Source organism: Bos mutus, chromosome 12 (genome assembly GCF_027580195.1).
Source record: "Bos mutus isolate GX-2022 chromosome 12, NWIPB_WYAK_1.1, whole genome shotgun sequence".
In the NCBI taxonomy this organism is placed as follows: Eukaryota; Metazoa; Chordata; class Mammalia; order Artiodactyla; family Bovidae; genus Bos; species Bos mutus.
Genome location: NC_091628.1, coordinates 32401968 through 32545427, shown reverse-complemented (window position 1 = coordinate 32545427; position 143460 = coordinate 32401968). Strand labels below are relative to the sequence as shown.

Here is a 143460-nt window from a genome sequence, read left to right as displayed (position 1 = left end):
AAAATTTCTCATGCAGAACAAAGGGGGACAAGAATGTTTGCTGAGGGCTTCCCTGGTGGTTCAGTGGTAAGGAATCCACCTGCCAACGCAGGAGACATGGGTTCAATCCCTGGTCCAGGAAAATCCCACGTGCCTTGGAGCAGCTAAGCCCGTGGGCCACAACTCCTGAGCCCGGGTGCTGCCACTACAGAAGCCCGTGCGCCTAGAGCATGTGCGCCACCGCAAGAGAAGCCACTGCAGCGAGAAACTAGAGGACAGCCCCTGAGGAAAAGCCTGCGCAGCAACAAAGACCGACACAACACTGCCAAAAATAGATGAATAATATGAAAAAAAACATTAAAAAAAGAACGCTTCCTGAAATCTCACTGATGACAGCACAGCTGACCGCAATCTATGAACAGATGGCCCATAAAATGACAGCATACCACGTAGCTGTCAGAATAAATGAAGCAGAGTTCATTCAAACACACAGGTATTTCTCAAATACATAATACTAGGTACACAAAGAAAAAAGATCAACACAACCACCACCACATATATACACAATAGCGCACGGCAAGGGGGCTGGAGAACGTACACGACACGCACCTGAGTGGGGCCGGAGGAGGCCAGGACGCGGAAGTGAAGGGGGTTAAAGACAAGAGCGGAGAATGAGACGACACCCAACAAAAGAAGGGCCTTGCTCAGACAGTAACCGCGTGCCACGGTCTCAGGAATACGGTCGACACGTCTGTGCATCTGGGGCACCGAAGGAAAAGGGATTGGGGGGACGGGGGTGACAAAGGCCCTGAGCACCGGTGCGTGCCAGCAAATGCACTCCAGACGCAGTCTGAAAGGGAAGTCAGAGCGATTCTGGAGACAGAGTAGCTGTTAACTTCAAAATTCCCCAGAAAACACAGGACCAGATGAATACAACTGACACTACCCACAAAACAGCCGAACGCTGCCTTGTGTACGAAGCCGCGGACAGGACGACACGCACACGGCGCCTCCCCGGGGACAGCCGCACTCAACAGCACCCGGTGCCCAGCGTGCCCCTGCTGCCTCCTGAGCCTGGAAGCCCGGCCCTTTGTCAGGTGGCGCCTCCTTGGCTTCCTGACATGCCAGGCCTGAAAATAAGGCCTGACGGAAGGAACCAGGCAGGCTGGTGGTCAAGCTCGACCAAAGCAAGACATTTGCCTGAATACATTTCAGCCGCCCAGCACCTGTATTTATACATGACGTTTACTTGTTTAAGACATACTATTTAGCTTTATATAAGACCTTGATATAAGCCCTAGCTCACAGATACTATTTAAATTTGGCATTCCATGCACTTTTTAATAATAACACGAAATTCAGTTATGACAGCAACTTCAAGATCCACTGAACCAGAGCCCTTTGTGGGGAGCCTACCAGCCCACTGTCCACACCACCAGCTCAAGTGTCTTGTCACGGAATTTCCTCGCGTGTGCTGAAAACTATCACTAAGAATTCAAACTGATACTGGTGTCATTCAAACAAGTATAACCTCTTTCCATACACACATACACAAAAGCTAGAAAAGGTGCTATTGTCAAAGGACATCTACTTGGAACAGTAAAAGCCAGCAGGCACACCCAAGGAAAGCATTTCTCGCCCTTAGGGTGAATCAAGAACCCAGCATGCCAGGCTTCCCTGTCCTTCCCTGTCTCCCAGAGCTTGCTCAAATTCATGTCCATTGCATCAGTGATGCCTTCCAACCATCTCACCCTCTGTCCCCCGCTTCTCCTCCTGCCCTCAATCTTTCCCAGCATCAAGGTCTTTTGCGATGAGTCAGCTCTTTGCATCAGGTGGCCAAATTGTTGGAGCTTCAGCTTCAGCATCAGTCCTTCCAATGAATATCCAGGGTAGACTTCTTCAGCAATTTTCCAAATCCCAGCTCTAAGCTCATCTGTTGGGTGTTCAAGGAATCCCTTACACCAACTTAGGTTTTCACAGCTAAAGGTCAGAAAATTTCTAAAGTCTCTTCTAACTCAACATTCTATCATGTCTAATCACTTTTATCCACACTTCTGAGGACATTACTAGATTCACACAAAACTCTAGGAACTCCAAGTCAACCAGCACATGACAAGCACCATAGATGGTTATAGATGGAGTAAGGGCAGCAGACTGCAATGGGAAGTACAGAGAGCACGGAACTTACGGACGTGAGCGTTAAGTTAAGGTACAGCGCAGTAAACTATACCTTAGTGCAGCGCGATGACACCGCGGCGCTGATTCTGTGAATGTGCGGGAGGACAGTCTCATGGCAGGAATTCAAGACTCTCTTGCAGAAACGACCAGAGCACATTCCTGCCTCTAGCCAAACGCTAACTACAAAGGCAGGGTGTAGACAGAGCAATCCAGTGGCTGATGAGTGGTTCTTTTTTTGTTTTTAATTTAGAAGTGTTTTCAACACTGTAGTTAGACATTAATTGGTTAAAAAATTAATAATAAAGAAAAAAACCCCACCAAGTTGAAAATGTGCTATACAATTTTTTTTAGTACATTTACAAGAGTTCTCAAACACCATCCCCTGAAGATTCTAAGATTCTGTTGAAGGTTGCCAAACCCTATCACGTCAAGTAATAGTCCATCCAGCAGCCCAAAATTTAAACTGAGCCTAGAACCTGTCAACATCCAACAGGGATGGCTCTGAACAGTCTCCCATCCCCACATTTGAGAAATATGTTCCTACTGCAATTAACAACACTGCGTGAAATCATGATTCTTCACTGGGACAAAGGGAAGAAATGCTGGCACTCTCAGGAATCTCTGCTCTAAAGCCATGGGGATCAGGAATGTCATCTGTTTTGTCTGAGAACACAACACACTGAAGGAAGAAAACATTCTTTCTGACTCTTCCGTTACCACGTAAGATTATTTTAGACTCAGGACCTATTGCTACAAATTCATCACGAAGAAGTGATTAGATATTTATGACCCTCCTGATGAAAACAACCAAAAAGTGGATGAACTTTTTAATTAAAAAAAAATATATATATAGTAATTTAGTGAGCTGGTGAGAAAATAAGAAATCTGCAGAAACCAAAAATCAAGTGATGGGAGAACCTGAGAGATGAGCAAATGCCAAAGACGGATTTCATGAGGAGGCACGTGCCGACACCAGCAACCCGAGCACCCCACACTGATGGCCGGATCGAACGGGGCACGGAGACCAGGGCTGAGGCTCAGGGCCCGCTCAAGACGGGGACCAGCAGGAGACCCAAGCACGGCAAGGGAGCCAAGAGGGCTGTGTCTTCAGCAAAGGCGGAACAAGAAATAACCCTGCACCACAAGAGGAGATGGCAAAAGAACCTGCAGGACTTGTCCATGGCCTGGGGGTGGGAGAGACGACCAGTATCTTCCCAACATCATAACCACAAGCTGGCCCCCATCAAAGCTTGTGACCCAGATTCACACACACAAACAAAATCAGGCAGGAAATGTAATTCAACAAGGTCCTAAGCGGATGGTGCCCACAACTAGCAAACAGTGGAATTACAGACTCATTCCAGAAGACAAATTCAATCCACCCACAAGGAATTCCCGCAAGTAAAACTCCCAAGAGATTGAGTTCACAGTCAAAAATCACACATACACACAAAAGCAGAAAAACAAAGCACCATGTGTAAAAACCAGTGAAAATACAGACAGAAGAATTAAGACTCAAGATGCTAAACATCAGAAATATTTCAGACATGACATAAAGCAAATGGTTGGTATATACAAAGAAACAGCAAAAGCCTGATTATAAGAACAAATGTCAGAATTTAAAGCCTAAGCTGATTTGTTTTTAAAGAATCAAATAAAACTTCCAAATCTGAAAATCATAATTGAAAGTAAAAAACTCAATGGTAATTATGGAGACAGTTTAAAAAAAAAAAAAGCTCCAATACTTTGGCCACCTGATATGAAGAGCCAACTCACTGGAAAAGACCCTGGATGCTGGGGATGACAGAGGATGAGATGGTTGGATGGCATCACTGACTCAATGGACTTGAGTTTGAGCAAGCTCCGGGAGTTGGTGATGGACAGCCTGGCATGCTGCCATCCATGGAGTCATGAAGAGTCAGACACGACTGAGCAACTTAACAACACACTGCTGCTGCTAAGTCACTTCAGTCGTGTCCGACTCTGTGCGACCCCATAGACGGCAGCCCACCAGGCTCCCCCACCCCTGGGATTCTCCAGGCAAGAACACTGGAGGGGGTTGCCATTTCCTTCTCCAATGCATGAAAGTGAAAAGTGAAAGTGAAGTCGCTCAGTCGTGTCCAACTCCTAGTGACCCCATGGACTGCAGCCTACCAGGCTCCTCCATGTCCATGGAGGTTTTCCAGGCAAGAGTACTGGAGTGGGGTGCCATCGCCTTCTCCTAACAACACCCTGGCCTGGCCTAGTCCAATTCTTAAAAAACTGAGTGTCTCACCGAAAATTAACCACCAACCCATGTGAAAGGAGAGAAGTAGAAACTGTAAGGATACCTTCTGTTTACTGATAAAGATACTATGTTTTGAGGACACAGCTGCAAATAGGAAAAAAGAAAACCAGTCGGGAGATGGCTCTTCTGAAGGACAACGTTTACACAGTCAACCATGGAAAACACATCTGACCGCCCTGCATCCTGCCGTTGAGAGAAAGAAACAATTACACAAAAGCAAAGTGACACCCAGGAATGTTTTCAAGGCAGTAAATTAAGGAAATCTCTTCTACCATCTAAAGCTCGACTATGATTAAAAAATGGTTATCTGTGAAGATGTATTTGGAAAAGCTAATTATGTTCAGTGTACACTGCTTAAGAAAATAGCAAACTTTATACATTTTAGCAAGAAATAAAAAGGGATGAAAATGTAAAAGATCAACACCTCCATATAGGAAATGGACTTATCAAGAACACAGTCGTCTGTCTGTATCTGTGGGGAACTGGTTCCAGGACCTCCACAGATCCCAAAACCCAAGGATGCGCAAACCCATCATGCAAAACAATGCGGTTCTTGCATATGACCCATGAGCCATCTCTCGAGGTCATGTCACACCTAGTGCAGTATAAATGCCATGTGAACAGCTGCCAGCACACGGCACATTCAAGTTTTGCTTTTACGAACTTTCTGGGACTTTGTTCACAAATGTTTTCGATCCTGGGAGGCGGAACCCACAGATACCGAGGGCCGGCACTTCCTTCTTTCCATTAGACAGCTTACAGTTCTTTATACTAGATAGCCTGTATTTAATACAAATATGAGAAAACACATTTCCCCCACTGTTGTGTTTCAAGTCCTATCTTGAAATCCAGCATTTATCATTCCCAGTTTAATACTGAAGAGGGTCAGATCAGGTCGGGAGCCAAAGGAGAACTGCCAAAACAGGCAGGAAAGGCTTCCTGAAGATCAAAGAAGCAAGTGACCCTACAAACCGAGAACAGTGCGGGAGGCACAGGAAGAGGCGAGGTAGGATGTGGACAAAGCAAGGAGGAAGTGATGAGTGCGGGCAGGAAAGGGGTGAATCCAGAGTGAGATGTGAGAAGCAAGCTCCTGTCTCCCAAACCAGAAGATGGAGAAGGGAGACAAGGCTGAGAGCCCACGACTGTTCCCCTGGAAGATGCCATACCCCGACGCTAAACCAGAGACGCCATGCCCCAACGCTAAACCAGGTATGCCGTGCCCCGACGCTAACCCAGACACTGTACCCCGACACTAAACCAGAGACAACAAACATTTTCATGAGAAAACCATTTCCATACTCTCAGTCTCAGGCATCCTAAAAGTCATCCCAAAGCAGTAGTCCTCCAGAAAAGATGAACCTCAGTAAGCATCTGAGAACCAAAAAGGTCGCAGCCCTCAGTAGGTAGCAGAGTATCACAACCGCTGTTCCCTTTTCCGTGACGCTGAAGAGGTCACAGTGCCTCTCCCTACCGAGAGAGTAAACAGTGGTTTGTGAGACTTCTGTTCCAATATTCAAGTACACATATATTAGGTCTAACTGCCAAACCGCTCAATCAGAAAACGGGGACCAATGTTTTCCCACTTACAAAAGCGTGAACCCCTCTGTTTTCCCCAAATCCTGTGTTACAGTAAAATGGACTATGTGAGAAGTCCCTCACACTCCTGCAAGGAAAATCACCATCCAGCTACAACGTATTATTAAGCTGAAGTGAAATCAAAACTATGTAAATTATTGACTGACTGAATTATTCTGTTACTGTAACAACAGGGTTCATACTCCAGATTCCAGGGGCTAACTGTAATAAAGACTAAAATTATCATCAAACCGAAATAGTTGTTAGACACAGAAAGGAACTGACTGCAGCTGGCAGCACGCGGAGTCCTGTCCAAAACACCCCGCAGAATGGAAAGACGTCACAGAGGAGACACAGGGGGAAGTTCCTGGGGTCAGGCCCTCCACCACCACTGTTCAGCTAAAAAACCCTCAGCATTAACTATGTCAGAAGACTTAAAACCACAGGCTTTAAAACCCTTCGGAAAAAATGAGGGGAGAATACTTTCTCATTTTATGAAACCAGCATCACCCTGACTCTGAAGCTAGACTAAGACACTAAAAACTACAGGCGCTATCCCTTATGAATACAGATGCAGAAACCTCAACAAAGCACTAGTGAACCGAATTCAGCAATGCACTAAAAGGATTACCGACCATGACCAAGTGGGATAAACACCCGGAATAAAGCACTCTTACAACCCAAGAACAAAAAAAACAACCCAACCAAAAAACAGGCAAGTGACTCAAACTGACATTTCTCCAAAGATGATGCACAAATGGCAAACAAGCACATTTAAAGATGCTCAGTATCACTACTCACTAGGGAAATGCAAATCGAAATCACAGGGTGCCGCTTCACACCCATCAAACTGGCCAGAATCAAGGGGGGAAACAGAACAGGCATTGGTGAGGATGTGAAGAAACGTAGTGGTTCCTCCAAAAATTTAATATGGCATTCCCATATGGCTCAACAATTTCAATCCTAGGTATATATCCAAAAGGTCTGCAAACAGGAAGGTCAACATTCACAGCAGTATTAGTCATTAAAGGCAAAAGGTAGAAAGAACCCCAAATGCCCATCAAGAGAGGAACAGATACACAAACCGTGGACTAATGCAATGGAGTATCATTGAGCCATAAGAAGAAATGAAGTACTGATTCATGCCACGACATGCATAAACTTTGAAAACATTATGCTAAGTGAAGTAAGAGGACCCAGACCCAAGAGGACAAATAGTGTAGGATTCCATTGACATGGAACACCTCTACTGGGCAAATTCACAGAAGACAGAAAGTAGATTAACTTTAGATTAAGCAAAGTCTGCAGACAGGGAGGAATGGGGAGTTCTACTGTGGCCATGGAGCTCCGGCTGGGGTGATGAAAACATTCTAGAATATGACAGCATTGACAGCTGCCACAACATGGCAAATGTAATTAATGTTACTGAAATCTATACATAAGATTAACTGAAGTGGCAATTTTTTTTTTTTGTTATATATATCTGACCACAATTTTAAGAAAAGGACTTCATGATCAAGGGTCAAGGCTGTTACACTGGGATCCCAAGACAAGAGTTAATTACGCATCCCCCCCCACCATTGTTTTCCTGGAGGGCAAGTCACTACTGAAATCCATAATTTCTTGGGTTAAAAAAACCTCACCATGAGGATCAGATAAGGCCAAGCATTGCTTGTTTAGTGTCATAAGCCCAAAAGATGAGTTAAACCTTGAAGCAAACAATACCTACCTTCCACTGCTCTGACTGAGCTAGCTACAAGAGTGCAAAATAAAGACATAGGGAAAATTCCGGGAGGCACTGCTGTCTGAGGAAAGACGAGGACAGCAGGGCAGAGAGCAAGTGTGGTCCAGATGCCCAACAGTGAGAGGCTGAGTGACTCCCAGTGTCATGTGCGGCACTGCTGAAAAACCTCAAGAGAACTCACCTTTCAAAATAAACACAGGCTTACCTGTTTTTTTGTTTTTGTTTTCTTTTTATTTTATTTTATTTTATTTTTAAACTTTACATAATTGTACCTGTTTTAAATACAACTAGAACACAATGTTCCAAATGCAGGGAGAAATCGGAGTGGGAGCCTGAGTTTGGGAATGCTACAGAGATCCTATGTGGGGGCCGGGAATCGGGGACAGAGTCTGAGCCCAAGCTCAGCACCACCTCCGGACAAGTCACCAAGGCTGGTGTGGTCTCTGCACCTCCTAATACAGGAAAACACCTACTCTGCCAAGCTCATGGGGCTGGAAAGCAAACAAAGAGAGTGAAGCTGCCCTTTGTAAGGCTATCAGAAGCATCAGTCACTCAAGTGATGGTTTCAACCAAACGGAACAACACAACGGAAAATTCCAACAGAAGACAGCGAACTACCTCACTTGTACTTTGTTTGGGAAGCTACTGGGCAGGTTAAAGAAAACACATAGCTCTTTATCCCAAAGTCTTAAGTTAGCACCCCCTGGTCAGTTGTAATAAATACTAGAACAAGCACCAAATCCCTTTTGTGTGCCTCATGTAACACCTTATTTAATAAATACTGCAAGCTCATACACTGAACACAATGCAAAGTGCAGAGGGTAGAGGGTAAAAGCAAGGTGTTATTGGTCGCCCCCTCCCTTCAGTTCCTTTCCCCAGAGACACCGGCTGCTAACAGCTTGGTTTCAGCTCTACAGTGGTTATTATCACAGCTGTAAATTACAGATGTCTCGTCACCAGCTTTAAACCTGCTCTGCAAATGTGAAACTGGCACGCACACGCCTCCGGTTCTCCTTCCCCACACCACCTCCCAGTTTTTATTATGAATTACTGGGTATAAGATTGCTTTAGGGAATCTAGTAATTCTATATTTAACTCTCTAGCCAGATTCACCAATCTCATAAAATAGGTAAATTACTGCTGTGAAACTCTCCTTCTATGTCCCTCCTTCCTCCCCATCCCTACTACCTGTTTACCTGGGCAAAGGCTGGACCACTCACATTTGCTTCTGTGACAATTCACCCACCACACTTCACTCACAACATAGGAGCTCCACAGACAGCGGCTTGGAGGGCAGCCAATGCTGCCCGGGGAGCTCAACTCGAAAGCAGACAAAAAGACGTTGAGTAACTTCGACGTAAGAAAATGTGAGTTACAAAGGCGGCCAAACTTTACAACTATCAAAAAAAAACATTGATGCGACAAAGTTCAGGAAAGTCAACAAGAAAAAACCTAAGGAACAGACACATGGCCCTTGGACATTTAACTATTGTCACTTAAAGGAGAATCTTTCAAGTTTCCCGTTCTCCTTCTCCCTCCCCGGTTTCCCTTAAGTGTCTGGAAACCCCTGCTTAGCAGATCCAACTTGTGAAAGAAAGATGGCCAGCATCTGCATCTCTGATTGGGATTCCTCCCCACTGGTCCTGAAAGAGCTGGGAGGGACAGGGAGGCAGAGCGCCGGGGGGCGTGGCAGGGGGTGGCTGCACCCTGGGCTGGCCTTAGGTCTGTGGGGACCCAGCCCATCACATGCCGGTCCCTGCTCTCTCCCCAGCCCTCACGGCCAGTCCACCCACCCCCAGACAGAAGGTCAGCCACTCTCTGCAAAGACCAGGTCTCTGGCCTGACCCCATGTGCCCACTACTCTGTGTCAATAGGAAGCGAGAAGGCTCCCTGACCCAGCTCTCCCAAGCCAGAGGCTAGATGCGATTACCATGGTGACGGCATCACAGCCACAGCCAACCATGAACGGCAGATTCCAAGTTCAAGCTTCCACAGGAGCTCTCTGGGGAGGACCACAGCTGGCTGGTCTGTTTTTTGCTTCTTTTCTTTCCCATCACTACTTTCCAGTCCTCTAGGAATCCCTCAAAGGATCTGGTGCATCGGTAACGCCGCTCACCCTCTAGCTCTATTGCAGTTCAATAGACAAAGCACCAATAGCCAGCCACTCAGCACATGCACGCAGACACACCTTTCTTTGACTCCCACAGATGGTGCCACTGAAGAAGCAGACATGCATGTGCTCACACTGGCCACAGGGTCCTTTATAGCAGATCTTGTAAGAGTTTTTATATTAACAAGTATTATATCACTTCCAGTAGTCTACGCTCCACATGACACTAATATATCTAAATCCTATAACAAGCTCTGCTAATAAACATCTACAGTCATGAAAGGAGTCCTTCTTGGTGCTAAACCAATCTGAGCAGAAACTCACACCCCACAGCAAAGGCTGTTCCATTCAGACCGCTGTTTCCTGAAGTCACTTCCAACAATGCTTTCTTATTACATCCAGAAATGTAAAAGAAACTCATAGATCCATTATCTACTTCAGAATAGTTTTTATAAATTAGAACAAATTTGAAAACTTATTAGTCACACTGACTGTGTCACCACACTCCAAAGAAGGACTAAAGGACTGCTCTTTATAGTGATGCTGATTCCCACGGGATAGAACATGGAGAGAAGCAGTGTGCAGACCAAAGGTGACTCAACTTCAAAAATATCCTTATCCCATTTGGTTTGCCGTCTAGAATCATCTTCCATTATATTCTGAAACTGACACAGAGGTGGGGAACAGGTCTCCTCTATTCAGTCTGAGGAGGGAAACGTGAGTCCCAAGGTGAGCACACACATCACCTGCCCAGACACATGGTGCTCCCTCCCCCAAATCCCAAAGAATAGGGACCTGCTCTCCATTCAGGTCCCCTTAAGTCTTTCCTACTACCAAAAATACTCTCACAGTTACTTCCTTCTGAACAGCGAAGAGTAAGCCGAGGAAGTCTGAAACAACCCCAACAAACAGTAATTCTAATTCCTCTAGAGAAGAAGTAAGGAACTTGAACACAACTTGAACATAATTTTGTAATGCTAGAGACGTGATCTCATTACAGAATGTGATGGATGTTCTGCTGCTGCTGCTGCTGCTAAGTTGCTTCAGTCGTGTCTGACTCCGTGCGACCCCATGGACTGCAGCCTACCAGGCTTCTCCATCCATGGGATTTTCCAGGCAAGAACACTGGAGTGGGTTGCCATTTCCTTCTCCAATGCATGAAAGTGGAAAGTGAAAGTGAAGTCGCTCAGTCGTGTCCGACTCTTAGTGACCCCATGGACTGCAGCCTACCAGGCTCCTCCATCCATGGATTTTCCAGGCAACAGTACTGGAGTGGGGTGCCATTGCCTTCTCCCGATGGATGTTCTAACAAAGCTTTAAAATCACTTTTACAGGGAGCTGCCCTGGGGGTCCAGTGGCTAAGACTCCAAGCTCCCAATGCAGGGAGCCCGGGTTCGATCCCTGGTCTGAGAACTAGATGCCACATGCCACAACTAAGACCCAGTGCAGCCAAATAAATAAAATAAATAGTCTTTTAAAAATCACTTTTATAAAGGAAAGACTAGGTCAGCAATTAGTGATATATTATGTGGGGTATCAGCAAACAAGCAGACGAAAAACAGTGCTCCATTCTGTGAACAGGAACGCCATCCCAAGCCACAGTATCCACCAGTGTCATAAAGAGAGACTTACACGTGATGCACTTAAACAAGAGAGGAGATGCCATGCAGACAAGCTGGGCCGGATGACACAAACACATCAGGAACAAAACACTGCTGCTAGAGGTACCTACAAGCAGCCTGAAGATGAACGAAGAGGCATCATAAAGTGAATGAAAACATTCATAGTTTTTTTTTTTTTTTATCTCAGATCTCTAAGTGTAACAAAATTTATCAATTGAATACAGGAAATGCTTTATGGTCTCAGCTGCACCACCAAACATTTACATAAACACTTAGCCACTGAGGTCTATGAAAGACACAAATCCTAAGATATCGGCTGGTCTCTACGGAGGATACAATCATACGTCAACAAGTGCAGCCAGGAGCACACTGGGGAGGGGGCCAGGACACATGTCTCCCCACCCAGAACACATGAGCTTTGTGTGAACAGGGTTCCTTCCGGCTAGAACTCAGGCAGGATTCCGTCTAGGAATCCTCCCACCACAGGCCTGAGTTACTGCGGAGTCTTGTTATCAAAGGACTGCTTCGTCATCATGAGTCTATGTGGAAAGCGATAGGGATTCTGAAATGACTTTGCACACGTGTGTGTAGCTGCCTACCCACTTGGCACCACCAGGACAAAGCAAGATGTGGACGAGGCGATCCCTATTTGCAGGGAACCCACAGCGTAGGAGAGGAGAACCAGGGCCCAACAGGAAAAGTTAATTTCAGTGATAACATGGTACCTGGGGTTCACCTCAAAATAACCCAGGAGGTGTACAGCAGGTGGGAAGGAAGAAGACAGGCTGGTCAAGAGACACTCTGGGCTGCAGACAGCAGATGGTGCACGGCGGCACGCGACATGAAGCGTTGACCCGAGAGACGTCTGTTTTTCTTTAGGAAAGAAGACTGTGCTTGGTTAAAACAGAATGGGAAACATGATGAACTGCCAAAGAAGTGATTCAGATAACGGATTCATTTAGACAGAGGTGGCCCCTTCACAGAAAATAATCACAAGTAGGACATTTACCAAGCAAGGGGAGAAACAGGCCTCAGTCAGGCTGACTTCACACTGACAAGCTGCTGGGAAGGCATCACTGTGGTGGACAGAGTTAAAGGGCTCCCCTTGACTGCAGGAAGGGCCAGCAACTTGCTTCTAACCAACAGAATCTGACGAAGGTCATGGGATGACAATTCTTTGGTTATAGAAGACTCTGCACCGCTCCCTGGCGTGCTGTCTGACTCACTGACTGGCTCTGAAGGAACAGGCTGCCAGGAGCTGAGAGGACCATCCCAGGACAGAGAGGGGCCACGTGGAGGGGAGGGCTACATGGAGGAGGGCTCCCATGGAGAGGTCTCAGAGCCAGGAACTGGAGGCGGCCTCTCAGTGCTGAGGGTTGTCTCCTACAGACAGCCGGCCAAAAGCCAGGCCCCTCCAACCTGTGCCCTCTGCAAGGCTGCAGTTGGTGCCCTGGCCAGAGGTCAGTTCCCATCAGAGCCTCACCTGGCAGTGGGTCTGCTCGATGACAAACGCATGCTGGTTTAAGCTGCGAACTTTGTGACAATCCTCAATTCTGAAGCTCTACATTTGTCACAGTTTGTGCAGTGTTTGCCCCTTTAGTTTTGCCATCGTTCTGTCTCTTGAGTTTAAAGAAACACTGATTCTGGAACCCCAGGATACAACAGAGAGATCAACGTTGACCCTGCAGAAGGACGACGGTGCCCTGCTCTGCCTGAGACGGTGTGGGCCAGGTGTCAGCACACATTTCAGTCCCAGAGGGCCCCAGGTGAGACGAGAACACAGCCTTGTATTCACATTCTACACCTTAAATCATTATCTTCCCAAGCACGACTGCACCTTTCATTCTTTTCAGTTTGCTCCAGCTGAACACCCTACATATCTCTATCTATTACCGTTAACATTCTGCTGGACTTTGCCCAGATTAATGATTTCTTTGGTAAAGAAGTTCAGCGTACAGATCAAAATACCAACATTTAAGCTTGCAGACACATTCAACAGAGCTTTCCTTAGTTTACATCTAATGGAGGAAGATTCATTTCTTTAATGCTGATACATCCAATATCCCTACCACAGTAGTAAGGTTCCTCCAGCTCGCGCTACACACGTGTATAAAATTGTTTCTAAAAAAAAATAAAAAATAAAATTGTTTCTAAAACAGTTGTTCTTAGATAAAACTTTAATGTCAGAAACCTCTTTAGAAAGACAGAGCTTTCCTACAGCAATTTCATATACGCAGTTGAAGTCACTCAGTCATGCACGACTCTCTGCGACCCCATGGACTGTAGCCTACAGGGCCTCTCTGTCCATTGGATTGTCCTGGGAAGGGTACTGGAGTGGGTTGCCATTTCCTTCTCCAGGGGATCTTCCTGGCCAGGGATCGAATCCAGATCTCCTGCATTGCAGGCACACACTTTACCATCTGAGCCACCAGGGAAGCCCTAGGCCCACTTTATTTTATGTGGTACATGCATGCTAAGTCTCTTCATTTGCGTCCAACTCTTTGTTACCCCTGCTGGACTGTAGCCCACCAGGCTCCTCTGTGCATGGAATTCTCCAGGTAAGAACAGTGGAGTGAACTGCCATGCCCTCCTCCAGCGGACCTTAGGATATATATAAACGCAGGTGAAGTCACACACAGGTACTGCGTTGTGCATGAGAGACAGCATTAGAAAACTGCCACGGCTTGTCACAGGTGAGGAATGGACCTGTCAGGTCGAAGGAAGCCCTGATTTTGAGATGATCCATCAGAATCTGCCCACTTAGAATTCAATTCCTTTATTGAACACATAACTTTTAATTGAAAGGTTAATTTCTCCCACTAGAACCTAAACCAAGAAAGAGCTAAGTATAACTCAGAACCACCACAGAGAGATGGCCCTACCCCCCAGTGGCAAGTGCTCTGATGCCTCAGACTTTCCAACTGCCGATGATGCCTGACACCAAGCAACTCCATCATGTCCTGGGCAGACCCTTCCCAGGGTCTGTCCCTCCCTTTCCACTCACCCCAAAACTGCCTGAATTTTGACTAAGGATTTCCACCTGAAATAAAAAGGTAATGTGCAGACAGGTCAAGCGAAGTACTACTATGTTATTAAAATTCACCTTGCTGATACAGGAAGTTCATAACTTGATTGAGTATATAGTCAGCCATGAATACACAGGGTTCCTCGAGGACTACTTGAGAGCTGAAGAAGGGAGCTAACATTTACTGAACCAGATCCCTGATATACCATCTCATTTACTCCTCCTAGAAACCTCATGTGTGTGTGCTCAGTCGCTTAGTTGTGTCTGACTCTTCGCCACCACATGGACTCTAGCCTGCCAGGCTCCTCTGTCCATGGGATTTCCTGGGGAAGAACACTGGAGTGGGTTGTCATTTCCTTCTCCAGAGGATCTTCCCAAGCCAGGGATCGAATTCACGTCTGCTACATAGCCAGGTGGGTATTTTACCACTGAGCCACCTGCGAGCCCCCCAGTAACCTCAGAGCAGTGCTTCTGGACAACCGGTTAAGTGAGACAGTTATAAACCAAGACTCTGGACCCAGACTCAAGGGATCTGAACCCTAGATCTGCATGACGGTAGGAAAACTCCTTCAGCTTTTTATGCCTCAGTTTGCTTCCCTGTTGGCTCAGGTGGTAAAGATCAGATCAGATCAGATCAGATTAGTCGCTCAGTCGTGTCCGACTCTTTGCGACCCCGTGAATCGCAGTATGCCAGGCCTCCCTGTCCATCACCAACTCCCGGAGTTCACTGAGACTCACATCCATCGAGTCAGTGATGCCATCCAGCCATCTCATCCTCTGTCGTCCCCTTCTCCTCTTGCCCGAAATCCCGCCCAGCATCAGAGTCTTTTCCAATGAGTCAACTCTTCGCATGAGGTGGCCAAAGTACTGGAGTTGCAGCTTCAACATCATTCCCTCCAAAGAAATCCCAGGGCTGATCTCCTTCAGAATGGACTGGTTGGATCTCCTTGCAGTCCAAGGGACTCTCAAGAGTCTTCTCCAACACCACAGTTCAAAAGCATCAATTCTTCGGCGCTCAGCCTTCTTTACAGTCCAACTCTCACATCCATACATGACCACAGGAAAAACCATAGCCTTGACTAGACGAACCTTTGTTGGCAAAGTAATGTCTCTGCTTTTGAATATGCTATCTAGGTTGGTCATAACTTTCCTTCCAAGGAGTAAGCGTCTTCTAATTTCATGGCTGCAGTCACCATCTGCAGTGATTTTGGAGCCCAGAAAAGTAAAGTCTGACGCTGTTTCCACTGTTTCCCCATCTATTTCCCATGAAGTGATGGGACCGGATGCCATGATCTTCGTTTTCTGAATGTTGAGCTTTAAGCCAACTTTTTCACTCTCCACTTTCACTTTCATCAAGAGGCTTTTTAGATCCTCTTCACTTTCTGCCATAAGGATGGTGTCATCTGCATATCTGAGGTTACTGATATTTCTCCCAGCCATCTTGATTCCAGCTTGTGTTTCTTCCAGTCCAGTGTTTCTCATGATGTACTCTGCATAGAAGTTAAATAAGCAGGGTGACAATATACAGCCTTGACGTACTCCTTTTCCTATTTGGAACCAGTCTGTTGTTCCATGCCCAGTTCTAACTGTTGCTTCCTGACCTGCATACAAATTTTTCAAGAGGCAGATCAGGTGGTCTGGTATTCCCATCTCTTTCAGAATTTTCCACAGTTTATTGTGATCCACACAGTCAAAGGCTTTGGCATAGTCAAGAAAGCAGAAATAGATGTTTTTCTGGAACTCTCTTGCTTTTTCAATGATCCAGTGGATGATGGCAATTTGATCTCTGATTCCTCTGCCTTTTCTAAAACCAGCTTGCACATCTGGAAGTTCACGGTTCACATATTGCTGAAGCCTGGCTTGGAGAATTTTGAGCATTACTTTACTAGCGTGTGAGATGAGTACAATTGTGCGGTAGTTTGAGCATTCTTTGGCATTGCCTTTCTTTGGGATTGGAATGAAAACTGCCCTTTTCCAGTCCTGGGCCACTGCTGAGTTTTCCAAATTTGTTGGCATATTGAGTGAAGCACTTCCACAGCATCATCTTTCAGGATCTGGAATAGCTCAACTGGAATTCCATCACCTCCACTAGCTTTGTTCATAGTGATGCTTTCTAAGGCCCACTTGACTTCACATTCCAGGATGTCTGGCTCTAGGTCAGTGATAACACCATAGTAATTATCTGGGTCGTGAAGATCTTTTTGTACAGTTCTTCTGTGTATTCTTGCCATCTCTTCTTAATATCTTCTGCTTCTGTTAGGTCCATACCATTTCTGTCCTTTATTGAGCCCATCTTTGCATGAAATGTTCCCTTGGTATCTCTAATTTTCTTGAAGAGATCTCTAGTCTTTCCCATTCTGTTGTTTTCCTCTATTTCTTTGCATTGATCGCTGAAGAAGGCTTTCTTATCTCTTCTTGCTATTCTTTGGAACTCTGCATTCAGATGTTTATATCTTTCCTTTTCTCCTTTGCTTTTCGCTTCTCTTCTTTTTCCACCTGCAATGCAGGAGACCTGGATTCGATCCCTGGGTTGGGAATATCCCCTGGAGAAGAGCACAGCTACCCATTCCAGTATTCTGGCCTGGAGAATTCCATGGACTGTATAGTCCATGGTGTCACAGAGTCAGACACGACTGAGTGACTTTCACTTTCACTTTTCCCACCCGTAAAGGAAAACAACAGTTCCGACCCCACAGAACTACCATGAAAACTAAATGGATTCATGTATGCAAAGGGCTTAGAATAATGACAAGTATGCAGTCAGCACTACCCAGCTATTACGCACATTATGTGGGGCCCACTTTATACAGAAAATAAACTCAAGGGTTGAAGGCAATAGGCCCATGACTGTAACTAATAAATGGCAGAGGGGAAAGCGCAACTCGGGTAAGAATCACAGAGCTCCCCCTCCTCATCACACCCCCTTCCCAATGTCAGGTCCACCTCAGATCACTAGCGAAGTGCAAGACCTTCCCCAGGGAGTCTTCTTGAAAAACAACAGGCAGCAAAAACATGAGACTGAGTCCCACCTTCCCAGGTGGCAACAGCAGCCCCTCTGCATGAACCACATGTCATAATGTGGCTGAACCACAGTAACACTCAGGCTAAAACAGGCCTTATCCCTTTGGCTAAGGAACTAAATTATATACACTGTTTCCGCTGGAGAGTCAATGAGCACCAACTGACTGACAAGACCTCTGGAAATCAGTCTGCTGGCTGGAGACTTCCTACATAACCACTCTCTTCCAATGCTTGCCATTCCAGTTTGGCAGCTTTTCAGAAGGAAGGACAAATTAATAATAATGTACACTAGCTCCCATTGAGCTTCAAACTAAACCATGATGCTTAAGGAGTTCATTCAGAATCTGCGCATCACTGTGAAATATCAGGACGTCAGATTTAGCTCCCCTGCACCACATACTTATTGTAAAGGGCCAGTTGTCAAAAGGTTCTTTTTAAACTCCAAAACTGTAAATCTGTAATTCTAAACTCTGGTTGTCAGAAGAGAGAATGAGAAACAACAAAAATAAATATATCTTGGTTTCTAAGAGGTCAGAGAATAGAAAGATACAAGAGCAAATAAAACGTCTGCTATGAGAGCGCTAGTATTAATAATTAACTCAATTACCCACAAGACGGTAAGAGCATATTTAATAATACAAATTGTGTTTTAAAAATCATGTCTGCCATGTATGGAAAAGACCAGGAGAGATACAAAAACATGTAATCAAATACGAGTAAATGATTAATGGGTTACTGGTGACTTCTGGCTTCTTTACACATTGCTGTCCATCACATTTTTTTCCTGTTATAATCAGTAAGACAGTAAAATTTCTTAGTAAGTATCCATGTAACTAAAAGAAAACATCACACATCTGTGAAAGACTTGGGAGTGGGAAGCTGGGTAGAAGGTAGCAAATGATCAATCACAAAGGAAAAAAAAAAATCGCACAGCTAACCAACTACATCCACTTCCAGAAAACGTCAGCCATCATTGGTTTAATGGAATATTAAGTGTCCACCACTGCACAGGTCCAATCTTGGCTCACAAGTGACGTTAGAGATATTTACACTAGTTAGTTTAAAAGACACTTAAACTGGTTGCTCCCCGCTCACCACCAAAAAACTACAGCTCTTTAAGTCCCTATGTGATTTCTGAAAGGATTGAGATGGCAATGTTTCTTTAAGCCACCCATTATGAACTGAACTGTATCCATTCCCACCCTCCCCACCAAAAAAAAAAAAAAAAAGATGTATGTAAAACTTAACTCACAGCAGCGTGGATTGTGATCTTATTTAAAAACTGGGTCTTTACAGAAGTAATCAAGCTAGAATGAGGTCACTAAGGTGAACTCCAATTCAGTATGACTGGTGTCCTTTTAAAAAGGGGAATTGAGACATAGACACGCACAGAGGAAAAATGATGTGAAGGGACACAGGGGAAGGTGGCCACTGACAAGCCACGGGACACCTGAGGCTCAGACTTCCAAGTGAGACTCTCAGATGCTGGCGGCGGGGCAGGGAGCCCAGCACCTTCCAAGGGCGCAGTACACTGTCAAGACCGTGGACTTGGACTCTGGCCTCCAGACTGTAAGACAATAAATTTCCCTTGTTCTAAGCCATTCAGTTTGCAGCTCCTGTTACAGAAGCCCTACAAAGCTAATACACCATCCGATAAGCATGCAGGACACCCTCAAGAGCACTGCCTTTCCAAAGAGCTCACACCCAGCAATTTCATCTGTGGCATAAATACTCAGCAAGGCTAGTCTAAAGGCATACCAATATACAACTCATGAAAGGAATTCACACTATCATTTCATTTTAGTTTGCTTCCAATTTTCTTAAGAATGTCTTCTGTGAGAATGTTTGTAATATTTAACTGCAGTAATATATTCTTGGTTGAGACACAATGATTTTGAATGAATTTAATCACTCTGGCCTATGAAGTTGATATATTATAACTGAAATGTACCATCCTAAAAAAAACAAACAAACTTTCAACTGAATGGTATAGGCATTTAATATAAACCCGAATTTAAGAATCTATAGGTCATAAACACACAGACCCACAACCAGGCATGTGATAGTGAAAACGCTGAAAGTCAAAGACAAGGAGAAAAAATTCAAAGCAGTGTGAGAAAAAGGATGAGTCACTTAGAAGGGACACCTTCTCAGCAGGAGCAAGGCTGAGGAGGTGGGGTAATGCATTCAAAGTGCTCCCTTTTAAAATCCTCATTTTAATAGTTCCAAACAATTTATGCAACCTCAGAGGCGTATCTACCACCCCAGGTCTAACACACAGGGGGACAGGTGGGAGGACAAGAGAGAGAGGCACCACCCCGCCTCGAAAGTGACCACGGAGATGAGCCAGCTCATCACTAACACAACATACAGGGTGGTATAAGAACCACAGCGCAGTTCCTGGAGCGAAAAGGAGAGAAGATGACATCTGGGGTGAAAACTGCAACCACGGGAGAGAGGCGGGAGGACATGCGAGAGGCAGCCACGCCGCCTCGAAAGGACAAAAATAAAAACAAACCACAAGCAGAGATGAGAAAAGGTAAGAGAGTCCACTTTTCGGTCGAAAAGGGCAACGTATGAGTGTCTTCAAAGAAGAAGACAACGAGGCAGATTGCAAGCGTGGTCAAGGGGTGAGGGCTGGATTTTCACAGGGAAAACCCACCAGAGCGCTCACAGGTGCCTCTAGGTTTCTCCTGCTGGGCTGACCAGCTCCCCGGGGCACCTGCTTAACCAGGGAGGGGAATCGTCCTGTGGGCTGGCTGCGTCCCCTGGGAGGGAGACGTAAGCTTCCTTCAAGTTAAAATACGCAGCAAAAACAAATGAAACTCACTAGTAAACTAGAGAAACTAGTTTTGAAAAAAAAAAAAAATGAACTGTCTTTTTAAAGAATGACATGCAAATTAACGAAAACAAAAATAATAAATTTGCCTAGCAGAGTCGTTAATACAGTACCTGGGGTTTCGTTTTTGATCAACTGTATCTAGTTTTGAGCCTTTGACATTTCAAAACTGTTCCGACTTCTGTTCACCTTTAGTAACCCTGATTCCCTCAGGGGGACACGGAGAACACTTGATTTCCATTCCTCGCCTGCTCCTGGATGAACCAAAGCCACGTCATTCACAGCCGAAGTCTGAAACCGTCTAAACATGCTGTCTTGTTCAGTAGAAACCAGAACACCCTTCCTCTGCTATTTCAAGACACATCTTCCTCGTGCAAACTTCAAAGTACCAACTGCTACCCCAAGGTACCACCTTGATCATCCTGCAGAAGAGCACTTCCGTGAAGCAGATTAAACACCAGGGAATCGTCCCAACATCAGGGAAAGCAAACAAACCAAAAAACAAAACAAAACTGTGGAACAACATTCTAGGGAAGAAAGAAAAAAAAATTCTTCAAAATGACAGTGGCTGGCTTTCTGGACTGAGGTTCAGAGCAGAGGAAATGTTTATGTCTACAGGATCTCACATTATAAACATATTTTCCACTCCAGAGAATAGGGGGCTCTTATTTTCTACTTTCCTTGCCCCTAGGACTTACTCCACTGCTTCCTTTCTTTGTGCCCAGATGGGCTCTCTTTCTACAAGCCTAATTTGAAAGAATTACTAAAGCTTTCTTTTCAGGCATTCCTGAAAAACTCAGGTAGATGAATACTATAGAGATTAACACAATTGATTCACTATAATTTTAGACCTTAAAAAAAAAATGGCACTAGAAGGAAACAACAAGAAGTTAGCTGACATCACAAGTAAACTGCTCCCTCATAGCACAAATAATTTGGCAATGAACTGCATGTCGTAGGAGAACCAAGCCCACAGATACCTCATTAGAAAGAAAAGAAAAAAAAAGTCTATGAACCATAAATCCCTAAAAGACTTTTTTAATGAAAGAGAACCTAAAATTGTGCTTCATCAGTTACCTGAGCACCGCAAGACCAGGATCACTAAAACACTCATTTTCAAACTCTGCACTGACTTCTATTTCGTCAAAGGGAACCTGGGAGCCCGCTGCCATGCCACAGCCCAGGTGGCCAGACACGCCCCGCCCTCTGCCCCTGAGGACGAATGCCCATCACCAACCACCACGGGGATCTCCATTTATGTTTCCAGTGCAAAGAAAGCAGTTCCACATGGATCATCTCCCTTCACAGGCTTTCTCTCATTTGATCTAATGGGGAGAATGATTCCATCTCACAGTAAGTGGTCCATCCAAATACACATAATTAGTAAGTGGAGTGGGACTCAAAGCTACACACACATACAGAGAAGCTTAGAAATTAGGGACAAAAAAATTTCCCAAATTCTTGTTTAAAAAGGAAAGAAAAACAATTTTATCTCAACCATGAAAGAGGCAACGTATTGTCTTGTAGATACCATCACGGACTAGGGAGTCAAGAAACAGGGATCTCACCTCCAGTCGCTTTGGGGACGACTTGAAGCTTGTTTTTGTACTCTGTGAAAGTGGGGCTGATATTTCCTAAGCTTTCCTCGCTCTGAAAGGATCTTCAAGATGACAGATGTGAGAAGGAGTATGAGACTAACAAAAAAAGGACTTGAATGATCTTAAAATATCTAGAAAAGCTGTCTGCACATTAAGTTCTTAGAGGTGATGATAGTATTGTGTTATTGTTATATACATTGTCCTTTTGTTTTACAAAGGTTTTTAAGCGATATTTAGTTCTTTATGTAATCTGATAGTTCCTTCCCTATAATACAGATGAATTTAATCCATTTAGATTTATTATAATTAATAAAACAGCTTTCTTCCATTTTACTTTGGTTTTCTGTTCATCTTTTTCTTTTGTTTTTTTTTTTTAATCTTATATTTCCTATTTTCCTGCCCTCAGAATTTGAGTGATAAAGTTTCAGCTAGTTTGGAAACAAGGAAAATCATTTCTTGTGTAGGTATATATTTAGCCTTCATTTTTACCATGCATATACAACTTACAATTTTCTAATACTGTTTTTGGGGAGGTTTTTTGGATAGAGGACAAGACTTTTAACAAGTTTTTAACTACCATTAGTCCCTTCTACTTCATCATGTTATTGTCACCATATTTTTTAAAAGCAACGTTTTAACAATCAATGTAGTAAAATTGACCAATGTACCTTTATCAACTCCACTATACCTTTATCCCAACTCTCCTCTGAACTTACACCTGCTCAGGATAAATGCAGATCCCAGGAGGCTGCACCTCTGCTCACCTCTGGAATCCCCTCTCTTCCTGCTCACACAATGACTGACTTCCTTGCACTAAATTCAACCCTGAATATTCACTGGAAGGACTGATGCTGAAACTGAAGCTCCAATACTTGGGCCACCTGATGCAAAGAGCCGACTCACTGGAAAAGACTCCGATGCTGGGAAAGACTGAGGGCAAGAGAAGGGGGCAGCAGAGGATGAGATGGTTACATAGCATCAGTGATTCAGTGGACACGAATTTGAGCAAATTCCGGGAGACACTGGAGGACAGTGTCTGGCGTGCTGGAAGCCTGGCGTGCTGCAGTCCATGGGATCGCAAGAAGTCGGACACAACTGAGCGACTGAACAACAGCAACAGCACTAAGTTCCGATCTCTTCCGAGAGGTTTCCTCCCCAAGCCCTCGTCTCTTTCCCAGGGAGAAATGACCACTTCCTCTTTCCCATACTGATTATTCCTCACTCCTGATGTGCTGTATGCGTCTGGCCTCCTTCCCGACCTTTTTCTCATCATGGTACACATAGTGAGTACCAAGTGTGGAGCCCACAGGAACATACAGGTAAGACTATTCTCACGAGTACTTGTCTGCTAAGTCGCTTCGGTCGAGTCCGACTCTTTGTGGCCCCCTGGACTGTAGCCCGCCAGGCTCCTCTGTCCATGGGATTCTCCAGGCAAGAATACTGGAGTGGGCTGCCATTTCCCTCTCTAGGGGATCTTCCCGACCCAGGGACTGAACCCACGTTTCTCATGTCTCCTGCACTGGCAGGCGGGTTCTTTTCTGGATACAAATTGGTCAAGGGTCTCTGGTCAATCCAGACAGCTCCTGGCTGCCCAGCAGCCAAGAAGATTTCTCTCTGGGCACAACTATGACCTATTCGGGACACACTGAATGGGAAGGTCCTGTGAGACCAGAGCTCATCATGCTCATCTTCATATTCTCAGTACCGCACGCACCCAGACAGCATGCAGGTCCCCGCGAATACTTCCTCAAAGCACTTATGAAGAAAAGGCACTCTTTACGGGGGGGAGCAAAAAAGAACACATCGCTATTAGCTTAAAAAGAATAAATCCATCACGCCTTCCATGAAAAGCATTTACACACTTAGCATCAGGAAGAAGCCTGGCTTAGGTCACTGAAAGAAAAAGGACTAAAATAAAACCAAAGGCAACAATACTCTAACTCCTTTAAAATATACCATGATGAGACCACTATTCACAAGTAGAAAGTGCAGGGTTGGTCCCTGAACCTATGAAGCATTTCAATAAGAATATCTGTCAGCTGGCACTGGAAAAATATCCACTTGTTCTGAGCTGGAAAAAAATTTTTACTGGCCTGCAGCTTTCGATGTGTGGATTACTACAGATGGAGGTCCTAAGCAAGCTTCGACATCGTTCTATAGACGTCACACAACTCTGAGAAAAAGCTGATCTTTCTTTGGAAGCTGCAGCAGCAAAGGATAAGCCAGTGAACATACAGGATTATGAAGACCCACACCACTCACACAATCACATTCTATATTAAATATCATGTACTTCACAGCATCACGAAATTCTTCTTGATTGAGTACTTCTGGGAAAGTAGACGTCAGGGTTTTTCTTCCAAGATGAATTATGTATACAAACCATTTCTCTCGTCTCCTTCTAATATAAATTCTGTGCATAAGGTTTTAAATGATGATGACTTCTATATGGGTATTTTCAACAGTACTGGGTCTCTGGATTATTGATTCAGCATCTCATATAACTCACCATTATACCTGGCATTTACCTTTTTCTTCCAACACAAACCATTTTACAGATATTTCAACAATCCTCTTCAAAAAGCAGGTTTGGTAACTGCACCACAGGCCAACAAGAGGTGTCACCTTGGTAGGGGACCAGGGCATGAAGGAATCAAATGCAACAATGTGGCCCCAGGAAAGAACAGGAAAATCCAAAAGGAAATAAGGCCTGAAGCTGACTTTAAAACACAAACTCCATTCTACCAATGATGACAAGTTGGTGTGCTTTTTTTCAGTATAAAAAATAAGACTTTTCTTCTCAAAGTACTATTCCCAACTTATCTAAACTTCTCAAACATGTTTGAGAATGTTGCAAATTTAGACCATTTTTATTCCCAGCCAAAAGCAGTAGTTCCTACAAACTACTCAAAACAGGAGAAAAAAGACAATCCACATTCTTAGTTTGAATATTATGATCTAACCCACTTAACTTCAAAATAAATGTGTGCTTTCTCAGAAGCATATACTATTAATAAACTCATGTTGCTTATGATAAAAATGAACTAAAATAACTGCATTTTATTTAAAAGATTTCCATTTTGGTTACTAGTATTTGCTAACCTGACATTAACTAGAAGTGCCAATGAGTCCTTACCTCATGGAGGGGAGCAAACCACTTTACAAAGATAATAATAATAACTACAAACACAACAGATGATTAGTCATGGGCCAGTACCATTCTAGAACCCTATAAAGTGGACGTTATTTCAACCCCATTTTACAGATAAGAAAATCGTGGTACAGAGAACTAATTTGTCCAAGATCACACTCACACCCATTAAAATAAATGTGGAATCTCAAAAAGGGCTTATACCTGCTCAGTAACTCAGTCGTGTCCGACTGTTTGCAACCCGATGGATGCAAAGGCTCCTCTGTCCATGGGATTCTCCAGGCATGAACACTGGAGCGGGTTGCCATTTCCTTCTCCAGGGGATCTTCCTGACCCAGGGATTGAACCTAGGTCTCTTGCATTGCAGGTGGATTCCTTACCATCTGAGCCACCAGGAAAGCCCTCAAAAAGGGCAGCAATTCAAAAATCTTTAAAAAATGGTATCGGAAAAGAAAAAACTGTCGAAAATAAGTAAACAGCTATGTGGATTGAGCCCCTTAATGAATAAAATAGTGATATCACTGCTGCTGCTGCTAAGTCGCTTCAGTTGTGTCCGACTCTGTGCGACCCCATAGACGGCAGCCCACCAGGCTTCCCCGTCCCTGGGATTCTCCAGGCAAAAACACTGGAGTGGGTTGCCATTTCCTTCTCCAATGCATGAAAGTGAAAAGAGAAAGTGAAGTCGCTCAGTCGGGTCCGACTCTTAGCGACCCCATGGACCACAGCCCACCAGGCTCCCCCGTCCATGGGATTTTCCAGGCAAGAGTACTGGAGTGGGTCGCCACTGCCTTCTCCACCTCCACTAAATGCTTTTGAAAGAACAAACATTTACTTTGGACCATAATTATCCATAAATTCCACAACATTTTTTAAAAACTAGCAAACTAGGTATAATCCATATTTAACTATATCTAATTCCATGCTCTTCATGTTATCTAAAACATGATCAGATGCAACCTACTGAACAGGAGAAACTACTGTAAATCATATATCTGCTAAGGGACTAATATCCAAAATATATGAAAGAACTAATACAAATCAATAGCAAAAAGCCAATCCAATTACAAAGCAGGCAGAAGATCTCAACAGACACCTTTTGAAAAAAACACATACACATTTGCCAAAAGTTACATGAAAAGATACTCTACATCATTCATCACCAGGGAAATACAAATCAAAACCACAAGGAAGTATCACCTCACACCTGTTAGAATGTGTCAAAAAGACAAAAAATAACAAGTGTTAGTGGGGAGGTGGAGAAAAGAGAATCTGCTCACTGTTGGCAGGAATGTAAGTTGATACAGCAACTATGGAAAACAATATGGAGGCTCCTCAAAAAATTAAAAATAGAACTACCATATGATCCAGCAATTCCTCTTCTGGACATTTACCACATCAAATGAGAACACTAATCCAAAAAGATAAATGGACCCCTATGTTCAGTGCAGCACTATTTACAATAGCCAAGATATGGAAAAAAACTATCTAAATGTTCATCAGTGGATGAATGGATAAAGAACATGAGGTATGTGTATACAATGGAATGTTACTTAACCACTAAAAAAAAATCTTGCCATTGCCAACAACATGAATGGATATTACTGTTATTATGCTAGGTGAAATAAGTCAGACAGACAAATACCACATAAGCTCACTTATATGTGGCATCTTAAAAAAAAAAAAAAAAAGGCTCATAGATACAGAGAACAAGAGTGGTGGCTGCCAGAGGCGACAAGGGTGAAGTGTGGAGAGAACTGGGCGAAGGAGGTCAAAAAAGTAAAAGTAAAATTAATTAATTAAACATGATTAACATTCCCAAAATGATGAAATCAACAATTTATAAACTCTAAAAGGATTAGAGAATACTGAGTTTTAGATCTAGAAGGAAACAAACACAGAAGGAATATTTATTAGCGTCTAGTCGAACCCCTTTATTTTACAAATGAGAAAAATGAACTCGGAAAGTTTTAAGAGACTTTCCCATATGCGCAGATCTAAATGTCAAAATCTGGACTAGAGTTTTCCTTCTGGTCCAACTGCTCTTTTTAATTATACCATGCGGTAGGACACATTATAAAATACTATATTAAGCTTCTAGAAGGGAGCTACTGAGAGAGAAATCAAAACAAAATCAGATCGTTTAAATCTAAAAAATGAAGATTGCTAGAAACGAATTAATGCTAAATAAGTGCTTACATAATCTTTCTGGAGACAGTAAAACTTTCAGGTAAGCTTCAGTTAATCTGACTTTAAAGGGAGGCTGGTGGCTCAGTGGTAAAGAATCTGCCTGCTAATACAGGAGACACAGGTTCGAGGGTTCGATCCCTGATGGTGGAAGATCTCACATACCTCAGGCAACTAAAGCCCATGCACCCCAACTTCTGAGTTGTGGCTCCACAACAAGAGAAGCCACCACAATGAGAAGTCTGTGCACCGCAACTAAAGAAAGCCCTTGAGCAGCAACAAAGACCCAGAGCAGCCAAAAATAGGTGAATTTTTTTTTTTTTTAAAGACAAAACAAGCTCTGGGGGTGGGGGGGAGGGTAAAGTAAATTATTTTCTGCTGCCTTCAGAGTTTCCAAACTCTTTTTAATAGAATATTTTCCAAATTTTCTATAATGAGAATAATTTTTTATGTCCAGTATGTATTCTGGCCAAATTCAGAAGATCAGCTGGCTTAAATAAAACTTATTCTCAACGATTTATCCACTAAGGTCCTCAAACACCTCTTCAAACATTTCCTATCCAACCAATTATATGACAGAAGACTCCTTATTTTTGAAGTTTTCATCCCTCCTAAGTTAACGTTAAAAACGGCAAAATTAGAAAACCAACAGCAACTCACTTTAAATATTCCTGTCACAGAAACACTAATTTTACTACTAAAGTATAGATAAAAATTAATTAAATATTTCACTAATAAAAGAACTACATCCACCCTTCCCTGGTGGCTCAGATGGTAAAGAATCTGTCTGCAATGCAGGAGACCTGGGTGCGATCCCTGGGTCAGGAAGATCCCCTGGAGAAGGGAATGGCAACCCACTCCAGTATTCTTGCCGGAGAATCCCCATGAGCTACAGTCCACGGGGTTGCAAAGTCAGACATGAATGAGCAACTGAGCACAGCACATCCACCCTATTTCCTAAGAAGGAACACAGAATGTTATTATTTAATAGAATATTCAGACTACAAGAAGAGCCTACCCCACAGCCTCATTCCCATGAACAAGGCACCATGGGTGAGTGACCCCAGTGAGACTCAATAAGACAAGACAAGTAGCCAGTCTCAACTGTGACTTTCCTGCAGTAAGTACAGTCAGTTTCAAGATTCCCAAGCCTTTTTGGAAGCGAACTTGTCAGACACCAAGCTGCAGATTATGCTCTTGGCTTAGCAGTCCCATGTTCCAGGGGACCTAGCTGACTCCAGAGACTGGGGACGGGCAAGAAGCCAGGCCACCCCACCACCTACCACCTTCCTTTGCCACAACTTCTCCTTTACTTAAGACCCGGCCCACGCCCCTTCCCCGGCCAGGACTCCTACAACCCAAACAAGCCTAGATGCCTCTCACATCCCCGGAGCACCCCCTACTGTGCTTCCTGACGGCCCTGACCCGTGTGGTCACCAGGTCCCAGCCGCTACAAGCTGCTCTACAACTTCACTTTGATTTCCAAACGCAGGCCGCCTCTCTACATGCATTTGTCACTTTCCCATTATTTCACCACGATGAAGTACAAATTAAATATTGGGTAAATACTCCGTGCCAGGCCCTCAAGTCAGGAGCTACTTTGGCGGCAAAACAAGCACCATGTGATACTGAAATTATTTCCTGGACATCATAAATAAGAGGGGTTTCTAGAGGCACCCTGCAGATGGATTCCCTGCAGCCTAAACGCAATCCCTCACTCGATTGGGCTGTAACATTGACTTAAGAGCAACAAACTTGACTAACATTCCCATGCCAGCAGAACAGTGATCTAGGAGAAGGCACTTTGGAAGAGATTCGCTTTTAACAGGTACTTAATCCAATCCAAGTCCAAGGGACTGCTGATTTGCCCAAGTGCCTTATGTTGACAGGTGAAATAAAATTGTCAACTTTATTATTTATAGTATAAAATGTCAACTCATTATAAATGTTTTCACAGCTGCTGATTCTCTGAGAGATCCAGCCCCCTCCTCCCACCACCCAACACACAACCTCAATCTCAGCCACGTTTAGCGAAACTCACTCCCCCCAGACATTGGCATGGGACGGAAGGGACCCGGACAAACTCTTGACCGTCCGCAGAAGGTAGTGCTCTACCAAACTGCACAAATAAACAACAGTCCCTCCGCTTAAGGCCTTTACAATCTATCCTAATAAGGCGATAAGAGAAAACTTTACAACATAACTAGTGTGGGAAGTACCACTGAGATTAAAAAAATGCTGTGAAAAGACATGAGTGGGGATGAAGGCTGGGGATGGACAGCTGTAAGATTATTCAAGTAAGGCTACCTGCTTGAGAGAGAGCTGTGAATGCACCAGAAATCTACAAAGGCACACAGGTAAATACTTTGCTTTGCTTCGTTGTCTACTTGGTGATATCTCAGAAGATAGGCTGAAGTGCTCCTTAAGCAAAAGATCGCAGGCTACTTTGAGATGTTCGGCTCTATCTCGGACAGCGTCAGAGTTTTTATTCAAATATGAAAACTGACACACCCAACTTTAACACTGCTTCAGGAGCAATCTCATTTGGCTGAGCACTGATGTTTCTGTATCTGCCAACAATACACACATTACACTACATGCAATTAATGCACCAGAGCAGAAGCCCTAGAAAGAACTCTAGAGTATAAGGTTCTTGAGATCAAGATCCCACTCAGTGTTTGACATGGCAAATTGCTCTGCCTCATTTTCTTAATGTGACTAGTGCATCCATAAATTCGTTAATGTGAATGACGCTTGTTTCCCTTAACTAGAAGGTAAACAACCATGAAAGCAAGAGTCCCACTTGACTACTGTTGTATCCCCAGCGCTCAGCACACCCTCCTGTACGAAGTAGGTGCTAAATGTATACCTGAAATACTGGAGTGGATGAGCAGGCAGTAAGACAGACACATCTCTCCAGAAACTCTAGACTTTGACAGGGAACCATGACCCGGCAATCTGTGCAGGCTCAGCAATCTGGTGAGATTATCGAGATTATCATTTTCAAAGACTTAATTATCACATTCCTTCTGAAACAGAGTAAGATGATAACTGACACATCTAAGCGTAATTAATGTACCTGACCCTTGGAAATCATCCTTTAAAACGGTCCCTTTAACATCAATGCTTTCCTAAAACGTGAACTGTTCGAGAAAAACATCCACTTGAGGAAATGGACTCTTCATGATTCATTCTTCAGCGTGATGTCTTTAATACTGTAGATTTTAATCCCACCTGATTTCAGCCATTTTTAAAAATACTGTTTCTCAGGGTGCAGTTCAGAAATCTGCGGCTAAAAGCCATCTTTCCGATCGGATTCGCCGCTCCTTCAAGAAAGGTACAGGAAATGTACCACCCATACGAGGAAGACAGCTGGTGGGGGGCGGGGGGAATTTCCCACAGGCACAAAAAGGGCTGGGAAGGCGTAAAACAGAAGGAAAGACTGCAGGAGTCTTTAATAAACGTGATCGCTAGGCCCACGTGGTAGAAGAATAACTTTTTTTTTTTTCCTGAGACGGCTCATAACTAAGATCGCCAGAGAGATCGCCAGATGTTAAAGCCATAAGGAACTAAGGAAACGAATTCGCCCCCATCGTGTGGAGTGACAACGGGTACCCCGGCCACGCACAGAACACCAAGATTTAAACGCACGTTCGCTCTGCTTAACTCGGGACTTGCCCACGAGGCAGGAGCTCTTTTCCCCTGAAGCTCTTTTCCCCTTCTACTTAAAAGCCCCCGACACAAGACAGCGATGCTGCTGCCGTCTGTTCCCGCACAGAAATACTTCCAAGTCACACACCGATGCGTCTAGTGCGTTCAAGTAAACAAACGACAGGAACGCTTAAGCTGTTCTCAGGATCGGCGGGCATTCCCAGACAAGACTCCCCGGCTGCAAACCGGGGAGCTCAGTCACCTCCGAGGAGGAGACACGGTGGGGAGGAGGGGGGGGTCAGTTTCGACAGCACTTTAAAGTTTCGCCCTTCGCACACACACACACACACACACACCACCCGTCCCCCGGGCCCGGCGAGGGGACGCGGCCTCGCCAGGGCGCGGGGAGCAGACCTGCGCCGACTTCCGTGCGCGCGGGCCGGCAGCGGGACCTACCTACCCCGCCTCGGCCCCGCGCGCTCCGGACGCAAAGGCTGGGGCACCACGCGCGTGCTCCCGCCTCCGGCCCCCAGAGCCGCGGCGATCGGGAGCACCGCCGGCCCGCGCCCCTCCCTGCCCCCGCGCGCCCCGGGGCCGCTCCGCCCGCGCTCGGGCCGCGCCGTCCAACCGCCCCCGGCCGGCCCCGCGCTAGGCCCCGCGGGCGGCAAGGGCGGGGACGCTGGCCGCCCGCCTGCCGCACCTACCATGGTACAGATGGAGGCGAGTTTGGAGACCGTCATTAGGATTTCCATCCGCCCAGCGCCATCTTCCACCGAATCGCGGCGGCGGCGGCGGGCGGGGAGGGAGGCAGCCGGGCCGCCCGCTCGCACCGCGGGCCGACCCCGAGCCGCCGCGGACCCACGCACCAAGCCTGCTCAGCCGCCGCTGCCGCTTTCGCCGCCGGCGCTCCGGCACTCCCCGCCGCGGGCCCCAGCCCCCGCCTGCCGGCCGCCCGCCCGCCCGCCCCCGGCTCCTCCCCGGCGCAGGGCGCAGCCGCTGCCTCCGGGCCCGCGCCTGCCCGCCGCGCACCCCGCCCAGCGCGCTGGGGAGCGGGCTCCGCCGAGGCCCTAATGCCCAGCCTGCCCGGCAGCTGCGCGGCCCGGCGGCGCGCCCGCCCCGCCCACCGCCACCGCCTCCGCCCCGCCCCTCCGCCACCCCGCCCCTCCCACCTCCGCGCGCCCTGACCAGTCCCGCGCCGGTCCCGCCCGCCGCCGCCGCCCCGCCCACCGCCGCGCACCCCCGCCCTCTCCCGTGCCGGCCCCGCCCACAGCAGCGAGCCCCGCCCGCCGCCTCGAGCCCCGCCCACTCCCGCGCCGGGCCCGCCCTCTCCCCGCGGACATCTCCCTCCACCTCCCTCCTCCTCCCTGAACGCGCCACTCTGGGAACTCCCGCGCCGGCTCCACCCCGCGCTCGGCCGGGGCGGGGCTCGAGCGGCACCGCCTCCCGCCAGCGGCCCTCGCGGTCCTAGAGCCTCCGCTTCGGGTGAGGGACGAAGAGGGTCGCGGGGGCGACCAGCGCCCATCCTGAAAGGAGCTGACCTCCAGCCTCTAGCACGGCCGAAGGAACAGCTAGCCTCCACTGCCCAGAAAACTGAGGGGCGGTCTCGATAATCCTGGGTGCGATGGGAGGAAACCTGCTTCTGGACGGTTAAAATAGCCCAGGTCATCCAACATCCCAAACAGCTAAAATACAAGGTGGTTTGTCTCTTTTTACACACTTTGGGTGAATAACCTGGGTCAAAACACCATGATTTAGCGAAAGACAAATTAATTCAATAAACGTGAAAGGGGCAAAGAAGAAACTATATATATTTAGCTCTTTGAATCAAGAAAGGTAAATTACGAGGAAGGGGGCGAAGCTGCTTTCCTGCCTGCTTCTTGGCCACAAATTTAGAATTTGGTTATAAATATAGTTTCTAAATATATTTGTTCTGAAAGTCGAGTTGCAAAATAGGAAAGATCTCAACCTAGCAGTGATGATGATGTTCCCAGGGACAAGTAGTCCCGCAAGTGAGAAAAAGGTCCTGTGAGAAATGGTGAAGCTGGTGTTAGCCAGGAGGACAGTTAGCATTTTCCACTTTTGTAAAATGCATCATTGCACCCTGTCCTTCCTGTCAGGCATCTCAGCTTCACTTCTTCCTATTTGAGAAAGAAGTTCAAGTTAATAGAATATAAACTATTGTATTAGCCTGCATGTGTGCTCAGTCACTCAGTCGTGTCTGACTGTTACCGACCCCAAGGACTGTGGCTGGCCAGGCTCCTCTGTCCATGGGATTCTCTAGGCAAGAACACTAGGGTGGGTTGCCATTCCCTTCTCCAGGGGAATCTTCCCCACACAGGGATCAAACCTGCATCTCCTGTGGCTCCTGCATTGGCAGGCGGATTCTCCACCACTGAGCCACCTGGGAAGCCCTTATTGTATTAGAAAGCTGTGATTTTTCACAATTAAAGAACTGTGGTCATGGAATGCTTTTTGGGTTCCCCCATTTCAGTGGGGCAGAAATTCAGACATATATCTAAAATCAGATATTCCTTATCTCCTCAGTTCAAAACATTCAAAAAAACAAAACATTCAAACAAAATTTAGGTGAAAAATAGATTTCTGGTACATGCATGCTGTTTCCATAGTGATTTCCATTATAAGCTTGCTTGGGGGGAAAATAAATTGCAAACAGAATGTAACTAAGTCCCATAGTAGCTGGCCTGATGCTCCAGGCACCTGCCTCCTGGGAAGCCAGGCCCACCCTCTTTGCCCTGATACCTGAGCCAGTACTAGAAAACTCCAAAATATATGTTCAGGGTGTTGGGTGCTCATCTCCCTGTTTCTCTGCCCAGACCGGAAGGTATCACCCACCTGAATTCCTTCTTGCTATGGTCCATTTTGCTTAGGCCCCCAGTGTGTGCCTGGGCCTCCTACCAGTGTCACCATGCCCCTTGATGCTGTCTCCCTATTTGGGTTGACATCTATCTTCATCTTGTCCCATCAAGCAGGTCCGCACCAGAACTTGAGCCCCACCTCTATCTATGCTGCCCACCGAGATCTTTCCCTGTCCATGGAACAGAAGCCACCAGATTTACGTGTAAGTGTAACCCATGGACAGAGGAGCCTGGCAGGCTACAGTCTATAGGATCATAAAGAGTCGGACACAACTGATGAGCTTGCAATCAATCATGCACGTAAGAACAAGGACTTTTCTACATGGATTTCTGGTAGAATTACCAGCGTTGTGTTGGTTGATGTTCAGTTTGCTCAGTCATGTCCAACTCTTTGTGACCCCATGGTCTGTAGCACACCAGGCCTCCTTGTCCTTCACCATCTCCCGGAGTTTGTTCAAACTCATATCCATTAAGTCGGTGATGCCATCCAACCATCTCATCCTCTGTTGTCCCCTTTTCCTCCTGCCTTGATCTTTCCCAGCATCAGGGTATTCTCTAATGAGTCGGCTGTTTGCATCAGGTGGCCAAAGTATTGGAGCTTCAACTTCAGCATCAGCCCTTCCAATATTCAGGATTGATTTCCTTTAGGATTCATGGGTTTGATCTCCTTGCTGTCCAAAGGACTCTCAAGAGTCTTCTCCAACACCACAATTCAAAAGCATCAGTTCTTCAGCACTCAGTCTTCTTTATGGTCCTATTCTCACATCCATACATGACTACTGGAAAAATCAGAGCTTTGACTGTACAGACCTTTGTAATTTAGAGTCATCAAAATTCAGGTGAGGGACTTCCCTGGCGGTCCAGCAGTTAAGACTCTTGTGCTTCCATTGCGGGGGATGCAGGTTTGATCCCTGGTCGGGGAACTAAGATCTCTCATGCCTCACAGTGAGGTCAAAAACTTAAATAAATTGGGTGATATCACAGATCCAAAAAGCAAATATCTCAGTGCCTCAGGTCTCCAGCCTAAAGTTGAATAGAAAGATACAAATGTAAAGAAGAGAGTCTTCCATGCACTAGGTGCTACGCTGGTGTGCGTTTTTTGGTTTTTGTTTTCTACCATCTATAATGCTGTTGAAGATAAAATTAAGCTGAAATGTCACACTTTCGCCCCCAGAGCTTGAAAGGGATTATCTGGGTTTAGAACACAGTCTTCACCTGCAGCCATATCAGCTTCACAAAGAGCTTCATTGTATGCAGGGAAAAGATGCGTTTGTGTGCAACTGACTTCTTTCAGGCCTCCCTGAGTGTATCAGCTCCAGTTTACGCCGGATAACTTCAGGGGCCAACCAAGTAAACAACCTAGGGCCAAGCTGATTCCATTTGGTCAGCACGATATTTATTTAAATGGCTTCATCTGAATAATTTTGCACAATCTTTTATATATTTCCTTGTATAGTTCCTTGCAAGCCACTTTGTATTTTCTGTTCTCTTCCTGCCTCCAGTTCACCAAGTGTCACTTTGTATACTTCTGCTGCCTCTCTCTCCCCTGCAGGCATTAGGGTTTGCAACCAGCTGACATCAGTGAGTGAGATGTTGCCTGTGATGGGGAGGGAAGGACACGGTGAGGAGGTAGGGAGAAGTGCGGAAGACACCCACAATAACAGGATGTGCTTATCAAGGGCTTCTCTGTGCACCAGGCATGGAGTCGGTGCCACCACTACCTCATTCCAGATGAGGAAACAGAGGCCCAGAAAGAACTTTCCAAGCTTGCACAACTAGTAAGCAATAGAACCAGGATTTTAACCCAGCTCCCGAGGTCACACTTCTATATACTCTGCTAACCCAGTAAATGTCAAAGTGCCTCATTTTGATTCTAACAGAATGAGGTTGAAAGGTACTCACTCCTTTGGGACCCAAATCCAGGTTTTAGCTACAAAATATACTCAGAGAGATAGTGCTTTGCCTTACTTTCCTCAATTGGAAGATAAGAGTAATGTTTATGCCTACCCCAGAGGGGTGTGACGGGTGTGATGTTCAGATAGCATCACGGACTCAATGGACTTGAATTGGAGCAAACTCCAGGATATAGTGGAGGACAGAGGAGCACAACTTAGTGACTCAACAACATATTAAAAAAAAGAGAGAGAGAGGAGTGTGACTAGGATAAAACCTGGAGACACGGTTATAAACATGTCTGGCATTCAGCATAGACTGGCAAGCTTTTCGGGGTTTTAATAATCAGGATGGGCGAGTACAGCTCCCAGGCTGCCAGCTCACTCCCTCTGATGGGACAAGGCTCTGCTGTGTGCCAGTCATCTGATCTGTATTTCAGATGCATTTGCTAACAGAAGCTCCCAAGGCCCTTGGACCTGGATCATTTTGTGCTCATTTTACCATGTTTATCTCAGCGCTGTCCACACAGTACAGGGCCAGGGGCCAGACCCAACTGCTGAAAACCCAGGGTCTCTCCCCTTCTCTCTCTGGATCCTTGACAGTTGAGTGAATTAACCTTCTTGGTGGCACTAATTAACATCATCTACCTGTCCAGTTGCATGTGAGAGCTGGATCATAAAGAAGGTTGAGCACCAAAGAACTGATGCTTTTGAACTGTGAAACTGATGGTTTCAAATTTGAGAGTCCCTTGGACAGCAAGAAGATCAAACTAGTCAATCCTAAAGGATATCAACCCTGAATATTCATTGAAATGAATGAATGACGGTTGGATGGCATCACCAACTCAACGGACATGAGTTTGAGCAAGCTGCTGAAGATGGTGAAGGACAGCTTGGTGTGCTGCAGTCCATGGGGTCACAAACAGTCAGACATGACTGAGGAACTGAACAACAAAATTCATTGGCAGGACTGATGCTGAAGCTGAAGCTCCAATACTTTGACCATCTGATGCAGAGTCAACTCATTGGAAAAGATTCTGATTCTGGGAAAGATTGAAGGCAGGAGAAGAAGTGGACGACAGAGGATGAGATGTTGGATGGCATCACTGTCTCAATGGACATGAGTTTGAGCAAGCTCCTGGAGACAGTGAAGGATGAGAAGCCTGGAGTGCTGCAGTCCATGGAGTTGCAAAGAGTTGGATATGACTGAGTGACTGAACAACAACAAACTGTCCAGCATGCTAAGTTGCTTCAGTCGTGCCAACTCTGTACAACCCTATGGATTGTAGCCTGCCAGCTCCTCTGTCCATGGGATTTCCCAGGCAAGAAAACTTGAGTGGGTTACCATGCTCTCCTTCAGGGGATCTTCCTGACCCAGGTATCGAACCCACGTCTCTAACGTCTGCTGCATTGGCAGGCAGGTTCTTTACCACTAGTGCCACCTGGGAAGCCCCCCCATAATTTAATCAAAACAATGATGTTCTTTTGTTGGTCAATCAACAAATCAGTGACTGTCTTTTCAAGGCTGATTTCTAATTCAGACCAATGTAGTTGAACCATATGCTCTATGGATATACAACTCTATTTTGCTGGGCAGCATGGCATTGTAGCTAATATATCTAAAACTTTGTCATTGTTTAAATCTAGGTCTTCAAATAGAGGGTCAAAGGCACAGCCCCTTTATACTCTATTTAAAACTGAAAAAAAATTAGTTCATTCCTTAAAACCAATATCAATTGGTCATCTACTGACCAATTTAAGAGAAATCTGTGGCCTCAGGAGTACATGGTCCTTTGGGGATGAACAGGTGAGTTTTATGGAAAACGAGCTGAGAGAGTGAAGCATGTCTGCCTGCAGGAGGGACGAGCTGAGACCAGCTTCACAACCTGGGAGAACAGGATGAACAGTGGTGAGGGAAGGGACCACAGAGGACACCCATCTGAGCCTGAGGCTCGTCTAAGGCTGGGGCACTGAGTGGTCCATGGTATCTGTGGAGATGAGGGTGGAGTGTTAAGGGGATGCAATCCAACCTACAATGACCAACAAGGGCTATGGTCTCTGGAACCTCTATGGCTATCTCCATCCTTACTAAGTGGGAGAAGCAGCCTACTCCACTGTTTCCTGGGACTTCCCTGGTGGTCCAGTGGCTAAGACTCCATGCTCCCGATGCAGGGGGCCCTGGGTTTGATCCCTGGTCAGGGAACTAGATCCCACATACTGCAACTACAACCTGGAGCAGCCAAGTAAATAAATACATGGACACATGTATATGTATGGCTGAGTCCCTTTGCTGTTCACCTGAAACCATCACAACATCATTAACTGGCTATAGTGGTACCCCAATACAAAATGAACTGTTTAATAAAAATAAATAAATATTAAAAAAGAGAGAAACCTGTTTCTCGTCCTTCCTATTCTCTATTTGGATTCTTCATCCTGCCGTTTTTGAGCCTAAACATGGTAGAGAATCTCAAGGAGACACCAAACTAACTGATCTGTAACTGGGGAGAAAAACCGTGACTTCTGGTGAGCACAGCGGTAACCCAGAATGGTTTGTTCAGTGCTTGGCTCCTTACTAAGCAGGGCCTGACTGTGGGAGGCTGGGGAGAAAACTGGGGAGCATCCTAGCTGATTAGAAAAAGTGCAAAAGCTGCTGAGTGTGACTTGAGAAGTGGATATGTTTTCAAATGGTTTCAATCAGCCACTCTATCTCCTGTGAAAAGGGGGGAACACAGAGAGAGAGCCATAGAGTGACAACCTTGGATACAAATGTGAGCCATTCCAGTCATACGATTACTCAACTTTGTGCATCTGAATTGCAGTTTTTTAGTGACACGTATCTGTTGAATACTTCCGACACTTCAGGAACAAAAAGCTTGCTCCTTCGAGAAGCTTGCCATCTAGTTGAGAGAGAAGACGTGTACACAAACCACTTTAAGTCAGCTAAGTACCAACTGTGTGATTTGTAGCATTATCATTGTGCAGAGAAGAAGGTGCTTGTTTCTTCTTTAGGTCATCCAGAATTCTACCACTTACTGGAGAGTAGGGTCATCTGATCCAAAGGGAAAAATTGGAAAATCTCAGAGTAACATAATTATATCTTTTAAGTAACACTCACCTCCGTCTTCTTCCTCAAACACCAACGAGCTCCAAGCCATTTCTGAGCCTCTGTACTGGCCATTCCTTCTCCCAGGAACACTCTCCTCCTTTACATGGTCACCTTCTCCAGGAGGCCCACTCTGATGCCACCGTGTGTAAATCTGTGATAATTGGAACCCTGTCTGTTTTAGAGCTATCCCCAAGGCCTGAGAAAGAACAGTTAAGTGTTCAGTGAATAAACGTCAGTGAATGAACAGAAACTGATAAACACCTACTCTTTAAGCATGTCCCCTCCAGAGCAGGTAGAACTGTTTTATCCTGAATAATCCATGCAGTGAATGTGAAGTCTCTGAAAGCACTCAGAGACACTCCAGTGCTTCTCTGAGTCTTTTCCGTCTGGAGTTTCGCATTTTCATTTCAGCATTTGCTCAGCTCTTGTAAGAAAGTGCATCAGGAAAAAAAAAAGAGAGAAAATGCACTTTGTGGACTCTGAGAGTCTGAAGCACCTACATCTAACTTCCCCAATCATGACTCTGACTTTCTTGATTGTGCCTTTAGGATTTTTCTGTGGAGGCAGCATCTTACTTCATCCTGACCTCTCCTTATGACTTACTTCTCAAAAATGTCAGGGCAGTTTTTCTCTATGATTCACCAGAATTTAACCATGTACTTGGAGTTTGTATTGTAAACGTTTGCCTCTGACCTGTGATTTTATTGCCATTTTTGCATCTTACCACCCACCAGGCCTCCTGTGCACTTGACTTTGAGGAGCCTGCCAAGGGCACCTAGTATGGGGCAGTGTAGCCCCCGGGGGTTTCCTGAGACGCGCAAGCTCTGTCATCACTTGAGACAGACAGGCGTGACACCCACTTCTTCTTTTTAGAAGAATCTTCTATTAAAATAGCCGAGCATAGTGATGTTAGACAAAGGCAAAAATTCCAAAGTATATTTAGCATACAGAAACTCTTGTTGAACATACAGGAAACTGTTCATGGTGATTTCCCAGGACTGAGGAAGTAGGAATGGGTGCAAACTCTTTATGCTTTTTGAGTTTGGGAATATGCAAAAGTATGTCAATTTCAAACGTTGAGTAAATTGAATTTTTTTAAACCAAAAGATGTAGTTATGTGACAATATTTTAAAATTATTGGGCACAATCTAAATTTTTTTTTTATTTTAAGTAACTTGTCAGTGGGAGCCTAGTTCAGTCTGGTCCATCTCTGCCTAAATAGAACACACATTTGACGTCTGACACTACCTCCTGTAAGACTCTGGACTCTTCTGTCTACACTAGCTCAGACTCTGTGAGTTAAGAAAGATAGCAGTCTCTTTACAGAAGGGCAAGCTTTTGTCTGCCTGCCTCAAGAGGGCTAGCCATGGGTATTTCTCCTGCTTTGGTGGCTCAGAGGTTAAAGCGTCTGCCTGCAATGCGGGAGATGCGGGTTCGATCCCTGAGCTGGGAAGATCCCCTGGAGAAGGAAATGGCAACCCGCTCCAGTATTCTTGCCTGGAGAATCCCATGGAGGGAAGAGCCTAGTAGGCTACAATCCACAGGGTCGCAAAGACACGACTGAGCTACTTCACTTTCACTTTCACTTTCTGTCAAAAGGAAGAGGTCATGGAGGAAATGAGAGATGGGAAGAAAGGAGGTGAACACAGAAAACCCTGTCTGTTCTCCTGTTCCTGGTGCTTCATCCTCAAGGCCCAAGTGGAAAAGAGATGATATTTCTTTTCATCTCTTTTGAGATCACCCTCATGTGATCATATAACCAATGAACCAACGACCACCATCACGTGACCTCCTGCCTGACACCTGTCCAGGAAACAATCCGGTGCTTTTCTCCAGAAGAGTGCTCATCCTCCCAGACACTTCTGCATCTTAACCTTTTCTAGGTGTTTTTGTAGGACTTTTTTTTTTTTTTTTTTTTTTGCTTTAGCCTTTCCCAATTCCCTCTGGCCAATTCTACTAAGCATAGTGTGTGTGTGTGTGTGTGTGTGTGTGTGTGTCTGTGTGTCTGTGTTAGTCGCTCAGTCATGTCCGACTCTGTGATTCTATGGACTGTAGACCACCAGGCTCCTCTGTCCATGGAAGTCTCCAGGTCAGAATACTAGAGCGGGTAGCCATTCCCTTCTCCAGGGGATCTTCCCAACCCAGAGGTCAAAGTCAGGTCTCCTGCATTGCAGGCCAATTCTTTACTGTCTGAGCCACCAGAGAAGCTCACCAAGCATAGTAGAAAATTTATTTCTCTTTTGAACAACAGTTACACACAGGAGCAGATATATCTGCTTACTGGCACAAAGCTTAAGCAAAAATGACAGATGATACCAGAATTTCTTTCAACAGGTCTTCCAGGGAACAGGGAAATGCACGCCCATCTGTTCAAGGCTCAAGCCAGGGGCTGCTGCTTCTGACAAACTGGCCACACCTGGTCCCACTGCTCCCTCATCTTCGCTGCCTGCAAGCAGCAAGGAGCTTTTTAAGGCTTCAATAGTTAATCATTCGTAAGAAATAGGAAACAGACATTGAAAATAATAAATAAGGGAAAAACAAAGTTGTATAAAACTCTCTGGTAGTTAGCAGTGGTCGACTTCTGAAATACTAGAGGGTTTCAACTTAAAATTAGGGTGTCTCAGACTTCCCTGGTGGTACAGTGGATAGGAATCCGGCTGCCAACGCAGGGAACGTGGGCTCAATCTCTGGTCTGGGAAGATCCCACGTACCTCGGAGCAATGAAGCCCATGTACCCCAACTGCCGAGCCCACACGCCCCCAAGCCTGTGCTCCGCAGGAAGAGAAGCCACTGCAGTGAGAAGCCCACACACTCAACGAAGAGAACCCGCTCACCGCAACTAGAGAAAGCCCTCGAGTGGCAATGAAGACCCCGTGTAGCCAATAGTAAGTAAATAAATTTTTTTAAAAAGTATTAGGGTGTCACCTTGGTTGGATCCCTCCCCTTCACCCCCACAGGGTGTCCAGTTTGTGATCCTGAACAAACTCTTCACCCTCTAAGCTCCAGTTTCCTCTTTATTGCAAAGGGGAAGACCCTGACGTCATCAGCTTGTTGGGGAGATTAAACGAGATACTGCATGTAAGGACTGGCCTCCGCTGGCCCCCAGGCTGAGTGACATAAGAGAGTGCATGACCGTTCTCATGAATTCTTTCCGCTTTTCTCTTCAACAAGATGATTCAGTCAGAACAGTGTGTGGTTGCTTGATTCGAAGAGCAATGAATTCACAGTAGCCAGAGGTGGAAACAACCCGTGTCCATCGATGGATGAATGGATAAACAAACTATAGCAAATACACATAATGGAATATTATTTGGCCTGGAAAAGGAACAACGTTCTGATGCATACTACAGCATGGAAGTGCTTTGAGGCCATGATGCTAAGTGAAATAAGCCAGTCACAAAAGGCCATACTGTATAATTCCGCTCACATGAAGTACCTAAATGATCAGAGGCTTCCCTGGCAGTCCAATGGTTGAGACTCTGTGCTTCCACTGCAGTGGCACAGGTTCAATCCCTGGCCAAGGAATTAAGATCCCATGTGCCATGGAATGTGGCCAATAAATAAATAATAAAATGGGTTGAATGCATAGAGACAAGGAGAATGGTGGCTGCCAGGGGACAGGGAGGAGGGAAATGGAGAGTTAGTGTTTAATGAGTACAGAGTCTCTATCAAGGATGATGAAAAGGTCTGGGGTATGGACAATTGTGATGGCGCACAGCAACATGAACACATTTAATGCCAATGGACTTTGTACTTAATAATGTTAATATGGTAAATTTTATGCTATGGATTATACACTTCACCAAAATAAAAAATAATCACGAAAAATACTCCCCAAGGACTTATACACAGACAGGGTCAATGCATTCATTTAGACTGAGTTCCTTCGCCCCACACTGACCTCCCTACAGCTTCTCTTCTGCCACCCCGTATGCCTCCCCACCCTAAGGCCTGCCTTCGAGTGCCCCCATGGGTCTGCCCAGGCGTCCCCGCTCCTTTCTGAATCACTACTAGGATGCGGAGGCTACAAACACACCAGGCACGCCTGTGGCTCAGTGTAAAACCAGGTCTCTCTCGGTTCCTGCCCCACTGCCCATCTGCTTCAGCACTTCTCTTTCACGGGCTTCCCTGGGCCCCGTGAGTCACCTGGACTCCTCTTTTCCACCTGTGCTGACCCCTTGGATGGAGTGACTCAGCCCTTGGATTGCCCGCTTGGCTGGGCACTTGGCCTTGTGAGGTTCAGCTTCCTGTGTCGGTTCCCTGATAACTCTTCAGAGTCTGCCAAGCAGCTGAAGTCATTCTCTGCTTGTCTCCAGCAGAAGCCACCCGGCTCTGAGGCTGGGAACATGAGCGTCACCCATTTCTGCCTTCCCTCCTCTGCCCCTCCATCAGGGCCACCTCAGGAGCACCTAGTCTTTGGAACACGCCCTTGCATCCTGCTAGAAGCCTCTGCGTGCACCTCTGGTCTGGCTCCCTCCTCCAGTCTGGTGTGCCCCCTCTATTCTGTGTTCCTCCTCCAGTCTTGTCTCTCTCCTCTGGTCTGTGTCCCTCCTCTGGTCTGGTCTCCCTCCTCTGATCTGTGTCCCTCCTCTGGTCTGGTCTCTCTCTCTGGTCTGGTCTCACTCCTCTGGTCTGTGTCCCTCCAGACCTTTCTCCCCATCATGGCCAGAGCTGTTGTCCCAAACGCAGATCTGGTCATGCTGCTCTCCTGCCAAGAAGCCCCACAGGCCCCAACCCTGGAGGACACGCCTGGGCTCCTTGCTCACCAGAATACACCCCTCACACAGGCACCTGCCATACCAGCCCAGCCCCTCCCTCACCACAACACACAAACATCTCCCCATCCCTGCGGGCTTCCACCAAGGCGCACATAGCATGGTTTGCCCAGAGCAGTCTCTGCTTACACCTGTTGTTCGGTGTAATTATGAATAGCCTTCTTTTTACTCTCCACAGTGTCCTGGTTTGGGCAACAAGGTACGTGGTCACTGCATTTGCCCTAATTCTTCATCCTTCATGATCTGCTCCCTGTTGGAGGTGTGGGAAGCCTTGCCCACTCGGCTTTCTCTGTGTGACTTCATGACAGTGTTCACCGTGGTGCATTGTTAGGGAACTGTCTGTCTTCCCTGCTAGACTCCTTGATCTTAGGTGTGCTCAGTCACTCAGTCATGTCCAACTCTTCATGACCCCACGGACTGTAGCCCGCCAGGATCCTCTGTCCACGGGATTACCCAGACAAGAATACTGGAGTGGGTTGCCATTTCCTCCTCCAGGGGATCTTCCCGACACAGGGATCAAACCTGTGTCTCTGATGTCTCCTGCATTGGCAGGTGGATTCTTTACCACCAAGCCACCTGGGAAGCCCATCCTTAAGTCTTGTATATCTTCTCGTCCCCAGCACTCAGAAGAATCCCTGACATAAAGTAGGTGGGCAATTAAACTTTGCCAAAGAGGAATGGAAAAGATGAATTCATTCATTAAGTGAGAATTCTATGCCCAACACTGTTCCAGGTTCTTGGCAAAGCAGGTGACCATCCACATTCTCATGGAGTTCCTCCACATTTAAGTGGAGAAAACAGACACAAGTAAGTTTCTGAGCAGATCACTGGCAGGGTACAGGTGTGGAATTTGCTGGGTGACTAAGCAGGCTCGCCCCCAGACCTGCTCTGTAGGTCAGCTGTCCTTGAGGCATGAGACTGTCTGGGGGATGAGGGCCACCCTGGCCAAAGCAAGCATTCGGTCAGAAGGGAAGAAGCAAAATGTGATGACGAGAGGGGGTTCACGGAGATGCTAGGATGCTGGCTTTGACGATGGTAGAAGGGGATAAGCCAAGGAATGTGGATGGTCCCTTGAAGCTGGAAAAGACAAGGAAATGACCCCTCCCTAGAGTGTCCAGAAAGGAATTCAGCCTGGCCCAGACCTTGAGTTTAGCCCAGTGAGGCATGTGTCAGACTTCTGATCTTCAGAACCAGAAGACAAAACATTTAAGCTCTAAAAAACAGGGAGAAGAGAAGAAGCAAGGAAGAGAGGCTAGGTAAATGTGTCCACTGGGAGTAGGACTGGGGGAATGATCCACCTCCAGGCCAGAGCTGCCTCCAGTAGAGTCTTCTTTCCACCCTGTCAGCGTACTTCTGGGATAGTGCATTTAACGGTATGTTTGAATGTTACTCAGAGTGTTATTGTAAAGCTCTGGGTGAATACCCTGCCTTCCTGCCCAGGCACATGCCATGTTAGAACCTGTTCACACTAGTTACATGCTCAGGACCTGCCAACCTTGTCCTGAAAACTTTCCTCGACCATCCCTGCTCCCTAACTCTTACATCAAACACCACTCATTGTCATTTTTAGTAATTAGAATACCAGATCTTCAGGAAAATACCCCCAGAGAGATTGCTCCCATTCAAATATAAAAATGAAAACAACTCAACAGACATGAAAAAGGCAATATCGTCTATTTTGTTGACATAGTTCGAACAGAAGAAGCCACCCAGGGAAAGAGTCAAGGTACCAGATCTCTAGGATTAAGCATACCCTGGAAAGCCCTAAATATCCTTCCTCCTGGTTCTACTATGAAATGGTCTGAGAAAGTCTCAACCCTAAAACCAAAGCACATCAAAGAAAATTTCTTCTCACTGTTTTCTTTTTTTCTTCCCTTGAGAGATGGTGGAGTAGCAGTTCTGTGGATGAGAATATCAAGCAGGCATTTTGATGATGCAGGTAATGAAGCTGGTTGGAGAAAATGGGAATTGCATTGGAAAATACCAAATGAATTCTTTTGTGTTCTCCTGTTCTAATGCCTGGGTCAAAGCAACCCAAACCAACCGCAGTTCTGCAACACCACGTGAGTGTTCCAGGGAGGCCAAATCCTGCTCCATCCAGCAATCCATCACCTGTTTGAACCTAAAAGATCTCACTCTTTATCTTTCTGCCTTCTTTCCATGCCACTACTCTAATTTAAATAATTTCCCTGCTGCCAAGACTGCAGTAGATTCTTCTTTCCTTTTTGCTTTTTGTTATGAAAATTTTCAAATATATTAAAAAAGCAGGGGGAATAGTAACCCAATTTACCCATTGGGTAAATACAACCCAACTTACCCATTGAATAAACAGAACCCAATTTACTCATCATCCAATTTTTCTACAGAAAATTTGCATGTAGTAAAATGCATGGATTTTAAGTGTACAATATGCTTTGATAAATCATATGCTTGTTTGAGGCTTCCCTGTGGTACAGTGGTAAAGAATCTGCCTGCCAATGCAGGAGACGCAGGAGATTTGGATTCAATCCCTGGGTTGTGAATATCCTCTGGAGTAGGAAATGGCAACGCCTTCCAGTATTCTTGCCTGGAAAATTCCATGGACAGAGGAGTCTGGTGAGCTACAGTCCATGGGGTTGCATAGAGTTGGACAAAAAACTCAGCATGCATGCATATACTTGTTTGACTGCCACACCCTATCAATATAAAGAATTTTCCCATCACCCCAGAAAGCTCCTTTGCCATCACCCAGTTTGGCAGTTATCAATACAAAGCCACGCTTGTTTCATCTGTACCCCTACTCCTGGACATCTCAGGATGACTTTGAAGAAAATCCAGATATCTTCTTACTTTATCTGTAAATATTTCTTTGTATTTCTTTGAGATCACCAAACTATTATTATCACACCTAAAAGAACAATAATTGTTTAACATTGTCAAATACCCAGTCTGCATCTATATTCCCCCAATTATCTTTTAACAGATTTACACTTGGTTCTTCATCTTTGGTCTATTTCACTGATTTTGAAAACCACTGCAGGTGAACATTTCCAGTCCACCATCGTGATTATCTACTGTGTGCTCCTTAGTCTAGCATACTTGGACTTGACAGATAACTTTCCCATTTAAATTCCAATGCTCCTCTTCATGCAGCTTATCCTCCTACCAAAGAAAACTAGGTTTTATATGAATAAACCTGTTTCCTCATGGCTGGGAATTTGATTATGTGTCTCTTCCCTTTACCCTGCCCACAAACGTTTCTTAAATGTTTTCTGGACACCTACTAAGAACCAGGAACGAGCTTATAGCGAGGGAATCAGTAGGGAACAAGATAAACCTAATTCCTACCCTCTGGGAAATCATGGCTTCCTCCCCTCTCTGCCTGTTGGAACCTTAGTTACTTTAAGTGCTCATTGTTCAGTAGTGTCTGACTTTTCGGGACTGCATAGACTGTAGCCCACCAGGCTTCTCTGTCCATGGGATCTCCCAGGCAAGAATACTCCAGTGGGTTGACACTTCCTCCTCCAGGAGATTTTCCCGACCCAGGGATCCAACCCTCGTCTCTTGCATCTCCTGCATTGGCAGCATGGTCTCTGTCTCCTCTGTTCTGTTCCTCACTGATGACTCTCGCTCTGTTTCTTCTTTCCTACACTGGGCTCTACTTCTTCCCCCACTGAATGCAGATTTGTGGGCTTGTGACCCTAATTTAAGTCTTCCCTCAGTCTCTGGTCCCCCAATCATGTCCCTGGTCAGGATCTCAGAGCCCTGTCACTTCAAATCCATTCATCTCACATCTTTGACCCTGAAGCCAGAGTCCTGGACCAGAACTGATCTTTATCATACTTCCCACCCCCCCACTTACAAGCATTAAAAAGCCTCTGCAAATTGAAAAGGAATGGTTGCATATTATTCTTTTATGTTCAGCCATAATTGTCTTAACCATTGTCCTAATATTGACCTTAGATTAGTTTTCAGTTTGTCACTGTTATGAATAACATTTCAGTGAATATTTTTGTAAATAAATCTTTAGGCATATATCAGGTGACTGTCTTAGGTCTGGTTTGTGGAAGCAAAAGTACTGACATAAAATATGGCACAGGGACTTCCCTGGTGGTCCAGGGTTTAGAAATCAAGCTTCCACTGCAAGCAGTACCATCCCAGGTCCAGAACTAAGATCCCTCATGCCCCAGGGTGTGGCCAAAGAAAAAAAAATTAAACATACAGTATATAGATTTGATACATAGTGCTAACTTGATTTTAGAGACAGCGTGCAAACATACACTCCCACAGCAGAGAATCTGTGTATGTCTTGTGACATTGTTGCTAACCTTGGGCATTGTTGGCAAACTAGAGAACAAAAGGGAATTCTGGAATAAAAAGGAGCTTTTTCAACAGGATCAAGAGTATGTACGAAAAATATACAACTAGCATCATAGTTAATGGATTCAGACCAAAGGGTTTCTCCCTAAGATCAGAACAAAGCAAGAATGTGCACTCCAACCAAATCTATTTAACAGAGCATTACTTTAAAATGTTTGCTAAGGTGAGATATTTTAAATCACTGTGTATTTTAATTTGTATCTCTTTGTTTTTGAGAATAACTTTTGTTATATTTAGTAGCTGTTTGTACCTCTTCTTTCATGAATTTTGTATCTGTAGTCTTTCCCTATGCTTCTGTTGGTGTCCTATGGTTTTTTAAGTTATTTTTGTGAGCTCTCTATATTTTTGTGTGGTATATTTAGTTTTACAAATCTGTAGTTTGCTTTTTTGAATGCCACATTTTTGCAATACAGAATTTTATTTTTTTAATAGTGATCAAAACTATGGAGTTTGTCTCTTTTTAAGTGGTTTGGAAAAGACCCCCATGCTGGAAAAGATTGAGAGCAAGAGGAGAAGAGGGCAGCAGAGGTTAAGTTGGTTGGATGGCATCACTGACTCAATGGACATAAGTTTGAGCAAACTCCAGGAGATAGTGAAGGACAGGGAAGCCTGGAGTGCTGCAGTCCATGGGGTCGCAAAGAGTCGGACACAACTGAGTGACTGAACAACAAGGAGTGGTTTTTATGCTTCACCATTTGTTCTTACAGTACTGCACGATACTACAGAAACTCTACTGCTCCCATATTCAAGTACTAGTTGGGTAGTTCAAAGCTATAACCAATTTAGCTATGAAAAATAGCTTTTATATCTTGCAGCTGATATTATTTGTATCATTACAGTGCATCAGCATGAAAAAAAAATGGCTCAGAGAATCTAATTTGCAATATTGGTTCAAAGTTACAATGTGTAGGATTTATACTCATGAGTCACACTTTCATATGTGGCTCTCAATTAAAAAGATGGTGAGATCGATTATTCAAGAAGCAGAGGAGCATAAAAATGTATGACAGAATTTCATGGGGAAAGATTGCTTAATTTGGGCTGAAAGTTCACCTTACTAATTGTTCAAAATGCAAATGGAGAAGAGTTTTCTCCTGTTAAAGAACAGCTAAAGGAGAATTAAAAAGAATGGTTATTTTCACGTGCCATCAATCAATAGTTTATTGAGTATATTGCGTGTTGAATTTTCCCAAGGTTGTTAGTCTAAAAGGGGATGATTTTTAAATGTTAATTAAGTGACATCGAAGAATCTTTTATTTGACTTTATTTGTAGCTTAAGTCATGTATAATATCTGCAGGTTAATAGCTGAGAAATTACTGTATTTTTATTATACTTCGTGTTCTTTTGTCTCGTGATGAGTTTGGATATGAGTCAGTAAGACAAGTACAAGAGTAAGTACTTTCCAGAATTAATCTAAGCATTTGATGAATAAGATTTGTATGATATCAGTATTCTCAACATAAAACAAAGGGAGAGTCCAGATGAAGCAATTTAAGAGAATAATTTAGACAGAAGTACAAGAAAGAATCGTGGATTACTGAACTTCAAAAAGAATGCATCTATCAATCACAATTTCAAAATACATCAGTGGAAAGAGAGGAAAATTATGCTACCCAGCACTGTTGAAAGGTGCTCTGATGTTGGAAACACTCGCCATTCAGGCCCCTGGCTGCCTTGCTCGCTCTGCTTCCCCTCTGCCCAGTTCAGTCCAGGCTTTCTAGAATTTGCTTTCTGTCTCAGCAGTGCGCCTGCATGGAGCAGGGACTCAGTGAATGGTAGCTATTATGAACACCTTTTTGATAGGTCCTTAGGGAACAGAATCCACATTCATATAAAGTACCAAGACGGTGGGCTCTGGGGCCAGGCTGTCCGATGCAAATCCTGTATCCACTCTTAACCAACTGTGTGACCTTGAGCATGTTATTTACCTCTCGGTGTCAGTGTACTTTCATTGAAAAAGAAAATAAAAGCAGCATCATACTAGCATGTATATCAGGATTAATATCAAGGCGTACCAAATACCTGCTAGAGAGTAAGCATTTAGTGGTGCGTCCATGCTCAGTCATGTCCAACTCTTTGTGACCCCATGGACTGTAGCCCACCAGGATCCTCTGCCCATGGGATTCTCCAGGCAAGAATGCTGGAGAGAGTTGCCATTTCCTCCTCCAGGGGATCTTCCCAATCCAGGGATCGAACCCTCATCTCCTGCGTCTCCTACATTGGCAGGCAGATTCTTTACCACTCAGCCACCTGGGAAGCCCAGTAAGCATTTGGTACACTTGAGCTATTCTTACACAGAGGAGAGGAAAACAACCAGCTAGATAGTCTCTGTATCATTCTCTGCCAGTGAAACAAAACAAAACATATACAAACACCTCCTAAGGCCATTGAGTCAAGTTTAGCTGCGTGAAATAAATACATACTCTTGCCTCTACATACACACACACAGATACACACACACACACACACACACACACACACACACACACACACACAAAAGGCTTATGAAAATAGAAATGAATATCTCTCACACACAAAACAAGCCAGAAGGTAGGCAGCCCAGGCTGCTCTAACATGATCATCTGGATCCAGGCCAATAGTTGTACAGGTCTCTCTCCGCAGACAGCATCCTCATGACCCCTAAAGGTGCTTGGTCCCTACCATCTCATCTCCTTTTCCAGCAAGGAGAAGGGAGAAAGGGTCGCAGGGCCTGCGCTTACCCTTTAAAATTATTTGTCAGTCGTCACATGCAACACTTCCAAAATCATTCCGCTGATCACAGCCCCATTGAGCTAGGAAGGAGCCTGAGAAAGAGTCCCTACTCTGAGGGGTCACTTGTCCAGCCAGTAACTGGGGGTTTGATTACAAAGGAGAAAATGGACATCAGGGAGGACAGCAGCCTAGCAGATAAGGACCTGGTTCAGAGCAAGAAACATAATGGGAATATTTAAGAGAAACAAGGGTAATCCCCCAACTGTGTATTTGCATCCTTATTTGTCAGGGCACAGTTGTCAGTGGTTTACTTCATTGTGTTTTATGTTTTAATCCTAAGAATTATGAAAAGGATTATGGTCTCATCCCTCCTGGAAATGCTCTGCAGAAGAGTATCCAACTCATTCGGACCTCAACTTTTAGAGAGGAAAAGGGCTTAGGGAGGATTTCAAAGAAAAGCCATCTGATGACTAAGATGACTAACCACTCAGAATGATAAAACCGAGGTCGGACCTTTAAGAAAGGGGTGTGAGTCATCCAGGGAGAGAAATGGCTCCAGAGTGACTAAAGAATGATCTCCTGCTACAAAAGGACTCTGCTCCTGAGGAGAGGGGAGGGGAGGAGGGGAGCAAGGATGGCCAGCCAGCTGTTCATTTCCATTGAGACTGGAGAGACGCGAAGGAGAAGCAAAAGTGACTTAGGGTGACCCATAAGGAGAAGTGTGCTGACAAGGCGGCATTAAATACTGCAAGTATTTAATACCTCGGCATGTGCTCCTCCCCCCAGAAGGGGCTGGCAGCAGGTAGAGACAGTAGGTGAACCCCCTGAACATCAAAGGTCTTCTCTCCCATGCCTGTTTCCCTCATGGTATAACTATGTTTCAGAGCTCAGAAAAGGGATACTATGATGATCTGAAAGGTAATGTCTGGTTTTGCCTGTGCATGAAAAGTAAGAACGACACAATGTCAGTGTATTGCAGAACAGACCCTATAAGGAGAAAGGAATGAATTTTCCATGATTTAAGATACAAATTATAATAATAATGCTTGGCTTTCCAGTCAGGATGCACTTCATCCTCTGCATGTGTTAAGCAATGCCAAACAAAATATATGCAGAGAAAAGAAAAACAGATAGAATATGGCTCAGAAATAAGACAGTTACTTATGAGGGCAAGAAAGAGAAAAGAGCTGAGTGGGACCTGGGTCATGGGTCTCAAAACAGGCAGTGGCAGCTGGGAGTCTCCTCTATCCATGGGATTCTCCAAGCAAGAATACTGGAGTGGGTAGCCGTTCCCTTCTCCAAGGGATCTTCCCAATCCAGGGATCGAACCTGGGTCTCCTGCATCGCAGGCAGGTTCTTTACCACTGAGCCCCCAGAGAAGCCCTTAACATCAGAATCCAATTATTCACTTGTTTATCAAGTGTGCACTATGTCATGCTGGTTTCCATTTGTATCTCTGACCCAGTCTCCGCTTTCTCTGCTCTGCCTCCTGTCCCACGGTCTAACCTATAGGATTGGGTTTTATTTGGATTTGAGTACCTGGAGGCACCAGCAGGAGCTTGGAGACTGGCTGGCGTGTTTATAACCCTGGCTTCCTCTTCAGGGTTGCTGTGGGTTGGCTGCTCCAAAGGCAACACCTTCTGGCACCTCAGTTCAGTTCAGTTGCTCAGTCATGTCCAACTCTTTGAGATCCCAAGGACTGTAGCATGCTAGGCTTCCCTGCCCATCACCAACTCCCAGAGCTTGCTCAAACTCATGTCCATTGAGTTGGTGATGCCATCCAACCATCTCATCTTCCGTCCTCCCCTTCTCCTCCTGCCTTCAATCTTTCCCAGCATCAAGGTCTTTTCCAATGAGTCATTCTTCACATCAGGTGGCCAAAGTATTGGAGTTTCAGCTTCAGTATCAGTCCTTCCAATGAATATTCAGGACTGATTTCCTTTAGGATGGACTGGTTGGATTTCCTTTCAGTCCAAGGGACTCTCAAGAGTTTTCTCCAATACCGCAGTTCAAAAGCATCAATTCCTCAGCACTCAGCTTTCTTTATAGTCCGACTCTCACATCCATACATGACTACTGGAAAAACCGTAGCTTTGACGAGACAGGCCTTTATCTGCAAAGTAATGTCTCTACTTTTGAATATGCTGTCTAGGTTGGTCATAGCTTTTCTTCCAAGGAGCAAGCATCTTTTAACTTCATGGCTGCAGTCACCATCTGCAGTGATTCTGGAGCCCAAGAAAATAAAGTCTGTCACTGTTTCCATTGTTCTGGCACCTCAGTTCAGTTCAGTTCAGTCGCTCAGTCGTGTCCGACTCTTTGTGACCCCATGAATCGCAGCACGCTAGGCCTCCCTGTCCATCACCAACTCCTGGAGTTTACCCAAATTCATGTCCATAGAGTCGGTGATGCCATCCAGCCATCTCATCCTCTGTCATCCCCTTCTCCTCCTGCCCCCAATCCCTCCCAGCATCAGGGTCTTTTCCAATGAGTCAACTCTTTGCATGAGGTGGCCAAAGTATTGGAGTTTCAGCTTCAGCATCAGTCCTTCCAATGCACACCCAGGACTGATCTCTTTTAGGATAGACTGGTTGGATCTTCTTGCAGTCCAAGGGACTCTCAAGAGTCTTCTCCAACACCACAGTTCAAAAGCATCAATACTTCAGTGCTCAGCTTTCTTCACAGTCCAACTCTCTGGCACCTAGTATGCACCAAATTATCTGTAAAATGCTTTTACTACCCTCCTTCTCCATCAGCAAAAAAATTAAAAGCAGTTTGTCTTCATGTGTCAAGGACAACACTCTATTGTAACTGTTCTGCCTCAGAACTATATCAAATCCTGCTGTTTGGACCCAATCAGGAGAGCGCTTGTTTGCATCGATACTCTGCAGAACGTCATGCTGGTCTATTACTCTGATGGCATTATGCTAATTGGATCGGGGAGCAGGAGGTGGCAGGAGCCTTAGGTGCATTGGCAAAACACGTGCCAAGGAGTTGGGAGCTAACCCCCTGGGAAGTCCAGGGGCTGCTGCATCATTGATGGTCCCAGGGGCCTGGGGCATGCTGGGTTGTCTTCTTCTGCAAGTGGGAGATAGCTGCTGTGCCCCGCCCCACACCCTCTGGGAGACACAGCACCGAGATATTAGAGGCGACTTCAACCACGTGTTGCTGTGTGCCCCTCTGACCGACTCACCAGGTAACCTACCAGGCTGCCCATTTTGAATGGGCACAGGATATGAAAGGTTCTGAAACAAATCCAGGCTGTGTTACAAGCCCTGTGAGCTGCAGACCCAGTGGCCTGGGAGAATCTGTGGCAGACGGAGATGCTATGGGGGTGGGGTTGGGGGTGGGGAGGGCCTGGGAAGACCCAATAAGAGCCAAGTAAAGCCAACTGCTGATAAATAATTTTTTTCAGTAATTTTTTTGTTTTTACTTGCACTGATTCTTCATTGCTGTGAGCGGATACTTTCTCTAGTTTCAATGAGTGGGTGCTACTCTTTGTTGCAATGAGTGGGCTTCTCAGTGCAGTGGCTTCTCTTATTGCTGAACACAGGCTCTAGGCTCACAGGCTGCAGTACTTATGGTGCATGGGCTTAGTTACTCCTCAGCATGTGGGATCTTCCTGGACCATGGATCGAAGCCATATCCCCTGCACTGGCAGACGAATTCTTAACCAGTGGACCACCAGGGAAGTAGTCCTGCTGATAACTATTTTTGCAGTTGAAAAGCAGCTCCTGGACAGTTTGAGGGCCCCAGAGGGACTGACCATTTGACCCCTCACACCCAGGGCATGCCCAGCAGTGTGCTGTGAGTGATGCACTGAGACCAGGCTCTGCAGGTCTAGAAACCTCAAATCGGGCGGTCCACGCTCCGTGGCACCTCTTCCTACAGCTTGACTGCTCCCCTCTCAACACACACTGGTGGACCGATGGAAAGTTCCTTGCAGCCGCTTGCAAAGAAGGAGAAATTGGCTGGATTTATTCATGGATGTACATGGTAGGATGGAGCCAGACAGCAGGGATGAGCCAACGAGTAGGGGTGGCCTGAAAGAAGGGAGGATGGGGCGCGTCCTCCTGCTTTACTGTAGAAAAGAGAAGGAGGTCTGAGGAATGATCACCTGACTCATGGGCAGTGGTAGCGGGTTCACCACATGATCGGGGATTTGGAAAAAATAGTTTAGTGGCGGGAGGGCGTGGGAGAGACGTGTGGCTGGAATGTGTTTTGGAATGTGTACAGAATCTGTACAGGTGGCCAGATTACAATTCCACAGCCTGGCAGGCTTAGACAACAGCCATTTCTTTCTCCATGTTGTGGAGGCTAAAAGTCCCAACAGCAAGGTGCCATGAGGGCTGGTTTCCGTGAAGCCTCTCTTCCTGGTTAAGAGAAGGCGGTCTTCTCTCGGTCCTCACCAGGCCTCTCCACTGAGCGCCAGTGGTGAGAGAGCTCTTTGAGGTCTCCTCGTCTTTTTTCCCCTTTGTTCCTCATTTTTGTTTATTCAAATTTTTCCCAGCTTTACTGAGCTATAATGAACATTTAGCCTTCCTCCTCTTCTAAGGACAACAGTCCTGTTGGATTAGTGCCCCCTCTGTAGGGCCTCATTTAACTCGAATCACCTCCTTAAGGGAGAAGGCAATGGCACCCCACTCCAGTACTCTCGCCTGGAAAATCCCACGGACGGAGGAGCCTGGTAGGCTGCAGTCCATGGGGTCACTAAGAGTCGGACACGACTGAGCGACTTCACTTTGACTTTTCACTTTCATGCATTGGAGAAGGAAATGGCAACCCACTCCAGTGTTCTTGCCTGGAGAATCCAAGGGACAGGGGAGCCTGGTGGGCTGCCGTCTATGGGGTCGCACAGAGTCGGACATGACTGAAGCAACTTAGCAGCAGCAGCAGCATCTCCTTAAGGGGCCTCTCTGGTGGTTCGGATGGTAAAGAATTCTCCTGCCAATGCAGGAGATGTGAGTTCCATCCCTGGGTCAGGAAGATCCCCTGGAGAAGGAAATACCAACCACTTCAGTATTCGTGCCTGGAGAATCCCCAAAGACAGAGCAGCCTGGTGGGCTACAGTCCACGGGGTCACAAAGAATAGGACACGACTTACTGGGTGAACAACAACAACAATCTCCCTTAAGGCCCTTCTCCAAATACATAAACTCATGGATATGAGGAGGGGAAACCTAGCCCCTAGCAGTAATCAGGTGGTCAAGTTGATCCACCCTGTGGACCTGTGGCAGTCTTTCCTCGTCACCCGCGAGCCTGATCCAGGGGCTCATGAACAAAGGACATAGGAGGCAGGGTGGAAGCTGTACACGCCAGTAGCTTATTCCCTTTCCAACTCTGGTCTGGCTTCTTCAGGGGCTGAATGTCCAACCTGCTGGCATCTGATCAACACTGAGACCCTGAGATGGCACCGTGCCCCAAGGAGTCAGCAAGAGACCCCTCCAGCAGAATCAGCCTCAGTGGGATGGATCTTTGCTCCAATCATGTGCTTGCCTTCCCTGCCCCCTAGGAGTTCCACCAGCACTAGCATTCCCGAACTCAGAGACTGTCTTCTCTATCACCACAATGTTGTAAAGAGATGCATTTACAGAGGCTGTCATTTGCCAGTGGGATCTTGACCAAGGAACTCACTGGCTTTATCACATGCTTCATTCTCTAGGACAAAAAAAAAATCTAAGTCACTCAGTCGTATCCGACTCTTTGTGACCCCATGGACTGTAGCAAGCCAGGCTCCTCTCTCGATGAGATTTCCCAGGCAAGATTACTAGAGTGGGTATCCATTTCCTTCTCAACCCAGGGATTGAACCCGGCATTCCAGGCAGATTCTTTACCATATGAGTCACTAGGGAAGCCCTTAGAGGAATATTTTTAGGACCAGGTGACATAATTGATTACTTCCAATTCATTAATGATGTATTTTGAATCACCCATTCATTCAATTATCCATTTATTCAATCTCCAACTCAATGACTTTAGAGAAATTATGTCTATGAATTCTTCATTTTTCAAATAGTTTTCAGCATCTTCTAGAAGTATCTACATTCTTCCTGCTGGATTTTCACGGGGCTACTACATAATGGCATTAAACTCTGAATAGCAGCCTTCCCACAAATTTCACATGAAGCTGCTCCTTTTGAAACTAGACAAAATAGCAAAGGAGAACAAAATTAAATAGTCTAGACAATGAAGGAAAAAAATCTGTTTTCAGTTTATATTTTATTAGAGGTGACTTGCCAGTCTGATGCCATGTTAAAATTACCCAGAGTAAAAAAGGAATGTGTAGTTCTATGAAAATCTTCTGTTTATTTTTAAGCACTTCCCTAATGAGTTATTCATATAACTAAAATTCTGGGTCACTTCATCCACAGAGATAGACTCTGCATCTATTCAATGCTTGCAGAAAAGAAGGTGGAAACGCCATTTTCATCCTGCTATGAATGTCCTTATGGATGTCTCCTTGTGTTCATGTGCAGAAGCAGTTGCAGGTACTTACCGACAGAATTGCTGAGTTATACAGGGAATGGGAACATGCACCTAGCAAAGTGTTATCAAATTCTGCCCAGGGACTGCCTTGGTGATCTATTGGTTAAGAATCTGCCTTCCAATGAAGCGGAAGCGGGTTCAATCCCTAGTTGGAGAACTAAGATTCCACATACTGTGGGACAACTAAGCCCACCAGGCCACAGTTACTGAGCCTGCCGACCCCAAGGAAGATCCCACGTGCAACAACTAAGACCTGATGCAGCCAAATAATCGGCATTTTAAAAAATTACCCATAGTAACATTGAACCAATTGGGCTATTTTATTGCTCCCATCCAGTTCCATTTTTTCCATCTCTATTTCCAATTATTTCTTGAGCATTTACTTGAGCTTCCCTGGTGGCTCAGGTGGTAAAGCGTCTGCCTGCAATGCGGGAGACCCGGGTTCAGTCCCTGGGTTGGGAAGATCTACTGGAGAAGGAAATGGCAACCCACTCCAGTATTCTCGCCTGGAGAATCCCACGGCCGGAGGAGCACGGTAGGCTACAGTCCATGGAGTCGAAAAGAGTCGGACACGACTGAGTCATCTTCATGCTCCACTCTCTAAGCAGTAGATACAAAGTGACTAAGTCCTTACCCTTACGAAACCTACATTTAAATTTTTTGGAATCCACTGTGCCAAAGAAATCAGACCACTACCCTAAAAAGTTTCCTATCCAGTTTATTCTCCAGTTTCAAATATCTTCTCCTAGATCAACTAAAAATAAATAGAATTTTACCAAATTATTTAAATTGAGCCTCACCAATTTCGTGTACCTAAATCAGCTTTCAAATACTACAGAAACCAACTGTTAAGTATCACAGATGCTTGAAAACTAGTTTGAAGAAAATAGTTGGCAGTGGGATTGCATTTGCAAAATGTGAAAGCTTTGTGAAAATTAGGAGCACTAAAATAATGTCTGACAAAGATTGTTCACATAACACTTTTTACTTCAGCTACAAACTCCAGCGCTAAAATTTTTTCAAAACCACTTTGTATCAGTCATTTTGCAGGAGCATTTTGATGTCATTGTGGTTCATTACAATGGTTAAAGTTACTGTCAGTTTTCCAAAAAATTCTATTTCGGAAATTCCTGGCATTATGAAACTGGAGCCCAAGTAATTTTTCTAATGGCTAAAAAGGTTTCAGTCTTTTGTCAGCAAGTACTGTAGTCAAAATATTTCAACCACAAACTCTTCTTTATTCCCTGAGAGTACAGCCAAGGACCTGAATGATAGCAGAGAGGTGGAGACAGGACATGGCCAGTCAGCAGAAAATTCTGAGTCTACTCAGAGGACCAAAGCCTAATTGCTCACCTATTTCACTTGACAACCAAAAAGGCTGTTTTGAGAAAACTTGTGTGGCTTTCTTTTTAAAGTGTCTCCAAGAGAAATTTTAACAAGTCTCATCAAGTGCTAGTTCCATATTTATGTGATTTTCCCAGAAATTTGACCTAACAAGCAGTTTCACTGGAAATTTACAGACATAACAGAATAATAGTGAAGCAAAATTAGCCTAATTACAGTATAAATTAAAAATCCAAGTCAGTTCAAGGCAATTCAGCAGCTGTACAGTTGCCACTGGAATTCTGGTAGGAATTGCATTGAATCTATAGTTTGCTTCAAATAGTTTGGACACTTTAACAGTATTATTTCATTTCAATCCTTGAAAATGGAGTATTTTTCCACTTATGTGTGCCTTCATCAGTGTATTTCCTTAATGTGGTATAGTTTTCAGTATACAGGTTTTCATTTCCTTGGTTAAAACTATTAAGAATTTTATTCTTTTTGATGTAGTTAAAAATGGGAATTTTCCTTAATTTCTGTGATAGTTAGCAATGTATATATATAGAAATATACCAGACTTTTATGTATTGATTTTGTATCCTGCAAACTTATTGAATTCATTTATTAGTTCTAACAGTTTATTGCTATATCTTTAGGGTATATTTGTATATACACACACATATTGAAAAAAATATGTATTACTTACTAAAATATAGAGTATTACTCAGCCATAAAAAAAGAAAGAATTCTTACCATTTGCGACAACATGGATGACCTTGAGGGCATTAAGCTAAGTGAAAGTCAGAGAAGTACTGCCTGATCTCTCTTATATGTGGACTCTAAAATTTAAAATTAAAAAAAAAAAGACAAGATATAGGGAACAGATTGGTTGCCAGAGATGGAGGGGGATGAAGATGGGAGAAAGGGGTGAAAGGAGTCAAAATGTCACATTTTCTTTTAACTTTTTTGGTCAGCCATGCAGCATGTGGGATTTTTGTTTCCTGACCAGGGATCGAACCTGGACCCCCTACAGTGGAAGTGCAGCATCTTAAGGGCCGGACCGCCAGGGAAGCCCCAAAGTGCAACATTTTTCTAAATAAATAGGAAATGAAATAAATTAAGGATAACTTAATCCATTGTGCTTGATTCATTTACACTTAACTCATCCAAATGCATTCTGTAAGACCCATTTATCATCCAGGAAATCTTTTGAACCTTTCTAAGACAAAGTCTTTTGTCTCTGAACCAGTAAGTTCTAATTTTCCACATGAATGAAGCCTGGGCCTTGAGAGACCGATTGATTTTCAACTTAGATTCTTGAAATTTGAAGTGAAATAAAGACTCAATATTATGTTTATTGCTTTGAGCATTGAATAAGGTCATTAAAAAAAAGAAGAAATTTCTCAATGCAGGCCCAGGTACCCATAGTCAATAAGGGCTAACAATAGACATGAAATTGGTCTGTCAGCCTCAAAATTATTATGAAGCAAGAATACGGGATCAGAGGGATAGTCTCTTTCTTCCTTCTCTACAAATACAAAAAGTAAATTTGCCTGGAAGAGATGGGAATGGCTCCAAGTGATGGTGTTACGTGGAAAAACTAATGTAATCGTTAGGAATAAGTTGACTCCAACTGACTAGTTTTCTCCTTGAATTTATTACAAGTCTGACAATCTCCTAGATGCTTCCTGCAAACTAGAAAACCCTACATTGTATCTGTTTCCATACTTCCAAGCTGTGCCTTACTGTCAAAGCATAACTAGGTCTCCATAAATGACTGCAATGGCTTTCCCAGCTTTCCTTTCAATACACTTTCTGCCTCAAGGCTCCTGATATTTGATTCAGTTCTTCCTCATGGTGCTCTGGCCTTAGCGTCTACGGCAGTTGAAGATATTTTAGAAGCTGGAGGAAGAAGTAGGATTTGGGAACAGAAAAATCTGGATGCAGATAAAGTAGATCTGAGTTAGGGAGTTGAGATTCAGTTTAAATGCCTAATCCCATGGACACACGCTTGTTTATGCCTTTTTCATGGACAGAATCAAATTCTGAAAGGGTATACTCTGTCTTACTTGATTTTTAAAAATTAATCAATATTTATTTTTGGCTTCCCTGAGTCTTCGGTACTGTGTGGGCTTTCTGTGGTTGTGGCGAACGGGGGCTTCTCTTGTTGCAGAGCACGGGCTCTAGGCAGGCAGGCTTCAGTAGATGCAGCATGTCAGCTCAGGAGTTGTGGCACACAGCCTCAGCTGCCCTGCAGCATGTGGGATCTTCCCAGACCAGGAATCGAACCTATGTCCCCTGCACTGGCAGGCAGACTCCCAACCACTGGACTACCAGGGAAGTCCTGTCTTACTTTATTTCTTTTTTTTTTTTTTTAGAGTTTCTCTTGTTCATATTTTTTTTTTTTTTTTTGCTTCTTCTCAAGATCTCAAATGAAAATTTTAATGGAAAAAAGATTATTTTGCATAATTATTCTTCACCATGTGTTTTTCAATTATTCATGGTATTTCTGCCTCATTACTTTGGCTATCATACAGTGATATTCTCCCGGAGACAAGAATTCTCATTATATGCTTTTTATACTAGAAACTCATCAGTTCTTGAAATTGTCCTCATGCTAATCCACCAAGACAAAGGCAAATTCGATGGAGGTTACTGATACTCAAGAGGAGTCTTCAACTAGAGTCTCACATATAAGAGAACACATCCATGCTTTCTCCTAGCTTAGAAAATTTGCCTTGCTGGAGTTAAACTGCCAGTGTCTTCTGAAAACCCAAATAAACCAAATGTACACTTGGCTAGTATCTTCCCACAGGAAGGAAATAGAGACGTAAGCTATTTTATTATTCTTATTATTTAGTGAGCCACGCACCATGAGGGATCTTAGTTCCCCAGTTTAGTTCAGTCGCTCAGTCGTGTCTGCCTCTTTGCAACCCCATAGACTGCAGCACACCAGGCCTCCCTGTCCATCACCAACTCCCAGAGCTTGCTCAAACTCATGTCCATTGAGTTGGTGATGCCATCCAACCATCTCATCTTCTGTCCTCCCCTTCTCCTCCTGCCTTCAATCTTTCCCAGCATCAGGGTCTTTTCTAATGAGTCAGTTCTTCACATCAGGTGGCCAAAGTATTGGAGTTTCAGCTTCAGCATCAGTCCTTCCATTCAGGACTGATTTTCTTCAGCATTGACTGGTTGGATCTCCTTGCAGTCCAAGGGACTCTCAAGCATCTTCTCCAACACCACAGTTCAAAAGCATCAATTCTTCAGTGCTCAGCTTTCTTTATAGTCCAGCTCTCACATCCATACATGACTACTGGAAAAACCATAGCTTTGACTAGATGGACCCTTGTAGGCAATGTCTCTGCTTTTTAATATGCTGTCTAGATTGGTCAGGGATCAAACCCATGCTCCCTGCATTGGAGTGTGGAGTTTTTTAACCACTGGACCACTAGGGAAGACCCATGAACTTACTTTAACGAGCAAACTTATGAATTTTGCTTAGTATCTTACTCAAGCCTGGTGCAAAATCATAAAATTGGCTCCATTTAATAATTTTTTAAAAATAATTTTATTTATTTTCAGCTGTGCTGGGTCTTCGTTGCTGCACGTGGGTTTTCTCTAGTTGCAACCAGCGGGGGCTCCACTTCGTCGCGGTGCACGGGCTTCTCACTGCAGTGGTTTCTCCTGTTGCAGAGCGAGGGCTCTAGAGTGCGGGCTCAGGAGTTGTGGCACAGGTGCTTAGTTGCTCCACAGCACGTGGGATCTTCCGGGCCCAGGGATCAAACCCGTGTCCCCTGCGTTGACAGGCAGACTCCTGTCCACCGTACCACAAGGGAAGTCCAAAACTGGTTTCATTTTAATGTCACACTCCTGTTTGTTTGTTGACCTTATTTTCTAAAGCTATTGGGTGACTTTCATTTCTGAGTTTTTAAAGTTATTATCCATCTGTATGCCTTTACAGAAGCAGTGATACTTTCAACCTAAAATACCCTTGCTACTTGTTCTCTGGTCAAAGAGTGCCTCCTTTGTTATATATTCAGCCTTCTCTGCGAAGCTTCCTTTCTCACCCAGGGACTCTTCTATCCCACCCCTTCCGCTCACCTTGGCGCAGTGGATCAGCCACAGAACTCCTGTGTTGCTCACACTCCGTGTCCTCTGCTAGTCCACCTAGAACAGTCTGTGGCCTTCCTCTTCCACCAAGCTCTTTGGAGTCCTTGAAGGCAAGGATTATGTTTTATTCATTTTTATGGTCCCATCCCTCAGAACGGTACCTGTTTTAATCTAGATGCTTATAAATATTAAATGAATTTTGAGTTTTCCTACTTTCTACATTTAATTTACTTCACATTTCTTTTTAAGTTTCAAGCCTTTTCTTACTCTTTTTACAGTTAATGATCTCAAATGGGATAAACCGACCATCAGACATTTAGGAAACCACTTTGGTTTTCAGATCTGTACAATGGAGCTAATGACACAAACCTACTTTAAAAGCCTGTGTTAAAAATAAATGCTGTAGTCTCTCTTCAGAGGAAAATGCTAAATAAATAAAATAAGGGTTCACTTTGGAAAACCATCTGGCAATTTTCTCCAAAGTTAGACATACCTTATGATCAAGCAATGCTCTCAGTATTTACTCAAGAGAAATGAAAACATATCCTCAAGAATATTTCAGTTCAGTCACTCAGTTGTGTCCGACTCTTTGCAACCCCAAGGACTGCAGCACACCAGGCCTCCCTGTCCATCACCAACTCCCAGAGTTTACTCAGACTCATGTTCATTGATATGATCCAACCATCTCATCCTCTGTCGTCTTTTTCTTCCCACCTTCGATCTTTCCTAGCATCAGACCTGGGTTCAATCCCTGGGTCAGGCAGATCCCCTGGAGAAGGGAAGGGCAAGTATTCTTGCCTAGAAAATTCCATGGACGGGGAGCTTGGCGGGCTACAGTCCACGGGGTCACAAAAGAGTCAGATACAACTTGGTGACTAAAACTTATTCATACAGCATAAAATCAAGGGAAAAAAAAAACAACAACCAAATTTCCATTCAAAGAATGTATAAACAAACTGTGGTATATTCATACAGTGGACTACTACTTAGCAATAAAAAAATAAATTCAACTGCTGATACCAGCAACAACATAATTGAAACTCAGAAACACTAAGCTGAAAAAAAAAAAAAAGTCAGACAACAAAGAGTACATACTGTGCATACATTTCCATTTATGTGAGATTTAAGAATAGGTAAAACTAATCTATGGTTATAAAAATCAGAATATTGGATTATTCTAGTTGGGGAGGGGATTACCTGGGAAGAAACACAGGCAATGTTCTAATCTTGCTTGGAGATATTGGTTATAAGATTGTATATATTAGTATATATACTGATTGTATATATAGATTGTATATATATTAGCATATTGTATATATACTAATTGTATATAGTAGATTGTATATATTAGTCAAAAATCATCCAAATGAACACTTAGGATCTGTGCATTTCAGGGTATATATATTTAAAAATTCTATCTCAATTTCTCCCTCCCTACCCAAATATATGTACATAGACAGATATATATATATAATACACACATCCATATGTACACACATATGTACAAAGATATACAATATACACATGCTGCTGCTACTGCTAAGTCGCTTCAGTTGTGTCCGACTCTGTGTGACCCCATAGACGGCAGCCCACCAGGCTCCCCCGTCCCTGGGATTCTCCAGACAAGAACACTGGAGTGGGTTGCCATTTCCTTCTCCAATGTATGAAAGTGAAAAAATAAAGTGAAGTCATATCTGACTCCTAGCGACCCCATGGACTGCAGCCTACCAGGCTCCTCCGTCCATGGGATTTGCCAGGCAAGAGTACTGGAGTGGGGTGCCATTGCCTTCTCCGATAATATACACATACATATGCACAAATACATATGTACAAAGTCTAAAACGGTAGGCCACAGCAAGAACACATTTAGTTTTGGAATTCATCTTGTTATACTATTATTTTCATACTAATTATGTTTTTCTTAGGATAAGAGTAATAACCATGTTACCCTTAGTCCAGATCCACTGATGAGTGAGATAAATAACAGGATCTGCTAAAAAATAGAAATTTGACATAGAACAATTTTACTATGACAAGTAAGGTTTTTTGTTTGTTTTTTTTTTTTTTTACTTCGCAGCTTGCAGGATCTTTTCATACTGTTCATGGGGTTCTCAAGGCAAGAATACTGAAGTGGTTTGTCATTCCCTTCTCCAGTGGACCACGTTTTGTCAGAACTTTTGAACTACGGTGTTGGAGAAAACTCTTGAGAGTCCCTTGGACTGCAAGGAGATCAAACCAGCCAATCCTTAAGGAAATCTACCCTGAATGTTCATTGGAAGGACTGATGCTGAAGCTGAAGCTCCAATATTTGGGCCACCTGATGTGAAGAACTGACTCCTTGGAAAAGACCCTGATGCTGGGAAAGATTGAAGGTGGGAAGAGAAGTGGACGGCAGAGGATAAGATGGTTGGATAGCATCACTGACTTGATGGAGGTGAGTTCGAGCAAGCTCTGAGAGTTGGTGATGGACAGGGAAGCCTGGAGTGCTGCAGTTCATCGGGTATCAAAGAACTGGACATGACTGAACTGAACTGAAGTGCAGGATTTTAGTTTCCAGACCAAGGTTCGAATCCATGCCCTCTGCAGTGGACTCAGAGAGTCCTAACCACTGGACCACCAGGGAATTCCCAGCATTTTTTTTTTTAAGTTAACTAAAATCGTGCGTATGTGTGTGCACGCGTGTGCTAGTCGCTCGGTAGTGTTCGACTCTCAGTTGTGACCCTATGGACTCTATCTAGTCCGCCATGGGATTCCCTAGGCAAGGATACTGGAGTGGGTTGCCATGCCCTCCTCCTGGGCATCTTCCCGACCCAGCGATCGAACCCAGGTCTCCCGCATTGCAGGCGGATTCCAAGCAGATTCCTTACCATCTGAGCCACGTGGCTTAACACTGCTATCTGTTGAAGAAAACAAAGTCCATATGCGCAAACTACAGCCCAGATATGACTTATTATAGTGACTGCAGTTAGCCTGTGTGCAGCTGAGGACGACGCTCAGCTGTGGAGATGCTGTCAGGGAGAAGGCAGAGCCTCCGCTTATCCAAGGAGCCTTAGCAAGGAGAATCGTTAAGAAAGGAAAGATGACCTGTGGGAGCTGGAAGGGAGTGATTGTAACGGCCAACAACTAAAAATGCCAGAGTCTGGTGTTTTTAAGACTTCTTTATTTGCCCCCCCCCCCCCCCCCCTCATCTTAGGGCCTTAGCTGCAGCAAGCAGGATCCTTATTGAAACCTGCGGAATCTTTAGTTGCAACACAAGATGCGGCAGACAGGAATCTAGATCCTCCACCAGGGATGGAACCAGGGACCCCTGCATTGGGAAAGCAGGGTCCCAGCCACTGGACCGTCAGGGAAATCCCCGGAATCTGATTATTCGTTCATCTTCCGTTTCACTAGATTTTGCCCTGTGGCTTTCCAAAGTGGTTGTAACACGCACGAACCTACCAGGAAGTGTGTACTATGCTTTTACGCATTGAGAAAAAATAGGTTTGAAACACGTACAAACCGGACAACACGCTTTCTTCACTACAGCCTGGCTTTTCTGCCCACATAGCCATCCCCGTTGACTGCAGCAGCGAGAACAGACCTGTAACTTCGCGCGCCCGAATGCTGCCCGAGGACGCACGCACACACCCGCACCCGGCGTAGCGTCTGACGCAGGCGCTGACGTCAACACGCTCGGGACGTCGGCGCCCGTTGGACCCCCTTGAAGGCCCCTTTCTGGGCTGTCTGGCAAGAGCCAAGTGTCAGCCTGTGTCGGTCGATTACCTCGCCCTCTTTTTCGCAAGAAATGACAGTATCCTCACAGGCTCTCCTCGTCCTCAGGGACAATAACCTCACCCCTCAGGAAAGGATGGCTGTCGGTCGGCGTTTCTTCAGGCAGCGCCGTGGGCAGCCCACAGGGCCTTGAAAGGCGCATGCGCGGCCCCGCCTCCTTCTTTTCGGCCGGAACCGCCATCTTCCAGGTAAAGGCCAGCGCGTGGCTCCCGCCGCCTCTCGTTTCTCTCCCGGCCCCTCAGGCGTGAGTTTCAACCCTGTAGCGGCTGAGGCCGCGCATGAAGCCCTAGAAAGGCTGTCTAGCTTTTCCGGGGGCCGCTGGCTCGAGTGGTGGGGCTGTGTCCATCCAGACTCGGGACCGTGGGCGCGGGGCTGGGCCGAGGCCGCGACCTGCTGAGGGGAAGAGCCCCAGAGAAGCGGGGCCGCAGCCCCTGGGTGACGTGACTCGGGTCTGTCGGAGCAAGGGAACTGGTCCCTCCTGTGCTTGCACGGCTTCAGCCCTGCTGACCTGGGATTCCTCGGACCGGCTCTGGGGCCGCGTGACCCTTTCTTTTCGAATGCCTTCAGGGTGGCATCCTTATTCTCGTTGCAGAAGCTGAAGTGTATGTGCTGCGGGCTAGGGGCTTCAGGGTGGTAGGAACGGGTTGGCGGGGTGTGTGTGTGAGCCTGGGGCCTGGTCGGAGAACCGCAGAGGTGCCCAGAGTCCACCTGGACTAAGAAACCGAGGCCGTTAGTCGTTCATACAGAGGGAGTGATTTCGGGTCGTTTAAATGTTGTCTTGGGGCCCCAGTTGGACAAAGGGAAAATGCTTTTGTTGGCTATGGGTGTATTAATGCAGGGCAGCAAGTGTTGAGTACAGGGATTTCTGAATAGTTCTGTCTGATTTAGAAGTTTGGGGCGGGGAGGGGAGTTAAGCAAGAAACCGCTTAGCCTTAGTTTTTGCGTCCTTCTGTCTAGTTTGTGGACTTCCCTGGTGGCTCAGACGGAAAAGCGTCTGCCTACCATGCGGGATACCCGGGTTCAATCCCTAGGTCTGGAAGATCTGGAGAAGGAAATGGCAACCCACTCCAGTACTCTTGCCTGGGAAATCCCAGGACAGAGGAGGCTGGCAGGCTAGTTTGTAGCAGCTGCCAGAGTTGCCCAAACTTCGAGATGTGCTCCGTCAGTTCAGTTCAGTCGCTCAGTCGTGTCCGACTCTTTGCGACACCATGAATCGCAGCACGCCAGGCCTCCCTGTCCATCACCAACTCCCGGAGTTCACTGAGACTCAAGTCCATAGAGTCAGTAATGCCATCCAGCCATCTCATCCTCTGTCGTCCCCTTCTGCTCCCAATCCCTCCCAGCATCAGAGTCTTTTCCAATGAGTCAACTCTTCGCATGAGGTGGCCAAAGTACTGGAGTTGCAGCTTCAACATCATTCCCTCCAAAGAAATCCCAGGGCTGATCTCCTTCAGAATGGACTGGTTGGATCTCCTTGCAGTCCAAGGGACTCTCAAGAGTCTTCTCCAACACCACAGTTCAAAAGCATCAATTCTTCGGCGCTCAGCCTTCACAGTCCAACTCTCACATCCATACATGACCACAGGAAAAACCATAGCCTTGACTAGACGGACCTTTGTTGGCAAAGTAATGTCTCTGCTTTTGAATATGCTAAGTTGGTCATAACTTTCCTTCCAAGGAGTAAGCATCTTTTAATTTCATGGCTGCAGTCACCATCTGCAGTGATTTTGGAGCCCCCAAAAATAAAGTCTGACACTGTTTCCCCCTGTATTTCCCATGAAGTGATGGGACCAGATGCCTCATCTTCGTTTTCTGAATGTTAAGTTTTAAGCCAACTTTTTCACTGTCCTCTTTCACCTTCATCAAGAGGCTTTTTAGTTCCTCTTCACTTTCTGCCATAAGGGTGGTGTCATCTGCATATCTGAGGTTACTGATATTTCTCGTGGCGATCTTGATTCCGGCTTGTGTTTCTTCCAGCCCAGCATTTCTCATGATGTACTCTGCATATAAGTTAAATAAGCAGGGTGACAATATACAGCCTTGACGTACTCCTTTTCCTATTTGGAACCAGTCTGTTGTTCCATGTCCAGTTCTAACTGTTGCTTCCTGACCTGCATACAGGTTTCTCAAGAGGCAGGTCAGGTGGTCTGGTATTCCCATGTGTTTCAGAATTTAACACAGTTTATTGTGATCCACACAGTCAAAGGCTTTGGCATAGTCAATAAAGCAGAAATAGATGTTTTTTTGGAACTCTTGCTTTTTCCATGATCCAGCGGATGTTGGCAATTTGATCTCTGATTCCTCTGCCTTTTCTAAAACCAGCTTGAACAACTGGAAGTTCACGGTTCACGTGTTGCTGAAGCCTGGCTTGGAGAATTTTGAGCATTACTTTACTAGTGTGTGAGATGAGTGCAATTGTGCAGTAGTTTGAGCATTATTTGGCAGCATTGCTTTTCTTTGGGATTGGAATAAAAACTGACCTTTTCTGGTACCGTGGCCACTGCTGAGTTTTCAAAATTTGCTGGCATATTGAGTGCAGCACTTTCACAGCATCATCTTTCAGGATTTGAAATAGCTCAACTGGAATTCCATCACCTCCACTAGCTTTGTTCGTAGTGATGCTTTCTAAGGCCCACTTGACTTCACATTTCAGGATGTCTGGCTCTAGGTCAGTGATCACACCAACATGATTACCTGGATCGTGATGATCTTTTTTGTACAGTTCTTCTGTGTATTCGTGCCACCTCTTCTTAATATCTTCTGCTTCTGTTAGGTCCATACCATTTCTGTCCTTTATCGAGCCCATCTTTGCATGAAATGTTCCTTTGGTATCTCTGATTTTCTTGAAGAGATCTCTAGTCTTTCCCATTATATTGTTTTCCTCTATTTCTTTGCAAAAGGCAAGTCATGTGTCTTGGGTCGTGAATGGATTTCTAACTAGTGGGCTCAGTAGTCAAGAAATGATTTACTGATACCCACAGAGCATGTCTCCTTGTTTATGAACGTAAGGCGAGTTTATATGAACTTAGTACAAATGTAGAGTTGAGAATTGAAGCAGTATTTAGGCTTGATAGATTCTTCTTGCCTTTCTTTTTTGTTGTGGATATTTTTTTAAAAGTTTTTATAGGCATATAGTCAGTCAGTTTACAATGTTAGTTTGTAGTGTACAGCAGAGTGAATCAGTTATACATAAGTCTTTCTTTTTTTAATATTCTTTTCCCATATAGACCATTACAGAGTAATTAGTAGAATGTGAAGTAAGAGTGTGCACAGTGGTTTAACTTTGATGGGTTAGCTAAAACATTCTGTTTCCTTGCCAGGCAAGTCATATGAAAAAGATTCTTGGGAGTCACTTTTGAAGATATGGTAACATATTGAGAGATTGATTTAGGTTAGAACACTGTGTTCTAACTTGTGATCTCCTTGTGGTAGGAGTCGTTGCCAGCAATGGTAGTTCTCTTGGGTGATCTGAAGCAATTAAAACCATTATTTTGAGCTTTGGGGAAACAAAGTGAAAAGTTTAACAGTGTAGATACACCTTACATTTCCTGGTAAACAACTGAGTAATTAGATAAGTGAGTTAGAGATTTTTGATAAGTTAATAGATGCTGTATAAGAGAAACCTGTAGGTTGAAAGGGGGGGTATCAATATGCAAAAATAAAAGACTTGAGTTTTGTGCTTTGCCTTCTAGTAATTCCAGTGCTCTTGGCAGTCTCAGAAATAGTATGCCAGGGTCCTGTTGTGTTTTTATATTCTCATAGGGAAAGTGCTGGTTTGGATTCTGAAATCCAGTTCTGCCTCTTAGACTTTTTAGGTGATTTTGACAAAAATCTTGGTAAAATTACTGCCTTTTCCCCTTTTATAAGAGCTATTGATTGGTGAGCCAGCCTTGTAGATTGTTCCCTAATTCTGATGTTGCTACTGAAATGAGTGCATTTGTAATTACATATTTTTTGGTTAAAGGAGAAGATGACACTGTTGACACTGTGTTTGAGTGTTCTGTGCTTTCTGGTTTCAGTGATTCGCCAAGATGACCAACACAAAGGGAAAGAGGCGGGGCACCCGCTACATGTTCTCCAGGCCTTTCAGAAAACATGGTGAGTGGAGCTGCCCTCCTCCTGGTTTATTGCCTGTGTGTTGCGGTTCATACAGTGTGTTGTTAATAAATGACACTGATTAATCAGCATCTGCCTTTTAATATAAAACATGCATTTTATATATAATTTCTAAATTGTTGGCTATCAAGATAAAGTACTTGTAACAGCCAAAAAGTGTGTTGAAGGCTAGTAAGTATTTCTTTTACTCTCAATATTGACTGTTTTGTGTGTTGTTTTTTTTTTCTTTTTCTTTTTGCAGGAGTTGTTCCTTTGGCCACATACATGCGAATCTACAGGAAGGGTGATATTGTAGATATCAAGGTAAATTATAAAACTGGAGAATTAACCACGGAGTAACATTAGAAGTTAGAAAAGTTGTTGAAATTTGAACAGTGTGTATTCCATCATTTTGTCTTCCTAATTGAGGGGAAATCCATTTACTGAGGAGGAGCTCCTTAGAGTGTGGAATGGCTATTGTAATTTTACTTTCAAAAACAAGCTTTTAAAATGCTATTTTTGAGTCTTAAGAATTTTCTCATTACTTGTTTTTAACAGCTAGTGGAAAAGTTAGGGGGGAAATCATAAGAACTTAAGTGTATGTGTCCTGGCACTCCAGAGCTTAATGATGATTGTCTTTTTGATTGCTTAAAGCAACGTGAAAATGACATTTCACCGGCTCTGAGAGCTCTTGAGTTGCCTTTTAAAGAAAAAAAATTAAAATATCTTACTTTGGGTTTAAAAGGAGGGGGGAAATTGCTGGCATGACGTTGACTTCCTTTCTAAACAGGGAATGGGTACTGTTCAAAAAGGAATGCCCCACAAATGTTACCATGGCAAAACTGGAAGAGTCTACAATGTCACCCAGCATGCTGTTGGCATCATTGTAAACAAACAAGTTAAGTAAGTACCGTCTAATTCTTTGTATATTGCCTCACACCCCCTTTCACTTTGCCAATTGGACTTATGTCTTTATTGGTCATTCAAGTGGGGCAAAGGAAATAACCTTTTAAAACTCAGGCAAACTGGGTGTTTGTCTTGTAACCTGTCAGAGGAAACATTGTAATAAACTTAGTTTGCACCTTACAATGTTAAAGCCTTATGGAGTATGTTAACTAAGTAGTTATAGTTTTCAGAAGGTAAGAAGTTTAATAAGTTGTACGTTTTATTAGTGGTCTGGTTTTGCTTAAATTATTTGGTACTTGAGAGTCTGTCATCTCACAGAAGAGAGCTTATGAATGGGGATGTTTGCCTCAACACCCAGTTCAGCAAGATTTAATAAATGATTGTAAATTTGCTGTCATCTTGTCTCTGGGTAGAGGTTCATGGTTTAAAGTAAAACCCATGAAAGGATTCTCTGAATTTAGGCTGTGTTTTTGATGAAGCACTTACAAGGCTCTTTTTTCTCCAGGGGCAAGATTCTTGCCAAGAGAATTAATGTGCGTATCGAGCATATTAAGCACTCTAAGAGCCGAGATAGCTTCCTGAAACGTGTGAAGGAAAATGATCAGAAAAAGAAGGAAGCCAAAGAGAAAGGGACTTGGGTTCAGCTGAAGCGCCAGGTGAGTGCTTGGCAGGGTTTCTTGGTGTTGAGTGTGTTATTGGTTCTGGGAACAGTTTGAAATTGAGTTACAGTACTTTATATAATTACTCCCTTGTGTTTTTTTAGCCTGCTCCACCCAGAGAAGCACACTTTGTGAGGACCAATGGAAAGGAACCCGAACTGTTGGAGCCCATTCCCTATGAATTCATGGCCTGATGGGTGTAGAAATAAAGACCTGGACTGTGCAAATGATTCTCTTAATTGAGTAGAGGTGTTGTGTCCAAATTGAGTGGGTGATGTCTTTTCAGATTTAGTGTTTTTTCTTCCTGAAAGGTGTAAGATAGTTGTTGTTCAGTATGCTCCATTTTTTAATACACTGCCAGATATTATTTATAAAGTATTTTTACTTCTTGGAAAATAGCCTATTAAATCCCTGTTTTGGGGGGGGATATAATGAATGAAAGATTATCTGTTGCATTATAGTTCAGGAAAAGTTGATTACTCTTAATTGCATCATAAATAGATATGTTTTGAGGATCAGGAACTTAAATTTGAAGCCTGAGCTGTTTAGACCATTCATGCAGCAGTGCTCAGCAGAGTGTTAAAAACCAGAGGACCTTTTTTATTTAAACTGATGTGGCCTTCTAAGCACTTAATAAAATGTACTCAAAAAATTTGGAATAAGTTCAGTTTTGCCCATTCTGCATGAAAGGAAGCAGAGGCACAAGTCAAGTAAGGTGCCAAGGTTATGAGGGGGGAGAGTTGGGCAAGGATTTATTGCTTCATAGTAATAATATTTTAAAGCTACTTAGTGTATTTGGAGCACATTTTGGGTTCTGTTACTTCCTGGGTATTTTTAATTGGATGTGGTAAACACCCAGTAGGGCCTTGATCCCATCCCACTCCCCTGCCTTCAGGATTCTGTGGTAGTACCTGTAGCGAGCTTGTTTAAAGGGTGTTCTCTCCCCACTGTTAGAGACAAGAACCTGTGTGTAATGTTGGTAAATGCTGTGAATGAGTGAAACCCTGGTGTTGGCAGCCTTCGGTTTTATCTGGGGTGGCGGGATGGTCGTAGGTCTGCTTTGGAGTCCAGCAGACCTGGCACTGAGTCTTGGATTCCTGACCTAACACAGTGAGTGTGGTTGGTTATTAATTGCCCTTAAAGATGCACACCTAGTGGTGGAGGGTTATGTTTAAACATGACTGTTGGGCAAAAGAAATTGTTTACCACCACTGCAGAAAAGGAGAACCGTAATGAATTGCATCTGTTGGCATTCCCGTTCTGTGTTTTTCAAGGTAAGTTGATGGTGCCACTTATGCACCAGTTGAAGTCACTGCCTACTTGAAAATTCTGTTCTATGAATGTCACAGCCATTCTTCCCTCCGGCCTTTTTAGTCACTTTCTCTTCATTTCTTGTAGCTACTGTTAGAGTGGCTTCAAGACTTCCCACTTACTGATCCTCTTGTAATGCACACTGCTTAGCCTGTGTTTGCTTCTGCCTTTGCAAAGCGGAAAGATCTCCCCCTCCGGGGTGGCTGTGGAGGTTTGATTGGAAGCCAAGTAAAACACACAACATGGTGTCACACAGTGTTTGGTGACAACATTGTGATCTGTTGAGTTTGCAGTTTTCATCCAGGGCAGGAATATTAAAACAGCTGTCTGTAACTGTGAAGTCCAGGTCCTACTAAATATTCTTTTCCTACATGATGGCTCTATTAGGAAAATTCTGTGCATTGCCCAAGTTCTGCACATACACTTGCCTTGGCCCAAAACACCCATACTTGGCTTTCTTCATTTGACAGAATTTCTGCTTGTCCTTCATTTACCTTGAATCATAGATGAACCATCCCTGATAAAAGCATGTAAAGGAACGGTATGAAAGTGCTTGGAATCAGATGATAATCTGGTTTAGGTTGATGGAATGAAATCCACCCGCCCCCCCCGCCCGCCAAAAAAAAAAAAACACTTCCCAAGACAGGTGTTCGATCCGTGGGTTGGGAAGATCCCGTGGAGAAGGGAAAAGCTACCAGCTTAAGTATTCTGGCCTGGAGAATTCCATGGACTGCTGAGTGATTTTCACTTCCTTTACCAGCTGAGCCACCAGGGAAGCCCAAGAAGACGAGTGGGTAGCCTATCCCTTCTCCAGCTGATCTTCCAACCCAGGAACCAGGATCTCCTGCATTGCAGGTGGATTCTTTACCAACTGAGCTATGTAGGAGGGAAGCCCCTGGCACATATGTCCTTGATAAACGCTCTTGGATGAGAAAAGCACTGCCTTTTTTCTTTTTTTTTTAAGTAGACATCTACTTTAGGTGGTTTTATTTTCCTGTGGACTTTATAAACTACAGGAAAATAACCTAAAGTAGATGTCTACTTGTTTTAAAAGGCAGTGCTTTTCTCATTCAAGAGCATTTATTGACTACAGTGACTGTTATAAACTACAGTGTTTCTGAATTTTGAGGGCTAACCAACCACGTTGCTCAGTAATGAGTTATTAAATATTTCATGTAATGTGGAAACATTAAGATACTTCAAACCTTTGTTCATTCTCCAGCAAGTCATGCTAACCTTGTTTTGTGTTGCTCCTGTAAAATGAGGATTGTCTGCAAGTCCGACAGATTGGACCAAAGGATTTTCTACAAGTCCTTTTGCACTTTGAGTGATTCCACGTTTAACTCACTAAATGAAGTGTAACTTGACTTGTCAAAAAGGAAATGGAGGATCATGGGACACAGTGCTGGAGGGCTGCTGAGGCTAGACCAGAGAAAGGGCTGCAGATGGGCCCGGCCACGCAGAGGGGAGGTCACCAGGAAATGGGAACTCCTCTGGTGTGCAGTACAGCGTTTTATAAATTGCTGTCATTGGTGAGACTATGAATCTGCATCCTCAGGCACAGTACTGAATTTCAGATTCTTGATACTGATTGCTTTCCTAAAGGGTTGTACCAGTCTGTACTCTGTGAGTGAGTGAAAATGCTTGTCTTTTCACTCTCCCCAGTTGTTGCTAATTTGTTGCTGCTCTCAGTTGTGTCACTCTGTGACCCCATAGACTATAGCCCTCCAGGCTCCTCTGTCCACAGGGATTCTCCAGGCCAGAATACTGGACTGGGTTGCCATTTCCTTCTCCAGGGGATCTTCCTGACCCAGGAATCAAACCCAGGTCTCCAGCATTGCAGGAGTATTCTTTACTGTCTGAGCCACCAGGGAAGCGCATTATAATTTAGTCCTTGCTAATCTGGTGGAAGAAAATGTTGAATTACTGAATTGGGCTTTCGTTAGCTTCTGGGCCACTTACCTGGTTTCCTTTTGCCTCCACTGCCATCTCTGCTGAACCTCCCTGTGTTTCTGACCTTTATTCTCACATTCAAAGCCCTGTATCATCTGGCCTCTACCTGCCTTTCTGAGATCTTGTACCACTTCCAGCCAAAGTCAGATTCAGTAAGTTAGGAGATGGTTACTGTCACTTCCCCTACTTTACCCTGAAAGGAGGTTAAGCACCCTTAAGGAAGTTACAACCTAGGAGAAGAAGTCCAATCAGAAATCCTATTTAAATCAAGGCAAAATAAGGCTTCGAGAGGTGCATTGACACTACACTGCCCTTGTTTTCACCAATTATTCTTGCTTTCTTTTGTTTGCTTGACCCTTTCCACTACTGCTGCCTTCATTTCAGCTTATGGACTGCTGAGAGCCAGCAAATGAAACAAACAGCTTCTCCTGTGTCTCATTTCTTTTGTAGCTTCAACTCCCAGTCTCCCACTCAAATCTGGCTTCCACCTACACCACTCTAATGAAACTACTCCTAGAGGTCACCAAACACCCTGCTAATTAAATCTGGAGACTTCCAATTTGGCTTCATCTCCCTAGTATTTGTCAGGGCCAGGAAATTGTTTTCCTTTCAAAGGCTTCGGCCGTCATGCACGTGTGTATCTCCTGCATTGGCAGGTGGGTTCTTTCCCACGATGCCACCTGGGAAGGCCCTTCTGCCATCATCTTTTCACCAAATTCCCTGCCTGTCTAACTCCCTCGGCCACTTTATTTTGGATCTTCCTTGAGGTTCCACGTCTGTCCTAAGTTCTTTCTAGGAGCAGTGGTTCTTCAAGTATGGTGCCCCAGAGGCAGCATCCACGTCTAGGAACTTGTTTAAAATGCAAACCTACCCCAGAGCCACTGAGTCAGAAATTCTGCCAGTCAAGCCTGGCACTTGAAACAAGCTCCCTGGATGATCGAGAAGCATTCTCAAATGTGAGATCCGCTAGATTTATCTTTAGCCATCTCTAATAAACTTGAGACTCAATTTCAGAGCTCACTTTCTCTGAAGCTCTACATCTGTATTTCCAACTCTTGGGCATCTCTTGTTTAGTGCAACTATTTTACAGATGATCTTGGAAGGTTTTATTAGTAGAGAGATGAATTAAATTGAAACGCTTGAGCTTTGTGTGTGCTGATAAAAGTATGTGCCTGCCTTGAAATGCAGGTCCTTTAATTAGTAACCATCACAAAGTATGCATTTATAAACGAATCCCTTACTGTACAATTCCCTTTTTTTCACACATCCCAATGAGAGTGAAGAAAAATATTCTAACTATAAAACTTTTCACCCTGTTCTTAATAAGAGCCACAATCGTGATTGAAGCTGTGTGGCTTCTTGGACTTTCTCTTCTGATCTAGCCAGGTATCACTGAAGGCCTTATGTTCGTGTTCAGCTGAAGCCAATCTGAAGGGTTGAATGAGCTACATCTCTGAAATTTCCTTCTAAATGTTTGGCAAAACAAAAAAACCTCAGTTTCATATCTCTTCTATATTCCCATTAGCGTAGATTTGCATTTTTTTTCTGTACTAGGATAGGAAAGATTCTAAAATATAAACAATTGCTAAAATTTAGCAATAGGCATCACTATAACAGGTTTATTTTTTTGAGCACAGGAGAATTTCAAGCTGAATTTGATTTGTTTGGGATATGAGTGTTTATAGCATATTCATCCCAGCCCTATTTAAAAGGGAAAAATTAGTATTGTTTGAGTGAGAAATCTTCATAGAATCTTAGGCAGATTGCTTGGTTATGAAAAGAGTGAGGCAGAAACTGCAGCTATTATGCTAAGATGGAGAATGTACAAAGGCATGAAAAACCATCCAAGACTCTACTGTGGGTCTTTTCAAACAGCAGGAGCCATGTGGTGAGGAGCCACGGATGGGCCATCTCTCAGAGTCCCACATAAAAAAAGCATAGAGAATCCTCACAGAACTTTCTCAGCAAGAGTGCAGTTTATGGAAATCATTTGGTTTAGAAAAGGGATGCCATGGGGTACTCTTTGCTGTCTATCAAATGAGATGATGGCTTAGCTCAAGGGGAGATGTGATTGAGTGTCTGCTCCTGAGAAAGAACAAGAGTTCCGATTAATTTCTCACAGGAGATGAATAAGCAAACAGCTTGAAGATGCTTGACAGCAGAGATGTCGCCTGTCCTTTGCATACTGACAGCACTGGCACTTGCATGTACTAGGGGTCGCCTCCTCAGAGACAGGTCAGGGGTGTTCAGGAGCTCCCAGATGAAGCCACAGTATGGCCTTCACTACCATCCACAGTCTGCTCCCCAACATTTGGGGTCGTTTTACTGTTCAATTGCTAAGTCGTGTCCAACTCTTTACGACCCCATGGACTGCAGCACTACAGGCTTCCCTGTTCTTCACTATGTCCCGGAATTTGTTCAGATTAATGTCCATTGAGTCCGTGATGCCATCCAGCCATTTCATCCTCTGTTGGCCCCTACTCTCCTCTTGCCACCAGTCTTTCCCAGCATCAGGGTCTACTGCATCTGATCTGAGACTATGTGCCACACACGTCCTACCTTCCTGGTTTTGCTCATGCTGCTCTCCCAGCTAGATAAGACCTGTCTCTACCCTTGTGTTTCCATCTATCCAATATGCCCAGAGACCAGTCTTTTCTCCCTGTAGCTTTCCCTGATAACCTGACCCCCACCTCATATTTCTAACATAAGGTCAAGGTATGCAGCATTATAAACCAGCGTCTTGTGTACATTGCAAAGCGATCACCGCCAAAGCTACAGTTAACATACAGGTGGTCCCCTTCACTCTTTTCACCTCCCTTCCAACCTTCCCCTCCAGTAACCACCTGTCTTGCTCTCTGTATCCGTGAGTTTGTTTTTAAGTATAGCTGACTTATATTAAGTGCACAGCATAGTGTTTCAATACTTATAAAGATTATACTCCATTAAAAGTTATTCAAGGGACTTCCCTGGCTGTCCCATTGGTTAAGACCCTGTGCTTCCACTGCAGGGGGTGTAGGTTTGATCCCTGATCAGGGAACTAGATCCCACATGCCTCTCAGGGTGGCCAAAAAGTTAAAAAAAAAATTTTTTTTTTACCCATTTCACAGGATTAAGATTAAGGGAGAATTAAGATAATTGAAAATTCTTTTGTAAACTCAAGAATAATATATAAATGATAATTGGGTAATTATTTTAATTAACTTCACAAAGGGGATGTCTGTGAAGGCAGGTGAGAGTGTCTTACACATTATTGTCCTCTCAGTAAATGTTTGATAATAGAAAGCTGTTCTCTGTGTTCTGTACCAGCGCTTAGCAGCTTTGCTGAGAGTAGATTTTCAATCATTTGACTGCTGAACTGAAATAAAGTAGGGAGTGGGTAGAGAACAGAGCCTAATTTTTATACTGGGGAATTTAGGATACACAGGAAAGGTAGCTGACATTGAGTGATGGTGCTGGAAGAGATGTTCTTGAAGTCCAGGAGGATCCCTGGCAAAGTTTTGTCTAGGGCTGGAAATCAAACTCCTTCCTGTGGTTGGTGAAGGTTAATAGAGTCCGGAGCCTGCTATTTGCGTAGTACCAAATCTACTCTTCACACTTCTAAACACCCACAGATCTGTATATTCATATCTGCGCCTACACACTTCTATTATCTTTTTAAAACCACTTCAGCATGCCTGTGATATGTTGCTTGCACAGCCATATTACATAACTCTGGATACAAAGAAATTCAAATGAAATAGAAGACAAGCACCTACAGTTTAGGCAAGGCTATTTATAATTCTACCGTTCAGGTACACACCTGCATTGAAAGGTCATGGGTGATCTTGTGTGTTTGCAAATGCAAAGAGCTTTCCAAGGAGAATGGAGGAGTAACGTTTCGAGCTCTCTGAGCAAAGGTGCAGTGTAAGTACAGACAGAACATAACGCCACCGGGCAGAGAACAGTTTTAGGGATCTTCCCTATGGGGTGACCTTAACCTACAATGATCGTATATACGTGAGAACGTAAGAAAGTCAGGTGAGGAGACACGCCCACGATTCAGCCAAGAAAGGGCTCTCTTGCCCCTTGTAAATACTACGTTTTAGCCTCAGGAGAGTGAGGGTGTGTGGACAGAGCCCATGACTGCTGCTCAGCACGCGTCCCCTCTTCCACCACTGGGCTCCTAGCATAGTAGTGGTGTGTGTCACCTCCAGGAGGAGCTGACTCGAGCTCGTCCTGGTCTTTTCTGCTGGGCATTGGAAACACTTGTTCCCAGCTTCTCAGTTCTGGCCACTGGGACGTAAGAGAGCCTGCTGGGTTCTGAGAGTTACTTTATTTCATAATAAAAAGAGACAGAGGGTTCCCTCCTTCCCTTCTGGCTTGGATGAGTACTTGATGTTTGGTGAAGCAGGAGCCATTCTGTGCTCAAGAAGCAGAGGCCAAGAGAAACCTGAAAGGCAGAAGCCCAGGTCCCTGTCACTGAACCTGGTGATTTCAAGGTGGTTCTGTAAGTCACCACCATCTCTGTGGGATTTTTCCCCGGTCAGGGAAGGAGGGTCTGGGCTTCACGTCTCTCCGGTCAGACTGAGGCTGCACAGAAAGGGACTGCTTGTGCAAAGCCAAAAGCCAGTTCAGCTGACATAAGGCGATCCCTCTCAGGGTGTTTCTTGGAACACTTTCTCCTGAGAGCAAGTTAATCTCAAAACCAGGGTTTGGGGAACGAGGTTACACATGTGACTTCTGTCTTCTCCAGTTTACACAGTGAAGACCCCATTCATTCAGAAAGTCAGTCAGTGAACTCACATTTATTAACAGCCTCCTAAGATACCACTATGTGCTGGGCATCCAAGACCAAGCTAGAGGCCCTGCATTCCGGGAGACAGACATGAAATAAACACTCTACTAGGCAGTAATGACAGCTGGGGGTCAGTGCTGCCAAGGGTGCCCTGAGAGTGCATCACTGGGTACAAGGCTGAGGATGACAGAGATCAGAGGAAGCGACCCCGGGGGAGGGGGAAGGAAACCAGTCCACTCCCAGATTCTTCAGGCAAGAAGCCAGGCGAGCAGGAGGGAGGGAGCCGAGGAGACCCCAGGAGACTGAGGCAGAAGAAATGAGGGAACTTGGCGATTAACCCATGTGGATGTGAGAGGGGTCAGAGTCAAGGCCTTTAAGGGCGAGAACTGAGAGCCAGGCTGTTTAGCCTGGCCACTGTGAGCTCGGAAACTCAAGACAGGCGCCCTTTTGCTTTTGTGTCCTCTTCCTCCCCCTTCCACGCCCACCCTAAACTCCACTTTACACCTAGAAGTAAGCACTTGTATAACGAAGCAAACGAGTGACTCAGGTCCTAGGACGGGATCTGATGGAGAATTAGTCCGGAGGCAGAGCTCTCAGTGGATGGGATGCTGATTAAGTGTCGCTAAAGAGTCAATTCAGCCGGCGTCAGCAGCCAGGCTGGGTCTGGAGGCTGAGCTGTGAACGACCGCTTCCCCAAGGGGCCTTCACAAATCTGGAGCGAGGTCACACTGACCGCGCCTCCCTTCCACTAACAGTCAGGGCACTTCTCCTTAATAATGCCGCCCCTCAGCATCTTTCAACGATACAAATGGCAACATTGGACAGGAGTTTATCCATCCCATTGATGCGGAAACATCTGGCCGATCGCCTTTTTCCTCTTCCTTTCGTCCCCCAGCTCGTAACTCTGATCTCAGATTCACCCACTGGTCTAGTGACCCAGGGCTCGCCTCTGAGGGATGCAGGGGCCGCCCGGGCAATGCTGGCGCAGTGGAGGCGGGGTCTCCAGGGCCCGGGGGCTGGCGTGGAGCGTCAGGCAGCGACGCTGTGGTGACGGTCGCCCGGGCCCTCCGGCTCCGCCCCCTGCCCGCCGCTGCGGGAAGGGGCGGGAAGAGGAGGCGGCCGCAGCGCCCCCAGCGCGCCCAGCCCTTTAAAAGCCGCGGGCCTGGCCAGCCGCGCCGGCCGCCGTGGTCCCCGCGCACCAGTGTCCCCGCGCTCCGGAGTGCGCTCCGTGCGGCCGCCCACCATGTCCGGGCACTTTCTCCTCGCCCCCATCCCCGAGTCCTCCTCCGACTACCTCTTGCCCAAGGACATCAAACTGGCCGTGCTGGGCGCCGGCCGCGTGGGCAAGAGCGGTGAGTGCTCCGGGGACAAGGCGGGCTCTCCGCGGAGCGGGGGAGGGCAGGGGAGACCCACTCGTGTCCGCGCGCTTGCTGGCCTGCCGCCTGCCCCGCTCACCTGGCTTCCCGCGGCTTCCCCCGGAGCATCCATGCCCGGGCCCTAGCCAGTGGGCACCTGTGTGGTGCCAGGTGCGGCCCACGGCCGCACCCGCCTCAAAACTTGCGGAGGCCACGGCCGCGCCCTGGGCTCTGCGGAGCCTTGAGGATGCGCGCGGTACCAGCGGCTCCGCGGCCGGTCACGCCCTCTTTCCTGAGCCGGTCGGCTTTGGCAGTCTCGTCCTAGTCCTGCAGCTGAATTTTCCTCTTTTCTTTTCAGCGATGATCGTGCGCTTCCTGACCAAGAGATTCATCGGCGATTATGAGCCGAATACAGGTTAGATTCCTCTCGCCCTGTTGGGGCTGCGTGCTCGGATATTTGTTTCTTTTTTTTTTTCTGATGAGAGTATGAGAATTTAAAACCCAAGTCTCCTTAATCCTCCAGGCAAGTTGTACTCGCGGCTTGTGTACGTGGAGGGAGACCAGGTCTCCCTGCAGATCCAGGACACCCCCGGGGGCATCCAGGTAAGGACTGAAGGGAGCCGGCGGCCCACGCGCTTGCGGACGCCGGAGCCAGGTTATGCACTGAGATGCAGGGGCCTTCCCAGGTGGCGCTAGTGGTAAAGAATCCGCCTGCCATGGCAGGAGATGGAGGGGGTGGGCCGTCCCAGGTAGGGCCCAGTCGTTGGAGTGTTAGAAACCGGCCACGATAGGAGGAGGGGACGGGGAGAGGAGGTCGTTAGAGGCCGCCCCCTCCTGTCAGCCACCTCGGAAACTGGGAGTCAGGCTTACCTTCTCTCTGCAGCAGCAGCCCGGGCATCACTGGTTACAGGGATCCCAGGAATTCTGTAAGAGCTCAGCCTTGGAGCCTGAACAAAACTATGGGGTGGGACTCCGGAGAGGGTCTTCTCTCCAGGAAGACCCCCGAAGCGCTCCCGTTTCTAGCTGTTTCTGCAGTACCTGCATTCAGATAACCCCTGGGCAAGCTGTCAGGAATGTAACTTGATTAACAAGTTACTAATTGCTCTCTGTTCTAGGGAGGGAAGATCTGAAAGAAGGAATTTGTTTCTGTAACATTCTCAAGAAGGACATGCTAAAAATATTTTTATGGGTTTGGGAATAGATATTTATCTTGGCTTATGCTCAAAGGTTTGTTTGTTCGAAGTTAGTTCCCTAAAAATTGCGCCATCCTGAGTTGAAAGTTCTCACTGAAGTCCTTCTTCAGTCAGTCCTCCAGGGCTCATCACAGACAACCTGCCAAGCTTAAAAGTGATGCATGGGTAACAGCTCAGAAATAACCCAGGCCGGGACCCTGCCTGAGAATCGGGTCTTTCCATGTTAAAAGCCTCCTGCAGAAGCCGGGTAGCATCTGAAAACTATATTTAGTGATTTCTCTTTCTAACGTTTTTTTCCAAGGGTGGCTTTGATATTCTCTTGGTGCCTTCCCACCGAGGCCTTCCTAGATCCGGGCTCTTTTCGCTCTTTTCAGGTCCAGGACAGCCTCCTGCAGGCGGGTGACCCCTTGTCCAAGTGCGTGCAGTGGGCAGAGGGCTTCCTGTTGGTCTATTCCATCACGGACTACGACAGCTACCTGGCCATCCGCCCCCTGCACCAGCACATCCGAAAGGTCCACCCTGACTCCAGAGCCCCCATCGTCATCGTGGGCAACAAGGGGGACCTGCTGCATGCCCGGCAGGTGCAGACCCGAGAGGGCGTCCAGCTGGCCAACGAGCTGGGCAGCCTGTTCCTGGAAGTTTCCACCAGCGAGAACTACGAAGATGTGTGTGATGCGTTCCGGCATCTGTGCAGAGAAGTAAGCAAGCTGCACAACCTGGGGTCAGAGAGGAGGAGAGCGTCCGTCGTCCCGCGGCCGCGCTCTCCCAACATGCAGGATCTCAAGAGGCGCTTCAAGCAGGCTCTGTCCTCCAAGGCCAAGGCCCCCTCTGCCCCCGCCCTGGGGTAGACACAGCACCACGGCTGCTTGACTCATCTCCTTTTAACCCATGCATTCGTGCTACTGAGAAGACTGCGGGGGGTGGGTCCCCCTTTTTAATCAGACACTCAGAGTTTATTTTTATACAGACTGTTGGTTTTCAAGTGTATATGTATTTCTGAAAATTCAAACGGTGATTGTCTAGAAGTTGTATAAAGATTGTTGTTTTTTTTTTTAAATAAAAGGTTTTTAAAAAACTAACGGCTAGCCACTTTTCCATTAAAGGCAAATGGTAACCTTGCTCCTTGTTTTTAAATGTCTTTTTATAGAAATCATACTTGCACCAGAGCCCAGAACTGCTCTGAGCTTGCCCTGGGTCTGAACTCTGATTGGTGGCTTCCGCAGTGAGGGGTTGGTTTAGAAGGAATTTGTGGGAGAAACAAGAGTCTGTGGAGGAGGAATGGGATTTGGATAGCTGCAGGATGGCTCATCTGGGAAAGAACCTGCCTGCCAATGCAGGAGATGCAAAAGACTCGAGTTCAATTCCTGGATCAGGAAGATTCCCTGGAGAAGGAAATGGCATCCCACTCCAGTATTCTTGCCTAGAGAATCCCATGGACAGAGGGGCCTGGAGGGCTGCAGTCCATGGGTTCGAAAAGAGTCGAACTTGACTGAGCCTGCGCTCCCACATGCATCTTTAATTAGGGCACTTTCCCCAGGCATGAAATTGACACCAGGTAATTTTCTAGGGGAGAAGTTCCTTGCACATAGATGCTAAAAAATTATAACATGAATAACATTATCATTTATTGATTCAAATGGAAGTTTATCCTCTCCTTCATATTAGAGAAGCAATCTCCCTTTGAGTATTGCTATTGTCAGTAAGTGCACCCTCCCTGGAGTTGCTTGAAAATTCTCCACCCCTCTCTGTCTCCCTTACCCTCACCAGTGGGGCACTTGGTCTGTCTGTTCTCCTATTTTTCTCTAAAGCATCCCTTTGTCTTAATGTAGGCCTTTGCAGCTCTTGCCTGGATTGGCAGGCAAGCATGTGGACAAGACTCTGGTTTCTTGGCAGAATGGTTTCTTTCTTTGCACCCAAACTTACTAAAAGCAAACCTGATCATCTTATTTCTGTGATTGAAAAAACAGCTAGTTTTCCCCTATCTACTGGATAAAATATTAATGAGGCATAGAATCAGGATTATTTACCACCTCTCAAGATTCATTACTCCCTCCTCCCAAAACCCTTGCCCCCACTACACACACACACACACACACACACACACACACACACACACAGAGCTGACAATCTATTCCAACAGAACACTCTGCCTTTCTCACTCTTCACCAGGTTCTTTCATGCCTCCCTGCCTTGGCACAAATTACTGCCTTGAATGTTTTGTCCTATTCTCCACCTAAAAGGTCTTTCAAGTCCCATGCTATATTCAACTCCCGGGGCGCTCTCTCGGAGTCTTCCTGTAGCATTTGTGTTATAACCCAACCTGCTTGAGGGCAGTCACGGCGTTTTATGACTTTGCACTCCAGTGCTGCTAGCCCAGTGCTTTCATATAGGCTGGCGGGGGGCGCAGGGTTGCAGTAAATATTTGATGAATGAATGAGTGACGACATTATTTCTGGTGCCCAGGACAATCAAGGCAGATGATGATGAAACAACTTGTCACTTCTGCAGAATGAGGGCAGGAGGTTCAGAGTAGTTGAAGGTTCTTTATTAGCGGTGGCAGGAAATATTGCTGACGATGGTAGAACTCCTGAAACGTTTGGCAGAATGTTGAAAACTTGGGTGGCTGAGGACAGGACAGTCTATGCACATTCGTAAGATTTGCCTTACCTCCAAAGTGTCATCATCAGTCTGGGGGGGCCACCTCCATCCTCACGAGGGAGGAGGAACTAAGCATCCTTGGTCCTTCTTCACCCCTCCCATCATCACTCTGTCTTGAAATTCCTGGCTCTTTCTCTATCCACTAATCATCCTCCTTCTGGTCAAGCTTCAACTTTAATTCTGCCCTTAAACTGCAGAATGATTTAATTAACATGCCTATCAGTGAGGTTCTGGAGGACTGGACAGGGTCCAAATGGCTAAGTGGTACATCCTGCAAACATTCTGTACTTGACATGCGACCTACGAAAAAAGCAAACTTGAAAGATGGGAAGATAAATCAATTAGAACAGAAGAAAATAAATTTGTTTTGCTTGTATTGAGATGAAGAGCACCACAGAAGTTCTGGAGTTTATTAATATCCTTTTCAAGAAAATGGATTAAAGTAAATAGCCATGGAAGGCGGCACTGAACAAAAGAGCAAGTAGGAGAGACCAGATGACTGTTTAGTCAAAAATGTGGGGCTTGAGTAGCTTTTTTCCCTTGTATGTGTTGTAATTTTAACTGCTCATGATGCAAAGTTACCAATTAAAATTTACAATGTGAAGATACTTTGTGTGGTTAATAGTTTATCCTTACCATTCGATCTGTCTCCAAAAGAAGACTTGGAAAGACTTGGCTGAAATTTGTCTCAAGCTACTGTGAAAGATGTGATCTAGGGGGAAAATCCCCAATGATTTTTCAAACACCATTAAGTTAGCTAGGGCTCAAGGCGAGTGAACGGACGAAAGTGATGACTGGGTTGTGAGAGCAGACATTTCAGCAGAGTAGAAATTTGCCGGTCCCAAATGAAACGTAGTCATCTCCTGTTTGAATGAGATGCCTCCACCCCAGTAGAAAATCAGCTTTCTCAGGACTGGACGGGTCATCATCATTGAATTCAGCCCCACAGCACCTATAAGGGTCTCCCGTGCATAACAGCACCGCCCCCCCCAAAAGATATTTTGGGCACCCTCCATCAAACTGTCAGACGTGGCTCTTCTCCTGGTGAATTGGAAAGAAAATGTTCTCCAGAGCAGGTCTGCTGCTAAGTCACTTCAGTCGTGTCCAACTCTGTGCGACCCCATAGACGGCAGCCCACCAGGCTCCCCCGTCCCCAGGATTCTCCAGGCAAGAACACTGGAGTGGGTTGCCATTTCCTTCCAGAGCAGGTCTACTTGGACAAAATAGGTATCATCCCTTTAAAAAAAAGTTTTACTTTTTTTAATTGAAGTATAGTGGATTTACATTGTGTGCTAAGGCTCTTCGGTTGTGTCTGACTCTGTGCAATCCTATGGACTGTAGCCTGCCAGCCTCTTCCGTCCATGGGATTCTCCAGGCAAGAAAACTGGAGTGGGTCTCCATACCCTCCTCCAGGGGATCTTCCTGAGCAAGGAACTGAACCCAGGGCTCCTGCGTTGCAGGCAGATTCTTTACTATCTGAGCCACTAGGGAAGTGTTGTGTTGATTTTTGCTGTACAACAAAGTTATTCTGTTACACACATACATACATTCTTTTTCATGTTCTTTTCCACTATGGTTTATCACAGGATTTATTTTTTTTAAAGATTTCTTTTGATGTGGACCATTTTTAAAGTCTTTTATTGACTTTGTTACAATATTGCTTCTGTTTTTTTGTAGTTTGCTGTTTTGGTCCAGAGGGTGAGGCATGTGGAATCTTTGATCCCTGATTAGGGATCGAACCTGAGGCCCCGGCACTGAAAGACCAAGTCTTACGCACTGGACCACCAGGGAAGTCCCATTATCACAAGATACTGAATATACAGTAGGACCTTGTTGTTCATCTACCCTATATATTGGGTTGGGCAAAAAGTTCATTCAAAAATTCAACTGGCTCCAGTTTTCTTGCCTAGAGAATTCAGTGGACAGAGCAGCCTGGTGGGCTAAAGTCCATGGGGTCACAAAGAGTCGCACACGACTGAGTGACTAACACTTTCATCTTCTATGAGCATCATTTCATGTTCCATGAAGATTAATGCGTAAAGTTGTAAAAACACTTGCTACCATTTCTTACCAGCACTCTCTATTTACATTAGAAGAACGGTGGTAAAAACAGCAGAGATTACTTTGCCTGGGAACACTCACATGGATTTTTAACTCCGGAAAAGTTGGGAAGATTCAGGAGCTCCTGCCAAAGAACAGTTACCAAGCTGCTTAAGGAGGCCGCACAGGTGGGCTCCTGAGTGAGACCAACTTCACACCCTGCCTTGTCGTCAATCCCCTGTGAACTTGGGCAAAGTGAAAAAAAGAAGAGTTTCCTTATCTTAAAATGAAGCTAACACTACCCGTCAAGCAGAATTGTTGTCAGAGTCTGACACACACGAGGTACTCAGTTGTGGTTGTTGTTGTGTTGTTGTTGTTTTAATTTTTAAAAAACATTTATTTTATTTATTTATTTGACCGTGTGGCATGCAGGATCTTTGTTGCATCCTGCCTGATCTTTCATGGCAGCAGTGCTTGGACTCTCTCGAGCTGTGGTCCTCAGGCTCACGCGTTGTGCAGGCTTGGTTGCTCTGTGGCAGGTGGAATCTTAGTTTCCAGACTGGAGATTGAACCTGCATCCTCTGCATTGCAAGATGGATTCTTTTTCTTTTTAAATTTTAATTAATTCAATTTTTCAATTGAAGGATAATTGCTTTACAGAATTTTGTTGCTTTCTGTCAAACCTTCAAAAAGGAGGGGATATATGTATACCTATGGCTGATTCATGTTGAGGTTTGCAAGGTGGATTCTTAACCAGGGCACCACCAGGGAAGTCCCCTGCCACTACTAATATTTTGAAGTTGTTTTAGGAAAGGGCATACTTGAACACTCTACAAGGTACAAGTAGTTGCTTTGAATGATGTGATTTTTCCCACTTCACATCTGGGAAAAAGAAGGTTTGCTGAGGGGCAGTTATTCAATCAATAATAATACCTAACAATTCTTGATCTTTTACCATATGCTAGCACCTTAATTTTCTCCACAATCCTCTGGGTACCGTTACGATCATTCCCATCTTTCAGAAGAGGAAACTGAGGCTCAGAGAAGTCACACAGTGGCCTCAGTTCATTTAAGCCAGGAACCAGGAAGCCTGGCTCCAGGAAGAAGAAAGGATTTCGGAAGCTGCTTCCCTGGCCTTCCGTAGGGCCTGCCATCACCTCTGAGGGAATCCCTGGGACCCTGTTGCTAGTATTTGAGCCCTGGAGGAGGAATCTGCATTTTCACGAGCACCCTGAAGTCCTGAGGCTGTCTCCTGTTTGAAAGCTCTGAATAAGATCCCAGTCCGGACTCCTGGACTCCACCCCAGGCTTCCTGTTTAACCAGGGAAGTCAGACTTGTAGGGGGGAAGGCAGGGGTGTCACACGAGCAAGGGGCCTGGAGTGGCCTGGTGCTGTGGCTGGTGAGGCAGGTGAGGCTGGTGCTGCATCCAGGTGGCTGGGCTGCCCTTCCCTGAGAGCTCCTGCCTTTGAAGGCTATGGGGGTGGGGGTGGGGGTTCGGGCCGTGGGTGGGAGCTGGGGTGATGGGCATGGCCAACATGTGCGGGCCCCAGGGCTGTGTGTTCTCCCCAGACTCTTCTCTGATGGGCACCTGGAGGAGATACCTCCACAGCAGCCCTGGTGATTCATGTGCTTTCTTTTCTCCAGGAGGCGGGAGGTTAGCACCTTGCAGGGGAGGAGGGGGCGAGCTGCAGGTCAGCTTCCAGAGGCTGTGGCAGTGAGCAGGTCACTGCAGAGTGGTTTACTGCTGGAGCAGAGCTTCACAGAGCACAGTGGGGGCTAAGAGTGCCTCCCCGCCCCAGCTCAGGGTGAGTGTACTTGCTGGGGTCAGGGGCAAGAGAGAGGGAAAAGAAAAAGGTTTAAAAAGAAAGGCCAATGAATTTCTCCAGATGGAGAAAATATGAGGCTTCTGCCCCAATGTTTGAGAGGCCATTGGTGATCTGTGTGCTGGTTATATCTTTGTAGCATGATAATAAGATAATAAACAACAATTACCTACCATAACTACTGAATATGCACTGTGTTCCATGTATTACGGTATTAGAGTTCTCCAGAAAAACAGAACCAAGATAAAGATGTATTTGTATTTATTATCATTACTTTAAATATTTATTTATTTGGGTCTTAGTTATGGCACAGGATCTTTATCTGTGGCATGCAAGCTCTGAGTTGCAGCATGTGAGATCTAGTTCCCTGACCAGGGATCCAGCCCAGGCCCCCTGTACCGGAGGCATGGCGTCTTAGCCACTGGACCACCAGGGAAGTCCCTCTTATGACTATTATTACAAGGAACTGACTCATGTAATCACGGAGACTGAGAAGTTCTGCCATCAGCGAGTTGGGACCCCAGCAGTGCTGACGGTGTGTTTCCAGTCTGAAGCAGCCAGTCTCAAGATCCAAGAGCAAGTGTTTCAGTCTGAGTTCAGAGGCAGGAAAAGATGAACGTCCCAGCTCCAGGCAGTCAGGCTGGAAGGAGTTCCCTCTTACTTAAGGAAGGGTCAGCCTTTCTAGTCTATTTAGGCCTTGACTAATTGGATGAGGCCCACCCACACCAGGGAGGGCAATCTGCTTTCCTGAATCACATGTTAATCTCATGTAGGAACACCCTCCCAGACACGCCCAGTATAACGTTGGAGCAAATATTTGGATACCCCATGGCCTGGTCAAGTTGACACATGAGTAATTTAGCCAATCACATATAGTAATTTAGGTGCACTCACTCATTTAATCCTCCCAATGATTCTATTAGAGTAACTCATTGTTTTCATCCCCATTTGACAAATGAGGAAAATGAGGCTCAGAGAGGTTCATTAACTTTCTCATAAGCCTCTCAGCAGGTAGAGTGGCACAGTTGAGAGTCAAGTCCAAGTCTTTCTGATATGAAAACCACTGTACTGTACTTCTTTCCAAGCCAATCATCCCCCTGCAGGCACCCCTGGAAGCTGCTACCATTCTCCTGATGAAGCATTTGACCTTGACTATTGCATGGTACACCTGTCAAGGTTTTCATTTACAAACAATAGAAAAGGCTCTGGCTGATTGAAAAAAACAAAGGTGGCAGGGGTTTATTAAAAGGCTTTTAAGTAAGCCACAGAATCACTGGGTGAGCTAGAGAACAACCGTGGGGGCTGCACAGTTAGACAGAGGCCAAGAAAATATCTGGCATTTTCAGCATCTGCTTTGGCAGGTGGTCCCTGCCTCCCACCCAGAACTTTGAGGTGAAGGCTCACTCCAAACGTTGGTAGGGGTTCTGACACCAAGGTGGCAAAAGCCACTGCACCCACTGAATGGTGACTGAGTGGTGCAGAGGGTTGTTTCCCACCCTAAAGGTAAATGTGACGATGGCCAAGGCCATATTTATTTATTTATTTGGCTGTGCCGGGTCTTACTTGCGGCATGTAGGATCTAGTTGCAGCGTGTGGAATCTAGTTCCTAGACCAGGGATTGAACCCAGGTCCCCTGCATTGGGAGTATGGTGTGTTAGCCATTGGACTGCTAGGAAAGTTCCAGAAATGACTGTCTTAATCCATACTTTCTCTTGCACGTGCCTGCATGGTTGCGGTGACGTCTGCCTTCAAAGCTGCCAGCTTGCCTCCAGAGGAGCCACCTATGGTTAGTGGGACCCTCGCTGACCATGCAGAGTACACTGTGGGAGAGAGGGCACATGAGCTTGTGAGAGCCGATCAGGAGGGTGCAGTTCTGGAGAAGGTCCCCAGGAAGATTTGACTTCTGCTTTGACCTGACAGCTGGCCCCGGGCAACTGGAGGTCCTTCACCCTGCCCCCTGTCCTTGGAATGTGCCCTTTGCTTGTCCTCCCTGCTCCCAGAAGTTGCAGGGAACTTAGCCTTGAGACAGTGATGTGTCCAGACCATCTGGACTGTGCATCTGACTGCACCCAGCTGAGGCCTCTGGGTAAACTTTCAAGATTCTCGAGGGTGGGGCGGAGATCTTGTTGTCTTGCAGCCGCTCCAGATGCCACGTGAGTTCCCTTGCTTATTAAACCTGCTGCCTACCAGTCTGAGGTGTCTGTCTCTTTCTTCCGATTTCACCCAGGAAGCTCCCGAGGAGGCGTGTGAACCGACAGGGCAGAGGCCTCTCACTGCGATACTGACAAGGATGCAGTTAGCGTCCAGTCATGTTCTTTACAGCGTCTTTTCCCTGTGGCAGGAGATCCAGTCGCATCATGTTATTCAGCTGTCATGTCTTGCCCGTCTCCTTTAACCCAGCTCTAATATTTTTAGGTTCTTTTGTCCAAAGCCCAACCTTTATTGGCAAAGTCACTTTTAGAAAATAACATACTTCATTCGCATTTCAGACTCTCAACATGACCACCTGAACAGCATCATTGAATCTTTCTGAAGGCGTGGTTCCTTTGGCACAAAGCAGGCCACTTTTTTTTTTTTTAATTTCATGCTTCAGAAGGTTAAAAAAAATGAACATTTTACAAGATTCCCTTTTCTCTTTCTTGGGTGCGCTGAAAACCCTGAGTGCCACGAACAAGCAAGAAGGAGGCACCTGACCAACGATTTTGGGGTTGCTTGAATGACCGGCTGTATCAGATGATTAGGACCGAGGACAGTTTAACTCATGAGTCTTCATGACACCCCATGGGGTGCAGTCCGGGAGCACCCCTTCCTCAGTCCCCCTCTTCATTGTCCCCATTCCCCAGTGCACTTTAAGAAGCCAGCATGCTCACCTGTGATTGCATTTTAGGAGGAGGAGCCTGTAACAGACGCTCAGGTCTCAGAGGCCCATTACTGGCCCCAGAGTCAGCTTCTCTCTTCTCCCAGCCATCCAGGTATTTGAAAGGAGTATCTGTATGAGTAATATCAATACTCATTCCATGAAGGGATTCCAAGTGAAGTCACTCAACTGCTGACAGATTTAGATGCTCGAAAACAGGCATTCACGTCACTTCCCTCACACTGACACGCACATCCGAACGCCCACTGGAAGGATGGTCAGGATCCGGAGCCATGGAAGACTCCAAGTGGGGGAAAACTTGTGCAGACGGTCGGAGCAGCCCATCAGCATTGTTTTTCCCCCTCGTCCTTCCACCCTCTCCTCTGGAAGGAAGGCCGCTGCGCCTCCCTGCTTGATCTCTGCAGGTCGAATTCAAGCCTGTTGGAGGCGGTGGGGTCCTCCCTTGTCAGTCATGGTCGAGTCTTACCTGCCCGTCTAGAGTGGCAGTATGCGTTTCCCGACACACTCTTCTCTTGGTTCCTACCAGACCTCGTGTATTCATCGACCCTAAACACGGTTTGTCTCTTCTGTCTCCAGGCCCACATTCGTGTACTCCTTCCACATGGAACTCCTGCCCGTCAAGCTCCTAGCCTGCCTGCAAGAGCAGATGCACATTCTCCTTCCTCCATGGAGCCTCCTCTGACCCCTTCATGCCTCTTCCCTGGGCCCCAAGCACATAGTAGGTGCTTGGTTGTTACTCTGAAGTGAGTTAAGTAAATGAAGGGGAAAACCCCGAACTGCTCATTGCCTCTATTACTCTTAATAACGCTGATTAGAGTCACAGAAATTATAGCACAAGTGGGCTAAGGGACTATCCAGGTCACAGGAGAGTGGATGGTTGCCAAGGGTCGGATTCAATTAATTTGAATTTTATGTGTTCTTATTCTGTTTGTGCTGGGAGGCTGGACATAGAGATGAGTGCACGAGGCCACTTGGCCCTGACAAGAATGTGATCTTGCTGATGCTGAGTTTGTCCGGGAACCAGAAGTCTGATGTTTGTAAATATTCCTTTAAATGCAAGCATTAAGGGTAGAGGTTGTTTGTTTAAGTTCTTCCGGAAGAGGGTTGACAATCCCAGTGTTACATGCTTGTGGCAGAGGCCAAACTGACCTGCTCAGATCCCATGAGGCTCTACCTTGCAGGGTCCATGTCACTGGGTCCATGTCACTGGGGCCACTCCACCTCCCACCACTCCCCTACCCCCGCAGCTGGTTGAACGTTCTGTGCCATCCGTGGTCTTGTTTCATCCCTCCTTGCTGACCACGGGGCAGGAGAGGAGGGGAGCAGGAGCCTCAAGACTGACGGAGCTGGGCTCCCGTGTCATTGACCCGCTGCCCACGTGGCAGCTCCTTAGAAGCAAAGGAATTTCTGTTAGTAACTGACCTTTGCTTTGGTGTAGCTTTCTGGAGCCTGCACACATTTTTCATGGCTGCTGCCTCATTCAGCCATCGAGGGAGCCTGTAAATTAGGCAGTGAAGCTATTATTTCCACTTTTCAGAGGAAAGACTACCAGCTTTGACCACATAACTAGAGTGTGGCAGCACGGGAATCAGAGCCTTGTTTTAATGACTGCTCCCACGCGCTCTCCACTCTACACACCACCTCGTGCAAACATTAAGAGTTTTGTGCCGTCCGATGTTCAGTCATTGGCGTTAAGCTGGTTATTGGGTGATATAATGTAATGATAGCGGTGTATCATGCATCTGCATGCTAAATTGCTTCAGGCATGTCTGACTCTTTGCGACCCTATGGGCTGTAATCTGCCAGGCTCCTCTGTCCACGGGATTCTCCAGGAAAGAACACTGGAATGGGTTGCCAGTTCCTCCTCCCGGGGATCTTCCCAACCAGATTGAACCCGTGTCTCTTATGTCTCCTGCATTGGCAAGTGGATTCTTTACCACTATCACTGCATCTGTGTAGATGGCCAGAGTCAAATATACCTGGTGGAGCAGAATTTTCCAGTTTTATTTTTTTGAAACAGGTGTATTATGTAGTTCAGAAAAATGTAAAACTATAAAAAGGCGTAAAGTGGAAATCTGGAAATCTTCACTTCGTTCTGTCCCTATCCACCCCGTTTCACCCACACACCCAAAGGTAGCTCACCACTTGTGCTACTTCACAAGCTGTTTCGAATGTTTTCCTCAGACCAAGGTTGATTTGAGTCTTTTCTCTTCTGGAAGATGGACTCATTCGACAATGTGGAGTCGTTTATTCAGGTGTCTTTGTTTGTGTGGCTGGGTCAGGTCTTAGCTGCAGCAGGCGAGTTCTGGTCCCCTGACCAGGGACTGACACTGGGCCCCTGCGCTGGGAGCACACGGTGTTAGCCACTGGAGCACCGGGGACATCCCAGTGTCACGTGGCTTAGCGCGAAAAACTTACCTATCGAGTCCAGAATCTGACTTTGAGTTCAAACCAAAGGTCTTTAAAAAAAATAACTTTATTTATTTAGTTTTGGTTGTGCTGGGTCTTTGTCGCTGCCCACGGGCTTTCTCTAGCCGCAGTGAGTGGGCTGCTCACCGCAGTGGCTTCTCTTGCTGTGAAGCACGAGCTCCAGGGCGCACGGGCTTCAGCAGTTGCAGCTCCCGGCTCAGTGGTTGGGCACGCGGGCTTAGTTACCCCACGGCATGTGGGATCTTCCTGGATTAGGGATCAAACCTATGTCTCCTGCATTGGCAGGTGGATCCTTTACCACTGAAACCAAAGATCTTATGGTAAACCCAGGAGTAGTATTTGTGTATAGTTACAGAATTGGGTTCTTCTTTTTTACTCAGTTAATTCCAAAATATTCAAGTGTTGGCAGTGTTCAAACAGCCTTTTGAACAAGCTGAATTCACCCAAGAAATAGCCATGCCTTCTGGCTCAGTCCTTTGAGGACTCTGACCCAGTAGACATCTTCCTGTTGTATTGCCAAGGGGTGTTTAGCGGGTCCACATTAGGATTCAGTAAAGTGCATGAAATGTGATGTGGTGTTCAAGTTCCCAGCTGGTTTGAGTCAGGGCGTCACTGTTCTGGTGCAAACTGACAAGGACTATGGTGAAACCAGGGACCCGTGGGCAAAACATCTTCTACAGTCCCAGATCAATGCCTGTAACAGGAGCATCTCAAGTAATTTAATTCTGGCTATTTAGTTTCCCAAAAGAGGAATTTCAATAGTGCTGAAAGTGACTGGGGAGATATCAGCAAACATGTCACATGAAGGAAAGGAATAGCACCCACAATGTACCAAAAACATAGCTAACAATGGGTTATAACCAGTGCTGAGACCTCTTCCTCGCTGTAATGTCCAGCGGAGGGTGTGGGTTGCAGTGGAGTTGAGAACCGTGTGGAGGGGCAGCAGAAGCAGCTGATGGACCCCAAGGCATCAGCATAGCACAGAAGCAGGATCCTCAAAGTGTGTGCACACACGTGCACATGTGTGTGCATGCATATGTGTGCACATGTGCATGCGTGTGCTGCCACCTCCCACTGCAGATGGCAGGGATATGAACAGTCCTCACCCTGGAAGCTGAGGAGCTGACCCTCTGCAGGCTGACATGAGAGAGGGTCAAGGCGGAGAGGGCGTCTGGTCTGTGTCTTTTTAGTATCTTGGAAAGCCCTCCCCCCACCTCTGTTTTGTTCTAGGATAAACAGGATTAGAGGTGACTCCTCGGCCCTCAGTCTGCAATTATGTATAAGTCCTTTGTAGCTAGCTCCTCTCAGTCTGCATGAATGACCAATGGGGGCTGACTGGGGTGCCCCTCACAAAGGAGAAAGCACATATCACATAAAATCCCACTGAGAAGGCAAGGGGAGAGATGGCACAGTCAGAGAAGTCAGTGGAAATGAAGCCTTCAGGACGGAATCACAAGGGTGGGAAACATTTGTCCTTTTTCAATCATGGAAGCCAGAATGGGTGGGCAGGCAATAGTTAGGAGCAGAGGGACCCTGAAAGTTGGGGGGCCCTGTGCCATCACGTCCTGAACATCATCTGGATGGTTTGACCACTCTGAATCAGGAGGACAGCTGTCTACATTTTCACTGGGGTCTGTAGAAATAGCAATTTGAAATTTTCATTACTGGCAGGTTCCAGAAATTCTCAACTTGGATCCATGGACCCCCAACACCAGACATTCTCATTCATTAGATGTGCTCTTTTTTTTAAGTTAAAAAAGTATTAATTTTAGTTTTTGGCTACGCTGGGTCTGCTGCTGCATGTGGTCTTTCTCTAGTTGGGGTGCACTAGCTTCTCACTGCAGTGGCTCCTATTGCTGAGGAGCACGGATTCCAGAGCACAGGCTCAGGAGTTGTGACACAGGCTTAGTTGCATGTGGGACCCTCCTGGACCAGGGATCAAACCCTTGTTTTTTGCATTGGCAGGCAGATTCTTATCCACTGTGCTCCCAGGGAAGCGCCATTTGATGTGCTTTTGGAGAATCCCATGGACAGAGGAGCCTGGCAGGCTACAGTTGATGGGATCACAAGAGTCGGACATGACTTAGCTATCTTTCTTTTCCTTTCCTTAACAAGCATCCCAGTTGTCTCCTCTGTAGACAGTCTCTGGATACTTGGAGCACAGAGTCGATCAGAGTGAGACTGAGCCAGGAAAGTCCCTGAGTTCCGTGGGCCTCTTGCTGGTTTCAGTCACTCAGCAACTAGCCCACATTCGTATTAGATAAATCTGGGCTGGAATTCCCACTCCACTACTTTATAACTTGATCAAAGAACCCAGCCTCTCCACCCTCAGTTCACGCAATTTGTGTGAGGGGTAAGGGAAGTGATGTGTAAATGCACAGGCATCTGGCACAAAATAGGCGCCCAGGAAATTTGCATTTTTATTGTTGTTGAGATTAACTCTTAAATAATTCCTGTTTCTCTTCATATCTATCATTTATGCTCTACTGTGTTTTACCCCTTGGCTGTCGTGTAGAGCTTAATCAAATAGAATAGGACATTGATAAATGATGGTGAATCCCTTCCAAGAGTGCCTGCTCTCATTTGGCACCCTTTTCCCTCCTTGCTGGGAAAAGTCTTGCAGAGACGTGCCAGTGTTATTTTCCCAAATATTTTACCTGTTGCTCTTCCTTGCCTTGTATAGACACACTGTTGGTTCCAGGATGATATAGGACAATGGTCTGAGGTTCAGGAGGGTTGGGCAGCCAGCATGGAAGCTGGTTGGAGAGGAAAGTGGCCCCAGTTCATGCTGGACTCAACAAGCCAACCTCTGAGATTAAACAGAGGTTGAGATCCAGAGTGTGGCCTGAATCGGTGCAGTCAGGTGTGACAGGTGAGACGAGGACAGGAGGTGGGGCCAGGTAAGCCAGTGGAAGCGAGGCCAGGAGTAAACACTCAAGGGGAGATGGTACCAGTCAGAGCTGGAGAGGTGCCCAGGGTCTGAAGGGTTGGAGGTTATGAGCTGGAGAAGAAATGAGAAGCAACAGCACCTAGAAGTCAGGGAGGTCATCCCTCGGCCAGGTAAGAAGCCAAGGACTCCTCCCTGAACGACAGGAACCATTAGACACAACTGGGCTGGAGCCAAGAAGGAGAAGAAACAGGAAGACCTGCCTATCTGGCAAGTGACCTGCCAGAGGGCGAGCAGGTGCTCCAGGAAAACACTATTCAGTGCCTTGCACAGGTGAGGATTACAGCAGAAGAAACGTGCCCACCCAACCCACAACTGTGCAAGGCATGTGGTAGGTGAGGGGCAGACACTGGCTAGATTAGTTCTCGACCAGTTAGGAAAATACATTTCAGGGCTCCTTTTCACTTGACTTCTTCCCTGAGGTGAGGAATCCAGGTTTGGAGAAAGCAAGTCATCTTTTTTTGTCCTGGTTATGATTTAGTGAAGTTTTTGGTGGCTCAGATGGTAAAGAATCTGCCTGCCTGAGTCGGGAAAATCCCCTGGAGGAGAGTGTGGCAACCCACTCCAGTAGTCTTGCCTGGAGAAGCCCATGGACAGAGGAGCCTGGCGGGCTACAGTCCATGGGGTCACAAAGAGTCAGACGCAACTGAGTGACTCACACTTCACTTTTGCCCCAGGAGGGTAAGCAGGACTTGTTGTTTCATCACGGGATTCCTTTGAAGTCCCCTCCGCACAAACCTCCCTCCCCACAAGTTTCTGCTGAACTGGGATTCTAAGATTAGCCGTTTCCTCCCTCCTCCCCCAGGCAGAGTTGGGGCCTAGAGACACTGTGCGCAGGGGGACGGCCTGGCTGGTAGGGGCTGCACAGGTTTAGCTGGAACTTGGTTGAGTCTTTCTTAAAATGGAAGCATGTCAGTTAGGACTACTACTTTTGGCTACAATAGAAACTCCAAGATGACAGTGGCTTCAATAAACAGGAAGTTTCTTCTCATATTTAAAAAGTCCCTTAGAAGCAATCTGGCTTCTTTTATGAGATGAATGGATAAACTGTGGTTCATCCAGGCTGCTGCTGCTGCTGCTAAGTCGCTTCAGTCGTGTCCAACCCTGTGTGACCCCATAGACGGCAGCCCACCAGGCTCCCCCGTCCCTGGGATTCTCCAGGCAAGAACACTGGAGTGGGTTGCCATTTCCTTCTCCAATGCATGAAAGTGAAAAGTGAAAGTGAAGTCGCTCAGTCGTGTCCGACTCTTAGCGACCCCATGGACTGCAGCCTACCAGGCTCCTCCATCCATGGGATTCTCCAGGCAAGAGTAGTGGAGTGGGGTGCCATCATCTAGGCTACGGAATACTAATTCAGCAATAAAGAGAAGTGAGCTTTCAAGCCACAAAAAGGCATGGAGGAGACTTATGCACATACTGCTAAGTGAAAGAGGCCAGTCTGAAAAGGCTACGTATTATCTAAGCATATTCTGGAAAAGGCAAAACTATGGAAACAGTAAAAAGATCAGTGGTTGTCTGGAATTCCAAGGGAGGGAGGGATGAGCAGATGGAGCATAGGGGGTTTTCAGGACAGTGAAACTATTCTATATGATACTGGGATGGTGGATCCCTGTCATTTTCATTTGTCAAAACCTACAGTATGTACAACATAAAAAGTGAACCTGATGTAAACTATGGACTTTAGTTTATAATAACGTATCAATATTACTTCACTGAGGGTAACAGATGTACCACTTTCAAGCAAAATTCTGATTTAAGCAAGAAAACCGTGGGTAGGAGGAATTCTCTGAATTTTCTGCTCAATTTTTTTCTGTAAACCTGCTGCTGCTGCTACGTCACTTCAGTCGTGTCCAACTCTGTGTGACCCCAGAGATGGCAGCCCACCAGTCTCCCCCGTCCCTGGGATTCTCCAGGCAAGAACACTGGAGTGGGTTGCCATTTCCTTCTCTCTGTAAACCTAACACTGTTCAAAAATGAAGCCAAAGAATTAAAACAAAAAAAGTCCAGTGTAGAATAACTCGGGCTGGAGTGGTAGTTCTATTGCTAATCTGAGATTGAAGAAACAGTCATCTTTCTGCCCTTCTAGCTAGCGTGTACCTCTCACCCTCAGGGTCTTCCTCATGGTCCAGGATGGGTGTGGAGCACCAGCTATCTAAGTTCCAGGCAGCAGGAAGGAGGATCCCACTTGACCTAACTTTCATTTATGAATCTTCCCAGAGTCCTACACAATACTTGCATTTGTATCTCCTTAGTCACACACAGTTTCAAGAGAAGCTGGGAAATGTAGACTTTTCTCTGGGTGTCTTTGCACCCCTAGTGATACTGTAGTTCTGTCACTAAGGAAAAATAGAAGGGGCAAGACTCTTTAGAGTCCCTTGGACTGCGTGGAGATCAAACCAGTCAATCCTAAAGGAAATCAACCCTGAATATTCATTGGAAGGACTGATGCTGAGGCTGAAGATCTAATACTTTGGCCACCTGATGCGAAGAGCCAACTCATTGGAAAAGACCCTGATGCTGGGAAAGATTGAGGGCAGGAGGAGAATGGGGCGGCCATGGATGAGATGGTTGGATGGCATCACCAATTCAATGGCCATGAGTTTGAGCAAACTCCAGGACTTGGTGAAGGACAGGGAAGGCTGGCAGGCTGCAGTCCACAGCATCACAAAGAGTCAGACATGACTGAGCGACTGAACAACAGTTGGCTAGCAACTAGGTCTCTCTACCTCATTTGTTTTTTTTGGCTGCACCATGCAGCTTGTAGGATCTGAGTTTCCTGACTGGTGATCGAACTCACGTCCCCTGCAGTGGAAGCATGAAGTCTTTATCATTGGATCACCAGGAAAGTACCAGGGAGGCACAACTCTTCTTAGGAGCGTAGGGTTTGGCCTTTTCAAGAAGCTTTGTAGTTTCTCAGTGACCCTGCTTGGGGGACAACACTGCTGGGTCTTGCTTCAGCCTGGAGGAATTTCAGAAGGAATCTGTGACTGAGGAGGAGTGTGGGGACTGCTGGACTGGACAGGCGCTATTAGGAACACTTTCCACCCCCTGGCCCCTTCCAACAAAAGCTCCCAGGGCTGCAGGCAGACACCACTTTTCTACCCTCATATTGGAGGGAGAAGCGGAATGGAGCGAAGGATGACTGGGGTAGTAACAGGAGTGCAGTGGCAGCGCCCTGGGCCTCCTCCTCTGGGGGAGGGAAGGCCTGCCTGTGTGCCAGGCGGGGGCTGGGGGCTGGGGCAGCAGGGCACGGCCCCTGTTTTCTGTGCAGTGTGAAGTGGAACAAACACACCAACTCCCAGTTCCTTTAGCCAGGCTGGGTGCCCTCCCTCATGAATCACAACCCTCCCAGCAGAGCAGAGCTGCTGGCAGTTGACGGGGCTTCTGTCTGACAACGCTCCCCGTGATCTTCCCGGTGCATCAGATGCCCTGTTAATTGCTCTGAATGACGGCACAGCACTGGAGGGCAGAGCAGTGGGTGAGGCTGTGACAGGGGAAGAGAGCAGGGATTCATCCAAGGAGACACTGGATCTGAGCAGACAGACCCGTGATGTATGCGTTCTGTCAGCCTGTTAGGTGGTGAAACCTCCTAACTCCCCACTGACAGCTGTCGGTGTTGGAGCCAAGGGTGGGGGAACCTCTGAAACTCCAGCCACGTGTTGGACTCGAGGGTTGAGGGTGTTTTCTCTGCCCCTCCCCTCTCTGCTTCCTAGACCCTGGGGACTGACAGAGCCCAGATAATTAAGGTTCAATATCTTTTTTTTTTTTTTTTTTTCCTGTGTGAAGAAAACACTTTGTTTTAAAAACCATTATGTGTTGTGCTGGGCTTAGTCACTCAGTCGTATCCGACTCTTTGGGACCCCATGGACTGTAGCCTGCCAGGCTCCTCTGTCCATGGAGATTTTCCAGGCAAGCATGCTGGAGTGGGTTGCCATTTCCTCCTCCAGGGGATCTTCTCAACCCAGGGTTCAAACCCAGGTCTCCCACATTGCAGTCAGATTAACATCTGAGCCACCAGGGAAGCCCATGAATACTGGAGTGAGTAGCCTACTCTTCTCCAGGGATCTTCCTAACCCAGGGTCTCCTGCATTGCAGGTGGATTCTTTACCAGCTGAGCTACCATATGTCTGCTTAAATATAAAGTTAGCTAACAGTGGCCATCAGGTATGGAGTAACATGTTACCTGACAATTATCTGGACTTATTTAGCAGTTATTCAAAGGGCCAGCTTGGGGAAATGCCAGGGAAGTGAGCAGTAGATTTAAACCTCAGATCTATATGCTGCTGGCCAGCGTGAGGCCCCCCTCTCTGTGTTTTCTTTCTCTGGTAACTTCAGGCATGTTGATGCTTATCCTTGGAGTGCTCCAAATCTGGGCTTAGTTCCTGAATGGTGTTTGTCTTTCCAGAGACAACAAAGACAGACACAGATGATTGTGGGATGAATCGCAAAGAGACACAGGTGTCATTCTGCTTGAATTACTTAAAAGACTCTTTCTTGCTATTGAAACACTTTTAAATATCCTGCAGAGAGAGATAGACAGAGGAAAAGAAATTTAGAAATGAATGAGAACTAAATTGCAAAATCACATAGCAATTGTCCTAGCTGTCAGATCTGTCGCTCCACCCAAAATCTTCCTCAACAAAATGATTTCCCTTTTTATCACTCCACATTATCATTTTTTATCATTCATTGTTCATCTTAAACATGGACTGGGCAGAAAGTTCTGCCTTTTCCCATTTATCACTCACAAAAAGCTTGTTTCTATGGTGTCTTTTTGAAGGTTTATATGAGGATATTTGCGCTTAGTTGTTCAGTCATGTCTGACTCTTTGCAACCCCGTGGACTGCAGCCTGCCAGGCTCCTCTGTCCATGGGCATTCTCCAGGTAAGAATAGTGGAGTGGATTGCCATGCCCTCCTCCAAGGGATCTTCCCAACCCAGGATCTCCTGGGATCGAACCAGGTCTCCTGCATTGCAGGAAGATTCTTTACTGTCTGAGTCACCAGGGAAGCCCCTTATACGAGGATGCCGCTGCTGCTGCTGCTAAGTCACTTGAGTCGTGTCCGACTTTGTGCGACCCCGTAGACGGCAGCCCACCAGACTCCCCTGTCCCTGGGATTCTCCAGGCAAGAACACTGGAGTGGGTTGCCATTTTAACAGAATGCAATTTACTAATTCTGGCAAAAAGCTCCCCAAAGTATATGCTATTCCCTAGAGAATCCCATGGACAGAGGAGCCTGGTGGGCTACAGTCCATTGGGTCCCTAAGAGTTGGACATGACTGAGCAACTAACACACACACACACACACACACACACGAGTGCTTATTCATTTTAATCAGTTGCAAATTGTGTAGATACAGCATCAAGATAGAAAATGCAACGTTTCTTGGTTTGCTACTCACAGAGAATAAAGTGGGTCCTGAAAGATTTGGGCTCAAGCATGTAACATTTTATAGAAAAAAGATTTTCTTAAATTTTCCAATCAGAAAAGACTTCTTCACATTTCAGACAATATTTTTCTACAGGATATAAGAACATGATTATAAAAATGAGAAAATAATCCTTCTTTGAAATTAACTTTTTCAGATCATTGCAGCAAAGTCATAGCATTAAAATGAAAATAAAATTATAAGTGAGATAAAATGACTTTATAATACAAAAAAGCAATCAGCATGCTTGCTTGAGAAATCCCATGGACAAAAGAGTCTGGCAGGCTACAGTCCATGGGGTCACAAAGGAATCAGACACAACTGAAGTGATTAAAACAACAACAAAAACAGTGAGAATAACACTAATTTAAGGAAATTTTCCAAGTCAGTCTTGAGAGAAGGATAAATCATTGTAGATGATTTAAACAAATGAATTTTACAGGCTCATGGACTTGAGCGGTTTTTTTTTTTTTTTTTTTTTTGCCAAACCCATGGCACATGGACTATTAGTTTCCGACCTGGGATCCAGCCTGTACCCCCCTCATTGGAAGGCAGATTCTTAACCACCGGGCCACCAGGGAAGTCCCTGGCTGTGCCATTTGCATTTTCATCAGCAGTGAGTGACAGTTCCTGTTGCTTCACATCCTTACCAGCATTTGGGGTGATCAGTAGCTGGGATTTTAGGCATTCTAATAGTGTGCAGTGATATCTTATTGTTGTTTTAATTTGCAAGTCCCTAATGACTATGATGTTGATCATATTTTCATATATTTATTTGCCATTTGTATTAATATGTCTTCTTTGATGAGGTGTCCTTTCAGATCTTTCACTCAATTTTTTTTTTTTTTTTTTTCTGGCTACACTGAGTGGCTTGTGGGACAATTTCTCAATCAGGATGGAACCCAAACTCCCAGCAGTGACAGCACTGAGTCCTAATCACTGGACTGCCAGGCAATTCCCTTTTGCACAACTGAAATTCATTTTTGTTTTCTTAGTTTTAAGAGTTCTTTGCATACTGTAGATATCAGTTCTTTATTAGATATGTGTTTTGCAAAATTTTCCTCCAAGTTTATGGCTTATGTTCTCATTCTCATGACAGTGTCTTTCAGAGCAGAAGTTTTAAATTTTAATGAAGTTTTATAGTTGCCAGGAGAGAAGGATAGGGGAAAGAGATAGTTAGGGAGTTTGGGACCGACATGTACACACTGCTATATGTAAAATGAATAACCACCAAAGACCTGCTATATAGCACAGGGAACTCTGATCAGTGTTATGTGGCAGCCTGATGGGAGGGGATCTGAAGGGAGAATGGATACATGGATATATATGGCTGAGTCCCTTCACTGTTCATCTGAAACTATCACAGTAATGTTAACTGGCTGGACCCTAATAGGAAACAAAAAGTTTAAATTATTTTTAAAATTTTAATCAACTTCAACTCACCCTTCTTTCTTCCATGGATTATGCCTTTGGTGTTGAATCTATAAGTCATTGCCAAACCCAAGGTCATCTAGATTTTCTCCTATGCTATCTTCTAGGAGTTTTATAGTTTTGCATTTTACATTTAGGTATACGATCCACTGTGAGGCAGTTTTGTGAAGGGTGTAAGGTCTGGGTTTAGATTCTTCGTTTGTTTGTGTTACCTGTGGATGTCCCGCTGATCAGCGTTGCTTCAAAAGACTGTCTTTTCGCAATTGAATTGCCTTCGCTCCCTTTCCAAAGGTCAGGTGACTATATTTGTGTGGGTCTCTTTATGGGCTCTCCGTTTTGTTCTATCGATCTATTTGTCTATCTTTTCACCAAGCGCACACTATTTGATTACTGTAGCTTTATAATAAGCCTTAAGCTAGGTGGTGTCGGTCCTCCAAGTCTGTTGTTCTCCTTAAACCTCACGTTGGTTCTTCTAAGTCTTTTGCCTCTCCATATAAACTTTAGAATTGATTTGCTGATATCTACAAAATAACCTTCTGGTGCTTTGATTGAGATGGTGTTGAATGTAATCATTATATACATTTTTGGTGGGTCTCTACCTATCTCTACCTAGCAGTAGAATTGTTGAATTGTGGAGAAAGCATATGTTAAGCTTTCATTCAATTTATGTTCAGTTTTCCAAAACTTGTTTTGCAAATTCACATACCAACCAGAAGTAGGTGGGAGTTTAAGTTGCTCTGTATCCTTGCAGTATCCAGTGTTTTCCCCTTTAGCTGTTTTGGTAGGTGTATAATGATATCACATTAAAATTATAGTTTGCATTTCCCTGGTGACTAATGAAGTTGAGAACTTTTCAGATATTTATTGGATATCCTCTTTTGTTGAGTTTCTGTTCAAGTCTTTTGTTCATTATTTCTATGAAATATTCTTTTCCTTATCGATTTGAAGGGTTTTTTTTCCTATTCACAATGTGAGTCCTTTGTTGAGCATGTATTGCAAATGCTTCTTCCAATGTGTAGGTTCTATTTTTAATCTGCTAATAATGTCTCTTCAATGAATAGGAGTCTTCATTTTAATATTTTCCAACTGAAGTCATTTTTTTCTATTATTACCAAAGTTTTTGTGTCTTGTTTAGGAAATCTTTGCCTCCTTCAAAAACTGAGGGAGAGCAAAATTTAGTCATCAGAATGGGGCTGTGTGTAATAATAAATTTACTTATTCATATACCTATTTGTGCCATAAATATTTATTTCCTGGTATATTTATATAATGGAATACCATACAGTAGTTTAAGTGAACTACAGCTGCATGTATTAACAAGAATGTGTCTCAAAAGCATTATGCTGAATGAAAAGAGTCACAGAAGCATGGAGAATATATAGTATACTATATATAGTATATTACTATACTATAGTAATATAGAGTAGAGTAATAGTTGAAATTTTTAAAAAATTTAGTTTTATTTATTTATTTAGCTGAGTCGTGGCATGCAGGAACTTTGATCTTTGTTTTGACATTCAAACTCTTAGCTGTGGCTTGTGGGTTCTAGCTCCCTGACCAGGAATCGAACCCAGACCCCCCAGCATTGGGAGCACAGTCTGAGCCACTGAACCACCAGGGAAGCCCAGACTAATAGGCAAAATTAAACAACGTGTTGTGTAGAAACTCATACGATTGTGGTATATCCTTCAAGAAAAACGAGGGAATTGTTGATGTAAAAGTCAGGTGTACAAATACCTCTTAGAGGATGCAGAGGGGTGTGGTCAGGGAAAGCACACGGGGACTTCTGATATTCTGATAAAGCTCTGTCTCCTAAGTTGGTTGGTGGCTCCAGGTGTTTATTTCACTATTTTGTACCTGTACAGTCCACGCACTCTTTTGAATGTAGGATATAGTCACAGTAATAAAAGGGAAAACAAAAGATGAGCATGTAGATTGAAGGGACACACCCAGTCTTATGCAGAATAGATACAAATATGTCCTCACACAGACACAGCAGGGAAACCACAGAATCTCAGCAGCCTAGCATCACCAGAAAGACAGGTACCTAAAAACAAGGATACTTTGACTGACTGGGCTTAGCAGATGCCAGCAGCTACCTAATGACATCTCCAGACTGCTGAAGGAAAAGAATTCCTTACCCACAGGTTATTCCCAAGATCTAAGGTGCAATAAAAGCAGCTTTTGGCTCCGTCTCTTCATTCTTTCTAGGGATATTTCTGCACTGTTCTACAATAGCATATTGGGCACCTACCAACCTGGGGAGTTCATCTTTCATTGTCCTATCTTTCTGCCTTTTCATACTGTTCATGGAGTTCTCAAGGCAAGAATACTGAAGTGGTTTGTCATTCCCTTCTCCAGTGGACCACATTTTGTCAAAACTCTCCACCATGACCTGTCCATCTTGGGTGGCCCCACACAGCATGGCTCATAGATTCATTGAGTTAGACAAGCTGTGGTCCATGTAATCAGATGGGTTAGTTTTCTGTGGTTGTGGTTTTCAGTCTGTCTGCCCTATGATGGAGAAAGATAAGAGGCTTATGGAAGCTTCCTGAAGGGAGAGACTGACTGAGGGAGAGACTGGGTCTTGTTCTGATGGGTGGGGCCATGCTCAGTAAATCTTTAATCCAATTTTCTGTTGATGGGTGGAGCTTTGTTCCCTCTCTGCTATTTCAGTTAAGTTCAGCTCAGTCGTGATCAACTCCTTGCGACCCCATGAATCGCAGCATGCCAGGCCTCCCTGTCCATCGCCAACTCCCGGAGTTCATTCAAACTCATGTCCATCATGTCGGTGATGCCATTCAGCCATCTCATCCTCTGTTGTCCCCTTTTCCTCCTGCCCCCAATCCCTCCCAGCATCAGTCTTTTCCAACGAGTCAACTCTTTGCATGAGGTGGCCAAAGTATTGGAGTTTCAGCTTCAGCATCAGTCCTTCCAATGAAAACCCAGGACTGATCTCTTTTAGAATAGACTGGTTGGACCTCCTTGCAGTCCAAGGGACTCTCAAGAGTCTTCTCCAACACCACAGTTCAAAAGCATCAATTCTTCGGCACTCAGTTTTCTTCACAGTCCAACTCTCACATCCATACATGACCACAGGAAAAACCATAGCCTTGACTAGATGGACTTTTGTTGGCAAAGTAATATCTCTGCTTTTGAATATGCTATCTAGGTTGGTCATTAACTTTCCTTCCAAGGAGTAAGCGTCTTTTAATTTCATGGCTGCAATAACCATCTGTAGTGATTTTGGAGCCCCCCGCCCAAAAGTCTGACACTGTTTCCACTGTTTCCCCATCTATTTGCCATGAAGTGATGGGACCAGATGCCATGATCTTAGTTTTCTGAATGCTGTGCTTTAAACCAACTTTTCACTCTCCTCTTCACTTTTATCAAGAGGCTTTTTAGTTCCTCTTCACTTTCTGTCATAAAGGTGGTGTCATCTGCATATCTGAGGTTATTGAGATTTCTCCCAGCAATCTTGATTCCAGCTTGTGCTTCTTCCAGCCCAGCCTTTCTCATGATGTACTCTGCATATAAGTTAAATAAGCAGGGTGACATACTTGACGTACTCCTTTTCCTATTTGGAACCAGTCTGTTGTTCCATGTCCAGTTCTAACTATTGCTTCCTGACCTGCATACAGGTTTCTCAAGAGGCAGGTCAGGTGGTCTGGTATTCCCATCTCTTTCAGAATTTTCCACAGTTTATTGTGATCCACACAGTCAAAGGCTTTGGCATAGTCAAGAAAGCAGAAATAGATGTTTTTTTGGAACTCTCTTGCTTTTTCTATGATCCAGCAGATGTTGGCAATTTGATCTCTGATTCCTCTGCCTTTTCTAAAACCAGCTTGAACATCAGGAAGTTCACAGTTCACATATTGCTGAAGCCTGGGTTGGAGAATTTTAAGCATTACTTTGCTAGCATGTGAGATGAGTGCAATTGTGTGGTAGTTTGAGCATTCTTTGGCATTGCCTTTCTTTGGGATTGGAATGAAAACTGACCTTTTCCAGTACTGTGGCCATTGCTGAGTTTTCCAAATTTGCTGGCATATTGAGTGCAGCACTTTCACAGCATCATCTTCCATGATTTGAAATAGCTCAACTGGAATTCCATCACCTCCACTAGCTTTGTTCGTAGTGATGTTTCCTAAGGCCCCACTTGATTTCACATTCCAAGATGTCTGGCTCTAGGTGAGTGATCACACCATCGTGATTATCTGGGTCGTGAAGATCTTTTTTTGTTCAGTTCTTCTGTGTATTCTTGCCACCTCTTCTTAATATCTTCTGCTTCTGTTAGGTCCATATCATTTCTGTCCTTTATTGAGTCCATCTTTGCATGAAATGTTCCCTTGGTATCTCTAATTTTCTTGAAGAGATCTCTAGTCTTTCCCATTCTGTTGTTTTCCTCTATTTCTTTGCATTGATTGCTGAGGAAGGCTTTCTTATCTCTCCTTGCTATTCTTTGGAACTCTGCATTCAGATACTTATATCTTTCCTTTTCTCCTTTGCTTTTCGCTTCTCTTCTTTTCACAGCTATTTGTAAGGCCTCCTCAGACAGCCATTTTGCTTTTTTGCATTTCTTTTCCATGGGGATGGCCAAGGTAAGAGAAACAAAGTAAAATGGTAGGTGTTGCAAGAGGGCATCAGAGGGCAGACACACTGAAACCATAATCACAGAAAACTAGCCAATCTGATCACATGGACCACAGCCTTGTCTAACTCAATGAAACTAAGCCATGCCATGTAGGGCCATCCAAGATGGGCAGGTCATGGTGGAGAGGTCTGACAGAATGTGGTCCACTGGAGAAGGGAATGGCAAACCACTTCAGTATTCTTGCCTTGAGAACTCCATGAATAGTATGAAAAGGCAAAATGATAGGACACTGAAAGAGGGACTACCCAGGTTGGTAGGTGCCCAATATGCTACTGGAGATCAGTGGAGAAATAACTCCAGAAAGCATGAAGGGATAGAGCCAAAGCAAAAACAATACCCAGTTGCAGATGTGACTGGTGATAGAAGCAAGGTCTGATGCTGTAAAGAGCAATATTGCATAGGAACCTGGAATGTCAGGTCCATGAATCAAGGCAAATTGGAAGTGGTCAAACAGGAGATGGCAAGAGTGAATGTCGACATTCTAGGAATCAGCAAACTAAAATGGACTGGAATGGGTGAATTTAACTCAGATGACCATTATATCTACTACTGTGGGCAGGAATCCCTTAGAAGAAATAGAGTAGCCATCATGGTCAACAAAAGAGTCTGAAATGCAGTACTTGGATGCAGTCACAAAAACGACAGAATGATCTCTGTTTGTTTCCAAGGCAAACCATTCAATACCATGGTAATCCAAGCCTATGCCCCAACCAGTAATGCTGAAGAAGCTGAAGTTGAACAGTTCTATGAAGACCTACAAGACCTTTTAGAACTAACACCCAAAAAAGATGTCCTTTTCATTATAGGGGACTGGAATGCAAAAGTAGGAAGTCAAGAAACACCTGGAGTAACAGGTAAATTTGGCCTTGGAGTATGGAATGAAGCAGGGCAAAGGCTAATAGAGTTTTGCCAAGAGAATGCACTGGTCATAGCAAACACCCTGCTATTTACCTGGGGCCAAACTGTGGTGAAGGTAATGAAGATGATGGTGACCTCCCTCAAAAGATCCCATGCATGTGCAGTTACACTCAGTGCTCCCAACCCTGCAGCAGGCCACCACCATCCCACGCCTCCACCGGAGACTCTGGTTCACCCACAGGCAAGTCCGGGACAGTCTCCTGTGGTGTAACTGCTCCTTTCTCCTGGGTTCTGGTGCACAAGGTTCTGTTGTGCCCTCCAAGAGTCTATTTCCCAGTCCTGTGTAAGTTCTGGAAACGAAGAAAGGAAGCTTCAAAGAGAAGGCTGAATATGACGAAGGAGGCACTCTTTGACCAGAGAACAAGTAGCAAGGGTACTTCAGGCAGAAAGTATCACTGCTTCTGTAAAGGCATACAGATGGATAATAACTTTAAAAACTCAGAAATGAAAGTCACCCAATAGCTTTAGAAAATAAGGTCAACAAACGAACAGGAGTGTGACATTAAAATGAAACCAGTTTTGGACTTCCCTTGTGGTGTGGTGGACAGGAGTCTGCCTGTCAACGCAGGGGACACAGGTTTGATCCCTGGGCCCGGAAGATCCCACGTGCTGTGGAGCAACTAAGCACCTGTGCCACAACTCCTGAGCCCGCACTCTAGAGCCCTCGCTCTGCAACAGGAGAAACCACTGCAGTGAGAAGCCCGTGCACCGCGACGAAGTGGAGCCCCCGCTGGTTGCAACTAGAGAAAACCCACGTGCAGCAACGAAGACCCAGCACAGCTGAGAATAAATAAATAAAATTATTTTTAAAAAATTATTAAATGGAGCCAATTTTATGATTTTGCACCGGGCTTGAGTAAGATACTAAGCAAAATCCGTAAGTTTGCTCATTAAAGTAAGTTCATGGGTCTTCCCTAGTGGTCCAGTGGTTAAAAAACTCCACACTCCAATGCAGGGAGCATGGGTTTGATCCCTGACCAATCTAGACAGCATATTAAAAAGCAGAGACATTACTTTGCTCATTCATGCAAAGATGGGCTCAATAAAGGACAAAAATGATATGAACCTAACAGAAGTAGAAGATATTAAGAAGAGGTGGCAAGAATACACAGGAGAACTGTACAAAAAAGATCTTCACATCCCAGATAATCACGATGGTGTGATCACTCACCTAGAGCCAGACATCTTGGAATGTGAAATCAAGTGGGGCCTTAGGAAACATCACTACGAACAAAGCTAGTGGAGGTGATGGAATTCCAGTTGAGCTATTTCAAATCATGGAAGATGATGCTGTGAAAGTGCTGCATTCAATATGCCAGCAAATTTGGAAAACTCAACAGTGGCCACAGTACTGGAAAAGGTCAGTTTTCATTCCAATCCCAAAGAAAGACAATGCCAAAGAATGCTCAAACTACCGCACAATTGCACTCATCTCACACGCTAGCAAAATAATGCTCAAAATTCTCCAAGCCAGGTTTCAACAGTATGTGAACCGTGAACTTCTAGATGTTCAAGCTGGATTTAGAAAAGGCAGAGGAACTAGAGGTCAAACTGCCAACATCCGTTGGATCATAGAAAAAGCAAGAGAATTCCAGAAAAACATCTACTTTTGCTTTATTGACTATGCCAAAGCCTTTGACTGTGTGGATCACAACAAACTGTGGAAAGTTCTTAAAGAGATGGAAATACCAGACCACCTGATCTGCCTCCTGATACATCTGTATGCAGGTCAAGAAGCAACAGTTAGAACTGGACATGAACAACAGACTGGTTCCAAATTGGGAAAGGAGCACATCAAGACTGTATATTGTCACCCAGCTTATTTAACTTATATGCAGAGTACATCATGTGAAATGCTAGGCTGGATGAAGTATAAGCAGGAATCAAGATTGCTGGGAGAAATATCAATAATCTCAGTTACTCAAATGACACCACCCTTATGGCAGAAAGCCAAGAAGAACTACAAAGCCTCTTGATTAAAGTGAAAGAGGAGAGTGAGAAAGTTGGCTTAAAGCTTAACATTCAGAAAACTAAGATCACAGCATCTGGTCCCATCACTTCATGGCAAATAGATGGGGAAACAATGGAAACCTTATTTCTATTGTGAGTGACTTTATTTTTTTGGGCTCCAAAATCATTGCAGATGGTGATTGCAGCCATGAAATTAAAAGATGCTTACTCCTTGGAAGAAAAATTATGACCAACCTAGACAGCATATTAAAAACCAGAGACATTACTTTGCCAACAAAGGTCCATCTAGTCATGGCTGTGGTTTTTCCAGTAGTCATGTATGGATGTGAGATTTGAACCATAAATAAAGCTGAGTGCCAAAGAATTGATGCTTTTGAACTGCGGTGTCGGAGAAGACTCTTGAGAGATGCCATGAACGCTTTGAGAACATGAACGTCACATTTTACAACCAGTGATGTGTTTCACTGGTTGTAAAACACAAAAAAAGCCAATTCAGGGCACTTTCACGACAAGTTGGACTCAATACTTTAGCATGACTGTTGATGTATAGCATGAAAGGATTCTGAGAGCATCACTTTGTTCTCTGGGAAGAGTAGTATCCTAACTTCAGACTTTTCTTAAGTACACATGGTTAAAAGTATACTTAACAACAGAAACACAATGTAGGACTTCCTTGGTGGCTCAGTGGTTAAGAATCCACCTGCCAAAGCAGGGGACACGGGTTTGATCCCTGGGCCAGGAAGATTCCACATGCCGTAGAGCAGCTAAGGCCATGCGCTACACCTACTGAGCCCATGTGCCCAGAGCCCACGCCCCACAACAAGAGAAGCCACGGCAATGAGAAGCCCACGCCCCACAATGAAAAGTGGCCCCACTCACTGCAGCTCGAGAAAGCCCGTGTGCAGCAATGAATACCCAGGGCAACCAAAAATAAAATCAAATAAAAAGAAATAAAATATATAATTTTCAAACTAAAAGAAGAAACTAAGAGAATAAAAAAATATCGCAGGTAGGAAATGAGCAAAATGAAGCATGAAAAACGCATGATAAATAGAAAACCAAGAATTATCTGGTAGAGACAAGTCTCCGTAACAAGCCATCATGATAAACTCGGGCAGTTAAATCATATATTGAATTATATACTAATGAGCAGAGTAACCAATTAATACTTATGAGAAATTAACAAAATCTGGCTCTGTGCTATTCTCAAAGAAGAAAGGTCGAAAGTGAAAAGGATGTTCAGGCAAAACACAAAGTGGGCATAGCAGAGGTTGCATTGAGGTGGAAATAACTCAGGCTGAAGGCCTCTAGAGAGGAGTGGGGTGGTTGGGTGGTGGAGGGGCTAGTGAGGAAGTGATGTGAGACAAGGGTGAGAGGTCATGTGCAGATCTTTAGGAAGAACATTCCAAGGGTCCTCAGGGAGGAAGAAATTTAACATGTTCGAGGAGCAGAAAGGCCAGGGAACTGCTGGGAGAGTGGTGCAAGAAATAGATCAGGAAGGACCTGGGAGAATATTTGCATTTTATTTTTAGTGCAGTGGGGGTCAATTGAAGAGTTTCCAGTAGGAGAGTCATATGATATTTTTAAAAAATATTTACTTCTATCTATTTCTATTTATTTATTTCCCTGTGCTGGGTCTTGGTTGTAGCATGCGGGATCTTTACTCTTTGTTGGGGTGAATGGGATCGAGTTCCCTGATCAGGGATCACAGAGTGCAGAGTTTTAAACACTGGACCACCAGGGAAGTCCCCTCTCCTAAATATTTCGGTAATCATCTTCTAATAATAAGAATATTGTCTTACACAACCATAAGAAATTTTCAAAAGTCTTCAATATGATCTAATATCCAGTCCATGTTTAAATTCTCCTAGTTATTCCCAAAGCGCCTTTCTTAGTTGTTCATTTTTTTTCAAGCCCACATTTACCAAGTTTCTCTCATCACATCTGGTTATAAAGGCTCTTTAGTCTGTTTAAATGTGGACCATTTGTCTCAGTTCTTGACACTGATATTTTGTTTTTGTTTTTAAAATCAACTGTATTGGGTATACTTTAGATTTTGTAAATTGCAGTCATTTCACATGTACTGTTCATACCTTTGACAGATGCAAGCATCAGTTAATAATCATCATGCCAATCAAGATACAAATCTCTGTCATCCTAAAAAGCTCCTCTGTGCCCCTCTGCAGTCATTCTTCCTCTCTGCTCCTGGGCCCAGGCAACCATTGATCTGCTTTCCAGTCTCATATTGATTTTCTGAAGAGGCAAGGCCAGTTTGTCTTGTAGAATGTCCCATGTGTCTAATTACATCCTTGTCGTGTTATTATCTTGATGTCCTAGCTATCGAATTTTCTGTGCATTGAAGGTAGGACTAAAGGCTTAATTGTGCTTAGTCGCTAAGTCGTGTCCGACTCTTTGAGAGCCCAGGGACCGTGGCCCTCCAGGCTCCTCTGTCCATGGGATTCTCCAGGCAAGAGTACTGGAGTGGGGTGCCATGCCCTCCTTCAGGGGATCTTCCCCACCCAGGGATCAAACCAACATCTCTTACGTCTACTGCACTGGCAGGCAGATTCCTCACCACTAGTGCCACCTGGGGAGCCCCAAAGCCTTCATTTAGGGGCAGGTTAAATACTCCATAGGTGGAAGAAATGCTTCACAGGCGAAATGGGGTGCTCCCTGTGGCATCACCTCAAGAGGCCCAGTGCCACGTGCTCCACTGTTAGGGATGCCAAGCTTGCTCCCTTGGTTGAGCTGTGGCCTCGGCTCCTGAGTGATACTAATCTGCATTCAAGGTTGGGAGTTGTTGCAATAAAGGAAAGATAGAGCCTCCGAAAGTCCATCAACTAAAGAGGAGGAACAGTTTCCAGCCTCCGGGAGTGATCATACTACTATACGGACGCTGCAGTGGCGGTGGAACAAAGTTTGAAGTTACTGTTGTCTTTTATACACATGCATCCTTCCTCATGCATGTATGTGTGTGCGTGTACACATATATATATTACACACGTGAGATACTCTTCCTGTAAGAGATCCAGTGACACAACAGGAATCAAAGAAGCATACCTCGGGACTTCCCTATCGGTCCAGGGGCTAAGACTGCACTTCCAATGCAGGGGATGTGGGTGCTGTCCTGGCCAGGGAGCTGAGATTCCTCACGCCACATGGCCAAGAAAAGAGAAAGAAAGAAACGCACCTCCTCCTTATTCTCACTCCCACACCAGTTCCGTAACACCGTGCCCCCCCACTGTAAGGGCTCCCTTGCAATTCCTCAGGCTCCTTTCTGTGCACTTTGAGCACCTTCATGCACACCTATACTTTTGTTCCTGCAAAAATGAGATCACGTTACCTAATTTGATCTTTTTAAAAAATTTAACAATTTACATGGCTAATGCTTCTTTTTAACAGCTATTCACTGTACTTGGATGTTTGTTATGGCTCATTCTCTGGTTTACTTAGCTTTTCCCCTATATAGACATGCTTTCTGGTGACTTTTGTTTGAACTGATGTAAAAACTCTTAGAGCAGTAACCCCCAAACACAAAGTTAGATGAGCATAATTAAAACTATGACTCAGAATCACATTCAAACTTAGTGAAGAACTTTAGTCACTGATGTCTTATAAAAGTCACAAACCTTTGTTTATCAATCTGGAAGCACTTCAGCTTTAGGGTAAAAAAAAGAATAGAAGAAATATTATTCTGGAAAATAAGTGTGTTTTCTACTGAAAACTATGAAAGGAACAGGAGTGTGATCATTCTTGAGTGGGAGGAAAAGAATTAACAACAGCTCATTAGACTGAAGAGAAAGGAGCCAGGAGGGGCGTGGTGGCAAGCAGACACCCCCTCACTCCTTTTCTGACTCCCTTCCTTGCTTTATTTTGAGACAAGAGTGGTTATGCATGTGTACATCACTCGGGGTGACTAAGCTGAAGGTGGCGTAGAAGGCGACAGTGTCTCTCCTCCGTCACTGGTCTTATGAGCCAGCAATGTTGAAGGGGAAATCAAGCCAGAAGCTGCAATTTCATGAAATCGCCACCGCTATTGTGGAAGTGTCAACCGCTTCTGAGAACTCCCAGTTGGTGGTGAAACCAGCAGGTAGATTTTCCAGGCTGGAATGCCATTGTGTAAGGGTTCAATTAGATGCTCGTTCCATCTGAAATAAAAATGAAACCGTGTTCTAGCTCACACTTCACCAGCTGCCTCGAGCAGGGCATGGAAATGATCGATTGGTTCAGAGCCTAATGGAAATGCTGAGTTACCCAAAGGTAACAGCTGATGTCTGGATTCAAGAGGTCCTGAGAGAATCCTCTGATGCTCGAGCCTGGCACTTTACCCGAGCCTAGCTAGTCAGAGTTAATATTAATAGTATAGTTTACCAGGCTTATTATACCGAACATGCTTGTTTAGAAACATGGCTGCCTGGGGTTCACTGGTGGATTATTTCTCCTAAGAAGTAGATGAGAAGAAAGAAAAACAATCAGCCATTTGTAGTCAGGCAGTTCAATTTTCCCAGAATTTTTTTCTTTTCTAGTAAATAATTAGAGGGACATTGTAGGAGATATGTCTGGGAAAACACTCAACATATGTCATGTGCTAATCCTAACGGAGCCAGGACTTCCTGTGGCTTCTGTCTGGGTGCTGCTCTGCTCTGCTCAGTGCTACCGTCACACAGTGGGCTATGGCCAAAGGCTGCAGGGAAACTCAGCTGGGAAAATGCAGATGTGGGCATTAAGAGGCCATTCCAATCGCTGCAGGCAAGTTTTTTTTTTTCTTTTTAACTTTTTTTTCTATGTTGAAGTACAGTTGATTTCCGGGAGAAATATCAACAACCTCAGATATGCAGATGATATCTCTCCAATGGCAGAAAGAGAAGAGGAACTAAAGTGCCTTTTGATGAAGATGAAAGAGGAGAGTGACAAAGTTGGCTTAAAACTCAACATTCAGAAAACTAAGATCACAGCATCTAGTCCCATCACTTCATGGCAAATAGACGGGGAAATAATGGAAACAGTGAGAGACTTTATTTTCCTGGGCTCCAGAATCACTGCAAATGGTGACTACAACCATGAAATTAAAGATGCTTGCTCCTTGGAAGAAAAGTTATGACCAACCTAGACAGCATATTAAAAATCAGAGACATCACTTTGCCAACAAAGGTCCATATAGTCAAAGCTATGGTTTTTCCAGTAGTCATGTATGGATGTGAGAGTTGGACCATAAAGAAGGTTGAGCGCCGATGAACTAATGCTTTTGAATTGTGTTGGAGAAGACTCTTGAGAGTCCCTTGGACTGCAAGGAGATCAAACCAGTCAATCCTAAAGGAAATCAACCCTGAATATTCATTGGAAGGACTGATGCTGAAGCTGAAGCTCTAATACTTTGGCCACCTGATGGGAAGAGCTGACTCATTGGAAAGACCCTGATGCTGGGAAAGATTGAAGGTGGGAGGAGAAGCGGATGACAGAGGATGAGATGGTTGGATGGCATCACTGACTCAATGGACATGAATTTGAGCAATTTCCAGGAGATAGTGAGGGATAGGGAAGCCTGGTGTGCTGCAGTCCATGGGGTCACAAAGAGTCTGACACGACTGAGCAACTGAACCACAACAGTCAATTAACATGTTGTATTAGTTGCAGGTGTATAGCAAAGTGATTTTGTTATTCATACACATGTATCTATTTTCTTTTTAAAAAACGTTTTATTTTGTATTGGGATATAGGCGATTAATGGACTTCCCTAGTGGCTCAGTTGGTAAAAAATCCACCTGCAATGCAGTAGGTAGACCTGAGTTTGATCCCTGGGTTGGGGAGATCCCCTGGAGGAGGGCATGGCAATCCACTGCAATATTCTTTCCTGGAGAATCCTCATGGACAGAGGAGCCTGGTGGGCTATTGTCCACTGGGTCGCAGAGTCAGACATGACTGAGTGACTGAGCACAGCACAGTAGCTGATTAACAATGTGATAGTCTCAGGTGAGCAGTGAAGGGACTCAGCCACATGTATCCATTCTGCCCCAAGCTCTCCTCCCATCCAGGCTTCCGTGTAACACTTAGGCAAGTTTCATGCCTGATCTTTTTCTAAACACTTCATAGAGGGTCTATGCTGCTGCTGCTGCTGCTAAATCGTTTCAGTCATGTCCAACTCTGTGCGACCCCATAGACGGCAGCCCACCAGGCTCCCCTGTCTCTGGGATTCTCCAGGCAAGAACACTGGAGTGGGTTGCCATTTCCTTCTCCAGTGCATGAAAGTGAAAAGTGAAAGTGAAGTCTCTCAGTCGTGTCCGACTTTTAGCGACCCCACGGACTGTAGCCTACCAGGCTCCTCCGCCCATGGGATTTTCCAGGCAAGAGTAAGAGGGCCCATGGGTAGTTAAAATTTCTTCTTCCTGCATTCTAGAGAACAGGTTGAGGTGGTTAGGAGGGAGGGCTGGTTACGAGGCACAACGCCTCTGTGGGTGTCCTGTGAGTGGCCTGCCTCTGGAAGATCACTGCCTTGTTTCATTCCATGTTGTGTGCTTAACTCTTACCCCGTCTCTGCCGGATAGCACCAAGCCGTGGGGTCGGAGTGATAGCACGATGGGTCTGATCTCCCAATCCTAGTGGCTGGAGTCCGGCTGGCTACGGCTTGGTCCTGCGCCAGAAAGTGCAGTCCTATTACCAAGGTTCCTTATCACTCATGTTCCTGGTAACAGGGGCTTCCTCCAGCTGTGCTATTTCATTAAGTCTGGGGATTAACTGTGACTCATCATGGAGGGCAAGTGAGCGAGGACCTGGCTACTTTAATAGCAGTCTAGTGGATTTTCCTTTGTCAGTTATGTCTGTTTTAAAACAGGCCAGTCTTGAAGTGAGCAATCCCTCTGGCCCAGAAGTGGCTCAGCATCCACGCAGCACCACTGACCCCTCTGGGACCCTCTGGACCACGTACCTTCCCAACATCACCTCGCAGGTAGAACACAGGACTGTCTCACAATGACATGAGATCACACGCACATTTAGAAGGCCCTGAGAGTAGACAGCAGGGAGACAGGCTCAGGAACAGGAGAATCTGCTCCCTGTAGACTGGACCTTCCTGCAGGACAGGGACAAGGCAGATTGTGCTCACAGCTAGTCCTTGACCCTGAGCACACGGTAACTGCTCTGTGAATGTTTGGGGAATGAACAAAGAGATGAGAGAAGAACCAGGAAGCATCTGGCCAGCAAGGTGAACAGTGTGCACACACGTGCTCAGTTGTGTCCAGCTCTGCGACCCCATGGACTGTAGCCTTGGGCTTCCCAAGTGCCTCAGTGGGAAAGAACCCACCTTCCAGGGCAGGAGATGCAGGTTTGATCCCTGGGTCAGAAAGATCCTTTGGAGAAGGAAATGGCGACCCACTCCAGTATTCTTGCCTGGAGAATCTGATGGACAGAGGAGCCTAGAGGGCTATAGTCCACGGAATTGCAGAGAGTCAGACACAACTGGGCGACCAAGCACAAGTGACTGGGTTCTTTACCAGCTGAGCCACTGGGAAAGCCCAAGATGAATAGGAACGACAGCCAAACAGTCCCACAAAACAAATGCTACAGTACAGTACCGCTCAAAATTTCCATCAGAGCTCGCTCCCTAGAGAAGTTTAGAGGGGATGCTCATCTTGGGGTGGGTGTGGGGGGTCCGGAGTGTAGCCCGGGGGACCAGAAAGCACACTCAGCCATGTGTGACTGGCAGTGTCACAGCTGTCACATGCTCGCCCCGAGGTCCTTCCGTGGATGACAGTTGGTCCAGCTCCTGCACTTCCTCCGTGACACGGAAGCCTTTCTTAACTCCTGTGCTCTGGGAGTCCTCTGAGCGCCTGCGGGTCCTGAGGGACTGTGGCCCCAACAGCCAGATTTGCTTCTGTCCTCCCATATTTTCTTTCCTGGCGGAGATCTTTGGATTTTGTCTTTTCTCTGGAGACGTTGACTTCTTGCCTCGGAGGCATGGCCCTCTCCTGGGGTAGTGACAGGAAGATCATCATAGGTCAGCATCGTGAGGACCAGGACTGCTAAGGAGGCAGACGGGGCTTGTGCAAGGGGTGCAGGTTGTGTGAATTAGGACAGCAAGGCGGGGGGATTTCTTAACAAGCTGTTGACCATCAAAATCAACTGACAAGGGGACTTCCCTGGGGGTCCAGTGGCTAAGACTCTGCACTCCCTGTGCAGGGGGCCTGGATTTGATCCCTGGTCAGGGAACTAGACCCCACATGCTGCAGCTAAGAGTTCGCACGCAACAACTGAAGATGCCTCTTGCTGCAGCTAAGACCTGGCACAGCCGTATAAATAAATATGAAAAAAACAGTCAACTGACAATAGTGTGAAATCTGCTTAGAAGGACTCTAAGATGAGAAAAACCCCGCATCCGTGCAGACTCCATGAGCAGGTGCCTGTCTGAAGGCAGAGGACAAGCTGGGTGATCTGTCAGGCTCCCAGGACACCACAGTTCCCCAGCCCCTGGCTCGTCCAGCACCTCTCGCCGTGTTGTGGTGGCCCAGTTTCAAACAAATCATTTGATCTTATTTTTGAGGCCGGGAAATCTAGATCACGGCATGTCGGACCATTTTGCCCAAAGTGAAACCTTTGTCAGCTGTCTGCTGTCCTCAGAGGAGAGGGCAAAATTGGCAAAGTTCTGGTTTCCGGCTTATAATTAGCCCCCAGAAAATGATGACAGATCACCCTGCTATGCTGAGGCCAGTCCTCTTTTCCCAGGGACCCGACACAAAGTCCCTGCACCAGCTGCGCCAGCCCTGTTTATGGTTCTCTTGCTGCCAGAGCCCCGGGGCTGCAGGAAGAGCTGACTGGGCTCCTCCTGAAGCTGCTCCCCAAGCAGGGGTTCCCACGGGGGTGGGGAGGGCCCTCATCCGGCTGAAGCCCATGGGCTCAGCTCTGGGAGGTCACTGAACCCTGGCTTGCGTCCCTGGGTCCTGGTGGAGCTCAGAGGTCACAGGGGTTAGCTCCTGGCTGCAGGTGTCTTAGAAATCCAGGGACATGGGTCCAGTTAGGGGCTTCTGATGACTTCTCTGTACGTCATGGCTGCTCTTGCTCATATCTGAGTATTTCAGGCCATCTGGTTGACCCTGGATTTTCTGGTGTGACCCTTGGATTGGGAGGGATGTGCTCTCAACACAGATGTGTTTTCAATGGAAAGAAATGCCCTTGCTTGGGGCAGCAGGTTTCTCTGCTGGAAGTTGGTCCGTGGCCTGTTGCTTTTCTGCTGTCAGGCCTCGTCTTCCCACCTCTCCGCCTGGTTTCTGTTCTTTCAGCAGCAGCGGTGTGGGCTCCGGGGCCCCACCTCCTGCAGACAGGCCCTCTGAGGGTTCAGCCCTGCCTCCCAGCTGGTGGGGGTGGGGGTCCAGCTCCTGCTACTGCTGGTTCTGGCCACCCCGCGGCCCTTTGCTTGGTCTGTCGGCTTATCCTTCCCCTGTGTTGAGTTCCTGCTCTGAATCATGGGGAGGGCACTCTGCTATCACAGTTGGACAATAAATCGTGTGCCTAGAGATTCCTACCCACTTGGGTGTCTGGTGAAGATGCAGATTGGGCCAAATAGTCTCACTAAAAAGGGAAACAGAAGGAAGAGATGGAGAGACAGGTAGCTTTTGGAGAAGCGGCTCCCGGGGAAGCTGGATAGCAAGATGCGGAGGAGGCGAGCAAGGGTGTGATCGCCAGAATCTAGCAGAGCCTGGTCAGTCCCTCCCATGAGGACTCTGGGTGCCAGGTTCCCTCAGAACCAGCTGGAATGAAGCTCCACCCAGCAATCACTTCACCAGAAGCTGGGTGGGCAGGGGTGAGTTCCCCGCTCCCTCAGTGGCTCTGTGATCTGGGACCTACTGTGGAGAGGAAGAGCCAGACACGGAAAGGACACCAGAGGGACAGGGAAGAAGGGACCCCAGGAGTGGATCCAGGGGAAAGAGTAGGGAAGCTGTGGGCACTTGCTGTGCTCAGAGGAGAAACCCCTGTAGTCTGGCAAAGAATAAGTAATTCTAGCTTCCACCGGGCTGGAAGGAGACCCCCAAGAGCAGGGCTGGTCCCCCAGGACCCAGCTCAGTGCAGACCCAGAGAGGGGTTCAGAGAACCCTGCCTCGCCTGGGTGATCACTTCCCCTACAGGGCTGCCCCTCACCAGGGCAGGGGTGTCTAACCCCCAGAAACACAACCATGCTCCTTCTCAGGATGTTTGAACTCAGAACCCGAAACCGTTGTGTGAACGCCTGTCCACAAAGGAACACACTTTTGGTGATGCTGTTCAAAAGCTTTGTAGTAGGTTCTGCAGATAAGTTAGGGGTTTCTGGATCCAAGATCAACCTAAAACCAACTGCCTTTTGGTAAAACAGCAGCAAACAACTTGGGGGAAAATAACCAAATATTTACCAGACTTCAGTACAGATCTGTATTGAGCATGAAAGGAGGACAGACATAGTGTACATGGACTGAAGACTCCATGCTTTAAAGATGTCAGCCCTCCCCTAATAACCTAGAGAATCCATACAGTCTCAGCTGGGTCTGTCGCGTGGGACTCCAGGATCTGACTCTGGATTGTGTGTAGAAACGTGAAAGCCCTCTCAGGGTCAAGGTCATGGTTCCCTCCTGGGGAGAAGCAGGAGGATGCATGGGCTGGGGGCTGCACGGCTCCTCTAAGGAAACGGCAGCCTTCTCTCTTCTCTCTCTCTTCATCTGGGCACTGGTGACTCTAGTGTTTGTTTCCTAACCTGTAGATGAGATATTAAAAATCATGAAAAATAAAAGCAGCAGGAGAAAGGGTTGTCTGCAGAGGAACTAGACTAAAGAGGACAAGGAGTGAGGACGCTACTCTGTGATCCAGGTGAGAAGTGCTGAGGGTCAGAATGCTGGCCGGAGAGTAGAGCACCAGGGGGGCATCATGGAGTCCCGAGTGGTGGCCCCCAGGGTTAGACCCCAGGGTTGGACCCCAGAGTAGACTCTAGGGTTACACCCCAGGGTGGTAGATTCCAGTGTTACACCCCAGGGTGGCAGACCCCAGGGTTAGACCCCGGGGTTGGACCCCAGAGTAGACTCCAGATTTAGATCCCAGGGTGGTGGACCCCACGGTTAAACCTCAAGGTTAGACCGCAGGGCATCTGCAACTGATGCTGCACTTAATGAGGGCCAGGGTACTGTCTAGAATATCCAGTGACTCCTAGGTTTCCAGCCAGGGGACTGGATGGCCCATGGTGGGTGGGTAGCAGGGGAGTGGGTTGGAAGGGATGATACATTATGTTTGGGGCAAGTTGAATTTGGGGTACTTGTGCAAATACCCGAGCGGATAGTCTAGTAGTCAGTAAGGATTATAGCTCCGTGGAGGAGGAGCCAGCAGTCTCTGAGAAACGTCCAGCTGCTAAAGATTATTACAAGTGTTTACTTCCTCTCTCTACTTGTCAGGAGGGACCCGAAGCTCCCCCAGGCGCTGGTAATTTTGCAGACTGAGTCAGTGGATGGCCCTTCTCTTGTGGTTCATCTTTCTTTACCTAAGAAGAGAGTTTAATGATTTTTCAGGCTCCTTTTCCCTCAGTTACAATATGAAACTGCTCAGCCTGGTACTTAAGAAACTCATTTCCTACACAAACCTTATTAGAATCTAATTCCTTCACTCACTATAAAACGGCAATGCAATAACCTCAGTTTCCCTGGCTAAGTGGAGGAGAGTGGCTCTGACAGCCGCAAGCAAACAGGAAAGGCGGAGGGAATGAAGGAAAACATAATCCTTACTCCGGGCCCTGGGGAGCTTGGTGAGGGGCATCCCATCTGCTCTGTGAGGACACATCTGGGACTCACAGTAAGCCTGGGGCAGGAGGACATGGGATAGCTGGGAGCGAAGGGACCATCCATCACCGGTCCAGCCCAGGGAGGTGGAGTGACTTGCTAAGGGGACCTGGCAGGAGGGACATTCAGGGCTGGGGCTGGGGAAAGAGAGGTGCTGAGGCCCCCCGTTTAAGAAGCACTTGTGGCCCTAGGAGTGACCGTCTCCTTAAAAACAAGAAGAGTAAAAGCAGGGGACTTCCCTGATGGTCCAGTTGTTTAGACTTTGCCTTCCAATGCATGGGATTCAGGTTCCATCCCTGGCTGGGGAACTAAGATCTCACGTGTCTCAGGACAATGAAGCCTGCACACTCCGGAGCCTGTGGGCAGCAACTAGGACTTGATGCAGCCAAAAATAAAAAAATATTTAAAAAAAACCAAGAATATAAAAGGAACAGTAATAAACCCTTCACCCAGATTCACATACTGTTAACATTTTAACTCATCTGCTCTATTGCTCTATCATTCTCTCTCTCCCTCTCCCCACATCTCAATTTTTTGAACCATTTGGGAGTAAGTTACATCCACTGAGAACCTTTATTCCTAAATACTTCAGTGTGTATTTTCTAAGAACAGGGATATTCTTTTACATAACCAAAGTCATCAAGTGCATGAATTTTCATAGACCTGTAATTTTAACTTAAGCCACTGTTCATTTTCAAATTGTTTGTTGACCAAGAGTGAGCTTTCTAGCATTTCTCTCACTCCAGGACAGAAGCTTGCATTTAGTTATGTCTGTTTTGCTTCTTTAATCTAGAAGTTTCTTCTTTGCAATGCCACGCACACATGACCTTGGAGATCTTCACATCCTGCATGGACAGATTTGACTTGCAGAGGACAGAGTCCTCTCGATGAGTTTCATCAGACAGGGATTTGGCAAAGGGTATTAAATTGCCTATAGAATCATGGCAACATTTAAGGTAACAGGTTATAAATGGAAGTCTCCTGCTTCACAATCATCTGTCTAGGTCCTGAATCACACGAGAGCATCAAAACTGCTGCCTGGCACCCTGCCTCTGGACATCCATGGGCTAGTGAACAGACACGGGAAGGGGCAGCCTTTGCTCATTCTGATGCAGAAAAGCCAATTGCCTGGGTGGGTGTGCTCACAGACAGACTTGGCGGGCAGCAGCAATGCAGCCCGCGCCTCATGCTCCCCACATGGCCCACATCCACAGTCTTGTCTGCAAGGATTCTGGGAACGGTGGTCTCTCATATACCCTCCTCCATCACATCCACCTGCCTTCCTTGGCTTCTTCAGTTGACCAAACAGCAACCCTCTAAGAATTCAGGTGCGCTCCTGGCCCACACCCTCCTCCTCATCTCAAACAAATCCAAGAGCCCCCTCCATTTTGTAATGAAATTTCCAGCAATCAGAGGGAAGCTGGCTTTGAGACCATCCCTTACAGCTCAGACCTGGGATTCTGCACTTCTCTCCAAAGTCCTGGTTTGAGGAGAGGAGAGCTAATAGGAAAAGCACTGATCAGGGTCAGCAGATGAGAGCATCTCTTGAGGGCATCATGGCCATGCACAGCCTGGCAGGTGGGATTGAGCAGTTACAGTGCGAAGGAAGGCAGAGCCGAGGAGGCTGGAAGCACTTGGCTCAGCATCCAAGGCTGGGCTGGGTCAATGTTGCAGAGGCATTGCTGGGGCTCTGAGGCAGACCGCTCCTTAGTACAAGGGGCAGTGGGGACCAGGGGGTGAGGAGGAGTGGGCACTGAGGCCATGCCAACAGAATATTCAGGGCAAGCCACTCTTTTTTTAATTTAGTACTATTTATTTGGCTGCATCGGGCCTTAGTTGTAGCATGCAGTATCTTCCATTGAAGTGTAGGGGCGTCTCTCTAGTGGTGCTCTGACTTAGCTGCCTTGTGGCGTGTGGGATCTTAGTTCCCCGACCAGGGATCAAACCCATGTCTCTTGCATTAGAAGGTGGATTCTTAACCACGGGACCATCAGAGAAGTCCCAGCCACTCTTGTTTTGGAATTCTGCATCCGCTTCTCCTCCTGGCTCCCTCATCTTCCTGCTCCACCTTTCCGGAGTCCAGAGAGTCCCTCTGCGCCACCCACCTGCACGTAGAAAGCTGGGAGCTGCTTCCAGGGAGGGGAGTTCTATTCTTGGCTTTGCCACTTGATCAAGTCACTAAACTTCACAATCTGTAAATGTGTGTGAAGCCAAATCATAAACTACTGATGACAAATATGAGGGATTATTGTCATTATTGACTTTGAACTTTTAGAGCTCCACTTTAACACCAAATATACTATAGTGATCTTCGGGATCACAGAGTCAGACACAACTGTGCCACTACCTTTACTTTCACTCTTCATACTGTAGTGAAACTGTTGGTCAATCACTCGTGTCCAACTCTTTGCAACTCCATGAACTGTAGCCTGCCAGGCTCCTCTGTCCATGAAATTCTCCAGGCAGGAATACTGGAGTGGGTTGCCATTTCCTCCTCCAGGGGATCTTCCCAACCCAGGGATTGAACCCGGGTCTCCTGCATTGCAGACAGATTCTTTACCATCTAAGCCACCAGAGAAGCCCCACATATACTCTGAGCAGGTCATAAATATTAAATATAAAAACAATAATGACACGACTACATGCTGACGAAGGAGCACTGCTCTGTGCGCCCACTGCCCCTCCTGTTGTAGGGACTAGGCCACGGTCAGGACAGCTCCATCAAAGTTCACCCACCCTGAAGATTCTGGAGGAGAAAGTTCAGTCACTGCCGACAGCCCGGCCACTTCCAGTTCTCATCTAGGGAAAATGACTCACGCAGCAATTATTTTCGAGATGGGGAAGAGAGAAAGGAAATGAATAATTAGGAGCAACTGAAGAGATGCAAATTTCCCTTTGCTCAGAGCTGGTAGATTAAGATGCCTCTTTTCATTCCATTTAATTTCAAGTGAACAAGGAGAGGGGGTTGGAGGACAGGAAAAGCGAGACAGGAATAAGAGAAATAAGAGGAAAAGAAAAACAAACTTCCTGCCACAGGAAAGGCAACCATTGCTATTCTATCGTAAAAGTAAAACTGCAAGAAATGACCGTGGGCAAGGAAGGATCCTAATCCTTTATCAGAATCCCGGTGTCCACAAGGGGAGCGTGCCCGCTATCTCTGGGTCCCTGTCATGTGGCTCCTTTAGCTCTACCCTTGTCTCCCCTGAACTCCCAGCTCCCCAGCGTGGACTGTGGGATGGTAAGCAAGTGCCCACAGCCTCAGCATGCAGCCCGTTATTTTCTGATCAAAGTCCTTTAGTGAAAACAGTTTCACTTTGGTGACTTGCTCTGGGGCAGGCACCATGTTGGGCACCTTGTGGGTGTTCAGCTTCTCCAGGTGGAGCCTCCACAGGGGGCCCAGACGGAGGGCTGTTGGCTTGCCTGCAAGACCCCACAGTCTCTTTGCAGGGGTAGGGGCAGGCTTTGGGGAGAGGCACCCTCAAGGTTCAAGGGCTGCTGCTCAAGTTTGGGGCCAAGGCAGAGAGCTTCTGGGAAGCTTTCCCTGATTCCAGGGGTGCCCAGCACCCTAAGATAGAGTGTCGTATGCTCCCTGTCAGGACACCGTGTTGTTGTTCAGTGACTAAGTCATGTCCGACTCTGTGATCACATGGACTGCAGCACACCAGTCTCCTCTGTCCACTATCTCCCAGAGTTTGCTCAAGATCGTGTCCCTTGAATCGGTGATGATATCCAACCATCTCATCCTCTGTTGCCCCCTTTCCTTTTTGCCCTCAATCTTTCCCAGCATTAGGGTCTTTTCTAATGAGTCGGCTCTTCCCATCAGGTGGCCAAAGTATTGGAGCTTCAGCCTAAGCATCAATCCTTCCAGTGAATATTCAGGGTTGATTTCCTTTAGGATTGACTGGTTTGATCTCCTTGCAGTCCAAGGGACTCTCAAGAGTCCTCCAACACCACAATTGAAAAGCATTAGTTTATCGGTGCTTAGCCTTCTTTGTGGTCCAACTCACATCCGTACATGACTACTGGAAAAACTAAAGCTTTGAATATACGGACCTTTGTTGGCAAAAGGACATCTCTGCATTTTAATATGCTGTCTAAGTTTGTCATAACTTTTCTTCCAAGGAGCAAATGTCTTAATTTCATGGCTGTAGTCACCATCTGCAGTGATTTCAGAGCCCAAGAAAATAAAGTTTGTCACTGTTTCCATTGTTTCCCCATCTATTTTTCATGAAGTGATGAGACTGGATGCCACGATCTTAGTTTTTTGAATGTTGAGTTTTAAGCCAACTTTCTCTTTCACTTTCATCAAGAGGCTCTTTAGTTCCTCTTCACTTTCTGCCATAAGGGTGGTGTCATCAGCATATCTGAGGTTGTTGCTGCTTCTCCTGACAATCTTGAGTCCAGCTTGTGCTTCACCCAGATCAGGGCGCCACGCTGGGTGACAACTGTCCCCCACTAGCCTGGGAACCCAGAGGTTCACTAGCACTGCCTTTCTTTAGTTCACCCTCAGTGTGAACAAATGCGGAGCACTCGTGTGCCCAGTGCACGGCACAGGGTGAGCAGGAAGTGTCCATGAGGCCGACGCTGCCAGCTGCCCTGTTGTGTGTCTTGGGGGCACAGTCTCAGTCAGAGGAAAGATCTTTGCAGCCAGGAAGGCAAGATAAGGAATCAGTCTCACGTGCCAAGGAAGGAGCATGCCAGGCTCCTCCCTTGCATGGAAATGGGGAATGAAGGAAGAATTTTAGTAATGAGTGCACAGCTTCAGGTATTGCACCCAGAGGTGGTAAAATAGTTGCCTGGGTGAATTGTCAGGTGGCAAAGATGTCAAAGGGCTTCCCAGGTGGCTCGGTGGTAAAGAATCCACTTGCCATTGCAGGAGTCACTGGAGATACGGGTTGGACCCCTTGGGTTGGGAAGATCCCTGGAAGAGGGTATGGCAGCCCACTCCAGTGTTCTGGCCCAGGAAATCCCATGGACAGAGGAGCCTGGCGGGCTGCAGTCCATGGTGTCCCAAAGAGTCAGACACGACTGAGCAACTAAACAACAACAACAAAAAAGAAGCCAAAACCCAACTCAGGCTATTCTGCCAGATGGAATAAGTCCAAAGTCACGGGGTTGCTAGCATTACCCACCCCAAAAGGAAACCATAACCCATCTTGGTTAAAAAGTACACAGATGATAAACACAAGCTGACTTACTGGCTGGGGAATTCGTGAATTTTTTCCCAGAGAGGGCCACAGTGAAGGGCTGTGCCTTCAGTGTAACACGCTCAGTAAAGATTTACCGCGTCCTTGGGTTCTCACGTTCCCCACGCTCAGCGCCGTGACACCACATGGCCAGCTGGCATCCTGTCTCATCTTCACGTTGTTCTGCCTGAAACCCCAAACAAGGTCATTGGGGTTTAGAAGGATAGACGTGTCTCTGGCAAGACGCGGATTTGGGAGGCACGACTCCGGCCTTTTAAGGACAACATCACGGAGAGGTCTCTCGTGCCCCGGCAGAGCCTGGGAGGTCAGAGGAAGGCTGGAGTCGCTGCAGGATTGTCCCAGACATGGTGATTCATGCTGGATCGTATCTGAGAAACCACTTAGCAGATTTGCAGAGAACCTCCTTGTGTCCCACTTGAGAGGCTGAGTGGAGGGAGACCTGGTCACACATAGTTCTGTTCAGTCCTTATTCTGCGGCAACCAGAAGGGCCTCTCCCTGGCTGTGGACCAAGCTCCCCAGGCAGGGCTGGAGAGGCGGGCTTAGAAGGAGGTTAACAGCTCCTGGAGTGGTGCTTTGCCCACACTGTCTCTGTGCAGGTGTGACCCTGACGTGGCCTGACAGAAGGGCACGCTGAGGCTCAGAGAGGTCAAGTGAGCTACCCAAGGTGACAGTCAACGATGAGCAGGGCTGGGGGTAGGGCTTGACCACTCTGCTATCTGACCCCTCCCGAACCAGGAGGCTTTCAAGCTGGCCAACCAGAGAAACAGCCATGTGCTTGCGCTTATTAGGAACACCTCCAGTTGTGAGCTTTCTCCTTTGGGGTGTTCTGCTTCTTCCCAGAGAAGGAAAGCATGCATATGTGGACTGCATTTTCCAGGGCTCAGGGAGTGTCCACTGAGCAAAGCACAGGTACTAGCCGATGCAGACTGATGTCACTGGGTGGAGAACGGTCAGACGTGTGACAAGTCAGTAACATAAAAGTGACAAGGGGTCTAAAGGAGGGTTTACATAAGAAGCACGTTTGATACAACGTGAAAACGGTGATTTATATCTGTCTACCTCTAGTCACCTTCCGCGGTGGCTCAGAGGTAAAGAATCTGCAATGCAGGAGATGTGGATTCCATCGCTATTTTGGAGAAGAAAATGGCAACCCATTTCATTTGCCTGGGAAATCCTAGACTGAGGAGCCTTGCGGGCTATAGGCCATGTGGTCTCAAAGAGTAGGCCGCAACCGAGTAAAGAGCAGCAACAATGAAGTCCAGAGGTCGAAAACTCACATGGCCTGTGGCACAAAGGTGATACAGAAGAGACACATCAAGACGCACCCACAGCCCTGGGTCCTGAGGAAAGCATGGCCTCCAGGGCAGCTGAAAGCCCTGGGTGGGTTTGGCATTCTGAGATGGAGCGGGACCCTACAGTCCTTGCCCTGAAACCATGACCTCTGCATGCCTTTTGTCTATCTTTAGTCAGAGAATAAGTTTCATCAGAGAAGTGAGAACTGTGGAAACAAAGGAAAACAGTCAAAGAAGACTAAATAATAATAACGTAGTCATTAAGAATAGTCAAGGACCTTTAGTTCTTTCTCAAAGGCTATAGATAATATTCTGAGCCATATCCTGTGAGCTGTCTTATACATACTAAAAGCCCAGGTGAAGTTAACTACTTGATGACCAGACTGTACCCATGATAAGAGCTGCCACAATTCCAAGAATTGGCCGCAAAGAAATCAGAACAAATGGACCCCGGAACTGAAGATTAACTGTACCTGAAACAACCAAGGTGATGCTGGACAGACCACTGATGAGCGATGGAAGATGACTGTCAGAGCTGGCTGTGCCTGTTTCTGCATGTAGCCCCCACCCCAACACCACGTCTATAAAAGCTCTTACCTTCTGCTTGGTGGTGGTGGGGAGAGTCAGTCTTTGGACAGATGTCTACTCCCCGCCGGGCCCCCCAGTTGCTGACATCTGAAATAAAGCAAACTTTCTTTTCCACCAGGCTGGCCTGTTTATTGGCTTTTGGGCAGCAAGCAGCCAGACACACACACTCTCTCTCTTAACAATTCTACCCACTCCCCACTGCAGCGTTCCTGCCCACGAGACCCGTCCACACGGAGAGGTGCTCCACCAAGATTGGGAGGATGGTCAGAAGGGGAAGAGGGCGCCCTGTACACGCCCGAGTCCTCACCCAAACGTCCTGGGTCACTCTGCCGGGGCTTGTCTCCAAGGAGCGCGTTCATCCCTTCAATCACCCAGCTGCTCCCTGTTCATCCCTCATCATTCTTTTAGCGTCACAGTTTATCACAAGCAGAGCTGAGTGCTGGTTATAAAAATGGAGAAAACACCCCCCCTGTCTTCAAACTGTTACCATTCTACAAAGCGCTGTTATACAAGCTCAGTTCTATGGGTTTTGCTTGGAGATGCCATGCCTGGGAGCTGGGGGTGGGGAGGTTTCCAGAGAGAAGAGCCTTAGCCGGATTGTTGGAATGAAGGGGCATGTCCCCAGGTAGGGGGCAGTGGGAGGGCGGGGCAGGAAGGGACATCCCAGTCTGAGGGAGCTGCAAACAGGAAATCACAAGCGATCAACTCGTCCCATAATCTTTCTGGCCACCCAGCTTCCAGTCTGTGGATCAATCCTAAATCTGCCCCTGGATTATTTTTCTGAAAACCCATGTTATTCCCCTGTACCAGCCCTTTCATGGCTTAGGATGAAAACCCCAGTGCCTCTCTTTGTTTTAATGAAGTATAGTTGATTTGGGCTTCTCTGATGGCTCAGCTGGTAAAGAATCCACCATGCAGGAAACGCAGGAGACCCAGTTTCGATCCCTGGGTGGGAAGAAGCCCTGGAGAAGGAAATGGCAGCTCACTCCAGTATTCTTGCCTGGAGAATCCCATGGACAGAGGAGCCTGGCGGGCTACAGTCCATGAGGTTGTAAAGAGTCAGACACAACTGAAGAGACTGAGCACACACACACACACATACACACAGTTGATTTATAATATTGTGTTACTTTCAGGTGTAGAGCAAAGTGAATCAGTTTTGTATGTAAATGTATATTAGATTATTTTCCATTATAGGTTATTATAAGAAATTGAATATATTTCCCTGTTTTATACACTAAATCCTTATTGCTTATTTATTTTATTTTTTATTACTTAAAAAATATTTATTTATTTGACTGTGCCAAGTCTTAGTTGCAGCATATAGGATCTTCTTTTAGTTGCCCCATGTGGGATCTAGTTCCCTGACCAGGGATCAAACCCAGGCCCCCTGCATTGGGAGTTCGGAATCTAAGCATCTGGACCACCACAAAAGTCCCTGCTTATCTATTTTATGTAGAGTAGTCTGTATCTGTTAATCCCACACTTCTGATTTATTCACTCACCCCTTTCCCCTTTGGTACCTGTGAGTCTGTTTCTGAAGCCCCAGTGTCTTGATTGGTGTCCAAGGCCATCTACTGTCTGAAACCCACCCACTGCTGGGCAGAATTCCTGCCCTCTTTGCCCAGCTAGCTTCTCCTTTAACCACAGCAGGTCTCTGTAATGCCAGTCCAGGTGGAAAACTCAAAGCCTCAGAGGCCACAGATCCCAAAACAGCAGGACATGACAGAGCAGATGACTGCAGGACGCCTGTGGCAGAAGATTGCTGGCTATTGGCATTTCCCTGGGTGTCCTGCTCGCTGTGCTGGGGAGGGCCTTGCGGAGCTGTCCCATGTCCAGTCCTGCATCCAGGCCCTGGTCCAGGCTGGGCCTCCCTCCTGCCTGCCCCGCCCCATCCGTCTCCTATCCTTTCTTCAACACTTAACCTCTTGTGAAACTTCCTAAAACACTCCAGGGAATAAAAGCTTGCCTCCTGCCAAACCAAACCCAAATTTGTCTGGAACCAGATTCATCTTCCTTTTCCAAACTAGAGGAAAGCAGCAGCTGACTTAACAGCATCCTCACTTGTGCTCACCTGGAAGGCGCCGTTGGCCCTTGACTTCACAGCAAGCAAATCTTCTGGCTGTGCATTTAGTGCCAGGAGCCAGTCTGTGCCTTGGATGACCGACTTGAGCCTCAGGCTCCTTGTCTACATTGGGGCCAGGAGCAGGCCGTCCTCTTGGAGTCCGTGATGTTGGCTCAGCTGGCACTGCCCCGGGCTTGTTAAGGACTCAGACGACCCCTGCTTCTCCTCCATCTCCTAAGTTATCCCTGTTATTGTTTTGTCACTCAGCTATGTCTGACTTTGCGATCCCATGGATGCCAGCCTTCTCTGTCCACCATCTCCCAGAGCTTGCTCCAACTCATGTCCATTGAGTCGGTGATGCCATCCAACCATCTCATCCTCTGTCGTCCCCTTCTCCTCCTGCCTTGAATCTTTCCCAGCATCAGGGTCTTTTCCAGTGAGTCAGTTCTTCACATAAGGTGTCCAATGTGGAGCTTCAGCTTCAGTATCGGTCCTTCCAGTATTTGAATAAGTGATCCCTAGAGAACTATGTCTCCATCATGGAGTTTGTGCCCCAGCCTCACACCTCAGACATGCAGGCTCTGGTTAGGAGCACCACCAGGGCTGAACTCCCTGAACTTGCGGTCCTTCCCCTCCTCCCCACAGGGACATGCTGGCCCAGTGACCAAATGCTGGGGTGTAGGAGATCCCGGCACACAAGATAATATGAAAGGGGGAGGAAAGAGCACAGGTTCTGCGAAAAGAAAGCAAAGCAAACATCTGTTGTGCCTTTTTTGAGAAGGAAGGCAGCTCACCTCCCTCTGGGAAAGATGGGCCCAGGTTCCCGGCCGCCGGCTGGACCAGTCCCCACTTCTGAGTCCATAGCCCCACCTGGCGGTGCAGTCAGCATGTTGTGATCACCTATCTTGGTGAAGCCAGATTGTCCCTCTCCTCTTACTAATAAAAATCTGCCTGTGATTTGAAAACCAAACACAGTATCTAAATTACTTCCTCTACAGTAAGCCATTGCCCCTGGGAAAGCTATATTCATTTCTGTTTTTCATTTTGGGCAAAACATTCTTTTCTGAAGAGGAAATGCCACTTCAGCAACATGACTCTGATACACCTGTTCTCTCCTGGACTGTAGGGAAGTGCCCCCTTCTGTAGGATAAAATGTCGCTGTCCGTGACGACACCTGCACAGGTAGCCTTCTGGCCTGGATGGACCCTCCCTCCTCCCGCACCCCCTCGGTCCCCTCACAGGGCTGTGGCCCTGCCGGCCCCTGCCGGGAACGGTCCTCCCCTTCCTGGCTGGCTCCTCAGGGGCACTCTCATGAATGCATCCACATGCCACCAGTCTAAGGGGTCCTTCACACTGCACCCTCGACGTAAAAGCGTCACTAAGGTGTCACCTCCTTCATGACTTCAGGAAGCACCTTTGTCCCTTATTTCTTGTCGGTCTCTCTCCCATCTGCAACATGGGCAACCTTCATATTTCACGTTTGCATTACTGATCGTGTTCTCTGCTTTTCTCGCAGCGTATGGTGCCCGGACTGTAGACACACTCCGTGACTATTTCCTGAATGAACCCATGAATTCATCTTTCACAGCTGGGCTCCTCTGCCAGCTCTGCAGCCTGCCCCGGCCTGCCCTGAGGCAAGGAGCAGGGAGGAGAGGATTCACAAAGACACCTGAGCCCTTCTTTAACCGGTGAGCTGGGAAGCAGTGAGGTCTCTGCATGTGTGGATTGACCCATGTCTGAAGAGACCCATGTCTGATGCCCTCATTAACTCACCAAGCAGGTGGCCTGGGCCTGTGTCTGGGTCTTGGCTCTGCTGGGAAGAGATTCATTCTATTTTTTTGCGGGGGGCCCACACCACTCGGTATGTGGGATCTCAGTTCCCTGACCCGGAATCGAACCCTCGACCCCTGCAGTGGGAGCTCAGAGTCTTAACCACTGGACCACCAGGGAAGTTCCTTATATCCCTTTTCGACAACCTTTCCAGGCCCCATCACTGTGCCTTTCTTGTCTCTAACATCAAGTTGCGTGTGTGTGCGCGCTCACAAGCCCAGACTCTCCCACCCTCAGTGCAGGGTGAAGGGGGAAGGATACTTTGACATGGACACTCCTTAAGATATGTTTGCTGCTTAGGAGACTGAAAGTGCCCCCCAGAGGGTGGAGCAGGGTATAGTCTCTGTCATGCTCACACTGACACCACTCTCACACAGAGCTTTCACATAAGGAGGAAAGAGGCCATTTAATTTCCGAGCACTGGCGCCTAGTAACCATGACGGCCAGCAAGTGTCGCTGTTCCCCAAGAAGTGAAGTGCAGGGACCAGGCCTGTCAACCTGGGTTGCGGGGGAGGAGAACTGGATGAGGCTGCCCCTAAAGCCAGGGATGGTCAGGGGCCTCGGAGTCATTCATATGCTGGTTCACGGTGGGAAAGTAGCTCATGTCTGGCCTGCTGACCTCCCGAGTGAGTCAGGAGGAACATTTTAGTTCAGATAGCCGTTTTATTTTGAGGGGATGTGTTGGCCACTTTTTTTTTTTTTAATTAATTAATTAACTTCGTTTTTGACTGCACTTGGTCTTTGTTGCTGCTCTTACACTTTCTCTAGTGGGGGCAAGCAGACGCTACTCCCTAGGTGCAGTGTGTGGGCTTCTCATCGAGGTGGCTTCTAGTTGCAGAGTCTGGGCTGTAGGTGTGCTGGGTTCACACGGACTTAGCTGCTCCCCTGCTCCGGGGATCTTCCCGGACCAGGGATTGATCCCGTATCCCCTGCACTGGAGGTGAACTCTTACTCACTGCACTACCAGGAACGACCCGTCCCTTGTTTTCGTTGCTGCAGCCCTGCCCTGCTGGACGCCGGGACTTTCTGGAGCTGCGTGGTCACTGGCCCTCTTGGCCCGCCCACCTGTCTTCGAGCTTGTAGGTTAGACTCTCCCCTGCCCCCGACACTGCTGCTGTTTGGGGGTGTGGATGCCCCGCTGCAGACACGGGGGCTCTTGTCTCAGTCCCGTGTGACGTCGTCCTCCAGGAATCGCCTCCTGCCTCCAGGCAGTTGTTCCTTCCTCCAGGCAGGAATCTCAGGAATCTCAGGGACGCTGATGCGGAAGAGTGAGGCCTTGCTCCTGTCCTGACCAAGGCCTCCAGATTCCCATGGTCCATAATTTGTCCTTTGTGTTTAACAATTTCTGGAATATGCACGTCACTGATAAGATGTCCCAGGGAGACCCATCCTGGGTGCTGGTGATGCAGCCCATCGCAAGCACCACCCTCAGGGGGGGTGGGGAGCAGGGCTGCCCCAATAATCCCTGGGTTAAATCATAAGCTCCCCGCCCCTCCCCAGGGCTTCGATCCCTGGGTCAGGATGATCACCTGGAGAAGGAAATGGCAGTCCAGTATTCTTGCCTGGAGAATCCCATGAACAGAGGAGCCTGATGGGCTACAGTCCATGAGGTTGAAAAGAATCAGACGCAACTGAGCGAGTAACACTTTCACTTTTAACCCCTCTCCCCAGTCTATCCTGGCTGCCCACCCACCCCTGCCATCCTGAGCTGACGTCTGCTTCTGGTTCCATCTTCAGGGCTGGCCTGTCCCTCCTGGGCCAGTGGAGGCGCCCTTGCAGGTAGCTCTCTGGGGCTGAGATTTCTGGGTCTCGACTCTTGCCTGGTCCTGGGATGTCAGGTTTCCAGTCCCCTAATAAAGTGCACACAGGGAGGGAGGCTATTGCATTTAGCCACGTCATTCTGCCCCAGGGTCAGTGGCACCAGGGTGGCCTCACCCCAGTGGCATCAGTGCAGGCATTGGGCCAGGTATGCCAGGGAGGTGGCCAAAGGACAGCCCAGCTCTCTAACCCTCTCCACCTCTGCTATCCGTGATGTGGGTGGAAGCAGACCCAAGAAAAACTGCCTGCCACACCCCCATACACCCAGGAAGCACTTCCTGGAAGGCATGTACTAGAATCTGGTTCGTGAGTTCCCATTTCTAGCTTGTAATGCCTCTGGGTTAACTTTAACACAAAACAATACACTGTGATTGTCTACAACTCTCAAAGGCAGGGCAATGCAAGTTTAAGACACCACTACATTTTCTCTGGATCATAGAATTATCAATGTTTAAGAATGGACCAGATTTCTTACGCCTCCTGATAGAGCATGGCACAGCTGAGCCTGGAGTAAAGTGATCATTCCTGGCCCTATCTCCTTTAAGATGATCTCTCAGGGGAGACTTTGAGAGGCCCTTAAAGGATGGGATGGTAGAATTACTAACTAATCCTGTGAATAAGCATCCTTGTGGGACAACCCAGCAGATGTGTTCTTCGTTTGCAATTCGGTTTTCCCCATGACTTCCTCTCACGCCCATTCTAGCCCTTTGCCCACTGCATCCACAGATCCAGATGTATGGATGGCTTGAGGGCCCCTTGAGGTCACAGCAAGGGCCCAGACACCGTCTGGAAGATGTTTAGAGAGAAAACCCCTGTGTTCCTGACTCACTGGCAATGCGTGTCCCTAAACTGGAGTTTGCTAGCATTTTCAGCATTACTCCAAGTCTCTATCTACTTTACCCACGAAGCTGAAACATGTTCCCTAGGAACTCTCTTCTTTGTAATTTTTTTGCAGCATAAAACCACAAGATATATTAAAGCCATGCTCTTTCTGGCTAATTGACATCACTTTTATGAATTGTTGGGGCAACTGCCAGTGGGTTTGGGCTCAACTGGACCAAGCTGGAGCAGATGACTGACACCGGCCCGGGGCTTCCTCGACACCCCCCTTGCCTGCTCCCACCCCGTGGCCATGATTTTTTTTAAATAGCATTTTGAGCTGATCAAGAAGTATGTGTGTGTGCATGGTCAATCGTGTCTGACTCTGTGGCCCCACGGACTATAGCCCACCAGGTTCCTTTGTCCATGGGATTCTCCAGGCAAGAATACTGGAGTGGGGTGCCATTTCCTTCTCCACGGGGTCTTCCTAACCCAGGGACTACACCTGTGCCTCTTGCATCTCCTGCAGTGGCAGATGGATTCTTTACCACTAGTGCCACCTGGGAAGCCCAATCCAGAAGTATGGAAGTATTAAAGTTATTGAGAGGAAAAAGTCTAGGTTGCCAGCCCATGCAACACTTTTCAGTTTGCAACTTGGTTTTCAAAGTGAATCCGATTTGGTAAAGAGCCAGATGTGATTGCTCTCCCAAGGTAAAGCCATTCAAAGCAGAAACGGTTAAAATGGTTACTAGGCACAGATTTTCCCACACTATCCTGAGTGTTCTGTCTTCCATTTAAAAGGTTTTTTCACCCCATAATGTCCTGCTGCTGCTGCTACTGCTAAGTCGCTTCAGTCGTGTCCGACTCTGTGCAACCCCATAGACAGCAGCCCACCAGGCTCCTCTGTCCATGCAATTCTCCAGGCAAGAACATTGGAGTGGGTTGCCATTTCCTTCTCCAATGCATGAAAGTGAAAAGTCAAAGTGAAGTCGCTCAGTCCTGTCCGACTCCTAGCGACCCCATGGACTGCAGCCCACCAGGCTCCTCCGTCCATGGGATTTTCCAGGCAAGAGTACTGGAGTGGGGTGCCATTGCCTTCTCCACATAATGTCCTAGGTAGATTCAAAGATGCATGAAACACCAGGGTTTATTTTTGAAAATAAAATACTAAGTAGAATAGCACAACTAAGAAAAAAAAGTTATATTTTTGTTTTGTTTTTTTCAACTTTAACATGAGTGTTAAAACATGTACTTCTTTTAGAGTTCTGAGTTGTTCCATCACCATGTGTTTTAAACTGACTAGTTTTAAATTCACTTATTATTTCTTTACATGTTGCTTTCATTAAAAATAACTTTCCTGGGAATTCCTTGGCTGTCTAGTGGTTAGGACTCTGTGCTCTCACTGTTCAGGGAAAGGATTCAATCCCTGGTTGGGGAACTAAGATCTTGCAAGCCACACGGTGTGGCCAAAAAAAAAAAAGGTTAACTTTTCTTCCTATAGGCCATCCATGAAGCTCTTCCGTCTACATGGGCGACCCCTCATGTCAGTCTGTATAGGAGCTGTTCACCTGCAAATGACTTTGTTCTGTTTATTTTTAAAATTTATTTTATTGAAGTATAGTTGATTTACAATGTTGTGTTAATTTCTACTGGGCAGTAAAGTGATTAAGTTGTACATACATCCATTCTTGTTCATGTTTTTTTCCATTATGGTTTATCATAGGACATTGAATGTAATTCCCTGTGTTATACGGTAGGACCTTGTTGTTTATCCATTCTGTACATAATAGTTTGCATCTGCTAACCCCAAACTCCCAATCCTTCCCTCCCCCTTGGCAACCACAAGCCTGATCTCTACGTCTGTGTGTCTGTTTCATGGATACGCTCACTTGTGTCATATTTTAGATTTCATTTTTAAATGATATCATATGGTATTTGTCTTTCTCTGACCTACTTCACTTAGTATGATGATCTCTAGGTCCATCCATGTGGCTGCAAATGGCCTTATTTCATTCTTTTTGTGGCTGAGTAATATTCCACTGTATGTATGGACCACATCTTCTTTATCCATTTCTCTGTTGATGGACATTTAGTTTGTTTCCATGTCTTACTGACTGTGAACAGAGCTGCTATAAACACTGGGGTGCACTATCTTTTTGAATTAGGGTTTTCTCTGGATATATGCCTAGGAATGGGATTGCTGGATTATATGGTAACTATTTTTAGTGTTTAGGGAACCTCCATACATAGTTTACATCCCAAGTGGCTTTGTTCTAAATGTGGGCTTTAACAAACGCACCACAGAAATTATGTCCCTGGAGCCCCAGGAAAGCCCCAGGGGAGGAATGACATGGGCAGAGTGACCTGCAGACAGGAGCAACCTCAGTGAGCCTCCTCCGTGATACTGTGGCCGATGACACTCTTGGACTGTAGACCAGGCAGGCTGTGCCCTGGCGTCTTGACACGTCGAGTATTTGTTTGTGATGCCTCCTCCCCCTCCAGCGCTGCTGCAAAACCTCGGACCCATGCAGATCAGCAAGCTCGTGGCAGCATCACGCTGTTCAACCTCCAGAACCCACTGGATCAGTCCCAGTGGAGGCAAAGAGTTCACGCGCCGGGGCCAACGCCTCCTGGGCTTTCATCTCTGTTCCAAGAAATCTGACATTTTCAGAAATCCAAAATCAATCGGAATGGAGCCGGCTTTGTCCAGCAGATTATTAATGGCCCTGGAGCCGACTGATCATATTTGCACAACCTTTCAATAAACAGCTTCAACAACATCTAGGGTGGAAAAGAAAGCACACACCTCCCATCCAGTCAGGAGAAGTGCGAGGTATTGATTTCACCACCTCCTTCTCCATCCCCCCACTTTCAGAACAAAAGTAGAGTCTTACCCCAGGGCAGTGGATCACGGCCAAGCCCCTGTGTCAGCAGGTCCCGACTGCATTTTGCTGGCACAGTGCAGCCTGCTTTAGCTGGAGTAACTTCCAAGATTTCCTGAGGCTGAGGATATAAACAACTGAATGGGGGGAAAGGCAGACATGAAAGGAATGTCTGACGGGGCCAGGAGCTCCAGGTAGCTTTTCCTGATTGATGATTTCTCAGCTTGATGGAAAGATGCAGCCATAAACCTCAGTGGGAAGGTCTGGTCCTCCCAGAGCCTGTAAACAGAAGTCACTTGTGCCGGGAGGGCAGGGAGCAGCACACAGAGAGCTCTAGGCTGGGAGGAGGTTTCAGAATCTTCATTAGGCTCCTTTCTGTTTTAGACTCTGTCTTGTTAGTGGAAGAGCCTGGCGTGCTGCAGTCCATGGAGCTGCAAAGAATCAGACACGACTTATCGAATGAATGACAACAACAGCCATTTGTGGGAAAGAAGGGGAAGCCACGGGAGAGGTTCCCGAGGACCCTGGTGTTCTGGTCTACACACCGTCCATGCTGCTCTGCTGGCCTGACAGCCTTCTTGGTCCTCCCCGTTGTGATTTTGGCAAGGACAGCTCCAGGACGCAGGTTTTCTCCTGTCTCTTCATTGTGCAAAAATGTGACATCTCAACACAGTTAGCTGTTACTTGTGCAACACCCCTCCCACTCCCTAAACTCCATCGGCTTTAATGATTCGTTAAACTAGTTTTGCTTATTTTTCTCCTTCATCAGGTGTTTTTAGCTCCCATCTGACTGCAATTGTCACCCTGCTGTTTGAGCCTGAGGATAATCTCTAAGGTCTATATGTCACCTTCCAACGAAAGATAATAGATACGGTTGAGGGGCAAGAGTACAGATGTTATGGGTAGATGGATCAAGAGCTGGGTTATTCATTCAAGAGATGCTACACATAGGCGCTAACTACCAGGCCCTGAAGTGAAGTGAAAGCTGCTCAGTCGTGTCCAACTCTTTGCGACCCCATGGACTATATAGTCCATGGAATTCTCCAGGCCAGAAATACTGGAGTGGGTATCCGTTCCCTTCTCCAGGGGATCTTCCCAACCCAGGGATTGAACCCAGGTCTTCAGCGTTGCAGGAGGATTCTTTACCAGCTGAGCCACAAGGGAAGCCCAAGAATACTGGAGTGGGTAGCCTATCCCTTCTCCAGTGGATCTTCCTAACCCAGGAATTGAACCAAGGTCTCCTGCATTGCAGGAAGATTCTTTACCAACTGAGCTATCAGGGAAGCCTTATAATGCAGCCTAAATGTCAGCTGAGTTCTGCACCCAGATTCAGCTGGAGGAGAGGGAATTAGGACTAGTTGTTCAGCCCACAGCTGCCCCACCTGTACCCACACGAATATGATGCCCCTGGGTTTCCATGAGAATTTAGGGGGATGATGGGCAAGGCTGGCATTTGGCAGGCCTCAATAATTATTTGTTTCTTTTTTTTTCATTTGGGCCAAACACAAGGGAGGCAGTTTGGGAGGATAATCTGATCCACAAAAACTTGATTCCTTAGTCAGATGAACCTGCGAAGCCATGGCCACTCTTCCGTACTTATCACTGTGTAAAAACCAAGGCCTCTGACCCTGCTCCATATCTTTAAAAAGTTTACTCTACCTGAGCAAACACTCAGTATCAAAGAAACAAATATGAGCAGCACAAAAGTTCAGTTATTCCAGGTGGGAGTTAATTAGACTTAACCATCATCAAGTGGCGTCTTGACTGTCAAGTCTTAGGATAACGCAGTCTTGATGAGGGACCCAGAGGCTGGGTTCTGACCCCAGCCAGGGCCACCGCCTACCTAACGAAAGCATGTGACTTTGGACTTAACCTCTCTGTCCTGGGCCAAATTCCTTATATCTAATAAGGACGGGTGAGGTGCTGGGTGGTCTGGGAGCCAGGCATCCCTCCTCCCTCTGTCCTGGCTTCCTCCCTTATCCCCGGAGCCCCTAGCAATGCTGGGCCAGTGTTGGACAGGCCATCAGAGGACCATCTTGCCCTGCTGGAGCCTCAGGGCCACAGGAAGACAGGGTCCTGTTTCTGTTCTGGTTGGAGTAGAGCTCCCAAATGAAAATGATGTTCTGTGAGCTCAAGCTAGGAACAGTGGTTGGTATTTTTCCTATTGTATTTTCTTATCAAAGCTCGTGGACTCTGGGGGAAGGACTGAACATTCTCTCTTTTTTAAGAACACCCAGGTGGCGTTAGTGGTAAAGAACCCATCTGCCAATGCGGGAGACCTAAGAGACATGGATTCAATCCCTGGGTTGGGAAGATCCCCTGAAGAAGGGAATGGCTACCCACTCTGATATTCTTACCTGGAGAATCCCATGGACAGAGGAGCCTGGTGGGCCACAGTCCATGGGGTCGCAAAGAATCAGACACGACTGAAGCAACTTAGCGTGCACATTTTTCTTACTGCTTTCTGTGTGATTCTAGAAAGGTAGACCAGGAGGAGAGAGGTTTAGCTTGCCAGAAAGGGCTTCGTCTCGGAGATGAATCATCACATTATGTTCTCAGAACTCTCCAGGCCACTGTTGCCAGGAGAGGGAGCCAGCACCTACAGACATGTGGTCCGATTACCTGGTTATCTAGCCATCTGCTTTCTGGTACTAAATGATGCTTTAAAAACTTTGTCTCTGGTAACTTCGTAGTCTTGGGATTCCTAGGTGGCTCAGTGGTAAAGAATACGCCTGCCAGTGCAGGAGACTAGGGTTCAATCCCTGGGTTGGGAAGATCCCCTGGAGAAGGAAATGACAACCCACTCCAGTATTCTTGTCTGGAAAAATCCCATGGACAGAGGAGCCTGGTGGGGTACAGTCCATGGGGTACTGAGAGAGTAGGACATGACTGAGCGACTAAACAATAGCTTCTTAGTCTTACACCATAAGACACAGCATCGCTCCATGCCCCGAGTTTAGATTAGGCAATAGCTTTACTTCACCTTTTTATTGTAGTAAAACCCACATAGCATAACGTTTACCATTGCAACCACTTTTAAGCGTCCAGCTCAGGGGCGCTGACCACCTTCACACTGTTGTCACCGCCGTCCACATCCAGAACATTCCCATCTTCCCCGCATGAAGTCTGCTTCCATTAAAGGCTCACTCCCCATGCCCCTCCCTACCCCTGACACCCACCCTTCCATTCTCCATTTCCATGTATTTGCCTGCTCCAGGTACCTTCTGTAAGAGAAATCACATCATATTTGCAACAACAGCCTTATTCTTTCTGCTGCAGGTGGGAAGAAGAAAGGCGCAGGTTTCAGACAAAGCTCCTCATGGGGAAGAGCTCAAGAACCTCAGTACGAGAGGTTGCAGTCATCTCCATCATCCTGAC

The 143460-nt window shown here is 46.1% G+C and overlaps 3 protein-coding genes, 2 long non-coding RNA genes and 2 other non-coding genes across 7 annotated transcripts in view; 5 read left to right on the top strand and 2 right to left on the bottom strand.

The window, feature by feature from the left end:
* USP12 (ubiquitin specific peptidase 12) overlaps positions 1-31925 on the bottom strand; it is a 59957-nt gene extending 28032 nt beyond the window's left edge. The window contains exon 1 of the mRNA XM_070380494.1: positions 31669-31925. Coding sequence (XP_070236595.1) covers positions 31669-31716 — 48 coding nt within the window. The 5' untranslated portion in view covers positions 31717-31925. The remainder of the gene's footprint in view (positions 1-31668) is intronic.
* A 30161-nt stretch (positions 31926-62086) lies between these two features.
* On the bottom strand, positions 62087-66237 carry LOC138990262 (uncharacterized). The gene is made up of 3 exons (XR_011466381.1): positions 66103-66237; positions 62596-62707; positions 62087-62308 (listed from the first exon to the last, which is right to left on the bottom strand). It is a non-coding gene; the product is annotated as an uncharacterized lncRNA (long non-coding RNA).
* Positions 66238-66494: 257 nt separating this feature from the next.
* On the top strand, positions 66495-72265 carry RPL21 (ribosomal protein L21). Its single transcript, XM_005902186.3, has 6 exons — positions 66495-66566; positions 70398-70476; positions 70736-70797; positions 71264-71376; positions 71885-72035; positions 72143-72265. Exons 2-6 carry the CDS (start codon positions 70410-70412, stop codon positions 72230-72232), a joined length of 483 nt encoding a protein of 160 aa, XP_005902248.2. The 5' UTR covers positions 66495-66566; positions 70398-70409; the 3' UTR covers positions 72233-72265.
* Positions 71093-71163, top strand: LOC138990304 (small nucleolar RNA SNORD102). Its single transcript, XR_011466415.1, has one exon. It is a non-coding gene; the product is annotated as a small nucleolar RNA SNORD102 (small nucleolar RNA).
* On the top strand, positions 71410-71536 carry LOC138990308 (small nucleolar RNA SNORA27). The gene has a single exon (XR_011466419.1). It is a non-coding gene; the product is annotated as a small nucleolar RNA SNORA27 (small nucleolar RNA).
* Positions 72266-80130: 7865 nt separating the features above from the next.
* On the top strand, positions 80131-83743 carry RASL11A (RAS like family 11 member A). The gene is made up of 4 exons (XM_014480263.2): positions 80131-81428; positions 81790-81846; positions 81955-82034; positions 82999-83743. Exons 1-4 carry the CDS (start codon positions 81320-81322, stop codon positions 83470-83472), a joined length of 720 nt encoding a protein of 239 aa, XP_014335749.2. The 5' UTR covers positions 80131-81319; the 3' UTR covers positions 83473-83743.
* A 4926-nt stretch (positions 83744-88669) lies between these two features.
* Positions 88670-142711, top strand: LOC138990261 (uncharacterized). Its single transcript, XR_011466380.1, has 5 exons — positions 88670-88730; positions 88967-89127; positions 92600-92766; positions 134250-134421; positions 140467-142711. It is a non-coding gene; the product is annotated as an uncharacterized lncRNA (long non-coding RNA).
* Positions 142712-143460: the final 749 nt, after the last annotated feature.

Bases quoted from the DNA above. Each gene is read 5' to 3' on its own strand.
- RPL21 (XM_005902186.3), top strand. From the start codon at position 70,410: ATGACCAACACAAAGGGAAAGAGGCGGGGCACCCGCTACATGTTCTCC. The intron at 70,798-71,263 runs GTAAATTATAAA...CTTTCTAAACAG, and splicing joins GTGATATTGTAGATATCAAG to GGAATGGGTACTGTTCAAAA. The intron at 72,036-72,142 runs GTGAGTGCTTGG...GTGTTTTTTTAG, and splicing joins GGGTTCAGCTGAAGCGCCAG to CCTGCTCCACCCAGAGAAGC.
- RASL11A (XM_014480263.2), top strand. From the start codon at position 81,320: ATGTCCGGGCACTTTCTCCTCGCCCCCATCCCCGAGTCCTCCTCCGAC. The intron at 81,847-81,954 runs GTTAGATTCCTC...TTAATCCTCCAG, and splicing joins CGATTATGAGCCGAATACAG to GCAAGTTGTACTCGCGGCTT. The intron at 82,035-82,998 runs GTAAGGACTGAA...CGCTCTTTTCAG, and splicing joins ACACCCCCGGGGGCATCCAG to GTCCAGGACAGCCTCCTGCA.